Source organism: Bidens hawaiensis, unplaced genomic scaffold, assembly GCF_021521415.1.
Source record: "Bidens hawaiensis isolate Kalapana, Puna unplaced genomic scaffold, B.hawaiensis_p1.1 tig00034755_1, whole genome shotgun sequence".
Taxonomy (NCBI): domain Eukaryota; kingdom Viridiplantae; phylum Streptophyta; class Magnoliopsida; order Asterales; family Asteraceae; genus Bidens; species Bidens hawaiensis.
In genome coordinates, this window is record NW_027496043.1 from 44,961 (window position 1) to 189,139 (window position 144,179).

The 144,179-nt window shown below is 34.1% G+C and overlaps 8 protein-coding genes, 1 non-coding gene and 5 pseudogenes across 9 annotated transcripts in view; 4 read left to right on the plus strand and 10 right to left on the minus strand.

The window, feature by feature from the left end:
- Positions 1 to 551, plus strand: part of LOC143586655 (sorting nexin 1-like) — a 2,663-nt gene extending 2,112 nt beyond the window's left edge. Inside the window, exon 5 of the mRNA XM_077068147.1 lies at positions 429 to 551. Coding sequence (XP_076924262.1) covers positions 429 to 551 — 123 coding nt within the window. The remainder of the gene's footprint in view (positions 1 to 428) is intronic.
- LOC143586665 (vacuolar protein sorting-associated protein 55 homolog pseudogene) lies at positions 548 to 1,055 on the minus strand (annotated as a pseudogene).
- A 15,398-nt stretch (positions 1,056 to 16,453) lies between these two features.
- Positions 16,454 to 25,604, plus strand: LOC143586652 (kinesin-like protein KIN-5D; annotated as a pseudogene).
- A 955-nt stretch (positions 25,605 to 26,559) lies between these two features.
- Positions 26,560 to 30,369, minus strand: LOC143586657 (putative disease resistance RPP13-like protein 1). The gene has a single exon (XM_077068148.1). It carries the CDS (start codon positions 30,367 to 30,369, stop codon positions 26,563 to 26,565), a length of 3,807 nt encoding a protein of 1,268 aa, XP_076924263.1. The 3' UTR covers positions 26,560 to 26,562.
- Positions 30,370 to 36,362: 5,993 nt separating this feature from the next.
- On the plus strand, positions 36,363 to 43,124 carry LOC143586653 (carbon catabolite repressor protein 4 homolog 1-like). Its single transcript, XM_077068145.1, has 11 exons — positions 36,363 to 36,599; positions 38,614 to 39,322; positions 40,203 to 40,289; positions 41,035 to 41,118; positions 41,200 to 41,286; positions 41,372 to 41,458; positions 41,551 to 41,604; positions 42,307 to 42,398; positions 42,496 to 42,610; positions 42,685 to 42,823; positions 42,936 to 43,124. The coding sequence occupies exons 1-11, from the start codon at positions 36,442 to 36,444 to the stop codon at positions 43,079 to 43,081; spliced, it is 1,758 nt and encodes a 585-aa protein (XP_076924260.1). The 5' UTR covers positions 36,363 to 36,441; the 3' UTR covers positions 43,082 to 43,124.
- A 1,341-nt stretch (positions 43,125 to 44,465) lies between these two features.
- LOC143586659 (putative protein kinase At2g41970) lies at positions 44,466 to 48,136 on the minus strand. Its single transcript, XM_077068149.1, has 7 exons — positions 48,010 to 48,136; positions 47,667 to 47,923; positions 46,284 to 46,410; positions 45,936 to 46,209; positions 45,400 to 45,532; positions 45,209 to 45,295; positions 44,466 to 44,594 (listed from the first exon to the last, which is right to left on the minus strand). Exons 1-7 carry the CDS (start codon positions 48,101 to 48,103, stop codon positions 44,466 to 44,468), a joined length of 1,101 nt encoding a protein of 366 aa, XP_076924264.1. The 5' UTR covers positions 48,104 to 48,136.
- A 2,799-nt stretch (positions 48,137 to 50,935) lies between these two features.
- LOC143586660 (E3 ubiquitin-protein ligase SINAT2-like) lies at positions 50,936 to 55,286 on the minus strand. Its single transcript, XM_077068150.1, has 4 exons — positions 55,168 to 55,286; positions 52,923 to 53,210; positions 51,988 to 52,374; positions 50,936 to 51,305 (listed from the first exon to the last, which is right to left on the minus strand). Exons 2-4 carry the CDS (start codon positions 53,121 to 53,123, stop codon positions 50,985 to 50,987), a joined length of 909 nt encoding a protein of 302 aa, XP_076924265.1. The 5' UTR covers positions 53,124 to 53,210; positions 55,168 to 55,286; the 3' UTR covers positions 50,936 to 50,984.
- A 4,491-nt stretch (positions 55,287 to 59,777) lies between these two features.
- Positions 59,778 to 59,858, plus strand: TRNAL-AAG (transfer RNA leucine (anticodon AAG)). Its single transcript has one exon. It is a non-coding gene; the product is annotated as a tRNA-Leu (tRNA).
- A 13,219-nt stretch (positions 59,859 to 73,077) lies between these two features.
- LOC143586661 (putative disease resistance RPP13-like protein 1 pseudogene) lies at positions 73,078 to 75,700 on the minus strand (annotated as a pseudogene).
- Positions 75,701 to 83,029: 7,329 nt separating this feature from the next.
- Positions 83,030 to 84,351, minus strand: LOC143586662 (limonoid 21-O-acetyltransferse-like; annotated as a pseudogene).
- A 23,956-nt stretch (positions 84,352 to 108,307) lies between these two features.
- LOC143586666 (limonoid 21-O-acetyltransferse-like) lies at positions 108,308 to 111,116 on the minus strand (annotated as a pseudogene).
- A 10,989-nt stretch (positions 111,117 to 122,105) lies between these two features.
- LOC143586654 (uncharacterized) lies at positions 122,106 to 126,808 on the minus strand. The gene is made up of 4 exons (XM_077068146.1): positions 126,433 to 126,808; positions 124,780 to 125,420; positions 122,692 to 122,771; positions 122,106 to 122,430 (listed from the first exon to the last, which is right to left on the minus strand). The coding sequence occupies exons 1-4, from the start codon at positions 126,659 to 126,661 to the stop codon at positions 122,337 to 122,339; spliced, it is 1,044 nt and encodes a 347-aa protein (XP_076924261.1). The 5' UTR covers positions 126,662 to 126,808; the 3' UTR covers positions 122,106 to 122,336.
- Positions 126,809 to 129,407: 2,599 nt separating this feature from the next.
- Positions 129,408 to 130,847, minus strand: LOC143586663 (thioredoxin-like 3-1, chloroplastic). The gene is made up of 4 exons (XM_077068152.1): positions 130,410 to 130,847; positions 130,249 to 130,323; positions 129,954 to 130,020; positions 129,408 to 129,581 (listed from the first exon to the last, which is right to left on the minus strand). Exons 1-4 carry the CDS (start codon positions 130,715 to 130,717, stop codon positions 129,483 to 129,485), a joined length of 549 nt encoding a protein of 182 aa, XP_076924267.1. The 5' UTR covers positions 130,718 to 130,847; the 3' UTR covers positions 129,408 to 129,482.
- Positions 130,848 to 134,264: 3,417 nt separating this feature from the next.
- Positions 134,265 to 138,015, minus strand: LOC143586664 (homeobox-leucine zipper protein HAT1-like). The gene is made up of 4 exons (XM_077068153.1): positions 137,694 to 138,015; positions 136,435 to 136,823; positions 134,819 to 134,898; positions 134,265 to 134,726 (listed from the first exon to the last, which is right to left on the minus strand). The coding sequence occupies exons 1-4, from the start codon at positions 138,013 to 138,015 to the stop codon at positions 134,468 to 134,470; spliced, it is 1,050 nt and encodes a 349-aa protein (XP_076924268.1). The 3' UTR covers positions 134,265 to 134,467.
- Positions 138,016 to 144,179: the final 6,164 nt, after the last annotated feature.

Here is a 144,179-nt window from a genome sequence, read left to right on the forward strand (position 1 = left end):
ACTCACTTCTTTAAAAGAGCTCGGGCTCGAGCTTGTTTAAGCTCCACTCGATTCAAGCTTTCAGCTAGCTGATCCAAAGTATTTTAAATGCTAAAATATATTGATATGAACCCTTAAACTTTCAACATTTTTGTTTAAGGTGATTTGTACCGGTTAGCAGGTCAAAATGATGATGCGTGACTACCTTTGACATGTTAAGACTTTTATGATGCAAGTAAACTTGATTATTTTAAACAGAAATTGGACTAGATTCAGTTACCTTTTTATGCAATTTATATTAAAAGATTCACTCACTTTTCTTGTTCTGTTTTCTTTTTATGCACAATCTAGTCAGTAATTTACAGTTTTGTTGGATGCCAAACATGCCAATTGTTCGTTCCAGTAGTTTAAATAATTAATTTTATTCTACATTCTTTTGTATTTTGCAGACAATGGAAAGAGCTAGGTCACAAGATACTGGAATCTTCAAGAAGAAACCGTCTGATTTGATGCAGATTTTCAGGGTAAAATATACAAGTCTTGGAAAAATTGGTGTTTTTGAGCTAACTTAATATTTTAATATAATAATGTGAATTGCTATGCTGATTAAATGTGCATGCCTTAAGATTATGGGAATTGCTATGCTCCCTACCACTGAAGCACCCGTCAAGAATTTGACAGCATCTATCCATCTGTCGTACAAAACGGATCAAAATTAGGACGGCTAAACGGGTTGCGGGAGAGTAAATATTTACAAACACTTAAGGTAAAAACTAAAAAAACTACAAATACTTACCCGCCACCATCCCGAGAGAGTAAATATTCAGTGGATCCACCACCAAAGAACATGCAAGGCATTGGGACCAAAACATACATGAGTGCTGCAAAGGGATCATTTAGTAATTTATTATTTTATTTTCACATCAACTTAAATAAAATATGCAAAATTGCTGTGCTGCAAAGGGATCATTTAGTAATTAATTATTTTATTTTCACATCAACTTAAATAAAATATGCAAAATTGCTATATTGTAATAATACCTGATAACATTGGCCACCAGTTGCTGTAAATTGCACAAGCCTGTTTGTAACAGAAATAAGACACAAAAACTGTGGGTACATTCTTGTTTTTTAATGATATTTTTCTTTTTCATGCATTATTTATTTTTTTTATTGAGTTTATTCAGTATCATACATCATGATACTGAGCTGAAACTTAGCTTCGGATAGTCAACCGCATAGCTTCTCGATAACAGCATCATCAAATTCTAGGTCAAAATTAGCCTAACAAGTAAATTCCAACATCATGTTGAAAACTAGCCCTAGATCAGCTACAGCAGTTAACAGCAATAGCTTATTAATAACAGGCACCAATTTTAGGTCTAATTAACAGAATAATAATAATAATAATAATGATAATAATAATAATAATAATAATAATAATAATAATAATAATAATGAATTAAAAGTGGCTAACCTTCAACTGTCATCGCCATCTCCGTTAACGTTTTCAGATGAGCGATGAAGAGTTAACGAATCGACGGTGTTAGTTGACCGATGTTTATGACGCTTAACGACGGTGATGAGGTGGAAGATAACGGAATCCACGGTGCTAGTTGCGTGTTTCGTTGCTTTGCTTATTTGAGACTTTGTGACCATAAAGTGCTAATAATCAAAGTTTGGGGTGAGTTTTGTCATATACAAAGTACAAATTTTATCTGCGCGATACGGCGGGTATTTGAACACAGATACCAATTTTATATGTTCTGGTAATCACGTGACAATTATGCGGGTATTTGGTTTCACTTTTTGGTTTTCAATGTCAAAAAGATGTTGTACTAACAGCTAGGCCCACATGTTTAACATATGATATGACCGTTAAAACTGACCATGAGCATCCCTACGTAAAATATTAATTTTTTTCAGTTAAAACCAACCATGAGAATCCCTACCATCGATGGTTGTGGTGGCGGCGGCGGAAGAGATTTGGCGATGACAATCGATAGGTGGTGATGACAACCAATGGTCACGTGTGTTGCTCACTGTATGGACACGTTTTAAATTAACACTGGGATACAAATGACTCGTTATTTAACTTAATTGAGTTGATGTAAATGACTAATTGCGTAATTTAAGTAAATTAAAATAGCTCATATACATTTTTTTTTGACCAAATCAATTCATTTATGGACAACTGGATCATGATTATCAGGTATAGTTTCCAAGTTCATATATATTATGTATACTCTTAACTTTTAATTGGAATGTCAAATGAACCTAAACTTAGTGGGCGGACTCTCAAGTCGAAGCATTCGGGGCTAGTATTTGGGTACAAAATTTGGTTTTAAAATATTCCGTGATTATGTGATGGACGTGGTATTAGAAAGGATACATTATAGATGGACCATAATTTTCATCAAGTTAATCCGGATTACACATTCAACAAAATTTTTAAAGATTAAGGATTCTTTGAGAAAGACTAAAGATTATAGAGAGCTTCTTGGAATATATGAAAACCTTTTTGGAATACCTTAGAACTTTGTACAAACTAAAAAAAGAGGAGTGATCATAATGTTTGCTGTAAATAGATACTAATTGACCATTTTGATTAGGGACTACTGTATATAGAATTGTCTCCATTTTGCAAAGAGTAGCTAAAAAGAAAGTTGTAACTTGTAAATCTCCCACATTTATTCTAACTAGGAAAAGTGTCCGTGCGTTGCTGCGGGTACGCGCACGTTATCTCCTCGTATTAATTTGTAGCATTTGGTGTGATGTGTAATGGTTTATCAGTGTCAGCGCGCCGATTTATGTGGATATGGCTTGTTGGATGTTTTTTTGGGGGGCGAGGGGGTTTGGGCACAAAAATATTAACGTAGCATATATACTGTATACATCGTGTTTTGTGAAATATTTGTTAACAAAGTAGGTATATGGGTTACCTTCAAGTAAGCAAAATGACATACCTTCAATCCGGGAGCAGGGCTTAGATCTATAAATGTGGTTTTTAGTTTAGAGTCTTGATGGCAAACTTGCTGCGACCGATAAATAGTTACTATTATTCATAATTAGTACATGTATTCATAATTTCCTTGTGCATGTCAAATTCAATTCCAAAGAAATTTAACACTAAATAAACTTTTCTGATTATTTTATGATGCTGGTAACAAATTCCACATTTACCATTTGACCAAATATGTTACTTGTCTCATAAAGCCAGATCAATTATCCCTTGAATGCCTCCACTCTTTATATGCAATTTCGAAAAAAAAACAAAAAAAAAAAAAACAGGCACACGCCCAACGATCAAAACTTGTCGCCCTTAAAAAGGAAACACATTAGGCCCGCCCGGCCTAACCAGACGTACCCATAGGTCGATGTTACACAATTTATACCAAATCGTTTGAAATTGCTTCTTTACCAGATATCAATTGAATAAGATGATCCAAAACTCTAGATATCTTTTTTTTTGTTCAAATGATTGGATATATAATATTTGCAAAATTAGCTTCACATTAGTTGTTAATATGAGAAAAAAAGGTGTCAAACAATGACTTAGTCGTGATCAATCTAGTCGACAATGCCCTTAAACTATACATGGCATGTGCAAAACTCCATCAACCACGAGTATTGAGAGGCCAAAATATGAAACTCTGGCTTTCATGTTGTTGATAACAATGTTGTCTGTTTTGAAGTTTGCGAATAATAGAAGGGAGACAACAAGTTTTAGGTACTCGATTCCTAAAACAATCACAATCCCATTATAATTATAATATTTAATATTAGATATGAAGCATGATGGTGGAAATTTGTAAGAAAATGGTTGCACGTACCTATGGCAAACTCTTCAGCGATATCAAACCGTTTCGTTTAATCCAATTGAGTCTATGTTCAATTTTCTAAATGTACCACCCTTTTCTCATTAAAAGATATAAAACAATAATTCAACTTTATATAGATAATACTATCAAAAGGCTACCATAGTTCTTTGAGATTTTCGTTGTGAATGAACTCGTAAACAAGGATATCACTCCCTTGTTCTTGACAAAATCAATAAAATTTCACTATGTTTCAATGGTGTGTTCTTGATAGAAGACCTACCTTCATTAAATCATTTATATAAATTGATACAAAAGCATTACATTTAATTGGAATCTTTTATTTTAATAGTTTATATCTTTTATTATGTTATATATACGTTTATTTTCATTTGTCTAGTATCAATAGGGTTACATGGTTATTTAGCTCTTTAGTTTTTTGTATTAAGTATGAATTTATAAGAATTTTGTTCTAGGAACCTTTTGTTATCGTCTTTAGTTATCATAAAGTGCCTTGAGCCAATAATCGCATGCCCGCGCGTTGCTGCAGCTTCGTTCAAGTTAAGCTTTCACCTACGCATCCAAATCTTTATCCTTTAAAAATATTAATCGAAATCTCTATTAAAAAAACCCAATTACAATCCATCAAAAAGGCAAAAGTATTAAACTTAATATGCAATTGTCTATTATCTTGCACCAAATTTGCTTACATTATGGCTTACATTATGAGCTACCTTAAGATGCTGCATTGCTGAATCATGAACTGGTAAGTTACATTTATTTTAAAAGGCGGTAGTAAGGGTAAGACACTTAAAATGGTTCTTTTACGATGTTGGTTTAAGTCGGGTGAAGCAAGGGGAAAAAAAAGAAATAAATAGAGAGAGAAGAAAGTTAGTTTTTAATTTTGACCTATTAAAGGTAGTAAGATAGCAATAATCAACCATCAAAACAAATATACGAATCATCAAGTAATAAGTTTAATTTATTGTAGAAACAGGTAGTAAGTGTGAAATAGTAAAAATGGTTAGTTTAGGTAACTGCGTACATTATTCATAGAAAGCAATTGACATCATATAGCCAGTGCATTATGTACTCCTTATTAATAGACAAAATAGATACCGGACACTTGATACAAGATTATGGATAAATATAGTTCAATCCGTGATGTTACAATTATAATACATTTACAAGTAGAAAATGAATTGAAACTAAGTCACCAGTATTCAAATCATTCTATTTATTAAATTACGGAACATGTAGCAGTGACTTGAAGTTAACTAGCATATGTGTTATGGAATGCAAGATTTATCACTAATTTAGAGCTTTTTATTTCTACGATCTGGAGTAATTCATGAGCACCCCAATTCATTTGCACCCCTAGTGGTTTTTTTGCGTTTTGTTTATTTTTCGTTTATAGTCGTTTTAGAGTTTTGAATTTAGTATTTGTTTAAGCTTTTAGTATTAGGTGTTCTAATCATATTAATCAATTACATATTTTGGTGTGTAATTTGGCTCTATATTTGAATTTGTGGTGGAATTTGATTATATTTTGTTAGCAGCAGTTGTGATATGTTGACAAACAATTGGATTCAAGTCTTATAGTAAGCAAGTGAGGATAACATGTATGAAGTAGTAGAACTATACAGGTAACATAGTTAAAGGATAAAAAGAGTATGCGTAACAAAAAGCGGATGGAATGAAAACATACCTGCTTTTGTGGTGTTGGAACCTATGACTGGAAGCTTTGGTCATAGTTATTTCGGATTTAATACATGGTTTACAACACTTAACTAATTTGTTGTTTATTATACAAGAAGACACCTAAAGTCTATACGCAAACAAAAGCACCGACAAAAGCCAAACAAGCATAGATCTAAGCATCCATACAGAAATGAGAATTATTTAATACAAACTATAGAATCTATTAATTGTCATATTTTCAGATATGTCTTTTGCTGTCACTTTCATGCAAACTGAGAATTATTTAATGGTTCCTCTGAGTGATTTCTAACATGTATGCAAGAATTAGGGGTCGCATGAAACCGAAAAAAACAAGCTAAAACATAAACCGACAATTTAGGTTTTTGTAAAAACTGAACTTACGGTTTGGTATTAGTTTTAACCAAATGTATAGTAATTAATTAGTTATTAATAAACAAAATGATTTAGGCCTATACTCATTATTTTGAGCCAAGTTCTTTTTCGGCCCAAAAATTTCAAACTCAAGCACCAAAACCGAAAACGGAAAAACCTTCAAGAATTCAAAAATCAAAGCTTTGGTCTTTAGTTCGGTTTTATCCCAAAACCAGACCGAATTGCATTTACAATTCATCATATCCATTGGTTATTTCTAATCATCACCGCCCGCTATAATGTCACTTATCAGCAAAATATTACCAAGCATTCTTGGTTACCTTGACGACTGAAGAGGTAGGTCCCAGCAGAGCCCAGTTGGACCCGCAAGACTCACCTCGAAGAGGAACGTCTGCGCAGTTGTACGCGCAAGACTCCTTACAGGGACGTTTGCGCAAAGACCAACTGGATCCGCAGGACCCACCACGCTCAGAGAGATGACGTCCTTACGCGCAGTACGCAAGCTGTTCCCGCAGGAAAAGCCTCCCAATGGTCGAAGTACTCCGCCCGTTCCCGCAGCTGCGGATACTAGCCATCAGGGAAGGCTACCCGCACTAACAGCAAGGCTACACGCACAAGGCACTAACTCTTTAATAATTCAGTTGTCACCTGAAGAAGGAATGAGCAAGGCGGGAGGGGGAATACTCCCGCCCAAAATGAGTCAGTCTGTATGCTTCTGGAAGATCTTGTCTATTTTGTCTATACCTGCCAAGGTATGGACAAAATAGACAAGATCTGACCAAAGCAGCCCATGAACCAATCACAGGGTGACAGCTCACTGACAATAGTACGAGGAGGAGCACCCTCTAGTACGAAATGTCACTATCAGCCGCTGCCTACTCTCATCGTGGCACGTGCATAGCCTGCAGTTGGTGGAAAAGGAATAGTACATAGCCGGCCTTGTCACTATCAGCCGCTACCTACCCACCAACCAGCATGGCACGTAGCCCACGGTTGGTAGAAAAGGACAGCTGGCTGTACCTGCTTGGAAACCTACCTTCGGCTATAAATACCCCAAATGGTATTATCTTATCTTATCCTATCTTATCTTATATTACCTGATATCTGCTCTAGTCATTCTCTTAATATACACTTGTATTCAAGAGCAATCTAGTCTGATTCTCACGTCGGAGGGTGGTCACAAGGAGGAACCCCCCCTTCTCAGTGACGAGCTCACGGTGTCTGTTTTGCAGGTCATCAGAAGAACCATCTTTGCCGGACATAACCCTCGTGGGAAACAGCTAGTTAACCCCCAGATTATCCGTAATCGGCCGGGTTCACCTAGTGTTTCTACCAACTAGGAAATTTTGTTCCCATATAGTACTTAATCTTGAGGCTTCTCAACTTTTCGAAAGGCCTTAAGCCTTCAAGCACTTCATATTCATTTTTTCCACTCCGAGAATCATCAAAGACATCACTCCATTCCATCTTCAAATCACAAATTCCCTTCTTTAGTTGTAAGTTCGCCTCCTTTGCGTGGAATGCATCTTTCACATTGTGCAGCCCTTCAATGGAAAGCAGACCCCGAAGATGCACTAGGTCCTTCAGGTCGGATAATCTACACTCACCAGATCCTCCAATAATGACTTTGGATAGAGTTTGTAGACCCGTCAACCCACCAAGTCCTGATGGCAACCCAGACTCTTTATCCCATCCATGCTTTTAACAAATAACTTTTGAAGTGAAGGTAGATGTCCAAGTGTTGGTAAACATGTACATCTTCTACAACCACGTAATGCTAGCTGGGTTAACCAAACAAATGAAGAATCCCCTACCCAACTAGGAAATTTTGTTAATAGATTAAATGCCCTCTTTTTTAGGTGTTGAACATGAAGGTTCATCAACCTTTTATTAGCACAATAAAAATAATATTAAAAAATTAGAAAAAAGAAATGCTAGAGTACTTTTAAATATATTCATTTTATAATCATGCAGTGTCAACCGGGTTGAATTCTTCAACCCCAAAACATTCCACAGCTTAATTCGTATCAGAAACATCAACCTTATCCCACACACTCACGCTTTGAACATTTATCGTTTAACCAATATATCTAAATGTGTCAAACGGGTTGTATAAAATGGGTTAAACTGGCCATAAACAGCTTGGCGAGTTGACTTGTTTAATTGAACGCAGGTCAACCCGAACACAACCCGCTTATTAAACTAGTTAAATATGTCATCCCAAACCTAAATTGTGGTCGAAGTAATTTTTTAGTTCCTTTTTTGTGCTTTTGAATAATCGTTTGCCGGGAAATTTGTTCATCTATCAAATAAACAAACAAACACTATTTAAGTTCGTTTACTACTCATGTTTTCTTTATGCATGAAACAGTTTTAGTACTATTTATACTTAAACAAACAAACATGAAGCAACTCAATATTTTTTATAATAGGCTTTCTTAATAAGTATGTATAGTTTTTCAAATATGGTCACTTAATTTATTAGATGTTTTCATAGGAACGAACATGAACAAAAGAGTCGGTTAGTTTATTAAAGCGATAAGGTTAAATCTACTCAATTCGCATGCAAAGTTAAATAAGAAATACTTACGGTCGATTGATGAAAGTAAGTTTTTGCTTGCAACGCTTGTGTCGTCGAGTGCAGATGACACGGCAGCTGAATACCGTGCACCCAAGATTTGATTGGCTTCCAAACCTCCCCTGAAAAAAGGAACAAATGAAAACAGTTAATTTTATTGGTTAAATCCATAACTCGAAACCGTGTTAGTAGTTGAAAATGGTCAGGTTGAGTAATGGGTCAAATAAGTTTTTGGATTGAAACAGGTTATCTTGTGTGAGGATCAAGACGGGTTGGGTCAACCCATCAACACCGGTTGACAAAATTTTGAGTTGTATTATAGTCATCACCGGTTGACAAAAATGGTTATAAATATCATTGAAATTGATTTTGGATCATAACCCGAGGTTTACTTGCAAAACTAATGAACTTTGGTGAAAAATATTAATATTAGTTATGCATTTTTTGCTAAAGCCGTCTCTCAAAGTGGCATAAGTTGGCATTAAGTTTATATGAATCCAGCATAAAATCAAGTTGATCATAAAACAGTCCGACCAAACCCACATTAGACTCGAGACCAACCCCCAAAGGCGGACCTAGCTTATAAGGAGGGGTAGCACCCGCTACCCCTCAACTTTTCCGGCGAAGTGGAAATTTTTACGTTTTATGCATTCGTTACCCCTGAAAATTATATTACGCTACCCCTCAAAAATTTTGAAAAGCCCAAAACTTTACCTTTTAAAGTTTTAAAAGCGCAAGATGATTAAAAGCCTACCATTTAATTAAAACTTAAAAGCCTAACTTAAATAATCGGGTGAAGGTAGGCATGAAACGGGTGACCAGGCGTGGAGACGCGCGTACTGCTAAACTAGGCCCGGGATGTATGAAAAACACATAACAAGGTGGTTGTATGAGTGAAACACGTTACCGGGCGCCAGTACACTCGAAATGCATTACCAAACCCCCGAAACTGGTAGCTGGGCGCCAGTACACACGAAACAGATAATTTAACGCCGGTACATGCAGCGCGTAACCAGGCTGGGGAAGTGCGAAACGCATTACCGGGCCCTATACACGCAAAACGCGAAACCGGCTACCAATAAGCGCAAAAGAGTAAAAAGATTTCTGGTAATGTATGATCAAAAAAAATTTTGTGCTACCCCTAGAATTATGTTCTAGATCCGCCACTGCCAACCCCCCTCTCTCCCAGTCCAGTCCAGTCAAGTTAACGATCTTGGTCCCGGTCTGGCAAGATATTCAAATTGGGTGGGCAAATGTATGATGATGATGTGTAGGATCTTCGGCTGATTTTGATGAAGACGAGTCTTGTAAAAGATGGGAAAGATGAAGTTCTTGAGTAAATTGATTTTCGAGAATTCGTCTAGCAAAATGTCATTGATAGTTGTAAAGATAAGCTAAAGTTGTCTATTATAAGCAATGTGACATTCATAATATGCTTATTTAGGAGGTCGAATCGGATGGTGATAGTATCGGTGTTTCTATGGCACACGCTACCGAACTAGAAACGGCTTCTAATCGGGCGATTGAAGGTTCAATTCCATCTGCTACTATTTTAATTATGGATGTTGATCATAGCAATAGAAATAATATGGAGTTGTCAATTGGTGTGCTTCTTGTTTTGTGGGCTTACGGTTGAATCAGATCCATATTTGGGCCTTTTATATTTTGGGCTTATTGTGATTAGTGATTAGTGATGTAGAGGTTTTTGGGGCTTGGGCTGTTGGAATGTTTATTGGGCTTTATGGTTGGTTTATTATTATTATTATTATTATTATTATTATTATTATTTTTTGTTAATTTTGATGATAAGCCAACAATTGAAAGAGCATGATTTTGGGATTGTGCTCTTGGTAATTATTTAGTTGTGACTTGTGAGACCCATCTTTATGAGATTTTGTTTGGTTAGTTTTTGGCTATCTGGAGTCATATGTTGGGACTTAGGTTTTTTGGGTCCTTATAAACAGTTGCAAAGTACTAGTTTAAGCAATTTTATCATGAATATTCAGCAGTGTAAAAGCATAATTATATCCTTACTTTGAAAATGATATTTATATATTTATTTATTAGACAGTGATGTGACCCACCGAGTTCAGGTAGGATGGTGTAGATGGAAAGCAGCCACAGGTATATTGTGCGACAAGAGTTTCCCGACTAAACTAAAGGGAAAATTCTATAGGGTGGCAGTTAGACCTGCAATGCTATATGGAACAGATTGTTGGGCCATCAAAAAGGCACAATTGCGGAAGATGGAGGTAGCAGAAATGAGAATGCTACGTTGGATGTGTGGGCACACAAGGCTAGACCGAATAAGAAACGTTGTGTTTCGCGAGAGATTAGGGGTGGCGAACATAGCAGACAAGATAAGAGAGTGGAGATTGAGATGGTTTGGACATGTAAAGAGAAGACAGACGACGAATCCTGTTAGATCCGTAGAAAACATTACTATAGAGGGGAGGAGGGGTAGAGGACGACCGAAATTGACTTGGGATGAGAGGATTAGGCATGATTTGATAGACCTAAACCTCTCCGAGGACATGGTTGAGGATAGGAATTCGTGGAGAAGTAGAATTAAAGTTAAGGATTTTTAGAGAGAATTGAATACCTTAGGGCTTAGACTTAACTTATTTAGTCCACATACCATAATGGTATTTCCCTTGCATATATTATTATTATTATTATTATTATTATTATTATTATTATTATTAGCTTTTATATAGCTGTTAAACTGTGATCTTATTATTAATATTATATAATAATATTAATATTAATATTAATATTATTATAATTAGTAGTAGTTTTTAAATAACTGTTAAAATTTGATTTCCTTTATTTTGCTTTATTTTCCTTTATTTTGCTTCATACGCATGTTCTTAGAGCCGAGGGTTTCTCTGGAAGCCACCTCTTTATTCCTTTGGATAGAGGTACGGTGTGCCTACATCCCACCCTCCCCAGACCCTACTTATAGCTTTGCTGTCGGTGGGATTTTACTGGGCATGATTGATTGATTGATATTGAAACTTAATTTGCATGTTCCACTTTTTATTTTATATTACAAGAAGTAACAAAAAAATAAGCAATCTAAGGGGCTGTTTGGTTCATTCAAATCTGAATGAGCCAGATCTGCATTAGCCTCTGTCCCATTCAGCAACAACATAAGTCTGAATGATTCAGAGTTCAGACCCAATTTTAACTAGTCAGATGCTATTCCGTTTGGAACCAAACAGTTTAAAGTCTGAATGAATTAGATGTTTCCATCTGAATGGTTCCATTCAGATGTAAACAAATAGCCCTTAAGTAAATTAGTACATATCAAAATAAATAATCAAACACTAAGATGAGTACATTGATATATAATTTTAACATTGCTAAGCTAGTTTGGGTGATTGACTTGTTGCTCTCGCCGAAAAACGATAACCCGGTAACACATAACTCACACAAGAAGGGCCAGATATAGTTTATTACGACTAGTTGCACGTGTATATTTTGGAGGATAACAAGTTATATTTTTGAACAATTACACTGAGGTAAAACATTTTATTTGATATTATATGGAACAAAAATATACTAGATTTGGCACTCCTTTTATTATTCTTTACCTAAGATTTGGAAGAATAAAAGAGGGTGTTACGAATTTAACGTGTGGAGGAAGAAAGCTGAATTTGTTGATAGACCCAACTACTCTTACCATAAGGCCTGGCCTGGCCTGGCCTGATCATGCATGTGGCCATGTGAGGTGGGTGAGGCTTATGTTTTGGCAGTTGTAAATATATTTACTTTTAAGGTTAAATTAAATTTTAATATTATGTATGTGCATATTCTGGATTCCAAATGTAAATTTAACACTATCTTGGTACAAAAGTAATCTCTACGCACTATGTATAGTGTATTACCCAAGAATTACTTTCTAAAATCTTAAAACTTTTATCTAAGTATTATTATATTGTCATCAAACATATATTGGTTTTCTGTTAGTGAAGTTTTATGGAAATCGGGCGTAAAGTTTAGCTATGAAAAAAAAACTTTAAATTTGTCGGTGAAACTTTATTGGCATTTCTGTAAAATTTTAATTGCGGATTAACAACAAAAATGTAGTTTGTAAATAAATGTTATATGCGTATACATGGGGTAAAGTTAAAAATGCAAATAGAAATAAAAATGAGAAGTGTAAGAAGAATTTGTGGTCACACAAAAAACCCACAAAAAATGCAAAAAAAATTTAAAAAAAAAATCATAACTCAATATATAAAAAAATAAAAAAACCAAAATGGACACCCCCCCCCCCTCATCCACGTTCCCAAGAAAAACGATGAAAAGACACAAATGAACAAACAACACAATGATAAACCAAAAAAGACACAACAGATCGCAAAATATAACACATGTAATGACAAACATATGACACAATGTTGAGTTATATAACAGAATATCAAGAAAAAAAAGACACAATCAATGATAAAAATAAACACAAAACACAATGATAAACAAAAAGACACAATTATCTTTTTCACTCAATATTGTGTCTTTTTCGAGTGTTTTTTGAAAACGAGAAATATGGTGGAAACAATTTTGTGTTTTTACATTTTCCCTTTTTATATTAAAATTTGAGTTACGATTTTTTTTTATTAATTTTTTATTATTTTTTATGGTTATAAATCCTTTTCATTTTGACCCATTTGTAAAATAACTTTAACCCACATATACATGTTTATAAAATTGTTTGATAGTGTTTCACTGTTTCCAACTTTATGGCAAGAAAATATTCTCTCTTTTAAATATATTATTTATATATACACACGCTCTTTCCTACTTCCGATTGCTTCTATAGTCATACATATCATGCATGATACATGTGGGAGGACAACATGATACTTACGTGAATGTGTTATATAATAGTTTAGTTTAATTTTTTGTAAATTATAAAACTATATTTATAATATAAAAAAACTAATGATTTTTGCAATAATTAAGTCTACTAAAGAGGAATGCTAGATTAATTAATTAGAATAAATGTGGGAGATTTACAAATTACAACTTTTCTTTTAGTGCAAAATAGAGACAATTCTATATACAGTAGTACTAAATCAAAATGGTCGGTTAGTATCTATTTACAGAAAACATTGTATATGAGCTATTATAATTTACTTAAGTTACACAATTAGTCATTTACATCAACTCAAGTTAAATAACGAGTCAATCGTTACCAATGTTAACTTAAAATGTGCACATGACCATCGACTGTTGCCACCACCTATTGATTGTCACCACTAAACCTCTTCAGCCACCACCACCACAAACATCACCACCTTCATCGCTGCATAACCTCCATCGCCTCCTATGACACCACCATCACCATCGCGACAATCACCGACCGTCTCCTACTGGCAATAAAAAAATAGAAAAGAAAAAAGAAGGGCCCAACTTGAATAACTTATTTCTTTGGACTGACACATTTTTACCCAATTTTATTTTAGTCCAAACAAATTTTAATCCTAACTAAGATGATACTTTTTAAAATAACTCAAATTAACTCAACCCCACTTCAACCTAAAACCCAACCCGAACTAACCCACCCGCCATACAAACCTTACTAAAAACCCAAACTCATCCATCAAAAGTAATGATACTAAAGATTCCCGTGAAACAAAAGGTTTTATTCCAGAATTTGCTTGAACCCACTTTTTAAACCACCCCATAACCAAGAATCACTATTAATATTAATAAGTAATTATTTAAGTTAACGAGCTTGTGATTGAGTGGTGAGGAAGAGAGTTAGTGTTAATGTGACCCAGTTCGATTCCTACTTCCATCATTTAGTTTCGGCGGTCCCAGGTGATGATAGGAGACTAGATGAGTAGGTGACGTTCAATAGTTGGATCCTTGAACTAAACGACTTTTATCTCCCCACACTATCGTGCATTCGGCACGTGTTCACGGGCATTGGCCTTAGGTGAGGGTTTTCCCCGGATCAAAAGACGAGTGTATCTCAATGTGGTGAATTTAGCAGTAGCCCATTTGAAAGATTTGCCGTCCATTCAATAATTAACTAAATAAATATTAAAATGGGGATGTTCTTCATACACCACCCCCATGGTGACTGTCGTATAGACTACGCATGACTGACAAATGTACAGAGTGGACACAGAAAACAACTTTTTGCAGCGTACACGGCCTCCGAATAGCTCTATACGAGTCGTATAGGTCTTCAAAAGCTCGTATAGAGCCTGATACACCACCCATCGTCCACAACTTTCAGTTATTGAAAAAAAGTGTTTATACGCCTATACAAGGCACTAGAAACAAAAAACGACAAATTCTGAAACAAACTGACACGTCTTAAGGCCTGTATAATTCTTATAGGCGAAAAGTGGTACGTGAAGATGTATATGAATATCTCATGTCATAAAATATATTAAAATACAATAATTTTAAATTTTAAAATCCCGTTACACCATAAAATTTCAAATATTTGTTTGTTTCCCGACGTATATTATTTTGAACACATACTATTAAAAACTTATAAAATAATAGTAATAAAACAAATAAATATTATTATTATTATTATTATTATTATTATTATTATTATTATAAATATCCCCTTCTGTCAGCTTTAATAAAAATTCAAACACCCTTCTAACGGCCATATATTATTACTCACATCATCTTCACGGACTCTCACTTTCTCTCTCTACATTTTAACCTAATTATACTCAATCTCTATACACTCACTCAACATCATTTTGACGCCGATTTCAGGTATACTCATTGTGTTCTGTTAATCCATCACTCTCAGTTTGCTGCTTCATTCACTTATTCAGATCCAGCAGTAACTGATTGATGAGATTCGGTTATATTTTGCTAATTTGAAGCAGATTTTAGGTTCTGTTAATAGTTTTTGTTGAATTTATCAGTTCTTGCTGTCGTAATCGCTTATTTAAATCGAGTGGTTATTAATTGAAGAGATTCGGTTATATATTGCTAGTATAAGTTCAATTTGTTTTTACGTTCACTAATCAGAACGTGAAGTCATTGATTTATGAGATTCGGTTGTATATTATTGCTAGTTTAAGCTGATTGATGCGATTCGGATCCAGCAGTAGCTGATTGATGCGATTCGGTTATATGTTGCTAATTTGAAGCAGATTTAGGTTTTGTTTATAGTTTTTGTTGAATTTATCGGTTCAATTTGCTGTCGTAATCGCTTATTTAGATCGAGCGGTTATTAATTGATGAGATTCGGTTGTATATTATTTTGCTAATTTGAAGCAGATTTTTGGTTTTTTTTTTTTTTTTTAATTTACCGTTTCAATTTGTTGTTATGTTCACTAATCAGATTGTGAAGTCATTGATTTATGAGATTCGGTTATATATATTGCTTATTTAAGCTGATTTTAGGTTTTGTTTTAGAGTTTTCTATCAATTAAGTTCAATTTGTTGTTTCGATAGCTGTTCAGATCGAGCAGTTGCTGATTGATGAGATTCGGTTATATGTTGCTATTTGAAGCTGATTTTAGGTTTTGTTTGAATTTGTCAGTTTAATTTGTTTTTATAGTCACTGTTCAAATCGAGCAGTTGTTGATTGATGAGATTTGGTATTGTATTGCTGATTTGAAGCAGATTTTAGGTTTTGTTTGAATTTATCAGTTGAAGCTGTTGTTATAATCGCTTATTCAGATCGAGCAGTCGTTGAATGATGAGATTCGATTATATATTGGTGAATTGTTGATGTTATTGTTTAGGGTTTTTTTTAATCTGCATTTTGTGGGATTGTGATAGCTAATGCTTACCTTGCAAAGATAGTTCTAGTTGTGAACGAGTTGACTCATTGACTCCACCGGTGAAACTAGCACTGTATACTCAATTGTTTGTGATCTGATCTGGAAGTGAATAATTTGTGTTATTTGGATACTGTGATTGTTATTATTATTCAAATTTCTTCTTAAATATTTGTGTGTTAGATTTAAGTTTTTACTTAACTCCAGGTTTACTGACTGCTTCATATTTTTCAGTGAATTTTCAAAAAATAATTTCTTGATTTGAAGACTTAATTGTAAAGTTATGGAGAAGAAGGGAGGAAACACGATTCCAAGTTCACCATCTCAGACTCCAAGGTCTATTGACAAGTCAGCACGAGAACTCAGACATGTAGAAGGAAATATGAGTGGGAAACATGATAAAGAAAAGGGGGTAAATGTTCAGGTTGTTGTGAGATGCAGGTGTGTACTTTTTTCGTCTTCAAGCATAAATTATAAATATAATTCTAAATTTTGAATGTTAGTCTATGAAAAGTTGTATTATTGTGGTGTTTTTGAATGTGTAGACCATTGAATCCTGATGAAGAAAGACTACACACACCAGTGGTGATTACATGTGCAGAAAACAAGAGGGAAGTATGTGCAGTTCAAACCATAGCTAACAAGCAGATTGATAGATCATTTGTGTTTGATAAGGTATGTGTATTTGCCAAATGTCTCTTCAAGCAGTCACCTTTACAGCGACAAAACATGTGTACTGTTTTATCTCTAAAAGGGGAAAGTAGTTAAATCTGTATATGTGTATAGTTTCATGTGCTAATGTGGTACAATATTCATAGGTATTTGGTCCAAAATCTGAACAAAGGGACTTGTATCATTCAGCAGTATCTCCCATAGTTTTTGAAGTTCTTGAGGGCTACAACTGCACTATATTTGCATACGGGCAAACAGGAACTGGAAAAACATACACTATGGAAGGAGGAGGGCGAAAAAAGGTACACTTTTACCCAAAATTGAATGAAACCATGAACCCCTTGTGTTTTTTGTGATTTTTTTCTCCAGAAATTAACCGTCTTTTTTATTCAGAACGGGGAATTCCCAAGTTGTTAGGAACAAAGCGGCGCGCGGAAGCGAAACAGCACACACATGCACAACGATAAACACGCATAAACGAAAATATAAACGACACAAGAATTTAACGTGGTTCGGTCCCCGCGAGGGGACCTACGTCCACGGGCTGCAACTAGGTTTTCTTATTAGCTCAGAACAAAGATTACAATTACATGATGGGATATATATAATAAACAATATTAGGGTTAAACATAATTAGGAACCAAAACTGGGCCTCCTAATAAAACCGGCCCAAAGGCCTTCATAACCCAACAATCTCCCACTTGAAGGCCTTGCGATAAATTCCAGCCTGCCATCCAAGTAAATATAACAATCTCATTCATCCAGTAACTCTAGTAATCTTCAGTAATAGAAATCTACCAAGCCTCCAGTTCCAAGAACAAGCTAAAACTTCAACAAAAGAAGTTCTCCAAGCCTCCAGTTCTCTAGGAACAAACTAAGATTTCTACCAATCCACACCCTGGTTGCATCCGCCCTTCTCATCAGTTACCTAAAAGGCCTATTGAAGCTCCCGAGAACTCCAATCCGGTCATCCCAGACCCAGCCATGACAAAACTCGCCAATGACTCATCCTCAATCTTAACCGACCCTCACTTACTCACACAACCGGCTTCAAAGACTTCCAGAGGATAAACACTCTCCAAATCAGCAGACTATACCAGGAGAGATTTTCACATTCGGATTCCTGGTCCTCCGAACCCAACGTCCCTTTGGAAACGAACCTAGAACACACCGCGTGCTCCCACTGTTGCCAAAACCCCGAACATGTTCAGACCTCCGAATACGCTCAAGCTAACATCACTGTGGCTCTAGGCTTCATGTCTGCAAACTGAAACCCCTTAGCTCTACCCGATTTAGCGAGCCAAGACTTTATAACTCGAAAGTTGGTTCTCTTCTTCCGACGATACAGAGACCGTATCTTCCAAAGTCTTTAACTAAAAGATTCAACAAATGCTTCATTGAAGTGAGTAACAAGAAATAAAGCAAACTAGAATCTTGAACCCAAGAGTCTTCACCGCCTTCACTGAGTCCCAATGCATCAACCCCGTATACATTCTCAAAAGCAGAATTCCAAACCATTCGACATCGACTCTTAAAATGTCTCACCTTTACGCAACCTACCAAGTCGACTATGCCCAGCTCCCACTGTCTCTGTTATCCCAACCCATGCCACACCAACACTCCATGAGATGAACCCCACTCGTACTATCCCGGCAAATAACTTTACCCAACACGAGATCCTGAACCTCTCAAATGGTGTACCACTGATCACCACCAAACAAGATATAACTTTACAATTCCAAACGAACAAGAAGTAATAATCACAGTTTCGAACCAGCTAACAGGCAAACAGCTATAACAACAGTAGAACTTTCATGAAATCAAGCGGTACCAAGGGTTCTATGACCGTACACACGATCAGTTAACTCAAACCCTAACCGAAAGATCATCCAAACGAGCAATAGTTTACATGACTTGCCACTAACCTCATTTTTTTTTTCATTTATGCCGTCACCAGCACACCCGCTGGTTCCATTTTCTCCAAGTTTATCCATCACCAGTACTATATCCAAGTTCACATGACAAACCAATCAACCAAAATCCATAACCGTCAACATTCCGATCATAACCACCTCGTCTTCAGTTATAACAATAACAAACGAGAACAAATCGAAAACAGTGAACAGACACAACAAGGGCACGGGCCATAACTTGACGGTTGTTCAACAGAAAACTGCCAAATAAACCGATTTGCTCTTGCAATAACCGATAAATCAACTAACTGTAAATAAACTATATAAAGTTACCTCAGACTAATCTCTTGCAAACAAATCTGAACCCGAACCTAAATGGTCTTCACAAAACCCGGTTCCCTAATTTACGGTTGATAATAAATAGTCAAACCCTAACTCAGCCTGACAGCCACCAATCTTGACTGTCGATCACTGATGAACACGAACCAGAAATTAACCCTGCGATCTCCAAGAGTTATTCACGGTGACGGACCTACCCAACCCTAATCACCAAAAAACAGATTCGAACCAAAACCTTCTGCGAAATCGTTACCAGTGCAACGAACCGTGTGTCCAACAAGCCAAAGCTCTGATGCCACTTGTTAGGAACAAAGCGGCGCGCGGAAGCGAAACAGCACACACATGCACAACGATAAACACGCATAAACGAAAATATAAACGACACAAGAATTTAACGTGGTTCGGTCCCCGCGAGGGGACCTACGTCCACGGGCTGCAACTAGGTTTTCTTATTAGCTCAGAACAAAGATTACAATTACATGATGGGATATATATAATAAACAATATTAGGGTTAAAAATAATTAGGAACCAAAACTGGGCCTCCTAATAAAACCGGCCCAAAGGCCTTCATAACCCAACAAGTGATGCAGGTGTGATTCCCAGGGCTGTTAGGCAAATATTTGACATATTAGAAGCTCAAAATGCAGAATATAGTATGAAAGTTACATTTCTAGAGCTGTACAATGAGGAAATAACTGATCTTTTAGCTCCTGAAGAGGCTTCAAAGTTTCCCGAAGATAAGTCCAAGAAACCCATAGCATTAATGGAAGATGGAAAGGGTGGTGTGCTTGTTAGAGGCTTAGAAGAGGAGATAGTTTCTACTGCTGATGAAATATACAGAATATTGGAAAAAGGTTCTGCTAAAAGACGTACAGCAGAAACGCTTATGAATAAACAAAGTAGTCGTTCGCATTCTATATTTTCTATCACAATTCATATCAAGGAACGTACCCCAGAGGGTGAAGAGGTTATTAGATGTGGAAAGCTTAACCTTGTTGATCTTGCTGGTTCAGAAAATATTTCAAGGTCTGGTGCAAAAGAGGTATGAAAGTAGGCTGTAATTGTTTTGACCATGTTAAATCTCTTTGTTATTTCCACATTTCATATAAATATATTTAGCGGTGTGTTCAAAGGAGAACCACCAAATACTTGGGTGACCAATATATACACTATCCCTATTATAAATGGATAAAAAAACTTTATTAGAAATTTTCATGAAATCAATTGTTACAGGGTAGAGCTAGGGAAGCTGGTGAGATAAACAAAAGCTTGCTTACACTTGGCAGAGTCATAAACACGCTTGTTGAGCGTTCAGGACACATACCTTACAGGTATTATTAGTTATTTTTCTAATTGATTTATTATTAACACAAATCTGGATGAACCATCTAAATGCTTTATATTTTATTCTTAACAACAGGGATAGTAAATTAACAAGATTGCTGAGAGACGCATTGGGAGGGAAAACAAAGACATGCATAATTGCTACAATCTCCCCTTCAATCCATTCACTGGAAGAAACATTAAGTACTTTAGATTATGCTCATCGCGCAAAAAATATCAAGAACAAACCCGAGGTTAGTGCTGACTACATCAGTTTGTTTGTTAGTTGACAAGCTTCTGCCTATTCAGCATGTGATGACTGGACCTTTTGTTTTTGATGTTTTAGATCAATCAGAAGATGATGAAATCAGCAATGATGAAGGACTTGTATTCTGAAATTGAACGGCTTAAGCAAGGTTGTGAAATTACCTCATCACCAGTTGTTTCTTAAACTCTCACAGTAAGGTAGCCCATACTTAACAATCTGTATACTGTTACTGTTGGTTGACCAGAGGTATATGCTGCTAGAGAGAAAAATGGGATTTACATACCAAAAGACAGATATCTTCAGGAAGAAGAGGAGAAAAAAGTAATTTTCCATCAATTTGCATTTCGCCTGATTGAAATTATTATCTTTCTCTTTGTATTGAAAGTTTAGTGATTTTTTATAATGAAATTATTCAGGCAATGACTGAGAAGATAGAGCGCATGGAACTTGATAATGAATCTAGGGGAAAGGTATATATAAAAGATGTTAAATTTGCCACCTTTTCTATTTTATTTTTAGATTTTTTGTTAATATGGTTTTCTGTCTGTAAAAAAGCAAATGATGGAGCTACAGGAACTTTATAACTCTCAGCAGTTAATAACTGCAAATTTAACTGAGAAGCTTGAGAAGACAGAGGTGTGATATGCTTTTTCCTTTTAGAAAAGAAACTTGGTATGATGTTTTCATTTTTCTGACATTAAAGAATCATACTTTTATTTGCCTTCAGATAAAGCTCTAAGACACTGAACATTCATTATTTGATCTTGAAGAAAAGCATAGACAAGCAAATGTAATAATCAAAGAGAAAGAATTTCTTATCTCCAACCTTTTAAAATCTGGTAAGTCAAACTTTATTCAATCCTTTTAACAATTGATAGCAATGTTTTGTCGTAAGTTAATTATTCAGGATAACAGGAGAGTAACAATATGACAATTTCGTCCCATATAAACTGGTCAACTAGGAATTTGTTATAACGGTCAAATGGATCACAAAAATCAAACTGGTCCAAAGTTAATCATTTGACCCTATTTCTAAAAAGGTGGAAAGAAAGTATTTCGGGTCAACCTGACTCGTACTAAAAGATTACCATTTGACCCTGTATCCAAACTGGTCCAAAGTTAATCATTTGACCCTATTTCTAAAAAGGTGGAAAGAAAGTATTTCGGGTCAACCTGACCCATACTAAAAGATTGCCATTTGACCCTGTATCCAAATTGCATTACCCACCCATATTGCCACCTCTGCTGAGAATACGGATTGTGATAAAAGTCAAAGTTGTCTGATAACAATGGTATTTTTAATATTAACAGAAAAAGCACTTCTTGATCGGGCATTTGACCTTCGTGGGGAGCTTGAGAATGCTGCATCAGACGTGTCTCGTCTGTTCACCAAAATTGGTACGAACCTTAAATTACAAAATTTATAATTTATAAATGTTCTTTCATGAATGGAGCAAAAATTGGCATTTATTTCTTTATCATGTTGACTTTAACAGAACGCAAAGACCAAATTGAAGATGAGAACAGAATTCTTGTCCAACAGTTTCAATCTCGGTTAACCAAACAACTTGACACTTTGCATAAAACTATCGTGGCTTCTGTAACACAACAAGAGCAACAGTTGAAAGGCATTTGTATCCACCAAGACCGAGGTATATATTATTATTTTAGCCAGATAACAAAGTGAGTCAGGTTAACCCAAAACACCTTTTGCCTAAAACTTTCAGGTTTTTATTTAGGGTGTCAAATAGGATTACACATATTTTATTGAATTTCAGTAATAGTTAAATGCTTTGAATAAAGGAATTAGGGTGTTTCTTACGTTTAAAAATTTAATAAATATTTATGGTCTCAGATACAGTTACAAAAATTACATTATTTCAGTAATAATCTAAGTATTCAATTGCAATGTTTTAGAATATTTCAATCAATAATGATACACTTTGGGCAACTTCCGTTCCACTTGACTAATTTAACCTCTCCTTTTAAACTCTTGTGTTTATTTTGCCTTTTTGACCCATTAATATGAATACATTGTGAATTTCTGGGGAGTGTAGGCAACCGAAGAACTTCGAGCTGCCCTAGAGAAACTAAAAACAATGTATGGTTCTGGAATTAAAGCTTTAGACGATATAGCTGATGAGCTTAACGGGAATTCATAGTCAACATTTGAACTTTTGAATTCTCAAGTCTCAAAAAACTCTTCTGCTCTTGGGGAGGTATGCATAACATATTAACTTTTATTCTCAAGTCTCAAAAGTTACAATGTTTACATTAATATGTCATAACTTAGCTTCTGTTTCATTTCCAGCTTTTCAAGGGTATTGCATCAGAAGCTGAAAAACTGCTTGGTGATCTTGAGAGCATTCTCTACAGTCAGGAAAATAAACTAACCGCATTTGCACAAAAACAACGAGCGGTTAGATATATGACAAGTTAAACATAATACTTTTTGGTACTTTTAGTAATGTCACCTTTTACATGTGATATGCAGGCACATTCTAGAGCTGTGGAAACTTCCAGAACAATATCTAAGACTACTATGAACTTTTTTGATACTTTAGATGTGCATGCAACAAAATTGTTGAAGAGGGTCAAACGGTCAATGACCAAAAACTGTTTGAACTTGAAAGAAAGTTTGAGGTAATAAAATCGTGTTTAACTTGTGGTTGTTCTAACATGATTTGGTCTTCTCATTCTATTTATTGTGTCAGGAATGTGCTGCAATTGAAGAAAAACAACTTCTGGAGAAAGTTGCAGAATTGTTTGCAGTTTCAAATGCTAGAAAGAAAGAACTGGTATGGCCAAAACCTACTTTCTCAAAGTGGCAGAATTGTTTGCGTTTTTTTTTTTTTTTTTTTTGGCTGTTTAAAAGACTTTTACTTGTAAGTTATGCTAATCATATTAAACAGGTTAGAACGGCGGTTGATGGTCTACGAGAGAGTGCAGCTAGTAAAGCTAAAAGATTTGACCAAGAAATGGCTACAATGAAAGATTCAAGCTCCTGCATAAGGAATGACTGGATCAATTACACCAAAAAGGCTGAAAGCCACTATCTTGAAGACACTGCAGCTGTTGAAAGTGGAAAAATAGACCTCGATGAGGTTCTTCAAAATTGGTATGCATACTTTTTACTGTTTAGTTTTCTTTCAAAACATATGGAAATAATCACAGAATGGTTTTCTTTATTGATCAATATTGTTGACTTCTTATCAAATGTTACAGTTTGCAAAAGACGAAAATGGGGTCGCAGCAATGGAACAGTGCTCAGGAATCGTTGATCAGTTTAGAGAAGAGCAATGTTGCATCTGTGGATGAAATAGTCAGGTAAAAGATATTTTACAGGTCAAGTTGGAAAATCTTTAACAAGGTACCTAAAAAGGAAATGGAATGGGTCAAACGAGTTAAACTAATCAACTTTTGCTGATGTGTATTCAAATGTGTTCAACGTTCTGTTGACGGGTTGACCCAACCCGTCTTGACCCTCACACAAGTTTCACTCCAAACTTATTTGACCCAATACTCAATCCGACCAATTTCCACTACTTGCGTGCACGTTTCGAGTTATGGATTTCACCAATAAAATTAGCTGTTTTTATACCTTTTTTTAGGGGAGGTTTGGAAGCCAATCAAATCTTGCGTGCACGGTATTCAGCTGCCATGTCATCTGCACTTGACGACACGAGCGTTGCAAGCAAAAACTTACTTTCATCAATCGACCGTAAGCATTTCTTATATAACTTTGCATGTGAATTGAGTAGATTTCAATGTGTTTTTATAATTATGCTTTTACTAATTTATTGACAAAAAAACCATTGCAGATTCGTTACAACTGGACCATGATGCACGTGAAAATCTTGATTCTATCATTGTTCCATGTTGTGGAGAATTAAGGGAATTAAAGGGCGGACACTATCATAAGATCATAGAGATTTCAGAAAATGCTGGAAAAACGTTGTTAAATGACTACGTGGTTAGTTTTCTCATTTTACCTCAAAATCATATAGTAAAATTACTTTTTTGCGCATTCTACCTCCTATTCCAATCCCCTTAAACGACCTGACTCTTTTGTTCATGTTTATTAAGAAAGCCTATTGTAAATATTGGTTAGTTCATGTCTATTTGTTTAAGTATAAATATTACTAAAAGTCTAAAACTATTTAATGTAGAAAAAAACATGAATAGTAAACGAACTTAAAATAATGTTTGTTTGTTTGATAAATGAACAAACTTCCCGCCAAATAATTATTCAAAAACTAAAAATTACTTCGAGCACAATTTCCGACACGACCGAAAACATGACACAGATAATTAGGTTTTGGGTTGACATGTAACCAGTTTAATAAGCGGGTCGTGTTCGGGTTGACCTGCGTTCAATTAAACAAGTCAACCCGCTAACCTGCTTATGGCCCGTTTAACCCATTTTATACAACTTGTTTGACACATGCATTTAGATAAGTTGGTTAAACTATAGATGTTCATAACATGAGTGTGTGGGATAAGGTTGATGTTTTTAATACGAATTAAACTATGAACTGTTTTTGGGTTGAAGAATTCAACCCGATTGACAACTGCACGTATAAAACGAATATATTTAAAAGTACTCTAGCAATTTTTTTCTAATTTTGGGATGATATTATGTTGTGCTATAAAAGGTTGATGAACCTTCATGTTCAACACCGAAAAAGAGGGCATTCAATCTACCAAGCATGAGATCCATTGAAGAACTACAAACGCCATCGTTTGAAGAATTACTGAAACAATACTGGGATTCAAAAACTTCATTGAAGCCAAATGGAGATGTGAAGCATGTGGAGTCTAGACTGCCACTTGCAGCTATTAATTAAGAAACATAAAGATATGTACAAATCATCATTTTACTTCTAGATTCAAAGTTAGGATTTTGAATCTGGACTGTTTTTGTTTCATCGGTTTATTGTAAGAGTTTGTACTATGTAATGGTGTTGCTATCTATGAGTATAACTAATTCAGTGCATCATAATTGGTTTGTTTTTACATTTACTGATTGGTGTTGATTATAAGAATTTGTACTGTGCAATATATAATATCGTTTAGAGTAATTAATATACTAATGCATCGTCTAAATGACTATCATGTAGCAAATTGAAGTTCATGAGGTTTGTTTTTAGTAATAATACTGAACTTAATTCTTAAGTTATTAACGATAAAAAAATTGTGTTGAACTTCGTGTAACTTGTATGCATCCATAATTTGCTTTTGTTGAGACAGTCGCCAAACGTTTACAATTGATTGCGAAACCAACAATCACGAGATAAAGTATAGTCGCAAGTCGCGATGGGTGTGATATAAATGACTTGGTGATTGTCTCGCAAAAGATATCGACTCATGTATTTTTTACAAAGAGAATAATACAATGTTCACAAATACTACAATACGTGTTGATGATATCGCTGTCCCCTCGAGAGACCGAAAAGCATTCAAAATTACTAAAAAAAGAAAAATGAAATTAGAGATGGTTCAACAAATATATGATTCAATAAGCATATCCAAGATTTGTTTTTTTTATCCATCAATCAATATATATCAATTTCATATATATTCTTACAGAAGCATTTGATCGAACATCTTGTAGGCACAAGCTAAATACAGTGTACAAAACAAACAGGATGCATTAATTCATTCCATAATGACAACTTTATGAAACAAATACAATGATAGTCATGAATTATAGAAATATATATATGATGGAGTAATGGTAATTAGTAGTTTACATACCTGGCTTTATTATGAATCCCAAATAGAAGCTTTTGTAAAGCTGATCGATCATTCCCAAGGCAAATCCAGGTGTGGGATTTGGGAGAGGGTGGGCCAGTACTTTCCTTTTCTACTTCTTCTACACTTTTTTCTTAATTCTCGGGAAGAACAATTCCACAACCACAAACTCGAAAGTGAAGGCAGCAGTGTCTCTGGCAGATCTCTTAGCTTTGGGCAGCTCCTAATATGAAGATGTTGAAGGGAGGTGAGGTGTTGCAGGCCACCTGAGAGTGATTCCAACTCCTTAAACTCAGTGATATTTAGACGAGTGAGAGATGAAGGAAGAAGGAAAGTGAAGTTGGCAAATGAAACCACTCCTGACTCATAAAAACCATGTAAATCTAATACAACAAGTGAGGTTGGGAAGTTTTGTAGCCCCCACTCTGAAATTGGCTTCTTTAACCCTCCTATTTTTAGGTAACTTAAATTAGGAGGCCACACACCACATGGGAAGGACTCATCCAGACTTGGACAATTAGTTATCCTCATACTTTTCAAAGATGTGAGACTTTGCAATTGCTCATGAGGAAATGACTTCAGATTCTTGCAGTTGAAAATCGTCAGTTGTCTCAAGCAAAGGCATGGAAGAAAACCATAACCATTATTTGGAATGGATTCTATCTTATCACAACCCACAATTAGCAAGCTGGTGAGATGAGCTAAGCATCCTTCGGGAAACAACCTCAGATTATCACAAAAATAAATGGTCAACGATGTAAGTGAAGCACAACCCTCTATTATCAACTTCTCAATGCTATTGGGACATTTGTAACTCTCCAACCTCGGGCAATACTCGATTATCACTTCTATAAAAGATTCTATGTTAATCACCAGGTCCGCCTCTTTCTCTCCCAATGATACCAAGTTTTTACACCCGGTTAACTTCAACCTCTTTAAATTCACAAGAATTGCATATGCCGCTGCCTCTGATTCCCACAAATTAACGAGTTCATCACACTTGGAAATTCTTAAATCTTCAACTGCCTTAAGATGCTCTAAAACTTTTCCATGGAGCTGAGTAAGTCCTTTAATATTATTCATTGTCAATCTAACAATTGAAGAAGATACACCGACCATACTTCTTAACACCGCTAAAGAACATCCTTCTACATGTAAAACTTGAAGTGATGGTATTAACTCCATTGCCGTTACATCTAGCTTTGGGCAATTAATTATAGACATCTCACGAAGACAAGGAAACAATCCATCTTTGTCACCACCACCAGTTGACCATTCCTCCCAGCTCTCCATATCTATAAATTCCAAAACTTCAAGTGATGGAAATGCAACACCATGCCAAGAATTAGAAGGTCCAAGTAACTCAGAACCCAGACTCTTTATCCCATCCATGCTTTTAACAACCAACTTTTGAAGTGAAGGTAGATGTCCAAGTGTTGGTAAACATGTACATCTTCTACAACCACGTAATGCTAGCCGGGTTAAACAATCAAATGAAGAATCCCCTACCCAACTAGGAAATTTTGTTCCCATATAGTACGCAATCTCGAGGCTTGTCAGCTTCTCGAAAGGTCTTAACCCTTCAAGCACTTCATATTCAGTCTTTTCATTCCGAGAATCATCAAAGACATCACTCCATTCCATTTGCAAATCACAAATTCCCTTCTTTAGTTGTAAGTTTGCCTCCTTTGCGTGTAACACATCTTTCACGTTGTGCAGCCCTTCAATGGAAAGCAGGCCCCGAAGATGCACTAGGTCCTTCAGGTCGGATAATCTGAACTCACCAGATCCTCCAATAATGACTCTGGATAGAGTTTGTAGACCCGTCAACCTACCAAGTCCCGATGGCATCGTTTCTAATGATGAAGTATTAGCAATGTCGAGATGCCGTAGGTTAATTAACTTCAAAGTACTATTTGGCAAGGTAGATAAACTATCACAACCTGACAATAACAAGCTTTGTAGATTAACAAGGTCACCGACTTGTTCGGGTAAACATTTGATCGGAGTGTTTGAAAGATTGAGGTACCGCATATGCTTAAGATTACCAATGGAATGTGGTACCTCTGTAATATTATAATAAGCTAAGCTCAACACTCTTAGGAATTTCATTTGAGGAAGTAGTTCTATAAGAACCTTGTTTGATACATAAAATCTATCCAAGTAATTTAACTGATTAACCGACGTGGTTAAAAATGTTCTCAAGCGTCTAGCTCTCTGTAGTGCCTTGAACTTTTTGTGTGCTCCATAGTACTCACGAATAATTGAAAGGTGGTGGAATTTCTGACCAATAGCTCCATCCTGATCATTAGCATCCAACATAAAAAAAAATTCACCAGCAACAGATCTAGCCAAGTCATTTATTAGGTCATGCATTGAATATCGTGATTTATTGTTGGTTGCATACTGAAAAAATGACCTCGACACTAGCTCTTCAAAACACTCCCCTCCAAAACTCTCCATTAATCTGTCTGGCTGATGCAAAAATCCTTCTGCCATCCATAACAGGATGAGTTCATTTTTGTCGAACATATAATCCTTCGGGAATAAGCAACAATACACAAACATTTGTTTCAAATGTTGGGGGAGATCATAGTAACTAAGCATAAGAGCCGGAAGAATCTCACGTTTACTATCTAAATTCCATATCTCATTATTCAGGAGGTCCTCCCATTCCTCATAACTTGATCTTGTTCTAAAGACCCTCCCAAGTGCTTTCAAAGCCAAAGGCAACTTACCACATTTCTTGACGATATCTTTCCCATACAGTTTAAGTGCTTGATTCAGATCGAGGTTTTGCTGATCAGCTGAGGCGTTCTGAGCAAATAAAGATAGAGCTTCTTCATCAGACAAAAGCTCGAGAGGGTATGTTTGAATAGAGTCCATAACGGATGCAACCCTGGTATTCCGTGTTGTCACAAGAACTTTACTTCCAGGAGCCCCATCATTAAAAGGGCGTTGGAGGACTTCCCACTCTTTACGGTTTTCGTTCCAGACGTCATCTAGAACAAATAGGAACCTTCTCTTCGAAAGTTTTTTTGTAAGAGCCACTTGAAGCTGATTTAGAGTTTCAAATTTTCGGTCATCCCCACCAACATCTTTAAAAATGGCCTTGCTAATATTAAATACATGAAACTCATCAGAAACACAAATCCATGCCTTGAGTTCAAAATGATCCTTTATTCTCTCATCTTTATACAAAAGTTGGGCAAGAGTGGTTTTTCCAATCCCACCCAGACCAACTATGGACACGACACTGGCATTTTTACTACTTGAAGCTTCACTGGCCAACAACATCCCCACCACTGCCTCTTTATCGCCTCTCCGCCCTATAATTTCAGAGTCATCAACCAGTGAAGTTTCTTCCAACCCTCTTCTGGCTTTGTTTGGCCTTAATCCAATCTTATCATTCAAACCCAAAAGATTTTTATCGTCAACTAGAGCACGCAATTTGGTCGTAATCTCATCTAGCTTAGAACTCATCTTATGACCATACTTAAGAGCCTGAAATTTTGTTGGAATGAACTTTAATACCTTACTCGTCTTGTTGCTAGTGCCGGCATCAGATTCTTGATTCAACTTCTGACGCATAGCTTCGGTGGCCAGATCATCGAGTACATCATCTATTTCATAAGCCAAGTGTTGGAGTCTGTCTAGCCACAACTGAATAGGTTTTTGTTGTATGTGCTTCTGACCTGCATCGACCAGCACAGCTTGGATCTGGGTCAATTTGCTACTCCATTTGTCGAGCTCGGAATAGATTCCTACGGACCGAGCCAGCTTGATCAAGTCACCAGAGGCCAGCTTCTCGAACAACACGGTGATGAATGCTCCAATAAAGAGTTCAGCAATAGCCATTGGAAAGATAGTTTGGTGTGAAAAATGAATATGGTTTGGTATGAAAAATGAAGATGAAGTCAAGGGATAAAGAGATTGAATTTGTGTGGATGATTATGAGAGTGGACTTCAGGTCTACGTTTAAAGTCTCCCCTCCATGTGCACTTGTCTTTTACAATAATATTTATCACAATAACAAAAAATAATTAAAAGTTGTAGGTCCCGAAACCGGATCCGACAACGAACGGCTTTGTTCTTGATAAACGCTCAAGACGGGTGCGGTAAATCAAACGATCGAACAAATATATAAAGATAATATAAATGAACGATCTCGTTATCGGTTGGAAGATTTAATATATTAAACACGAACCGACCCACCCAAGGTGAGCTCCCCTTGGGTGGATGATTTACACCATACAAAACACACACTAAAACTAGCAACATAAGGCTCTATTTATAGCCAAACAACTAACATTCTAGAAGCTTTTCAGTTAAATATATAACGGGTTTCATACTTTGATATCGCAAGTCACATCTTTGGCCTTACAAAAGTGTCATATAAAATTGCATAGTATAAATTATTTCCATGTTTAGAAAGAGAATTGATCCGAGATATATATGTTGGCCATTCTGTCTTCTAAATGGTCAGAGTTTTGATGTTCGGGTCCAACTTTAATCGGTTGTGGTTAGTTTGGATTAGTGCAATCGGGTATTCATTAGCTTCAGGACGGATTGGCAATCAGTTGCGATTCAAAACAACATACCTAGTCACTTTTAATAATAATTTTTTCAATCTTGGTATAATTTTTACACGGTATCAAGAAACCGCATCTGAATCAAACAAATTATAGTAAAGATATATCCTTTTTTATAACTATTTTGGCATCTAGGTATCTAGCCGCAACCATAAAATTCCTTAATCAATGAGAGAATTATACTAAAGAACCAGCGTTTTTAATAATTAACAATGTCACTATACTTTTCGTGTTTTCATTGATAGTAGCAGGATTATATTAGCTATATGGGTTTTAAACAGGTCGTGTTTGCGGGTAACTGGTTTAACCCAGCACGTGAACCTGAAAATCGTGTTAGACACGTGAACCGAATACGAAACACATTCGCGGGTTAACCCGAACACAATCCGTTTGACCCAAAAGTTTATTTTATGTTATTTTAGTATAGCCTGCGATAAAAAAACAGAAGGGGGGGGGGGGGGTAATAGAAGTGTAAATAAATATAAATATATCTTGCTGACAAAATACACACATGAACATCGAGAGAAATGCCAACCATTCGTTTTTCCATCGACATTGTCAATCCTCTGTGTCAAATGTTTCTAGGCGGCCTGATTAAAAGAAAAAAAATTTTAGAAAACATAAGTTTAAAAGCAACACTACATTACTATCAAAATTTCTTTTCAAATGATGCCTGTCAAAGAAAAAGGAATAAGATGAGCATGCATATAGAATCATGTTCTTATTCAATGATAATACTAAAATTCCTCTTTAACTATAGACATGTATATGTATCTCTTGTACATAGACATAATCTCAAACTCAAGCTCACAACTGACTTTGAGACATTGTAGCTAGTAACAAGTTGCTGCATGTAGTTATAAATGGCTCCAGTAACACACCTGCTATTTGTTACTCTAGATGAGTCATAACAGTACTACTAAAAAATTGGCCTAAGGCAACTTTTATTTTATAAAAAAAGCTGCGTCAGATGAAGTTGCATTATTGTTAGATAATACAACTGTTTCTTTCAAATGCAATGTTTTAAAAATGTTGCATTTTAAAGAAACAGTCGCGCTATCTGACAAAAAGGTTGTATTAGGTCTAATGCGACTACATCTAATGCAACTTTTTTGTAAATTAATGAAACGTTATTATTATTACTATTAAATTGCTTTTATTAAGGGATTTAAGGCTTCCAATTTGAAATTGCAAGAACTTGTTGTCATAACAGCTTTAACAGGAGATAATCTGTATCAGATGCAGCCTTATTTTTAGGATCCCATAGCTGCAAACACGAAACCAAAATAATAAAATTCGCAAAACGACAAATTAAACTACTTTTTTTTTCCTAAATAAGGTGTCAATATATAAACCTTATTCACAAGTGCATATATAATATAAGTAGATGTTTACCTATATATATAAAAAAAGCCTAACTATAGGCTGGAAGTTTATAAATATTCCGGCATATGCATAGTACAACTCAAGCAACAATTACTGCAGGTTCTAGGCGCGGTTAAACACGTTAATAAACACATGAAGTGCATGACCCAAGCTACCAAAAGTATATTGCTTATCATAAAATGTTAGCCTATAATGGATGTTTCATTTGAAATATTTCCAGAAAAGAAAATGAGCATACATGAGTACATGACGCCATTCACTACCCACAGAGCTACAACACCATAAACATGCCTGGTAATTGCTTTTAGTATAAACACTATGTGTGCAATAAGAGGATGTTAGTTTCATTAAAATTGAATACTAAGATCCAAAAAATAATCAGTCCATTAATTCCAACTAGGTAATAAAGATGAATTGACAAATTATTTTACAAATTCAAATAAAAATAATAGTAAGTCTAGTCCATTAAAATTAAATATAAGCCCAAATCCTAATTACATCAGTTACAACTTACATATAAAAAAATAGAGAATTAAATATATTTCCTCATATTTTAGCTAGGATTGGGAATCCTTGACCGAACCAAAAGTAACATCTTTCAAAGCAGCCGGTTGTGACCCAAACTCATACCGATCCATACAAACCAATCTGATCTGTCTGTTTTGCCAGCTATAAAAGATCATATGTAGCAATTTTGTCCCGTTCGCTTATAAATGGGTCAAACATTCAAATACATCTTTTTGCTAATGGGTCAAATGGGTTAAAATTGCTAAAGTCTGTTGTTTTATTTTTTTTGAAAGGCAGCTATAGTCTGATTTTTTTAATTCACTTGAAAGGCAGCTAAAGTCTATTAGTAATTAAAATAATAAACTTTTTATCTCAAATATTAAAGTAAGTATTATTATAATATTGTTTTATAAAAAACTAAGGCATCGTTAATAATTAAGAGATATATATACCTTTTTAGTAGAAACTACATAAAAGTGTGCCAGCATGTTACAAGTCATAGGCTAACTTGGTTAGACCTGTTACCTAAAACCGAATAGCACAACTGTTGCGAAGGTTTTAGCTTATAATCCCCTTCAAACATTTAGACGCTAACAAATTTTATGATTGTAAAATATAGCCTAGTACATTGCTCACGCAATGCAACGAGTTTGTGAGACATTCACTAATTTCATTTTATCACGATAAAACAGTACGTTACTGGCACTTAATACAACCAAAAGACAAAACATGAAAAAATAAAATAATAATGGATCCAAAAGGATATCAATTTATACAGAAACACTCAACTTGAGTGTGTGCACTTCATAGCATCTGTGTAGACTATAGCAAAAATATTAATTAACATTAGTTGACTTTAAAAGTCAACTGTATTATTTAAAGTAATTGTGTTTAGCTTTTGTAAAAAACTGTTTAAATAAAGACTACAAGAATCAATATAACTAAATGAGTTGATGTGAGAATGTAAAAAGCATGTAGGAATTCTAAACTTCAAAACTACAAGTCCTTTTTTAAGTTATATACATGTGATCCATCAAGTTTACCAAAATACCCTCCAAACAAAGAGATCGACGCAAAACATCACAGGCACAAAAAGGTAAAAACTTCAATTCGATCAAGTTTACAAAAATCCCTCTTCAGCGGGTCGTAAGTTTTTATGTATAATATATATAATAATATTATATAATATAATATAATAAACGTAAGTTTTTATGTATAACCTTAGTTGAGACGAGAAAATGAAGAAGTTTTTATGATCAGGTAGAAAGATGATGTCGGAATAACTATTTAAAGAACTGATTTATAGCTTAAGATGGATTTAGTACATGTCAACCCTTTAATAGGCATTTTCATTTACAAACTTGTTCAAAATGTTAAGTTCCATACAAATAGCTTATAAAAAGGGCCGGCTCTAAGGTTGGGCACTGTGGGCGCCAGGTTGGGGCACATTTTTTTCAAAGGCACAAAAATTTTTAAAAATTCCCGGAGTTATATATATAGAATATCTGAACACTTATAATCTCACTATTTTTATAATAGTCAAACACTTTTTAGACCCCATTTTTTTAAATTACCTAAAGATTTATAGGTCATTAAAAATTAAATATTGAAAGAGACCCGTTACTTTTTATTAATCAATAAAAGGTAAATGAATAGAAAAAATGAAATGAATAGGCGGGATAACAATAACGTTGACTTCGAACACCAATAGTCACAGTAGCAAATGCGAAAAGGAGTTTTTTGAAATTGTAGTTATTGAATTCTTGTTTACGATCCACAATGCATCGTAGAGATCGTTTTCTTGAACAATAGAGAAGGCATGCACCGTATTTTAATTGAACGCTAAACACATTTGTTTGACGGAGCAACCTTCATGCATTTCTTATATTTATTTTGTGAAAACCTAAACTGATATGTTATATTCAATGAAGTCATATCATGGATCCTTTGTGACATTGCTTTCTTATATTAAGTAATGCATATGTTTTTAAGTTTATCTTACAAATTTCAGATTAGTTTTCATATCATGACATGTTTTGTTATCTTTGCAGGTGCCGCAATTACAAGTCATTTGAACTTCATGTTGGGTAGAACTTTAATTGTTGATGCCCTAGGATTTTATGTTGGATTGTTAAGACGTCTTTTAGTGTAGGCGTTTTGATGATGTAGATAATGAATTTACAAACTCTCTGTGAAGCGCCGGCTTACACATAATGAATGTGAATTTGGGGATTATAATACTAACCCAGATTTGTAGACTTGTAGTCTAATATGTAACTTTATTCCCAGGCCACCAGGCCAAAGCAGCAGCGTGTGATTTGGGGGTTCATGCGATACGTATTTTCTGAACGCGTATTTATGCACAAGTAGCAAAAATACATTTAGATTTGATAAACCTTTACTGTCATTGTTTTAGTTTCATATTTGTGGTTTATTTAGTTTGTACCTTATATTTATGGATGACTAACTTTGAAATGCAAATGGATTTTATGTATGGACCTATAATATTCATATTCTGAGGCATCCTACGGTTAGTGACTATGAGATCATGTTTTTTAGTATACAAAAATTAATACCAACATTTGGGGTCTCAAAATATGAGTAAATGAAAGATATTTAATATGAGAAATTATTACAGTTTGCCGGGGCATTTCTGCCCTTTATTGTTTAAACTATTACACCGCACCCATTTGGCTCATGGTAGTTTAATATTGATATATAGGGATGAGATCGGTACAATACCGGTACCGACCGGTCCCGAAAATCGCAATTTTTTGGTACCGGTATCGGTATCGAAATCTTCGGTTTAGTACCGATACCAAAGGTAAAAAATTTAGGAAATACCGGTACCGGTCCCGATACCGAAACTCAAAACTTTGACACTGATTTGATACCAGTATCGATTTCGATACCAGTACCGAATTTGCTCATCCGTATGTCACAAACACTAAGCAGCAGATGTCATTTTCAACCTACCTAAAAGAAGAAAAATTTAACTTTTATCTCACCTAAATATGTTATTTTCATGAACTCATTAAAAACTAAATTAAAACAATACCAAACACAATAAAATCACAGTCACACAAAATCTTTAACACGTCAGACACTAAACACGTCATCGTCTTCATCTTTATTATTATTATTATTATTATTATTATTATTATTATTATTATTAAAACCCTAATTCCCAAATCAAACTACACAGATCTCTCAATCAAACCCTAATCCTCAAATCAACCACTCAATCACTCAATTCCACACTCCAATTTCAACCTCCACTCACCAATTCCTCACGATCTTCTCACCAGAAGCTCAATTGATGATATACAAACAGTAATGGCGGATCCGCCACGTGTCTGCCGAGTACTATCATTATCATCATTATTATCATTATTGTTGTTATTGATTGTTGGTGAATTAGGGTTATGTTATTGTGATTGAAAGCATGCTGAGTGTGCTGAGAGTGCATTTGCCGTCTGAGATTCCGATTGTCGGCTGCGAGCTTTCACCGTACGTGCTGCTTCGTGGCGCTGATCAGACTGTGTTTGCGGATGATGTGGCGGAATCTGCGCCGGTCGACGGGCAGTTCTTGAGATATAAGTGGTTAGTTGTTTGTTTGTTATGTGGTTTTAACTGAATTTGGAAGTTTTATACCAGTTAATGCTTGTTTAGAGTGTGAAAGATTGTTGCTTTATGGTGTGTTATGCATTAGTTTGCTATTTAAAGATATTAAAGTTTGTTACTTGATGTGATTAGTAGTGTTGTAGTAATCGCTAGTCGGGCGGTGGGGCCGGGACTAGCGATTAATTGAGATTTTTACAACCATGGTCATTAGTACGATTAGGGAAATTTACCTTTTTTGGGAGTGTATACTTTTGTTTGCCTTAGTATATTATCTTTGCTTTAGAGCATGTTTGGGATTGAGTTTGAAAAATGCTTATTGGCTTATTTGTGTTTTCAAAAAGCCAATAAGTTAAAATGTGTTTGGCAATCACAAAAATCTTTCTTATTTTAGCTTTTTGAAAGGGTTAAAAAGCAGTTTTCCGAAAGCCCCAAATCCTGGCTTTTCAAAATGGCTTTTTGAAAAGGCAAATAAGCCAATAAGCATTTTTTCAACTCAATCCCAAACATGCTCTTAGTGTTGTGTGGGCATATAGACCTTTTAGGGTAGTGTATAGGTACTTGCGTAGGGTTTAGTGCTTTTTTTCATCTATTTGTTGTTTTGTTTGTAGCTACTATTTGGTAGTTTACAACTTTCAGTATTAGTACTCATGCATGATTGTTTGTGTTGTCTTTCTTAGCTATGTTTTATGATATATGGATTACTAGACTATACACTACTAGTAGCTTAGCTATGTGTGAGATTATAGAACCAATAATACATTGAGAAATGCAAGAACCAAATACGCATAAAACACTTATAAATTGTGTATGGAAGATAATCGAAGTACTGGGAGAAAGAAATTGTGGTGGTTATGTAACTGTCAAGTGTATCACATTCAAAGCACCATATACAAATGCATTATTCGATTTATGCAGTTTTCAACATATTATTGGTTCTGAAATGAATGCCCCTCTACCAACACAGCACCAAGTTTTGTCCAAGAATATAAAACGTATTGCTGTTTGGTCTAGTACTTGCAGTAACTTAGGACACTACCGTAATTTGGTTTCTTTTATTGAATGCATCAGTGGTGGTAAAATGTTGAAGGATATAGATTTAGAGCATTGGCTAGTATCTAAACCATAATTTTAAGCTATATTAGTGTATCACCCTTTTACGGGCAATCGGATCATAGTATGGTAGTTTGTAAATTTTGGAGTAAAATTTCGATGATAGTCAGTAGTAACATGAAATATGAAGTTTTTGTGCTATAAAAACTTCATGTTTATAGTATAATTATACGTTTATACTGATAAAAAAGTTTAAATGACAAGTTCAGTTCTTATTGTAAGTTATAACAAAATTTCATATATATTTACTAGATTTCTTGCTTCATTTGTATTTTATTATTATTATTTTTTTTTGTATATTTTCTGTATAGGTATTTAACAATGTTTATTAGTAGCCACTTGCCACATGGAAAGAGTGGTTTCTTTGACATAGAGATTTATGTTTACTGTTTAATACAAGTATAGAAATAAAAATTTTAAAATGATCAATTCACCCTTTGCATAACCAAAATTTATAAATTTTTACTATTCTGTAAGTATTGCCATAGATTTCTTACTTCATTTGTGTCGTTTTTTTGTTTTGACATTTTTCAATTAATTATTAGTAGTCACAAGAAGGGAGATTTTTATATAAAAAAGTCCTCTTTAAATTCGCCCTAGATTTTCTACGTAATTTGAGTTTTGCTATTTAGAAATTTGAAGGTTTTTTACATTTATGAGTATCCTCATTAGAGGTTTATTTGCTATAAAAATATCATCTTTAGTACAAGTGTAGGCATAAAATGACTAATTTACCCCTTATTACCAAGTTTCAGGGATTCTTACCCACATTTCACAAAACACCTCTAGATTTTGTCATTCGTTCAAACAACTAATCATCTGATTGCTACAAATTTTCACAACAGAAAAACACATATTTTAGCAGTCTCATCTAATTTTGCAGGTATCGTATACATAGTGATAAAAAAGTCACAATCTGCAGCATACATCCATCAGAACAAGCTACTTTACAATGTGTAGGTTGCGTTAAGGCTAAAATACCCGTTGCTAAAAGTTACCATTGTTCTCCTAAATGTTTTTCCGATGCGTGGCAACACCATCGCGTTCTTCACGAACGCGCCACAAGTGCCGTTAACGAAAACGGAAACGAAGAAGAAGAAATATTTGGCCGATTTAATAACAACAATAATATTATTAGTCAAAGCTTATCAAACGGTGTTTCCACACCGTTATATCCTGCAGCTGTGACACATAGGAACGGTGGTGAAACATGGTTTGAAGTCGGGCGGTTAAAAACTTACACACCAACCGCCGATGATATTGGTCACGTTTTGAAGTTTGAATGTGTGGTGGTTGATGTTGAGTCAAAGTCAACTGTTGGATCAGCGAATACTTTACTGACGTCACGGGTGATTCCGGCTCCGTCACCGAGTCCACGGCGGTTGGTTTCGGTTAGTAACGCTGATGTGGCAGTGGGGAGTTTGGATTCGGGGACGTTTACTGTGTTGTCATATAATATTTTGTCGGATACATTTGCTACGGGTGATATGTTCAGTTATTGTCCTTCGTGGGCCCTTTCTTGGCCGTATCGTAGACAAAATTTGTTACGAGAGATTGTTGGATATCGAGCAGATATTGTTTGTCTTCAAGAGGTAGAATTTTGATTATTTGATGTTTTGATTATGGAGTTAAATTTTGATAATCGTTCTCAAAGGGTCAAATAAGACTACTAGTTGCGAATTTACTTCCTTTGAAACTATTTCAGTATTTTGAGAGACTTTTCTGTACAATCTCACAACTAGTAATTCTTTTGTTTACAATAATGTTGTTTTTTGCTCATTTAGGTATTATTTCTTAAATCAGAAATTTATAAATGCTCAAAACAATATTTTTCTTTCTGAATCTGTGTCAATTTTAAACAGGAACTTTTTTCTTGTTTTAGACTTAACATAACTGGTTGAAGGGTAAAATAAATATGTTTTCTTTTTAATCTGATTTTAGAGATTTTTTTTGTACCATCTCACAAGTAATAATTTGTTTTGTTTACAATAATGTCCCATTTAAGTATTATTTTCTTAAATAATCAGAAATACTCAGATATTCAAAACAGTTGATTTATTACTAACTTCCGAAGAGTAAAGTGGCCTTGTTTAGACTCAACAAAAATGGTTATTGAAGAGTAAACATGTAAAATAAGTATTTTTACCCCTTTTTGATTCTAATCTGAGATTTTTTCTCCCATCTCACAAGACACGTGCCCCTTTATTTTAACAATAATGCTGTTTTTTGCACATTTTTGGTAATATTTTTTCTAAATATTTAGAATTCGTCAAAATACTTACGGTTGATTATTTATTATTACAACTTTAAACAACAGAAGCACATCCAAACACAATCTTTTATGGCTCATTTCATTGCAGTTGAATATTTGATTCTGATATGTTACAATGACAATCATTTTAAATGTGCACATTTCTAAGTTGATTTTGATGGTTAAAAAGCTAAGCTAAAAATGCTTTAGCTTTTTTTCAGATTCAAAGTGATCATTTTGAAGAGTTTTTTGCACCTGAGCTCGACAAACATGGTTATCAGGCTCTATATAAGAAGAAAACAACCGAGGTATGTTTCATACTTATACTTTTATTATTGTTTTAAATACTTTTATGAAGTTCAGATTTATAGGTAGTAAATTTTTATTTTAACAAATGGATAAAACCATTTAAGAAATTAGGCCTGCAAATGAACCACACGAACACAAATAGGGCTTATTCATGTTCGTATATTTAACATTAACCTAACGAGAACGAATGTTCATTAAGAAAATAATGTGGTCGTGCTCGTTTATGTTTGTTCGTTAATATTCTAAATGAACAATTTACCAACATAAACCAACATCACCTAAAAGTAAACGTGAAATTATTATTAAAGTCTAAAATACCATTATCTCTACATCCTGTATTTCAATAGTAAACAAAGATATCAAAACAAAAGGTTTTAAAATATGAAATTTAAATTGATTTCTCAATTAACATAGTAATGAATGAACTTGAATGAATATTTAATAGAACGTAAATAAACAAGCATAAATGAATCTATATAAACTAAAGTAAATGAACGAATGTAAACGGACATTCACAAACGCAAATGAACGAACAAGACATGTGCTAATGTTTGTTTAATTAAATGAACAGAACTTTCCGCTGAATGGTCGGTTCATTTACAGGCCTTAGGCCTACATTAAATGGATTTTTCTTATAATAATGAATTTCTTTTTTCAATCATATTTAACTTATGTATTTTCAACAATTTGAAAATGGATAAAAAAAGTTCATTATTGATTCTTGTGATTGTTGTTTGGTTGCAGGTTTTCAATGGCAGTGTTATGACTATCGATGGATGTGCTACATTTTTCCGTCGAGATAGGTTTTCACACGTCAAAAAATACGAGGTATAAAATATATATTTGCATTATTTTAGTAACATTTTAGCACCATTGATATACTAATTAAATATAGGTCTGAATTTGCAGGTTGAGTTTAATAAAGCTGCACAATCTTTAACAGATGCTTTAGTTCCCAGTGCTCAGAAGAAAACCGCTCTAAATCGGCTTGTTAAGGTGTCTTTCTTATCATTCTTGTAATTCATTTTTTTTTTATTTTTGCTTCTATTTATTTTTATATAGTTTTTATGATGTGTAACAGGATAATGTTGCATTAATTGTTGTTCTAGAAGCAAAGTTCAGTAACTACGGTGTTGATAATCCTGGGAAACGACAACTTGTTTGTGTGGTATGACATGGCATTTTATGTATCTTTTTAATTATTTAAATTTTTCTTAAGCTTTAACATTTATTTATATATTTATTTTTTATGGTGTGTAGGCAAACACCCATGTGAATGTTCAACAAGATCTAAAGGATGTTAAATTATGGCAGGTTATTCTTTTAACCTCTAATTATAAAAAATAAACAGCTTTAGTTAATAGAGTTAATTACACGAATGGTCCCTGTAGTTTGCCCATATTGCAGACCAGTCCCCACTTTTTTAAAATTACGCGTATAGAAATTAGAAAATGAATGATTGAACGTGTTCGTGTTCGTTTTCTAATCTTCATTCATGTTTGTGTTTGTTCGTTAAGAAAATAAACATAAATGAGAGTTTTGAACGAACACCTATCAAAAGTAAATGTATTCTTAACTCTTAAGTCCAAAATACCATGATCATTACATCCAATAGTTTAAAAGTAAACAAAGATATCCAAAGGTTTTTCAAATACGAAATTCCAATTGATTATGAATTAATATTAGACATTAGTAATGAATATATTTGAACCAATATTTAAACAAACGAACATGATTGATATATAGCCAAACGTAAATGAGTGAACAAGACATGTATTCATGTTCGTTCGTTTAGTTAAATGAACAAAAAGCCATGTTCATGTTCATTTGTATAAAACGAACGAACATGAACAAGAAAATTCGTACGTCTGTTCGGTTTAATATAAATGAACAAAAACGTACGAACCCGTTTGTGTTCGTTCGGTTCGTTTACAAGCTAGCCTTCATCCACTACAGGGACCATCTTTGTTACGGTTGAGTGATGTAGTTAACTCTAGTTAATTATATTAATTTCAGGTTCATACTTTATTAAAAGGTTTAGAAAAGATAGCCGCGAGTGCAGATATACCAATGTTAGTTTGTGGAGATTTTAATTCGGTTCCTGGAAGGTTTGTTTTGTATTTACTTAATATAAATTTTAATTATAATCATTGTTTAATTTCATGTAATATAAATTGTTAAAAATGACCATTTTGAATTTTGCAGTGCTCCTCATGCACTTTTAGCAATGGGGAAAGTTAACCCGATGCATCCAGATTTAGCAGTTGACCCGCTCGGGATTCTTCGACCCACCACTAAATTGACTCATACTTTGCCTCTGGTAATATAAATATTCAATTATTTTTTTAATTTTGTTTCTTCAAAATACTTTACTTTCATAAAATTGTATTACAGGTTAGTGCGTATTCGTCTTTTGCAAGAATTGGGAGTTATGAGCAACAAAAGAAGAGAGTGGACCCCACTACAAACGAACCGTTGTTTACAAATTGCACACGGGATTTTATTGGTACCCTTGATTACATATTTTACTCAGGTACATATTTTATTGCCACTCTTTATTATTATTATTATTATTATTATTATTATTATTATTATCCACATTTTATTCTTTATTTTATGAGTTTTACATATGATGTGTTTTTCAGTCGACAGTTTGAGTGTGGAATCTTTGTTGGAGCTTTTGGATGAAGATAGTTTAAGGAAAGACACAGCACTACCTTCACCCGAATGGTCTTCTGATCATATTGCATTAATGGCTGAGTTCCGTTGCAAACCTCGTGCTAGACGTTAGTTTCATTTTTAGGCAAGCATTTATTACTTCAAATATATACCTTTTTGATTTCTTGATTCCGAAAGGGTTGGTTGATCATATTGCATAAATATTAAAATTTTCACTTTTAGTCCTCCGCCACAAGTCTAAGATCATGCATAAACGTAACGTATCAAGAGCATCTTAGTTATTTCACGCCACTTATCAGAAGAAATTAACTATCCATTCATGTCACGGACCAAATAAATTACGTTTATGCATAAGTTTGGACTTGCGTACTTTCTCGTACTTGAGGACCAAAAGTGAAATTTGGACATACCATAGGGACCATTCGTGTAATTCTTTCTATATTTTTATTACCAGTATTTGGTAAAAGAAAAAATACTAAAGGATTATTAACATTGGAACCCCTAAGTCGACTTGGTTGACTCATTAATCTTGTGTATCGGTCATTACAGGTTCGGTCAAAAAGCAAAATCTTGAAGATAGAAGTTAAGAAAAGAAAAAAAGAGAAAGCAATGAACAAAAGGTAAGAAAAGTAGATCTAAAGGTGTTAATTGATCTACTATTGTATCATGTTTATTTTACTACCCTTTTTTCATATACATGTCTTATTTGTTTTTGTTTCTTCTTTCTTTTTAATAGAAAGATAATTTATATGATATCCTTGGTTCAATATAATAGCTCACGGGTCGAGTTTGATTTTGAATGCATTATTGTTTATGCTCAATTTTTTTTTCTTCGGATTTTTTATTTTTGCCCATAATTTTATCTTTTATGTTTATACCAACTTGCATGTCCTGTCCTTAAACTAAGGAAATTACCGAAAGCTTCCTTTATTTCAAAAGTTGTAATACATTAAGTTCTTTAACTTTTTGTAAATGTGTTACAACATTTGAAATAAAGACAGCCTATGTAGTAGTATTCTTGGTTTTCGGATGAGACCTGCAATTTTTTATAAACATAAATGACTAAATCTGCACCTGTTAACTAATATGAAGTTTAGGGAGTTTGCAAAATAATGATGTAGACGATATTATACTTTATAGTTATAAGATAGGTGAAATGATTTTGTGTATCTACTTTATTTTCACGTATTGTTAAAAACGCTTTAAAATATACAAGTTTGTTGATAATCTAGTTTACCTATTGTACACGTGCGTATTTACTATTTAGTAGCTGTATAGGTAAAAACAATTGAATTAAATCGGCACAAATAAAACATGGTAATTACTAAAATCATACAAAACTTGAAAAATTAACAAATTACAAACACACTCTATATTACCAGTTCAATTTTTTTTTACCATGATATCGATGAAGCAATCTCATAATTGGTTCTAATATACGATTCAAGCTAATAACGTTTCCCGATAAAACTCGAATATGGATTCTAGGAATTTGTTTAAGGAAGTTGAGGTTCTGTGGCTGCTGGTTTTGAATTGTATAGTGGCTGCAAAGCTTTTACAACAATTGTCATAGTTGGCCTGAAATCTGCTTCATATTGAACGCATAATGCTGCGACTGCTGCCATCTGAGTATCCCAGACACAGGAAAGAAAACGTTAGCGAGTTAACCAGTTTTAATTAGTGTAAAAGTGAGTGGTTGGTAATCAGTAGATATGAAACAAGTTTGGTAACGAGTCAAAATGGGTCGGGTCAAATTGGGTTTTAGTCTACATGGGTTGGGTCAGATGGGTTTGAGTCAACACAGGTCATGTCAAGTTGGGTTTGAGTTAAAATGTTCGGGTCAAATCGGTCCTGAGCCAAAACAGGTCAAGTCAGGTCCCAGATTCGTATAAGCTAGCGGCTAATGAAATTTGGGTTGAGAAAAATTGGATCGGGTCAAATTGGGTTTGAGTAAAAACGAGTCGGGTCAAGGCTCTGTATGAGATTACTATTATTTTAGTTATAAATAAATAGTGTGTATTAAAAGACATTTTGATTAAACTTTTTTTTCCTTTTCTTTGTTTTGTGCCTTTAAAAATAATTATTATATTTTAATAAAACTACAGTTTTCGACATATTGATCCAATGCATTAGGAAGACATTTTAAGCGACTTTTGGCCCATTTCACATATTTCCTTTTAAAAGTAAAACATAGCCCGAATGAAAATAATAAAAATTAAACAAAAAAACAGAAATATACCTTAGCGGCCGCCTTTGGAGGGTAGTCGGTATTTAACTTCGGGTCAACACATTGCTTTACTTTATCCTCACTTAACCTTGGAGTTGCCTGTTACAAGCAAGATCTCATTCATAATTAGCATTGAAGCTAAAATGACCTATTTGTCCCTAAACAGTATTAAAGATTATCAATAGCAAGTAAAAAAGACACACCCAAGTTACAAGACTTTGTTGCCCTTTTGGCATTGTGTGGTCAACTGGTTTTCTTCCACACAAAAGTTCCAGAAGAACGACTCCAAAACTATAAACGTCACTTTTTTGAGTTATTTGCCCCGTCATTGCATACCTGAATCAAAATATTATATGTTATGTCCAAACACTAACGGGCCGTAAACGAACATTTTTAAGTGTATGCTTTACTGCAATAATTTTTTGCCAGAAATAAAAGTGTCGCGGGTCAATCCAACTTTAAGAAAAATAATGTTTTCAGTTGTTGACCGCAACTTGTTTTGGCCCGTTTGACCAAACACTAACGGGCTGAAAACAAATTTTTAACGCATATAACCTCTTAAATTGTTTTTTTAAGATGCATTCATATTTTACTCTAATAATTATTTTATACAAAAAAATAATAAAAAGTGACACAGGTCAACCCAACCTAAAAAGAAAATAGTCGTTTTGAGTGTTTGATCAAAACTGATTTTGACCCGTTACCCAACCCACGCATATCAACAGAAACAAATACTTACTCTGGAGCATGATATCCAAACGTTCCCAAAACTCGAGTCGAATGTAACCGAGCTGCAGCATCAGACGACTGATTGCTCAAATTAAAATCAGCAATCTTTGTATGGCAATCGTTAAATAATAAAATATTGCTGGACCGAACATCACGATGCACAATCGAAGGTTGAACCTTTTCGTGTAAATACTCGAGCCCTTTTGCTGCACCATACGCGATTTTAACTCTCTGAGTCCAGCTCAGCACTGGGCCCGGTTCCGCCCCTTTTACACCCTTTCTTCCTATATTTACAAAACTCCCAAAAGTTAAAACTAAAAAGTTAAAATAAAGATTAAGAGAAGTTACATTTATGTACCATGTAATACGTCGTGCAACGAACCCATCGATGCATACTGATATACCAAGATGCGGTTGTTTGCCTCCAAGCAATACCCGAGCAACTCAACAAAATGCTCGTTTTTAAGCCTTGAAACGACCGATAACTGCAAATAAACGAGTGAAACGTGCATGTTAACAGTTGGTTGTTACTAGTGGTGGACTTAGCATGTAACTAGGGGTAGCCACCGCTACCCCTCAACTTTTCGTAAGTAGCACAAGTTTTTCTTTTTTCGGTTAGTTTTCGTGTTTCGCTACCCCTGAAAAAATATATCGTTACCCCTATTTGTTTAAAGCCCAACCAAATTAAAAGGTAAAACCAATTAAAGCCCAACCAAATTTTAAAGATCAACCAAATTAAAGTCCAAACCAACTAAAACCATCATTCGTTGTTCCCCTTGGATTAGGGATGAGACCGGTACCAACCGGTCCCGAAGTCGCAAATATTTGGTACCGGTACCGAAATCTTCGGTTCGGTACTGTCAAAGGCAAAAAATTCGGAAATACCGGTGCCGGTACCAATACCGAAACTCAAAACTTTGGCACCGGTACCAAATCGGTAACGATTTCGGTATCGGTACCGGTCAGTACCAAATTTGCTCATCCCTACCTTGGGTATTTTGTTTAGGCTAGACATCAATATTTAACAAAACAAAGTTTCATTCAGCCATTGTTCACCCCACGCTGCTTGCACCCCACACTGTTCTGACTCCCTGCTACCCTCCTTCGATCACCGCACCTCCACGTCGCAGCCGAGTAAGTGACGGTCAGAGTTTTCTCAGTCCCTCTTCCATGGTTCGACTTCTATTGTTTAGTTTAAGCATTCTTCTACTTTTATCTAAATTTGTAATTGTTAATTTGTTTATATAAATTGTTAATTTGGATGTGTTTATGGGCAATTGAATCTTTGAATGATTGCTTATGGCATATTGAATATTTGGATTATGTAAATTGTAATTGGTTAGAGATTTAGGGTTTATATTTTGTTTCTTCTAAAATTCAGGAACTTGGAAGATGAACCGACAAAATCTTACTAGCAATATTTTTAAACGAAAATTCCAAGAAAATGATAATATTGGTCTAACACCAAGTTAAAAATATATATATTATATGAAATAAGGTAAAAAAATCGGTTATTGTATGAAATACGGTAAAAAATATTCCTTTACTGTATGAAATACGGTTAAAAATATTTTTTTAACGTTACCCCTGAGGTTTCCGTCTAGATCCGCCACTGGTTGTTACATATATGTATAGAGTTGGCAAAATGACAGGCTGAGTAACGGGTCAATTTTTCCGGTCAAAACGGGCCAAACTCATTTAATTTAACATTATGAATAATTAAAATTTTCAAAGCTCTAACCTGGTTTGCAAACTCATTATCAGACTCAGTTGAAGAACTGGTATCCAGTTTTTTAACTGCAACTTCTTCTCCTGTACTTAACTTTCCATAAAAAACTCGACCATACGAACCTTCGCCAACCAAAGATTTTGTACCAAAGCTACTTGTAATCTTGTTTAACTCGCTTAACGATAATGCTGGTGTTTCGATTGGCAACACCTTTTGCTGGGCCCCACTTCTTGCAGGCACTGAACTCCTTGGTTCTCCTCTATTACTCCCTAAATCACAAAAACTTCAACTTTGTAAAAAGTTTATAAAATTAAAAAGCTATAAAAATTTATAAAAACTGTGTGTTGTTAGTTACCTCCGTAAGGCGGTCCTCGAGGCGGTGCTGTCGTGACATTGTTTGTGGGCCCACCAACATAATCATCTTCTACAGAACCTCCACAACAAGACATTCTTGAAAGGATACTAAACAATATATTTTTGTCTGTGATTTAATCTGAAATGATTTAACACATGGTAATCACTAATCAGTCTTGGAAAATCTTGATACATTACATGATAATCACTAATAGGTGTGCTACTCGAGATAGCTCCGAGCTCGATCCTTAAAATAAGCTTGTTTAATAAATGAACCCCCGAGCGTGAGTTTCACTTATTGAGCTCGCGAGCCTAAACGAGCCCATTATATATATAACTTTTTTGTTAAGTAATAAATATATGTTTATATAATAATTAATAAAATTCATTATAAATAAAATTATGATAACATACTATATTATATACATTATGTATAAAATATCAATTAAAAAATATATAAAAATAAATAAAATTGCGTATAAATTATTTAATAAATAAAACACTAGCCGAGCTAGCTTCAAAAAACGACTCACGAGCGGAGCTTGAGCTTCAGAAAAAGAGCTAGAAACAAGCCTGGCTCGAGCTCTCATAAGTCAAAACGACCCAAGATCGGGCTCGTTTCATTTGCACCCTTGAGAACGTTGAAAAGATACAGTCTTTCTGTATGCAATTGATCAAATCCAAATTTATTGTGAATAAACCCGTTAAGTAATTTCATCGAACAGATGCATAACAAAATTAGGGTTGTTCAAAAAGTTCGTGGCTCGCGGCTCCCTTGAAAATAGCTCGGCTCGATAAAAGCTCAATTCTAAACAAGTCGGCTCGGCTTGATTTCTAAACGAGACGAGCTCAAGCCAGGGTCACATTTAGATTAAACCCTAAATTTTAATATCTATATATAATAATAGCATATTTTCAAAAAAAAAATAATAGTAAAAATTATACATATATTATGCCACTCGATCCTTAAATTATAAAAAAAAATAAAATAAAATAAAACATATAACGTTATAAATTCTCTAGTTTATAAATTTTATATAATACGTATGTTAAAATTATATTTTTTTCTTTTATATATCAAAATTTGTAAAAAAATCTAAAGGAGCTCTGCTCGAGCTTTAAACGCAATTTTTCAGCTCGACCAAGAAAATGACCCGAGCTCGAGCCATCTAGTTTAAGTTCGAGCTCGGTCACACCCTGACTCGGCACGACTCGACTACATTACAACCCTTAACTTAAAAATTACACCAAAATAACCTGCAACTTGAACTAATCTTGATGAACAAAGTAACAATTGCATACCTCAAATCGCCGAAAGTCAAAAGCAAGATTGTGTTTTGGTGAATGTTTGATGTTAAATGTTGATGTAGTATGTATGTATGTATATATGTATATATGTGTAATATGGGTGGGTTGTTCATGCCTGCACGTTCGTGGAGTGGAATCTTGAATTCATAGTAGTAGTTGGTGATGAGCCAGTTGTCTAATACCATTATTATTATTGTCATTAGCATTTAACACCAACTCATATTATTATATCAAGATGAGTCTCCTTGAGTCCTTGTGCATGCAAAATGCATTGGATGAGTAATTTGTAATATTAAACCGAACATCTGTCCTGGTTTTATAAAAAAAGTAATAAAAAAAGGCCTGCATAGTAGGTGAAAAACATCCTACAAAGAAGATGTCAGCAACGAGGCTTGGATGAAAATGAAGGGTGTATAAAAATTTTCATAAAAATGAGGGGAGGTTGGGCTCAATATTCTTGACGAAAGTATAAAAATCTTCAAACGGGTAAATTTACATTAATGAGCAAAAACACCATGGGGGGTGAGGGTGAGGTGTAGACCCCGGACCACAATAATAAAGGTTTGCCCATGAAGATGCGTAAGGGTTTCGCTTCACCGCATTAAATAACATAATGCGTGAATCAACAAAAAATAAAAAATAAATGTGTGTATGCTGGTAATTGGTGGAAAATGGGATTCAAGAGTAGAGAGCGTTGTTCTTTGGATAACACTAGGAGAGACAATGTCCATGTTTATGGTTATGTGTAGTCATGTAGAGGCGTTAAGCGTTTATGGGGTGCCACGTAGGTGAGCAAACGCCCTGTTAAGATGAATGGGAGTGTTAAATGTTTAACCAATTTCAAGCATTAAACTACGAGAACTACATAATATAATTGTTAAATGGTGTTTGGTATAAATAGTGGGTCAGAAAGACCGGGATAAACAATTACATAACCATCTTATGTGTCACAATTAAAACAAAAGGTGCATGTGCTTGTACGCTTCTTTATTTAGAATTTTGATATTTATCGAGTCTCTCCATGATATTGCATGCTAGATTTAATCAAGAGAAGAGAAAGACGCAATCACATACCCGTTTTATCTATCGCAACTATCTTAATCTGCACAAGTTTATGCATTTTATACGGTTCTTTACTTAAAACGGTTCACTGCAAACCAACCCAAACCATTTTGACAAAAAACCAGTTTCAACCAAACCAGGCCCAAGACGGCAAGCCCAACCTAGCCCGCTGGTTCTATCACCGGTTCCCCTTCTGAACTACCAAACCGGTTTTAAAGCCAGTCTGGTTTGAGAAAAAACCAGTTCTAAACCGAACTGAATCGATTTGGACCAGTTTAACCTTTCATGCTCCTAAGCCGGTTTGTTGTACCCCATTACCAACCACAATATTCAACATCAAACTACATGAACAATGACAATTATCACACCACCATAATAACAAACTACTAGATCACAAATTTCATGTTTCCAAATAACCAAACATATCACAAAACATAAATTTCAAGACACCACATAAATCAACAATAACACCTTCCCCATCCTTCCAACATAAACATCTCGATTTGCGTATCCTCGTAACTCAACCCGTCAATCCTCGACCCACCCCACCCGACCCAACTATACAAACCCAAACCCGACCCGTCTCTCAGTTTGACTTTCATTGACTCACTGTTCTTTCCATATCCGTCCGCTAACCCTTAACTTAAGTTCTTGCCTATCTCCACCTGAGAAAAACAAAGCCAAGTTTCTTGGAATCACGAGCCCGTCTTGACTATCACGAACTTTTCTGTGACTGTCACGGATGCTTCGTGGGACTCCTTGCCATGTGAATTTACGTCCGTACCCTCCAACTTCTAATGAATAGCTAAACTTTTTGGCTTCGGTATCCTCGCCCATGAACCGTAAGAATGATATGTAAAACGGGGCCATTCCAAGCTGAAACGCCTCGAAGTGTAAACAGAATTGCCGTCCGTAGCAGTTAAATACCTGCAAAAAGAACAGGACTTTATCTTTCTTCCGAAAATACCATTTTGTGAACAAGAATTTGTGAGCACAGGGTTTAGTGTTTAGTCGAAACAGTTGTAATAATCAGATAATCAAATCTTTTGATTGTTTGGAAAATTTTGATAATTTACTAAGTTAATACATAAAGATGACTGATGTTGACATTTTTGCAAAAAATAAATAATTTTTTTAAGGTAATTACAGTTTTCGACGTTTTGCCCTTTATTATGTATGGGGAACTTGCAGATCATGTCCTCTAACTTCAATAATACAAGCGTCCTTGAAGTTCATATGTTGTCACATTTTTGTCGTTTCCATTAGTTGGCGTTAACTTTTTTTTTTCAAAATGACTATTTTTCCCTTAAAACTAAAAACAAAATGTGTAACTTTTGACAACTATTTTCTGTTTTTTTCTTTATAAAAATATAATTTTGTCCGTCAGTTGTAAGTGCACAATAGTCATTTCTAAAAAACTAATAGAAAAGGTTAGCACCAGTTGGCGTAAAAAACGGAGAGTTTGACCACATATGATGATATGAACTACTGGACGTTTTTTTTACTTATCGAAGTTGAAGGACACAGTCTTCAAGTTACCATATACATAAAAAAAACAAATTCAAAAATAAGAATGTTATGCATCACAATAATACTTATAACAGCTTACCGTTAGCATCCACGTGGCGTTTTCAACTTCATGCGGATTAGACTTAACATACCGATGATTAAACGTGCATCCATCATGCATATCAACATTATGATCATCCTTCAAATGCGTCATAAGAAACGGGATATCCCCAGTGATTGAACACTCAGACCCCGCATAGGGACAATTGTAGGGGCGAAAACGGCAATTTTGCTCGTGTTTGAGCTTGCTATAATAAGGAAAGATATCATGGCATCCGAGGTTTTGATGTCTACAAGGAAGTTCTAAAGATTCGGCTACTTTTTCCAACGCTAAACATCTTATGTTTCCCATTTCAAGATGACATGATGGACAACAATTGTGCACACGAAGCTTGCAATTTGAGCATAAAGTATGACCATTTGGGCACTACAAGAAAAAAAGATATAAAAGGCAAAATGGTGAATTAATTTGGTGCAAATCTTGAAGTTGTTAGCAAGAAAAAAGCTGACTTTGATGTTGAATAACGGTTTTCTTTGCTTAAAAATATGAACTTTTATTTAGTATGACTAAAAATTGTAAATGAAGAGCTAAAAGATGGATTCTTTATAACATAATAATATCATATTTAGATTTAAAACTTCCAGAAAATAGTAATTTTCTACAAAACTATGCAGAGTTAAAAGTAAACATCTGATAGTTTATGCCCATGAAATTATATACTCAAAAACCAAAATGAAAGCAAAAGGGGGTGTTATTTTTGCATAAGCAACAAATAGTTCGCGTGTGAAATTTTTTATAAAAAAAAAAGCATAATTTTCTCCAAAAAAACAAAGTTCTTTGTAACATAAAATCCTATTTGGCTATAAAACTTCAAAAAAATATATATATAGTGACTTCGCCTAAATCTGAGAGAAATTTTACAAGTGAATTCAATTATTTAGACTCATTAATTTATAAACAATGTATAAACAAACCTGATGAATTGGAGGATACATTAACATTGTGCAAACAGGACACTCTAGAAGCTCATGAACACCATTTGTTGATTGCATTCCATGTTTTCCTGTTGCAATTCTTGTAACACTTTTATCAGTTTTTGTTGTTGCCACATCATACTTCAAAGATTTAGGGTGAGATTCAATAACATCTTTACACACACCGCCACCTGGCGCCATTGAAACTACAATAATATTTTTCTTGATCCAAAATTCAAAACTAGCAATTTAGCTTGAGTTTTAATGTTCTTGAAAGACTTGCAGCATCTGTTAAAACATAAAGTGTGAAGAGATATATGAGAATATGCTATGATATATTAGCTTACAAAGATGTTATAGTATTGAATAATAAAATCTTTAAATTTTGGCCAAATGTGTATAATACTAATATAATGGTCAATGTGAAGCCGGCGAATCAAAGAACCATAGCTTATTAATTAAAGGTTTAATTATTTTAAAGATTTAAACATAATTACGATATAGTGTGCTGTATTATATTGTACAGTACAAGACTATAAGCATAAAGTGGAACGACTACCCGTCTCCATTAGGGGTGTAAACGAGCTCAAGAGCGGCTCGCTAGCTCAAATCGAGCCGAGCTTAAACAAGCTCGAGCCAAAAAATAAGCTTGTTTAATAAATGAGGCAAGCCCTCATCGAGCTCAAGTTAGCACACGAGCCTAAATGAGCCTAACTACTTAATAAATAATAACAAGCTGGCTCATGAGCCTAAACCAGCCTATTATTTATATAAAATTAAATAATACATTAAATACTATAACTATTATTATTCTAATATAAAATTACGATAAAAATAACTAAATAATATATATCATGCTATATATGAAAAAATACGTATAAAAATATATAAATGTATATAAATTAACTAATAAATAATAAACGAGCAGTTCTCAAGCTTAAAAAGTAAAAACTACTCACGAGCAGAGCTTGAGCTTTAGAAATAGAGCTCGAGACGAGCTGAGCTCGAGCTCTCATAAGTTAAACGCAAATCCGTACACCACAAATTAATGTCTAAAAATCCCACTGATAACAAGAAAACCAGCAAAAAAATCTAGTAAGACAGGTAGGTGAAACTCTGAACTACTACTATTTAGTAATATAAAGATTCTTACACCAACCCAACTCAAGTAAATGCAAGGAAATTAAGAGCAGATCTATACATATAATAATCAATCCAAACATACTTACAATCATTGAGAAGATATAATTATAGAGAAATAAATAGATATAGCCCCAACAACTAATTGATCATCTAATTCAGCTATCACTAAAATAAATATTACTTTCAGGACTAGTTAGCTACTTTTAGTACCAATAATTAACACTAAATAACTTGAAAACTAATATATAAACAGAAACAAACAAGCAGAAATTGTGATTGCCTAACAAGATTATAATTCATGTGGAATTCCTAACATCAATCAACCTAATATTCTGCATTTGGCAAGAAAGTAGGTAGAATTGAATTATTAAAAAAAAGTTGATCAAAAACCAATTCTTGGCATAAAGTGACTAAAACATTCAACATCTGACATCAAAGTAAGAATTTCACAAAAGCTTATAACTTTATGTAAATAATATCCAAGAAATCAAGAAAAAATTAGGGTTTCAGTTTAAATCAGATGAAAAATGGTCAAAATGTCAAAACCCTAAAATTATAATACTTACTCCAATTGGGTGTGTAATGGTGTAAAGTAAGCATTTTTCAAACCAAATAAACCCTAAATAGCAAAATGCAAGAAAATGACAACACAAGAACCCAAAATCAAAATGCAATCAAATTTCCAGAACATTTAAAAATTTAGTTTTTTTTTTACTAAAAACCTGTTTCATTTGATCAAAAGATTCAAAACCCATCTCAGAAATCAACCAAATAAGATAAAGATTCATGGGTTTCAAATAAAAAGTTGATTTAAACAAAACCCATTTCAAATTTCAAATAAATTAAGCAAAAAGCAACCATTTTTACAGTTAAAAACATAAAATGACTCAAAAAATTAGGGTTTTTTTTTACTAAAAACCTGTTTCATTTGATCAAAAGATTCAAAACCCATCTCAGAAATCAACCAAATACACAAAGAGATTCATGGGTTTCAAATAAAAAGTTAATTTAAACAAAATCCATTTCAAAATTCAGGTAAAATAATAAAAAAGCACCCATTTTTACGGTGAAAAACATAAAAAGATTGAAATTAGAGAGATACCCAGATGAGATTTTGGAGCTTATTGTTTGAATCTGCTGTTGAATTGAAGAAAAATGAAGTGAAGCTTCGGAAATTGATGAAGGAAACGTATAGAAAGGGTTTTTGAACTTTTGATATTTGATTTTTGAAAGTCGTCTGATGAGGTAAAAACATACAGAAGAAAACATATTGGTTATAGATTTAGTTTCTTTAAGTATATATAAAAGTGAAAATGAGTAATAAATAAATGTTTTAAATTGATTTGTATGAAAAAGAATACATATTTTAAGGAAGTATATAATTTATTTATTCGTAGTTTCGTGCTCTAGCGGTATCCAGATGACTTTTTGTAAGGTAGGTTGATGGTTCGAGTCTCGTTCGTGATAAAAAATTGTCATGCGTGATCCATGGTTTTACCATAGTAGGTTTTCGGGTTGGTGGGTTTTCTCTATAATTGGTGATGGGTCGGGTCACCAACATTGTTTATGATCGTTAGCGTTGATGGTCTTTTTCCAATGAGTGTACCTAGGTTGTTGGGCTTTGTTGATTGTTCAAAAAAAGATTCATGGCTAGGAATATCAATGTGTGTCCAGTGTAAAAAGATATATATTTGGTTTTTCTTAAGTGAAAATAGACTAATAAAAACAGATGACATATTTAAGTTGATTTATATGAAAAATAATACACATTTTAAGTAGCTATGTAATTTATTTAAATAAAGGTGTAGGATTATGAAGGTTGTGTTAGTCATTCAAAAGAAAAGTATAGTTTTACTCCCTATAAAAAGTTGTTTGTAGTAAAAGTGTTTAAAAGCATTCATAAATCATAATAGCGTTGTTTTTAGAAAATATGAGATAACATGGATAAGAGAGTACATAATGTGTTGTGATTGCATATTGTACATTTTCGATATAAAAAAAGAGTGATTGATGATGATATGCGAGTGAAAAGACGATACACGAAATTTGAGTTATATATCAAATTTATTTAAATTTTAAAGTGATATACATGATAGGAAGGTTTGATAGGCTAACAAAAAAATATATACATTGATGACTCTGTAAAGTCATGTATCACATTACTATTGCACTAATTTGTTTTCCTAACTTGACTATTAAGATATAAAAAAGCTGATGAATTAACTATTTGCTTGAAGTAACTATTTCTATAATTCTCTTTGTTAAAATACATGCTTTAACTAATATTAAACCTCATATAAAGTATTTAGAAATTTTAAACCTTAACCAACTGTTACAAAACTCGAACATTCATACATACAGGGCCGTCCCATGAGCTAGCGAAACCAGACTACGTCTTTAGGCTCACACTTTATTAAAGACACCAAATCCAAAATAAAAAACAAAAATTATATATATATATATATATATATATATATATATATATATATATATATATCACAACTCAAGTGAGTTTTCATTCTATACTTTGCCTACGCGCGCACACACACACTATAATGGGTAAAACAAACTCAAATTCATGTGTTGGTCTAGTGGTAAACTTATCCAAAATTTATAGGAAAAAGTAACAGATAAAATATTATTTTAATTAATTATTTTATTAAGTTTAAGTAACAGTTTTATATTATAGTTATATTTAAAAGTATTTTAAATTTTTTAGGCTTGGATTATATACACACCAGGTTAGTTATTTAGACACCAGTTAAACCTATATGACTCGTATAGAGCCTTTATACGAGCCGTATAGATCCAGAATTATGTCAGTTTGTGTCGCGCGAATGTTAGGTTCTGTTTCATTGTCTCGTATAGCCCCTATACGAGCCGTATAGGCTTTTAGGCTCGTATAGCCGCTATATGACTCGTATAGCCATATTTTTATTTATTTTTACTTAAAAAAAATAAAAGATATAGCCTATAGGAAATAATAGCCGACAAGGTATTAAGATAAAACACATGATGTAAAAGTACATATTTTGTTACATGCAAAGACAACGTATGAATAAAATGAGCATTTCGAGGTATCGATTTTATTTCGATACATGTCTCTCGAAATATCGGTACCCGAAACGCTCTTGTTGTTCGTAAGTTGTTTAATTAGCATGGAGCAAAATATGTACTTTTAAATTGCGTGTTCTATTTTATAATCATATCGATTGTTATTTCTGTATTTTGTATTTTTTTTAAAGTTAAAAAAAACTACCTATATAATTCATATAGGGGTTATACGATCCACGAAGCCTATACGACTCGTATAGAGGCTACACGATCCGTATAGACTGCAAAAGGCTGTCATCTTGCTTCCTCCGTATATTTGTTAGTCATGAAACGTCTGTACATGTTGTATAGCCCCATACAAGCCGTATAGGATTGTAAAAACACCATAAAGGTGGTGTTTGAATATACCATCTTTTTTTTTCTATTTGTAATCAAATATAAATACACATACTATACAGTATACAATATATATTTCAGCTTGTTAAAAAACAATATGTGCCGTTTAAAAAAATATATATATGTTGCTCGTGTGCCAAAAAACATATAATATAAAATATAATAAATTAAAGTAAGAAAACGTGGATTTATATCCGTTTTAAGCCTTTTCATTTAGGTCACATGGGAAAACATGTCATGGGATTTCCCGCATTTAAGGTTTGAATTATTTTTTTTAACGACCAGCTAAGTAACGCCGGATACTTTGTACGCGGCCCTCAGTGGTTAAAGGTAGCCCGAGCCGGCTACGAGTCCGAACGGACAGAGCCCCTAGCGGTACACCTATTGTGGGATTCCTCGGATAAAACCCGACCTCCACGCCCGCCAAACGGCACGATAGCGAGGAGCCGGTAAAACCGGGTGAGATAAGGACTAGGGTCATCCCTCATATCTCCCATATAAATTAATGATAGTGAGGTTTGAACCCCCTGTGTCTTTAATTGTGTTTTTTTAACTGTAAACTTTTATAAATAAAGTGACAATAGTCGCACCGCTCCCACCACAACCCGGAGGAAGCAACCCACTGAACAACAAGCTGTATAACCTTAAAATTACACCAATTCGTCTACTCTATACTTTTACAATTAGATCGGTTTTTAAACCAAAGAAAACCTAAAGAATTCAAAAGGTTAGGTTCTTGTTAATTCGCCCACTCTTTGCTTTTACAATTACTTATTAATTAATAAGCTATAAAATACTTAGGTTCTTGTTGGAAGGTTTTTATGGGCTTTGTTCTAGAATTCAAAAGGTTAACGAGTTTTTATACAACTTATAAAACCACTAAGGACGTCACGATGATAATGCGTCCTTCCTTTTAGAATATGCGTTGTGAAGTGACGTCCCATACTCAGAGATGGATATATGGCTTGAGAAGGGCGGGCAAAGGCTCACCGTACAGACCATTTTCATAGTGTAGATGTGTAGTATACAATCCAATATTCCTGTTTTAGTCCAAGTGCCCACCCTTCAAAACCCCAAACCTAGTTCTTAAATCTGTTAAACTTAAACTCTATGAGAATAAAGCGACAAAAAGAGAAAGAAACTAAGTAGAGATGAAAGCATGTTATGAACCATTTGACGGGAAGTTTGTTCATGTCCATTAGTTTAACTGGATCGTCAAATATACACAAACTAACAAACTATGGATGTTTATTAATTTGTCGTATTTATCAAATTTTAACCGGTTTGAACAGTAGCAAATTTAACTATAAATAAATAAAAATTTACAAATATACCTAATTTAAAAAAAGTAACTTGTCTGGTATGAAATAGTAAAATTCATCGGTTTTTAATGTTGTATTTAGAAACTTCTGGTTGCACAGTGGGTGGTCCTTCACACTGTAACGATTGGACCCAATATCATAGTGACCACTTTTTTTGTCTCACCAGTACAATCAATTTATTCATATTTAATATAGGTCAAGTCAAGTAAACTCAAGGTTATAATTGTCAAACTGAAGAAGAGTATCACTACTAAAGCATGCTGTGCAACTTGTTATTGCAATATTGTTATCAATATGACCACCTCACCCTAGTAAAGAAATTTTACTTTTATTTTTCAAGATTTGGGCTTCTTGTTATTTAAATACTATATTTATGAAATTATTGTACGTAAATTCTATATTTATATTCATCAAACTTATAGTATTTGTATACTAAAATTATTTAGAATGCTAATAATGAGTAACACAAACGTAAGTCTCGGTTTTGTGTTTTAAAAAATTGTTGAGTTTCAATTTTCTAACTTTCGTGTGATTTTGGTTTGATATGGGACAATTTACGGTTTTGTTAGTTTCGGTTCATTTACTCGGCTTTTTACCCATCCCTAGTCCCTACTAATAACGAATCTCCTCATTCTACAAAAGTTTTTAAAAAAAATAACTTGAAGCTATAAAACTTGCCAATACTTTGAATGTTACATTTTTTTCAAAGATGTTTTCTTTCGAACCTCAATGCGGTTTTTTTTTCTCATTAATACATGTATTTATTAGTGATTCAAACGACTTAATCACAAGGTTAAGTAATTAAATAACCTTTTAAGCTTATAAATAACAATGATTTAGTATAATAATTTAACAAAATCGAACTAAATACCCGTTAAATAATTTATAGTTTCTTAATAAATATCTTCAGTTTTCTAAAGGTGTCGTCAAACTCTTTGATGTTGAGATGGCCGAGTTGGTCTAAGGCGCCAGATTAAGGTTCTGGTCCGAAAGGGCGTGGGTTCAAATCCCACTCTCAACATTTCATTTTTTAAATTACTATTTTCTGTTAAAAATAGGTTAACCATTAACCAATATTGGCTCAAATAACTTTTTCAAGCAGGCCCATCACATATCACTTAACAAGATACATTATTGATTATTATACATCATCAAAAGGCCCATATTACTAATATAATAATAAGTTATTAACACACATGTTTGCAGTGCACAATGAGAACTAAGCACATCTAACTGTTATTATTATTATTTTTTTACGGGATAGGATTATATAGGCGCATAGCTCCACTTAGATTTTTATTGACGTTACTTGCCTTCAAAAGCTGCACACTTTTTTTTCTCAATTCTCTGGATGGTTCATACAGTACGAAACTTGGAAGTGAAGGGAGTAGTGTTTTCGGCAGATCTCTAAGCTTCGGACATGACGATATAAGAAGAAATTGAAGTTCATGATGTTTCAAGATTCAATTAAACTAATTCGTGTTTGTAGTGTTTAAACCAGAATGAATGACATAAAAGAAAAGTTTAAAACAAATCCCACAATCATCAAACATTCAAACTTATTACACTTTCTGTAAATAGAATAAAATCAAACGGGTTCATTTAAAATTTTAAAGAAAGTAATTAAATAAAAGAATCGTAGGACCCACACACCACCAGCTTCATCTTCATCGTCATTTTCAACTTCTATCATCTATCCATCACCACTCCGCCAACTAGTTTCATGGCCACAAATAAGGAAAACATATAGAAAGGGAATAAAATATGGCTAAAAAAAAGGAAAGATACGCAATATCGTTTACTGCCTCTTAAGTTGGAGCATGGAGATCCGTAATGGCCAACTTGGAAGTGATGAGTACCCAAAGGTTTGGTGAGGAAATAAGCTATTTGCATCTTTATATCAATTTTCTATGGGTTTTATCTCCTTTGACTTAATGCATTCCGAAATGAAATAACAGTCCATTTCTATATGCTTGGTCCGTTCTTGGAATACCGGGTTGTTTGCTATATGATGAGCTGCTTGATTGTCACAAGTATAATCTTGGGGAACATTGAGTTCCTCTAAAAGCCACCTCATCCACAAGATTTCACTAACTACGCGCCATAGCGCGATATTCTGCTTCGGCCGATGATCGAGAAACGACCGATTGTTTCTTTGACTTCCATGTTATGGGACATGTAACCCATTCGTGATCTCCTAGTAAATGGGAAAGGAGCCAATCTGAGTCACAATAGGTGGTGAGATTTGTACCTCCATCATTGGGTAAGAGAATCCCTTACCCCAGTGTTGACTTGAGATAACTAAGGACACGATCAGCGGCTCCAAGTGACTCTGTCTTGGATCACCAACAAATTGGCTTAAAATGTTTACCGTGTAGGTGCCGTCAGGCCTTGTAGCTTGAAGATAAAGTCTTCCAACTAACCATCGATACTGATTTGCGTCTAGACGTGGTGCTTCTCACGCTTATCCAGCTTTAAGTTTTGTTCCGTTGGAAATGGACTTGGAAGCCAGCCCTTCAATCCCGTTTCCTGTAATATGTCAAGGATATATTTTCGTTGACTCAACTTCTCAGTCCGAGCCACTTCAATTCCAAGAAAATATTTTAAAGGCCCAAGGTCTTTTTGATACTAAATTTCTTGTCAAGAAATGTTTTGGTTTCTTGGATTTTGTTGGCATCATTACCGACTATGATGACATTGTCAACATAAATTAGTGCACCAACGAACGCGTTCTTTGCTTTGAACAGGAATAACGAATGATTAGCTCACGTATGCTTAAAACCGAATTCAACCAAGGAGTTGGTAAACTTATGGTACCAATTTCTCAACGTCTGTTTAAGGCCATATAGCGACTTCTTGTGCTTACAAACTCGGTTATCATTTTACTTTCTAAACCTTGAGGAATTTTCATGTAAACATCTTTGTGTAGGTCTCCATGTAAGAAGGTGTTCTCGACATCTAGTTGGTGAACATGCCACCCTTTCTTTACCGCCACGGCCAACAAATTTCATACAGTCACCAACTTTGCCACCGGTGTAAATGTCTAATGAAAATATGTTCCTTCCATTTGTGTAAACCCTTTGGCTACGAGACGAGCTTTGTACCTTTCAATATCTCCCTTCGGTTTATACTTTATCTTGTACACCCATTTTTGAGTCTATTGCATGTTTTCCTTCTTGTACTGTTTTGAGGGTCCAAGTACTGTTTTCTTCAAGAGCTTGAATTTCTTTTTTTCATAGCTTCTCTCCATTTTGAGTTTTGTACTACCTGGTTAAAGTGTTTCGGCTCAGTATTTGAAGTTATGGCCGTCAAAAAAACTTTATGATTATTAATAAAATTATCATAGGAAATAAAATGTATGTTTTAGAACCCTTGATTGGAAGTTGATTGCTCATGGGTGGGTGTAATATAAATATTGAAAAATTTGACATTATGACTGTTTATTATAAATTGACACATTTAACTCAACCAACCAACTATTGGCCGTGACTTGTTTCTTTTCTGTCTTGAGGACCAGCCCGTTTGGTTCTTCTCTTGGCACAACAAATTCTTGTTCAATCACATGACTATCTTGTAGCTCTTGATCAACTGAACTTAGGGCTGTTCACGAGTCGAGCCGAACCGAGCGAAGGCTTGCTTGTTGCTTGGCTCGTTTACAACCGAACCGAACCGAACGGCTGAAATTCGAACCGAGCGAAAAACAAAACAAGCCAAAATCGAACCGAGCATTTTTCGATCGAACATCGAGCGATTTCGAGCATTTTTTTTATTTCTTTTTCACTTTAAAATTTTCAATAAGAAACAAGTTTGAAGGCTGTAAATAATATATTTTGTAAAAAAATTAGTAGTTTTTAGACAGACGTATAATAGTTGTAAATTTTTTATAAGAAAGAAGTTTGAAGTGAGATATAATGAACATGTAAACAAACTTTTAGTATTCCGAAATCTTGAATCGAACTAATAAAACTATAAAGTTGACCGAATAAGAAAATGCTAAAATAGTTTAAAAAATTGTATACTTATATTTTATTTGTTTTATCTATATATTTATATATTTGTTCATATATAATTATATATAAAATAAATTAAAAATATTCGAGCCGAACCGAACCGAGCAGACCTTTGCTCGTTGCCTGGCTCGCTTAAAAACCGAACCGAGCGAAAAAATGAGCGACCATTTTCCGAGCAAATAGCAAGCGAGCAGCGAACAAGTTCGAACGTCGAGTGGTTTAGACGGCCCTAACTGAACTTGGCATGGAGTTTTATTTTTGACCCATTTGGCTTTCAATATGGGAGCCTAGAACATCCATGACACTTGTTTCACATATGGCACCCGTTTCCAAATCTATTAGTGGCTGGTTTGACTTTGAGGCTCATTTAGGGTAAAGTTAAAATGAAAACCTACTTGAGTTGTAAAAACCCGCGAAAACTCTATGTAACATCGTTTTTTTTAGTTACATGTAATATATGTTGTAACAGTTAATACAAAACATCAAAACATTAAAAAAAAATATTTTGCTATTTTTTAATATTTCTTTACTAATTTTTATATATGTTTTTAGGAGAGAGGAAAAATTATATTTATATTTACATTTTTTATTCACTTTAATTGTGGACCACAAGATTTAAACATTAATTAAAAACATGTGGTTGAGAATGAGTTTCTAGAGTTTTCACAACTCAAGTGAGTTTCATTTTATACTTAGCCTATATATATATATACATAGAAAAGGGTTCAAATAAGAATAAAGAGTTTTGTAGGAATGATAAGAACCAATATATTTTGACATTTGGCATTAAAACTTATGGTAAAAGAATAATTCTAGGAAACTATGTCGGTTATAATGGTGAAAGAATAATTTTAGAAAAATATGTCGGTTTTTGGTAATTTTAAATCTCAACCCTTGAATCCCCTAATCTAATGGCCCATAACTATTCTTACCATTCCTAGGAAACATTGTCTTTTTACAATAACCTATCCCTATTTTGAGAACCATGTTGAGTTTTAAGAAATTAAGAACTCAATTCTTGGCCACACATTTAAATAAATTGATTGGAATATGTGGTTGAGATTAAATCTAACCAAAAAGTCAAAGTATGAGAGAGAATAAAGATGTAAGTGATTACACTAACTTTTACGTCCGTTACACATATGTAAAAAGTCAACTCGGTGCGTAAAAAATTATGTAATTTTTTTACGTATATGTAATCTACATATATTACGCATGTGTAAAAGAAAATTCAAAAAAAAAAATTCGTTATGTTGAGTTCTTTCGAGTTCTTAAAACTTAAAAGGGTTCTCATTTGAAATCTCTCATATATAGGGAAGGGATATTTTGAGAACCATGATGAGTTTTAAGAACTTAAGAACTTCAATTCTAGGCCACACATTTAATTAAATGGATTGGAATATGTGGTTGAGATTAAATCTGGTAAAAAAGTCAAAGTAGGAGAGATAATAAATATGTAAGTGGTTACACTAACTTTTACGCCTGTTACACATGTGTAAAAAGTTGACTCGGTGCGTAAAAAATTGTGTAAATTTTTTACGTGTATGTAACTTACACATATATTACGCATGTGTAAAAAAAATCGAAAAAAATAATCGTTACACTGAGTTCTTTCGAGTTCTTAAAACTCAAAGGGGTTCTTAATTGAAATCTCCCATATATATAATATATACACTAGCTTTTAGCCGCCGTGTTACAGGGGTTTATTTATATTTTAGTTTTTAATCATTTTGTTATTTTATTTTTTGTAATGATTTGCTTATTTTTCAACGGTTGTGTTTTGTTTTAATACGTATATACCAGTTTGTTACGCTCATTATATTTCTTAACGTTTGAGCTCTTTCGAATGAGATTGGTAGGTTTATAGTCGAGTCGGAGTGAGTCCTAATTGAATAATGAACACCGCTAATGGTATATAGTCCCAATTTCCTCTAATTAACTTTTGATATCGTATAATTTCATTTTGTTTTAAGTAAAATTTGTTTAAACTACAAAATTTATTTGAGATGTTGACATAATTCTACAATAACATATGAACACATTTAACTTTGAATGATAAAAAGGTCAGAACTACAAACATTTAATCATCCACAATACAGTCATGCATTCATTTTCTCAGAAGAAAAAACATTATTCTGTACTTTTAAAGCTTATTGACCACACTACTATAAATATAAATATATATATATTTGTGTACGGCATCTTAAGTTTTGAAATACTTGTGCATCTATGGTATTGATTTAAATAAAATAAATGGAGTCCATTTACATCAAAACTTTTTTAATGTATTTTTAGACTTGGTGACTTCTTTGTGATCCTGTGTAGTTTGTAAGAAAAAAAATACAAACAAACGTATAAAGAAGGGCCCGACATAACCTGATGAAGCTAGTGTGTTGATGCTCATGAGCAAAATTTTGACCATAATTTCTAACATATATCAACTAAAATACTATGTTACATAAAACAAATTCTTGATCACTCATGTAAATGTGTCCCAATCAAAGAATTTTGAGCAGCTATCTCAATTCGTTTGGTTAATGAGACAATATAAATATCAGGTTAGAGAGATATTGACCCGGATTCGCCATGACACTGCGCTTGAGTTATCTAGCTTTTAGCTGAGTGCATAGTGATATAACAAAATTAAAACAACGGGCAAATAAGGAAAACGTCGAACCATAGTTATCAAATGCGCTAGGCGCACTCAAGGCGCATAGGCCTTGCCTGGGGCCTAGGCGCAAGGCGCAAAAAAAGCGAGGGCCCGAGAAAAAAAAAGCGCACAATGAAAAATAAATACAAAATATATTTATGTATTTCAAAACTTGAATCACATAGTTTCAATTCCAAAAAAGTAATCCAATATCAAAAGTTCAAAAACTTTAACATGATCCAATACCAAAAGCTAAACTTCAATAGCATCGACAGCCAACAAAAATTTGCAGTCACCAACTAATTGAAGTCAGCTCTACACATTTAAGATTAAATCAGACTACTAATTATGCTCTGCAATTTCTAAAACAAAAAATAATATTCTAGATTAAAAAGTCCACCTTTAAATTTTAGTTTCAAAGTTTAAATCATATAATGAGAATTTAGCAAAGCAAATTAAACTACAAGAAACATCATCCAGAATTGTCAATGATCATATAGGAAGATTGGATTAAATTAAGTAAATTTGACTTTATTTTAGGTATCTTTGTTGAAGAAAAAATCAAAAGAAATCAGCGCCTCGCCTAAAAATAGCGCCTAGGCGCATTAGGCGGTCGATTTTAATAACTATGCGTAGAACAATTATCAAATAACTTTTTAAACACTAAACTGTATGCTTTTTGAAGCAACCAAAAATATGTATTTATTTGTTTATTTATTTTAAAAAACTAAAACAAAGTGAAGGAAAAAGTGTGTGTATATAACTTTTAATTATTCCCATAATTGGTCATCAGCTAGCCACAGAATTATAACTATCACCGCTAATTAAGGCACTTGACCAATTGATAAACTGTTGGCTTGGTTGAGTATTTCAAACATTAACCCTCAATTGATAAAATTTATGTGCATGTAACTCTATATTTCTGAATGAATATGGATGAGTACATAATGACTATTTATAAGGAGTTACTCAACTAAGCCACTTCACAAAACTAACTGTACCATTATTGACTTAGTTGACCATCTCTAAAATGCCTAATGTAAATGAGGGGTTGGAAAGTGTACTCCTGACCCGGCTAAACCGCACCCAGGTAAATAAAATAGATGGTGGGACCATCTTTCAAACAACTTGTATGAAATGTGTCATACATATGAGTATATGACATTAAGATTAGTTAAAAGTATAACTCACCTTCCTATTTTCTTCCCGCATTCTTAAGCATGTTTCTTTTACTCTCCGGCTTTGATCTTACAAAAAAGTAGCATTTCACTGCTAGCTGTCAAGTACTTAACTAACTGCAGTAAATGGTTAATAGATTTGGGATCACCTATAGTAGTTAAATTTTTGGGTTGCTCCTCTTCTTACTCAAACTTGAGTGCACCCTTACCTTATTCTTTTACCCACATCATTCCTGAAAATTCATAATAAAAAAAAAAGAAACTTATTAACCAAACTAAACACATTTACCTTGTTTAGTCTTGAATCCAGCTAATACAGATTTAGAACTGAAAGCATGAAAACTGCATATTATTCTACAACATATCAGACTCATATCGCCAATTTGCCATTAGTGTTGTCGACCGATCACCACCAAACCCTTAGCTTAGTCTTGCATACCTGAATGACCACTTAACCATTAGTCATCCTCGCAAAACAAAAGTAAGGTATCAACATAGCTATGGGTTACAATTTGCATAAGTTGCCTGAACTTCAAATGAATATTGTCATCGGGTTTCTTATTGCAACGCATATAGTTAGATATATGATTTCGTATGTTGAAGACCCGTAAGAAATTTACAAAGACTGAAGTTTGAAACTTTGCAAATGCCAGATGAAATTGAATCAATTCTCACACCAATGTTTATTAATCTGCTACTATAAAAAAAGGTGAAAATAAATATAACATATGCAAAACAATAGTAGGCCAAAAGAATGAGATTTCACCATTTAGGCCAATTTTGTCCCAACATCACAAAACCATAGTAGGCCAATAACTTGCTATTTGAAAGTAAACATTTCAATTTTGATACATTTATGGGTAAAAAAAAATTAATGAACATAAAAAAGGATTAATGAGGTTAAAGTTTTAATAATTAATCAAGCCCATCTAAACTTCTGTATTTACAGATAGATTATTATAAATATATAGTTTTGTATTTGCAAATAATATGACTAAACAAAAGTTAACGCAAATTTGATATTTATTTAGAAATAATATGATTAAACAATATATACATATCTGTGGTGCATGTAATAATATAACTAAACGAAATATAGTTTTGTATATTACATACTGAAGTTTGAGTTTATAATTAGGTCTTTCAATTGTTTTCCCGTCATCTGATAGCTCAACATAAGATAATCCCGTATTAAACAAATCAAAACTAAAAGGTATGTAGTCATTAGGGCTTGTGGGCTGTGGCAACACAAAACAAATTGTTTACAATAAATCGAATACTAACCTTTTACAATTAGGGCTTGTGATAATTGAATACAAATCACAGCGGCTATGGTGGCTGATCAAATTCACCATCAAAATTAACAAAATAAAAACGTTAGAAATAAAGTTAATTAACAACTAATTAAACCTTCTGATTAAAGTGAGAATCGATTGATACGTTCACAAATCATAAATCAATATCATGAAAAAATCGATTAATACCTGGATAAGAGTTGTATGACGATGGAGTGATAGAATTAAAAAGTAAACACTACCGAGATCCAAATGCAGAATTTACCAAAGAATGTCAATACTCACATATATCTATCTTTTAAGCGATATTGTTGCTCAATGCTCAAGAGTATCATAATCGAATGGACTTCACATCAGAATCCAATTTAATTAAATTGATTATTTGAAAAGGTAAACAGAGACTTACCAAAATCACCAGAGACGGTTCAATCGAATTTAAAAATAAATATATATGGTGGCTTTTATAAAATTGGAACGACCATATCGCAACAAATAGGATTTTTCGGTTTTCATTTAGATATATACTAGATTTTATCCCCCGTATTACGGGGGTTTGTTTTACATTATTCGTTTTATATATATATATATACTTGGATTTTAATTTTATTTATTATAAGAAAGTTAATAATTAATATACTTGAGATTTAATGATAAATGGTTTCACAAATAAATGATATGTTATAATCCGGTTTAAAAGCTATCTGGGTTTGGTGATACCCATTAGCCGTTTATTTTCTTTATTATAAAATTGTTTCTTAATTATAAATAATATTTTTTTTAAAATAAAATAGGATATTAATTTTTAGTATATCACTATTTTATATGATTTTCATATCAAATATTTGATGAGATTAATTTTTAATATAATGAGATGTAATAACTCGTTTAAGAGCTATCTGGGTTTGGTGAGACATTTGCCAGTGAATTCGGGTCAAATGCATGAGAAGCCTTCATTTACAAATAAAGTAATCTGATGGCTTGAGAGAATGGTTGTTTTACATTTTTTGTTTTTTAATATTTACTTTTTGGATTTTAATTTTCTTTATTGTAAGAAAGTTAATAATATATTAATATACTTAGGGTTTCATGATGAAAGGGTTTCATAAATAAATAATATGTTATAACCCGTTTAAAAGGGTTTCTGGATTTGGTGACCCACGACCCGCTTATGTTTTTTACTATAAAATTGTTTATTAATTATAAATAATATTTTTTTCCTTTTAAATTGGATATTAAATTTTAGTATATCCCTATTTTATAGGATTTTCATATCAAATAATTGGTAAGATTAATTTTTAATTTAATGAGATATTATAACCCGTTTAAGAGCTATCTGGTTTTGGTAAGACCCATACCCATGAATTTGGGTTAAATCAATGAGAGACCTTCATTTAAAAATCAAGAAATCTGGTGGCTTTCATAAAAAGGGGGAGCGACCACATCGCGACACATAGGATTTTTGGGTTTTCGTTTATATATAGATTTTATATATATATATATATATATATATATATATATATATATATATATATATATCCTTTTATTTGTTTCTTCCTCGTCACACCACCATCTTGGAATGATAAAACCTCTTCCTCCTCCACTGTTGCATCGCAAATTTGTTCCCTTTGGTGCCAGGTGGGTAACCCGTAAAGACTCCCAGTTTCCCTTTTCCTTCAAATTTATCACCTTTTAATTACGTACTTTTGTAATTTGCTAAGCAACCAAAAACCCTCATATGCTCATATTCGGGTTTTTGGTTAATTAGGACTTCATAAGGGGTCTTGTTTTCAGTTACCTCCGATAGCAAATGATTTACGATGTATGTGGCGGTAAGGACACATTCGCTCGAAAATCTTGTAGGCAAATTAGCTTCAAATCTCAAGGCCTGAACAGTTTCTAAAAGATGTCGGTGTTTTCGTTCCACCATGCCATTTTGTTGTGGTGTGTGTGGACATGTTGTTTCCAAAATGATTCCTTATTTGGTAAAAAAAAATCAAGCATATAATTTGATGTGAACCCCCCCCCCCCCCCCCCCCGCCATAATCACATCATATCGGATTCTTTTTATTTTTTTCTCAAATTGAACTTGTATCATTTTATGAAAATTAACAAGACATGTACTAGCCTCGTGTTTGTGTTTCAGGAGGAAAACCCATAATACTCTACAAAAGTCGTCTACTATCGTTAGAAAGTAGCTAGCTCGTGTAGGTGAGGGTGTGCGATATTTCCCCCAAACATCACAATGTATTAAGTCGAACAAGCATTTTGTTTTGGTAGTGCTAATGGAAAACGGTAATCTAGCAAACTTGGCCTTTAGACAGGAGTCACACAAATCTTTCTGTTTCGAACAATTATTCTTAAGAAAATGAATATAAGCAAGTTTGGAATTTGATTATGACCTAATCTGTCGTGCCAAGTGTCAAGAGTTGTCATCATCACTTTTCTTTCGTCCGCCACCATCCCCATCTTATATAGACCCTTTTTGCATTTACCCATTCCAATCAGTGTCTTGTCCTTGAATGCAAGTCGCGCATGACATAAAACTCGGAAAAAATGTTACAACACATTTAAGGTCATGTGATAGTTTATTAACCAACAAGAGATTGCACTTGAATTCGGGGACAAAAAGAATGTTTTTAATCGTGGTTCCATTGGGTAAGGTGTACCCTCCGCTTCCTTCTACAGCTATAGAATCTCCATTCGGTATAACGACTGGTGGCTCATAACTTTTCTTAGTTTTATTTCGAGTAAGAAATCTTTGCAAGTTATGTGCTCAGTGGCGGCACCTGAGTTATGACCCACTTACCTTCTTGGCCAATATTATCCGTCGTATTAGCAAACGGTGTATCTTCTTCTCCCTCGTACGTGTTCATTCCCCCCCCCCCCCCACACACACACACACAAAAATTCACAAACTGTTGATATTACTCGCTGGTCAGATCGGTATCTTGCTTGTCTTCACACCAACACAAGCAACTATCGGTTTCGTATTTTCTTGTCTTTCATCCTTCGGGTGAACTCATTCTTTGATGAGCTACGTTTCTTTGGTATGAAGGCTTGAAATGCAGCGGCATTAGTAGGTGATATTTTGGCACCGGAGATGGTTCTTTCAACCTTGTCGCCGGCCATGACAACTATGGTGCTAGGTTTCTGGTTTTTAGGATTGTTTCAATATTGGCTCGGACACCACAACAATTTTGTTATGATATTTGAACTGTTTCCATCAATAATTACAAAGGAGACTATCTCTATAAATACAAAAGGACTCATCAGCTGACTCGTTTCATGGCCGCAAATAAGGAAAACATATAGAAAAGGAATAAAATATGGACTAAAAAAAGAAAGAGATGCAATATCGTTTAAGCGGGTCGTAGTCGAACCGGCCGGTCCGGCCCGGGTTTAAAAACACTGATACACTCATTGATTAATAAAATCTCTCTCTCGTTCTCATATTCATTAGCTATTAGGCTTGTTTCACAATAAGTTTACATATTTTGTAAAACAAATTGTCAAATTGTTACAACTGTATTCAAAATTCAAATAGTTTACTAAATATATTTAAATCAAGTTTATACTTGACTACACCAAATAACATATTACATTTCAGTTGAAAACATTAACTGATGTAAATTCACAAGCACTGAATTTATTTATATACATTTTATGAACATAACATTTATATACAAATATAATTAACAACAGCTATGCGCGGGCTTTAGAATTGGTAGGGGCAACTGAGTTGGGAAGTCAGGGGCTGTTTCACCATGGGATTCGGTGGCTGTTTTCGATAACCACTGCGCTTGCGGTGTTGTTAATTATAACAAACTAAAGTCTGGCATTTTGGAGATTAAGGGCCAGTACTTGCCCTTTCCTATTGCACACCTTTTTCTCAATTCTTTAGAAGCTTCAAATAGTACCAAACTTGGAAGTGAAGGGAGTAGTGTTTCTGGCAGATGTCTAAGCTTCGGACATGACCAAAGCATAAGAAGTTTAAGGCAGGTGAGGTGTTGCAGGCCCTCTGAAACTGATTCCAACTCCATAAATTCAAAGATACGTAGCGTAGTTAGAGATGATGGAAGAAGAAAAGAGGATGAACCACTCGTATCTTCTTCCGCCGTTGCAAATGAAACTACCCCTGAGTTTTCCCCACCATATAAATCTAGTGTAACAAGTGAGGTTGGGAGATTTTGCTGCCCCCACTCAGAAATGGGTTTCTTTAACTCTCCTATACTTTAACAACTTAAATTAGGAGGCCACAATCCACATGGAAATGAGTAATCCAAATTTGGACAGTTAGATAGCACCAATTCTTCCAGAGATGCCAGACTTTGCAAATGCTCATGTGGAAATGACTTCAGATTCTTGCAGTAAGTGATAGAAAGGCGTCGCAAGCAAAAAAATGGAAGAAAACCATAACCGTTGTCCGGAATGAATTCTATGTCATTACAATGCCCTATTTGTAAATTGGTGAGATGGACTAAACATCCTTTAGGAAACGACCTCAGATTCGGCACAGTCCAAATGCAAAGAAATTCAAGTGATGACAAGAAGTTGTTGAGAAGCCAACTTACCTCCACATTATAACAAACACTAATGTTAAGATACTTCAAAGTGGATGGGAGGTCGTCTACCATTGGGAACGCCAAGGATGTAACTGAATGGCAATCACGTATAGCCAATGTCTTAATGCTATTTGGACAATTGTAAATCTCTAGTCTCGGACAATCTTTGATTGTCACTTCTGTAATAGATTTCATGTTAATATTCGAATCCACCTCTTCCTCTCCCAGTGATACCAAATTTTTACACTTTCTTACTTCCAACTTCTGTAAACTCACAAGAATCTCACATGCTACTGCCTCTGATTCCCACAAGTATGCGAGTTCATAGCATCCTGAAATGTCTAACTGTTCAACTGTCCGAAGATGCTCTAATATTTCACCATCTAGCTGAGTAAGCCCTTTTATGTCACACATTGTTAAACTAGAAAGCGACGTAGACACGCCGACCATGCTTCTTAACCCTGCTAAAGAACATCCTTCTACATGTAAAACTCGAAGTGACGGTATTAACTCAATTTCCACTACATCTAGCTTCGGACAATTAACTATAGACATCTTATGAAGACAAGGAAACACTCCGCCTTTGACTCCACCACTAGTTGACCACTCCTTCCATCCATGCATATTTCTAAATTGCAAAACTTCAAGTGACGGAAATGCATTACCACTGCAAGAGTTGGTAGGTACAAGTAACTCAAAACCGACTCTCTTTAGCATGTGTATACCTTCAACAAACAACGTTTGAAGCGACGGTAGATATCCAAGTGTTGGTAAGCATGTACAACTTCTACATCCACTTAATTTAAGTTTAGTTAAGCAAGCAAATGAGGGATCCCCAATCCAACTAGGAAACTTTTTTCCATTGTAGTACAAAATCGTGAGGCTTCTTAACTTCTCATAAGGCCTCAATCCTTCGAGTACTTCATATTCGGTTAATTCATTCCGAGAACCATCAAAAACATCACCCCATTCCATTCGTATATCGCATATGCCCTTCTTTTGTTGTAAGTTCCCCTCCTTTGCATGTAGTGCGTTTTTCACTTCATGCAACCCCTCAATGGAAAGTTGGCCACGAAGATGCACAAAGCCCTTGAGAGAGGACACTCTAAACCCACCAGATCCTCCAATAATGACCCTGGATAAAGTTTGTAGACTTGTCAACCCACCAAATCCTAACGGAATTTTTTTGAGTTGTGGAGTATCGCTAATGTCTAGGTGTCGTAGGTTTATCAGCTTTACAATACTATTTGGCAAGGCAAATAACTCATGACAACCAGACAACAACAAGCTCTGTAGATTATGAAGGTTACCAACTTGCTCAGGTAAACACGTGATCCTAGTGTTGGAAGCATTGAGGTATCGCAAATGTTTGAGACCACAAATGGAATGTGGTACCTCAGGGATTGATAAACTAGCTAGGCTTAGCACCCTTAGGAACTGCAATTGCGGAAGCTGTTTAAACAATGAGAGCATGTTTCCTTGCACACCTTCTTTTGTAACTGGAATGGGTAAGAAAGTTCTCAGGCGTCTAGTGCTTTGTAGTGCGTTGAATTTTCCGTATTTTTCATATTCTTCACAAATAAATGATATGTGGCGGAATTTCTCCAAAGCTTCAAACCTGTTGGAAACTATCTTATCATCCACCCTAAGAAAGAACTCTCCTGCAACACTCAGCGCCAAGTCATTTATCAGGTCATGCATTGTATATCGGTGTTTAACATTGGCTGAATGCTGAAAGAAGGATCTCGACACTAGCTCGTCAAAACTCTCATGACCAAAACTCTCCATTGACTTATTTTCATGCGACTTGGACAAAAAACCTTCAGCCATCCACAGGAGGACTATTTGTTCCTTGTCAAACATATAATCCTTGGGGAATAAGCAACAATATGCAAACATGTGCTTCAAATGCGGCGAGAGATCATGGTAACTTAGCTTTAGAGCAGGAAGAATCTCACTTCCATTATCCAAATTCCATATCTCACTATTCAGGAGATTCTCCCATTCTTCCTCATTGGATTTTTCTCTGAATACCCTCCCAAGTGTTCTCAAAGCCAAAGGCAATTTACCACACTTCTTAATGATATCTTCTCCATGCAGCTTAAGTGTTAGGTTCGTATCAAAGTTTTGCTTACTGGACGCATGTTGAGTAAATAAAGATAGTGCTTCTTCATCTGACAAAAGCTCTAGAGGGTACATTTGAACGGAGTCCATCACTGATGCAACCATGGTCTTTCGTGTCGTGACAAGAACTTTACTTCCAGGAGCCCCCACAGTAAAAGGGCGTTGGAGGAGTTCCCACTGCACATAAGTTTCGTTCCAGACATCGTCTAGAACAAGCAGGGAACCTTTTCTTTAGAAGTTTTTCCGTAAGAGCCACTTGAAGCTGATTTAGAGTTTTAAATTTTTTGTCTTCTCCACCAACATCTTTAAAAATAGCTTTACTAATTGTAAATACATCAAACTCATCAGAAACACAAACCCATGCCATGAGTTCAAAATGATTCTGCACTTTATTATCATTGTACAAAAGTTGGGCAAGAGTGGTTTTGCCAATCCCACCTAGACCAACTATGGAGACGACTTCGACGTTTTGAGTCTGACTACTTGAAGTTTCACTGCCCAACAACTTCCCTAACAATGCCTCTTTATCACCTTCCCTACCTATAATTTTTGATTCATCAACCAATGAGGTTTCCTCCAACCGTTTACTTGGTCTATCTAACCTTACAACATTATCATTCAAACCCAAAAGATTTTTCTGCTCAACTAGATCGCGCAGTTTGGTTGTAATCCCATCTAGTTTAGAACTCATCTTTTGACCATACTTAAGAGCATGAAATTTGGTTGGAATGAACTTTAATACCTTACTGGTGGTGGCTTGATTCAAGTTTCTCCGAATATCTTCGGTGGCCAGATCATCGAGCACATCATCTATTTCGTAAGCCAAATGTTGAAGTTTGTTTAGCCACAACTGAACAGATGTGTCTCGTATGTGTTTATGACCTGCGTCGACCAGCACAGCTTGGATCTGGATCAAGGTGTCTTTCCATTTATTGAGCTCGGAATAGATTCCTACGGATCGGCCAACTTGATCAAGTCAGCAGAGGTCAGCTTCTCAAACAAAACAGTGATGAATGCTCCGATAAAGAGTTCAGCAATAGCCATTATTGGAAATGAATAGATTATTAATTTGTTTTTGAGAACTTTTGATTTCAAAGAATGATTGAGGTGAAAATATGTAGATGAGATTGAATGATTTTTTGTACATATGAGTAAACTTCCAGCCTCGTCATACTAAACAAGTCTTCGTTTGCAAATATAAAAAACTATGTACTAGTTGGAAATGGTGTGCTAACTTTTTCTTAAAATAATCCAACTTACAACTACATTCCAGCTTATCAATTTGTATCATTGCTCCACTTGAGAATATAATTATATAAAAGTCTCCATCTGCATAGCCGTGTTCCATTTGAAAACATTTGTAATAAGTTCAATTTTGGCTTGCCAAATAATTGATGTATCAGAGAAGACAATTGATATTATATAATCATGTAAGTATATTTATAAGTCAATATGATTATATATAATCAATCCATGACAAAGCGTGCTTAAATTCATGAAGCTAGTGCGTTCATATCATAAACAAACCCTTTAAATTGTAAGAATAAGGCATGCCCTTGAACACATTGCCTCGAAGAGTTATATGCCCTTGGTTACGACAACTTGAATCTTAGGTAGCGTTTGGTATACGGGAATGACAAAGGGAATGAAATCAGTCATTGTGAGGGAATGAGAAATTGGTGTTTGGTTGGTGAATGAAATGGAATCAATATCATTCCCTCAAAAACATTCCTTCCCACCCATCCTCCTTTCTTTTTTTTCATTCCATTCATCTCTCACCATACTCTCTCAATAACACCACTTGATAACCACCACCACCACTTGACCACCTCCACTACCTGACCACCACAATTGTCGCCACCACCACCTTATCGCCATCGCCACCACCACCACCTTACCTCCACCGCCACTTGACCGCCACCCCACTACCTAACCAGCATCGTCACCACCGCTGGCGCCACCACCTGATCGCCACCGTCATCGCCTCCGCCACTATCACCTGACCGCCAACGCCTTCGCCTCCGCCGCCACCGGCCACCAACACCGTCACCACCATCACTACCACCGCCGTCACTTGTGCCACCACCACCACCACTGCCACTACTACAATCGTCACAACCACCTGATCGCCACCACCTCCACCTCCATCACCACTGCTACTAGTGCCACCACCACCGTCATCGCCACTACTACAATCGTCACAACCACTGATCACCACCATCGCCACCGCTCTACCATTGTCGTCACCATTGCCACCACCATTATCACTGCCACTACTACAATCGTCACAACCACCTAATCGCAACCACCTCCACCTCCATCTCCACCGCTACTAGTGCCATCGCCACCGCTACTAGTGCCACCACCACCGTCACCGCCACTACTACAATCGTCACAACCAGTAATCACCACCGTCGCCACCGCTCTACCATTGTCGTCACCGTTGCCACCAACATCACCATTGTAAAGTTATTTTGGTAGTTTTTTTTATGTTGTGATAGAAATATTTTTATTATTTATATTTTATTCATGCGTTTTTTCCCTTCCTTTTTGCTATCAAACAATATAAAGTAATAATTTAGTCGATTTAGAAGATTAAACAAACAAGACAAATGAATGGTAATGATCAATTTCATTCCCTTATTCATTCCATTCATTCTTCAATTCCATTCTCCCTCCATTCCATTAACGACAACCAAACATACCCTTAGATTATTCAATCTATCGATTATTAAGTATTTTATTTTACAAAAGGAGGCATCAAACTTATTGTTATTATGTATACTAAAATTTTCTAAAATGCTAATAATTAGTAACACAAACCTAAGTCTCGGTTTTTTTGCGTTTTAAAAAGCCGTTGAGTTTCAATTTTCTATTTTTCGTGTGATTTTGGTTTGATTATGGGACAATTTACAGTTTTGTTAGTTTTGGTTCAGTTACTCGGCTTTTTACTCATCTCCAGTCCCTACTAATTATAACGAATCTCGTTTTACAAAAGTTTTTTTTACAAAAAATAACTTGAAGCTACAAAACTTGCCAATACTTTGAATGTTACATTTTTTTCAAAGATGTTTTCTTTCGAACCTTAATGCGGTTTTTTTCTCTCACTAATGCAGGAATTTAATTAGTAGCGATTCAAACGACTCAATCACAAGATTAAGTAATTAAATAACGTTTTTAAGCTTATAAATAACAATGATTTAATATAATAATTTAACAAAATCAAACTAAATGCCCGTTAGATAATCAACTAAATGTGAATAATATAGTTTCTGATTAAATATCTTCAGTTTTCTAAAGGTGTCATCTAACTGTTTGATGTTGAGATGGCCGAGTTGGTCTAAGGCGCTAGTTATGTAAATTTGATTCTTTTACAATAGAGTGTGATCACCTAACATCAAGCTACTACATATTTTATTATATTTGCAAACGAAGACCTTTTAAATTAGTATGATCAGGCTTCTGGTTTTTTTGATCTACAAAAGTTCTATCAGCCTCTTCACTTTAATTTTCATCCCACCATAGTTTTTTTGATCTACAAAAGTTCTATCAGCCTCTTCACTTTAATTTTCATCCCACCATAAACAACCAATCTTTTAATTTTCAATGGCCGTTGTTGAACTCTTTATTGGAGCATTCATTACTGATTTGTTTGAGAAGCTGCCATCTAGCTCAACAAGTGGAGAAAAACCTTAAACCAGATCCAAGTAGTGCTTCTCTGTTAGGAATAACCAGATTCATCACTGATTTGTTAGGAATAACACACACAAACCAAACACAAATAAAGAACACAAGGATTTAACATGGTTCGGTCCAAACTTACCTACGTTTATCCAGCGGTGACTAGGATTTTTATTGAGTGATACAAGACTACAAGTACATAATGAGATTAAATAGGTTAGGCCAAATTAGGGTTAACCCTTGGTAACTCAATCAACAAGACAAAGGCCAACTGGCCGCAAGGACTAGGGCCGTCCACCCTATCTTGCACCTCACCCTAAAGTGGCCCAATCTGGACCGGGTTTAAGCCTACATATACTAACAATCTCCTCCTTGGAGGCTTCAAACATGGTCAACACTGTGCTCCTCTTGTACTTTTGCAATCGTTAGCCTGAACTTTAACCATCTCCTCGTTGCCATCCGCCTTCTCATCAATCAATACCTATTGAAGCTCCCTAGAGCTTCAACCCAGTCTTCGTCTCTACCAGCTCCCACTTAAACAAACTGTCGGAAACTGAAAATTTATAAGAACAAACACTCTCTGAAAAAATCAGATAATCCCCTTGAGAGACTTTGATCACTAGAATACTATGTTTTCATATCGGATCGGACATGGAACCGGACGAGCAACTGGTTCATCTGTTCAACCTGTCTAACAAACTTGATAAAAAAACGACGTTTATGGTTGAAAAAAAGATTTAAAAAAAATTTATAGTAAACTGGTTCAACCGGTCCGGTTTTCCAGTCAGACCGGTTGAACCGGTTTGGACCGGCCGGTTCTCTGGTAGACAAGCGAGCTACATAGAATTGGACCGGCCAGTGGACCGAATCCTGGTCGGGTCTGGTCTCAACAACATTGCTAGAATACTAGTTCTTATAACCTACTGCGTGGTAACTTTGACTAAAGCTTTGACTGAATAGCTGTCAATGCTCCCACTGTCATAAAAACCCTGATTGTTTCTTTGAACTTTTCCAAGCACGTTTAACCTGAATCGGACCTGTGTCTCTAGATTTGTCATCTGCAAAACAAAGTTTCTTCTTCCCACGAGATTTTGTGAACCGGACTTTGGCTTTTTTCTAAACTGGGACGGTTACTCCCTTAGATGCTAAATCAACCATATACAATGAACTATTTTTACTTCCTCAAGCCATGACTAGATTACCTTTAACCACCTTCTACTGCTCACTCCTGAACTTAATGTCACGTCCCTGATCATCCAACTGTCTGACAAAATCAACGACATCTTAAGACCACCTGAAATAACCCTAACATCCTTAAAGTCCATGAATCATCTCAAGTCTTTAAATCTATATCACCCACGCCCATAACATCAATAACTTCATTGTTCACAAGTATTACTTTTCCAAAGTCTCGTAACTTCAAATTCCTCATCGTTTCAGTGAAGTGAGTGGCATAAAACAATGCACCAGAATCTATAGCCCAAGAATTAACGTTACTCTGAACACTACAATCCAAAGCATCACCCTCAATAGTTGCTTCTTTCACCTTGTTATTTTCTGTAACATTCATTTGTTTCTTATCACTCTCATTTGGACACCTACTCCTAAAATACCCCATCTCTTTAGAATTCCAGCATATAATATTTTTCCACGTCTTTGACTGGCTCCACTTCCTGTTCCTACAGGCTTGTTACTTTCCCCTACATGTCTAACTTTCATGATAGTGCTAAAACTAAGTAAACAGAGGCTATATACGACATTACTTCTAAGACCACCAATAGTGGTAATGTTGTGGGAGCATAATGAGATCCAAAACTAGACGAACACCGCTGTCACACCCCAACTTAGAACCTAGAAGTGTGACACTCGATGATACATGTTTTGTAAATATATAAGAGTTACGAGTTTATTTTAGCGGAATATCTGGCTTCATAATAATAAAATATTAATATACATTGAGAATTTCTTAGGAATTAACTACCAAAGTATTTGGTTTACAAATATTGTATCATTGTTACAAGAATTTTAATTTAACAAAATTAAGCTATCTTCAAGTTGCGAGCATCTATCTATGTTAATGAGTACTAATCCTTGTATATACTGCTACTTTTAGTTAACTTCAATGTGAAGGGGAAATATGTCAGCGATATGCTGGAAAAACGTTGGCATACTCTAATAGAGTTTTTAAGTCAACTTTTCGTTAAATACAAAGATAGTTTTCTGTACAACACAACATGAATATCTTTTTATCTCAGGTTTTGTACCATAGCAAACACATATAATTCAAGGGTTCTCCAGGAGTTGTACCCATTGGAGAACTGGTTATGACTGACAATAGCATGTCTCCTAGTAAGTTATGTTTGGATCTAGACACATGTGTAATCGGTCCGAGATGCTTTTATTTTCTGTTTTGTATTATAACGCCTTTCAAAGATTACGTAATCTCATGTAACATTTGACTGACTCTTTAAGATAAACAACCAGCTTATTTTATTTTTGACTGATTGTAAAAGGTTTAACGTATTTACTTTTGATTGTCTGTTCTGTATGATGGGGTGATTTTGTTTGAAAACTTTGCAATGATGTTTAACCTATAATAAATACGTTTACATAAATACCTGGATCGTATCTCTTGATCCAGCTACAGACCATACTATCCCGATTTTATCGTTTCAAACCTCATTTATTAAGACTGGTTGTGTTTATTGGTTCAAAACTTTACTTCCTTCATAATAATTAAAATTAGCTTGAGACGGGCCGTATCATAACGAGACAGTTCAAATATCAGTGACATGCAACCACAAGTTTGATCTCTTGACATCTATCAAAAGTTGGGATGAGACGGGCTGTCACATGATTAGACGATCCGCCTAATCCTCTGTTTTCTGGCTGTTAAGTATAAAAATGACCTTGACATCTTTTTGACTCATATTAAGTGTACTATGATCTTATGCATGTATAAAAAGTAACACTTATGTGATTCCTGTAAATCATTGTAACGGTGGTTGGATCTCGCTTAAACATGATAAACGAACTTAAATGATTGTTAGAACATGCCTTCCTTACTTCCGAACAATATTAAAAATCAGGGATGATTGGGAATGGCTGCTAATGATTCTGGAATTTGATCAACACCTTCCTATTGCCTTAGAAAACCTTGAACTAGATTGGACTTGATTAAGAACTCAAGAACACTTGCTTAAACTTGCTCATGATGCATGGGATGATTTCCAAAAGTTGTGTGATGGACATGGACGCCAAATGCTCTAATTTTATAGGCGAGGGGGTGTTGATGAGTCAACAATCGACACAAGACACGTTTTGATTGAATTTGAAACCTCTTGCTAAACTGGGCAGTGAGATGGACCAACACAAAAAGAGACGGCCCGTCTCATCTATTGTAGGCGGGTGAGACACCCCGTCTCAAAATGGTAGGTGCTTGTGACACCCAGTCTTAAATAAAAACTTAATACCCATGTTATGTTTGATACGGGCCGCCACAAAATGAGACCGTGAAAAATTACATATTAGACCTTGAACTTTAAGTTTGAAAGAATACCAAATGGTCCCTTAACTTTGAAAGTTGGCAAAAATGGCACGAAAGTTCTGGGAATGTTACAACCGCCCCCTAGTTTTGAGCCTCATTTTGGAGGCACTCGTTGTGTACACAAGGAGAGGCCGTGAGAGATTTGTGAGATAGAAGGAGAAAAAGGTAATCATTGCAAGGGGTTTTGAGGCTTTTTACCACTACACATTTTGAAAAACTAACTTGGAAGTCACGTGTCAAAAAACCCCCTATGTGCTTAGTTACCACTACGCATAGTCTAATAGGTGTAATATATCCTCGAGTAAGCTCGTAATACTTATAATACAGTTTTACACCAATCACAATCCGTATAAAAAACCTGAAAGACATGCTCAAAAAGATACAAGCTGGTAAGCTATAAAGATGCTGAGTTCGTGAGATGAAGTTAAAATAGCCAAGAAAATTTTATCCAAGTGTAAGTGTGCTTACTAAAACAAGTCCAAGCATCATGCTAGCTAGAATTTATCCCGATCCAACAACAACGTACACAATAAACATTTTGATGTTAGTGATGCCCGGAGATTTTTCGGTAGACGCAAAGATTAGAAACATACTTTTCTCTTCCTTCTATGATTAATTTTTGAAACAAAAAATCTGGAGTAGAAAAACAAGGAAAACTACTTTATTCTTTCATATCTTTTTATTGATACACGATGTTGGATCAGAAGTGATGAGCACACCAGAATAAAGGAAACAAAACAACCAAATTTTTATTTGACTAACCAATATGCTTTTTTATAAAGAACAGTAACAAGAAAAAGAGATCAACATCTATATTATAAAATAGGAATTTGGAAATCAAACTATGGCTATCCACACTTAGCCTTATAGAATATGAACCGGTAAAGCCCAACTTGATACTTCGGCCATCAAATCAGATTTACTTGGAGCATGTTTGGGATTTAGTTTGAAAAATATTTATTGACTTTTTCAAGAAGCCATTTTGAAAAGCCAGAATTTGGGCTTCTAGAAAACTGCTTTTTAACGCTTCAAAAAGCTAAACTAAAAAGGATTTTGGTGATTGCCAAACACATTTTAACTTATTGGCTTTTTGAAAACACCAATAAGCCAATAAACATTTTTCAAACTCAATCCCAAACATGCTCTTAATTTTGGCAAAATGAAAGGAGTTCCTTATCATTTTGAAATCTTTCCATGTCGTGTTTATCTAAAGTCACCCATGCGTCAATACCATCTCCATTGGGAGTATCCATTAGCACGGCACCACTTGGGTTTACAGATCTTAACGTCATACTTGCAACTGCGGGATTTCCCCATCCAAAATCGAATTTGTGATAAGGGGTCCCGCAAAAGCTCGGAACCAAAAAGGTTCTGTTGACAACATTTTCTACTTCTCCATTGAATAAACTTGACACAATCCAATCAGTCCTTTGATGAACTAGCTGCACGTTTTGGACTCGGTCAAGTTCGATCTTCTGATCTTTTATCTTGGAAACCAGAACACTTATTGAAGTTTCAGTTTCATGTTGGGTGCTGATCAAGATACTTGCTACGTAATTTCCGACGGTAGTTTGGGGAAGTTTTGGGACAAATTTGCTACGCATATTGGCGGGGAAAAATAAAAAATATGGCTTAAAAGAAGACGCCCTTGCCAATGTGGTTTTGTAAAGTAGACAAGTCAATACTTCGGCCCTTGTAGGATTTTTTATAGATAGTGTTGATCCACCTTCCGTGATGACCTTATTCTTGAGGTCAATTAATTTTGAGTTGGGGAACACGAACTTTCAGGTGACAGGTTCGCTACACTTAGAAGGAGATAAAGCCGAAGTATCAAGAAGGGGAAGAAGGTTGGCAGTAGCTGGGGATTGAATAAAATGAGGGGTAAGGGGCAGTACCTCTTTGTGATCGGTGGAACCATAACGTGCCACTGAAGCCCAATGACTAACGAATGACACAGCCGTGCAGGCATCACCAACTCTGTGTGACAGCGTCACTCCCACCGCGATTCCACCACACACAAAGTGATTGACTTGAACCCCAACAAGACTCGCTATATGGGGAGAGTTTGGCCAAAACATGCCATCAACATAAAGTTGGCCAACGGTGTCATTTTCTTCACTTATATGTTGGGACATGTTCATTTGACTATCGTTTTTGGCTTCAACAAATACAACCCCCTCATCGTCACAATCGATGTAAGGCATGGTCGGTGTGTGTAATCTGCCGGCAAACGGATAGTATTTTGTTAGGCTCTGTGACAATGATTTCTTTAACACCCGGACTTTGTCATCAGCGGATAAACTGCAAGGTTCATTGTTTGGGTAATAGAGAATTATTGGCATGTATGTGTGTGCGGTTCGTTGATCAGTCTCAGAAAGATTATAAGTCCGGAGATGAGATGGTGTTGGAGAGGAAGGCTTCACCATTTCTCGAGAAACAATGGTGTGCGTTGCGTTCATCATCATCAACTTTTAATGGAAAGATTTTATTGTTTTCAATCTTGTAGCTGCAAATTATATGTAGATAAATATGCTCTTACTATATATAGCTATGCCACCCTCTCACCCTCATGTGGTATATATTAACAAACAATATACTCTTTTGTCAATTATTGTGAAGACTTCAACTATCCAATTAAAATTGAAGCTTTAGGTAAACAAAAATAATATTTGTATAATAGAAACAGACATTCTTGAAGTTGACTGATGTTCTCAAAATGTCGTGTTAAAGAGCGAGGTGAGGTTAAACTCAGTAAAGATTGCTACATGCCTACAGATAAGACCCACTTTACAGTCAGCCATCCGTCGATTTGGGTCTACTTGAAAATAGTTAGAACATAGAATTTTCTTTTCAGCGCGAAAACCGCTTATACCACATCTATATTACATTATAAAACATATAGGCATCCTTTCAAGTTCCTTAACTCTCCTCCATCAGACGCCGTTGAATTAATTGCCCTTGCCTGAAAAATCCAGCTCCAGCTTCCAACCCTACTTGCCGGCGAGTTCAATCCAGAACCCTACTTGCCGGAGACTTTAATTCCTCTCCTTCTCTCTCTGTATACGTTACACCTCATACATCAATTCCTCAATCAATTTCTTCTTCAACAATCAATCAAATCCTCAATCAATTTATTTTAATTCATGTCAGTTTCTATGTAATATAGTCATCCTAATTGCTACTTTCTATGCTATAAAAACAGCCAAACAGCCACACGAAATTCTTCATCATCATCATCATCACCAGGGTTTAGTTATGGTTTATTGGTATTAGGTATGTTATACTCTTCCTTTGTATTATGTATTCTCAATTCCCATGATTCTTGATTATTCCTATTCATTACCCTTTTGATTTCATTATGCTTTGAAGATGCTAGCTAATTCACGTTTTCATTACTCTTTTGATTTCATTCTGTTTTGAACATGTTAACTGATTCACCTTTAAATTTGGTTTCATTGTGGTTTATTGGATGATAATTAGGTTTGACAATAGATTTGCAGGTTAAAATTACACCACATTACCTCGGGTACCATAACATTTATGCAGAGAACTCGACTTTAAAGACATATATTAGCTCAGCTTCACCATGAATCAACCAACCATACTGCAACTGGTTTGGGTTTTCTTTCTCAAAACTGTTATTCATGATCTGTAACATAAATTTATGTGATTTATATATATATTATTTTCAATACATGATACTATGCTGGTGATGCGTTTTGGTTATGCCATGTAGTTGTTATATTGACTTCTATTGTTGACTCTTAATCTTTTATATAAGAATAATTCATGGTCTTTTTATTACAGCATGTCACGTACGTCTATAATTGCAAACTGTTACAAAGTTTATAACTAAAGTCATAGAAAAGGCTGATATAATTTTCTGTAGAAACCAATAAATGACTTTTCTTGTTTTGTAGGTTAGCAGAAAAAATGATCTATGATGGTTCTTGCAAGAGATCCTTGAAACTGAGGTTAGTTAATGTGACACAAAATGTATATATGCGTGTGAAAATTCGTTTTTGATTTTGCCGGTATGCTTGAAATTGCCTAAATGCTTAGGCATGGACAAGATCTCCCATATTATTGATGTGCAGTGTATGCATTATAATAATTTACATTATTTTTAATTGTATTGCATACATATGATTTTAATAATCTTGCAAATACTTTTAGGGGAAAAGATGGCAGAAGAAGAACTCATCGTGGAGGTGCTCGAGGCATTTGGGCGTGCTTTAAAGGTTTGCTTTTATATAATTACATAACTTATTGTCTGCCACTCAGATATTCAGGTCGACTGAAATTTATTTGTTGTTGAGTGCAAGTTAACACTTACAATTGAGTTTGTGCTGTTGATTACTGATAAGCCAAGGTCCATGACTACACCTTCCATGTTAGTGTATAAAAATGCAGACTACAGATTGACCCAAAAAAAGCATATAATCTAAATGGCAACAAATTCAGTTCTTTTGCGTTTGAGAGAAGTTTAAAGCTGATGATGCTGCTGCACCAGCATTATTATAGGACCTACCAAAGTTGCTTCTCAATCGGCTGAAGCAATTAAAGCCCAAACTATAAACTATGAGTTTGGTGCTAACCTTCTAGAACCCAAAGGTTCATTATTTACTATTTTTACCACTTTTATAATAAGTTTAGTGTTTTTAAAACTCTTTATTTCATTATTTCTTAGTCAAAGATGTGGGCATGCGGCTTTTTGGAAGGGCCGACAAACAGAACCGTTCTGTAAGGCCCCGAACCCCGGGAGCCCCACAGTTGGTATTCATATAAAATATTATTTGAAGTAATTAAACTTGAAAACGGTTTCTTTCATTAAAAACAAACATCTCAGAGTGTAAATTCAGCGGAAAACATAAATAGTAAAGTAAGTTCTCTAAAGCTCGGGAATTTTGCCCAAAACCAATTTTAAATATAATTCATAAAACTATTTAAAATAAAATTGTTCAAAATACATTCTTCCATCCACGTATGCCCCTCACCGTCCAAGTAGCTTCATGCACGTCCAAGCGATAAGGCATCCTCTTCCTAACCTGAAACTCACACTAACATGCACACAAAGTCAGCTTGAGCTGAGTGAGTTCAAGATTTAAGTAAATAATATCAGTAATAACAATTATGATAGTCATACCAAAAGTTTAAAAACAAAAAGAGTGCATCCATTAAGTCATTACCGAAGACTAAACATTCTCATACATACATATACAAAATATATATATAAACATTCTTTCAAGTACATCCCTATATATTTAACAATATATATATATATATAACATCCACGTATAACATCAGGGTCGAGCAAACGTACAACCCAAACACGTAACATCAACGCATGCAAACACAAAGTAGGCATACGCAACATCAGTAGTCGAAACGACTACAACATCGCCAAATATAGGCCAAACAATATATATATATATATATATATATATATATATATATATTAACATCCCAAGGCCTACCATATACTAGCAAGCCTATATAAAATCGTTTAAAACATTTCATCAAGCAAGAAAAACACTTAGGTGTGCATGCTAGCCCAAAATTTAAAAGAGTAAAAAGGGCATCATGAACTCACCTGAAATCAATCAAACACCAGCAACGAGCTAGGAAATCTCTAAGTGCACACTCACAAGTAAGGGCCTGTAAATTGTACACAACGCGTTACTAAACTAGACCGTAAGAACACGCTTGCCTAACGGGCCATTCAAGCCCAACAATTTGGCCGAGGCCCAACCCATACTCTTTACTTTACCTCAGCCCCTAAAACCTTTCAATTAACCAAATCCACCCTACGATCATGGTCGGGGCTAACCATGATGCACAACTCACCCGTCGGTATGCAAATCGAGTCGAATACGCGCGTAATAACTCTTAAAACCAATTGCCAAACAAATCAGCCCCAAATGGACCAAATTCCCATCTTAACCTTTTCATACCTCATAATTATGTCACCCGAGTTGATAGGGTCGACGGTTCCTTTTTACAACACTCACTTTAATGTTTAGACGACAATTCGCGCATAACGGACTCGATTGACTAATCACCAACCTAATCAGCCCCGAGTACCAAAAAAATAATTTTCCCACAGCCCTTAAACCCCCCTAGGGCTATGCAAACTGATTCGGTTGGTCATTCAATCGATTAATGCATCAAACTCAACAATTGACGATTCTACACCCGATAATCTCTAGTTTTCGAACTAAAATCGATTGACTGACCTAAACACCTCCAATGGCCACGAAATTTTAATATGATGTAAATGCCATACCTGGGAATCTTTCTACACCAGAAACTCTAATTTTTATCCACGGGAAGCAGATCAATTGCACCTTGGCCGAAATCTGTCCATCGAAAAGAATCGGCAAAATTGAGCATCAAAACGATTAGGGGTGAACGAAAAAAATGTTGGGGATTATAGCACATACCTTGAACTACTTCTAAATGCATTGGAATCACTCAAAAAGTCGAAGCAAAGAAGGGGGGCTGTCTTCTTGCCGATCGGCTGCTAGAGGGTTAGGGTTAGGTTTAGTTTTGTTTTATAATTATAATAAAAGAAGTTACATCCAAGTCCCTCCAAATTGAAGTATAAGGCATTATGGAAGAAAAGTTAAATGGTTCAACGTACCGAGATGACGTAAAGGCTCCTGAAAAACGTCGGTTAAATCCCGAGAATAATACATACTTTACAAGCTTTAACTCTTGGAACCGAAATTAACGGGTGTTACACGTTCCCAACTCAATTGATCAAACAGAGCTATTCAAGAATTCTCAGCTCACAAAAATCTCAAATCAACCCAAGCTTAAACAAGCTCGAGCCTAAAAGTAAGCTTTTTTTTAATAAACAAGCTCGTGTCGAACTTAAACGCACCTGAGCCAAAAAATAAGCTTATTTAATCAGGGGTTTTCGGTTTTCGGGTGTTGCTTAATCAAGTTTTGAGCTGCATCGAGTCAGGTTTAATATTTTTTTGTTGTTTTATCGAGCTTCGGGCTGCTTTAGGTCGGCTTCTGGTATGCAAAGTGTTGTTTACTCAGGTTTTGGGTGGCTCCGGGTCGGGTTCAGTAAGCAAGTTCGTGTCGGTTTTAAATGGGCCATATTAAAAAAACAGCTAACAGGAAAATGGGTCGCATAATTTCAAGATATTCTAAAAAGGTCTATTTCACCTGTTTGGGTAAAAAGTTTTAGCCCGTCTGACTAAAAAGCTTTAATCAAGGCAGTTGGCTTAAACTTTTTTGGCTCCCTTTGACTATAACCGAGGAAAATTGGTAATTTAGGGTCAAGTTAATGGTATTTGAAAACTGAAATGAAACCAAAAACTAAAACTGAAACCAAAAAAACTGAAACCGAACCGATATGAAACCAAAAAAACTGAAACTGAACAGACTTAAAGTAACTAAAAACCTTTTGTCTTGTTTGAGGTTGGACCTATATTCCTTTTAGTAAATTTCACACACTGAACTAATTGTTAGAATTGATAAAATGTTGTGCATGTGGACTGCAACTGGTACTGTGTGTAATGCCCCAAATGTCCAAACTATTTCTTAATTACAACAGCACTTTTGGAATTGGTAGATGGTATGCTAGTAGAAACTACAACTGATAACTAAGCAGCATAAACAAGTAGGGTTGTGCTTCACGATCTGTTGTGGCATTACGTTTTCGGGTTATGATGCGTTGGAGGTTGCTAACAATATTGGAGCTATTTAACATAAAGCTTTATTGCTTCAGTCAAAAGTTGTATTTTGATTTTCGACATTATTGTTTTGTTGTCTCGAGTAGATTTAAAAGTTTCTTATACTTCGGGTCTGCACTATCAATTCGGGTCTGCATTATCAATTATCCAAAAGGCACCCTAAGTTTAATTGTTTAATAGGTATGATTTAATTTGTTTTGAATCAAATTCAAATTCAACTTGTTTGATATCGTCATCTTTATAAGATTTTTGTTGACGATTGCTCAATTTTGGAACTACAACTTTAATTTGTTTTGAAATACTAATCATGCTTCCATATGGTGTAACATATTTAGTTTGAATTTTATTTGTTTGCAGTGCTGGTTACAACATTACAACGGGCCCGGGTTGTTCTACAGAGCTGATGAAGTTTGACATGGGTGGCTCAGCAGCAGTGTTAGGCGGTGCAAAAGCCCTAGGTCAAATTAAACCCTCCGGATTAGAGGTGAGTCAAACGGGCTATAAGGGTTTTGTTCGTTTGCATTAAGAATAACTAGAAATGACCATAGATAACCACTTGCTTATAGCTAATGCATGAAACATCTAACAGGTATCACGCTTTTTAAAGTCATTTAATTTCCTAAATAGTTGTCACAATTGAGTTTTGACTTGCACATGATTGAGGGAAACTGTTCAAATGATTTATAAAATATTTAAGTTACTTTTCAGGACCGAGAAAAATTTAAGATCATGATATTCTAATATGTTGCTTATATGAACTTCAAGAGTTGTTGTTTACCTTTCGAGTTCAACTTCTACTTCCAAATTCTCTGTGTGTGCGGTTTAAACTTGAAATCATGATTTTTGATGGGCATTGTGTCTTGGAGAACCCGTAAACAAGAGATCCATCTTCAAATTGATTTGGGTCGGATATTTTAAGCCGGTGCCCAGTGGTGGTAGTGTTCAAGTTCAGCCACTAACTTTTTTTTTTTACTTCTTTTATCATCAATAAGTTAATGTATGAAACTGCTTCTAAAAATATGTTTTTATAATCACTTGTTTAATAAAACATTACAAGTGGCTGTAACACTAATTGACTAAACCTGTATTTTGACCACTTTGTCCAGGTTAAGAGTTTAGTGTTTTGGTTGGTTACTCTATTTTTTAAAGATTTTTATAATTGAAAGATATATCAACTGAAATGGGTCAAGTTACATATGAAGTCTCAACACCATCCTAGATCAAATTTATATAGTCATGATATTAAAATAATTGGTTTGTTTAGATTAAAAAGAAAAGACAAATGCATATGTGATTATAACATGATACACGGTAAACATATCTTAATAGGATTGATAAAATAAAACCAATGATGACCGCGCAGCGTATTGTCGGAACCGCAGCATCACGAATAGGTGACAATTTTAATTTTTAATTTTTAATTTTTTTGGTGGTGGTTAGATCCGGAGATGATTGGTGAGTTTTGTGTGAATTTGATTTGGTTACGGACATGTTAAAAAATTTAGAGAATTTTTTTATGTTGTGTTGAAGCTACAGAAGAAGTCTTGGTCAGCAATTTAGGATTTTTTATATCGTAAACAATACCGAATATAAATTTTGGTATAGCAAATGAGGTACGAACCAAACTGCTACTGACCGAATCTTGCCTCTCCCGCCGCAACGCGCGGGCACTTTCACTAGTATTGTTAAATGGATATTTGTTATGTAAACACTTTTACACACAAAAAACCTACAAAAAAATACCCATCCATTCTACTCATTCCTCTCATTCCTCTCCAATAAACCCAATTACAAACAAAAAAAATGCAATGTAATTCCTTTTCTTCGTTCGACTCTTCGGAGGAAGACGACCTCATTTTTTAAGTCAGGAGAATAACAGTTAACTTGTTGGCCGAACGGTTTCAAGGACGACAAAGACTAACAAGACAACCACCTCTTTGTTGTGATCGAGTGGGCGCTAATGAAACTTTGGTACGCCACTATTTTAGCCACGATCCCTTTATGACGAAGAACATTTTAGGCGTCGGTTTCGAATGAGTAGACAACTATTCATGTGTGTAACAAATGATTTGTTGGATCGGTATGTTTTTTTTTCAACAAAGAGAAGATGCAAGACGTAGACCGGGTTTCACAACCATCGAAAAATGTACAACTGCTTTCGTTTAGTTATATTTTATATATTGTTCGGGGGTTTACTTGGTACAATGTTTATACATAGGGATCATATCGATTTACTCACAAAGATATTTGCGCAAACCAACTTTGTATGATATCCAACACATATATGAGGTGCACGGTGAAAAACATGGTTTCCCCGGAATGCTCGATGGCATTGACTGTACGCATGTTGGATGGATATGTGTCCTATGGCCTGGCGAGGTCATTTCCACTGGGTGATCACCCCGGCCCAGTATTATACTTGAGGCGGCGGCCTCCCATGATCTTTGGTTCTGGCATGCATTTTTTGGTGTTTCCGGGTCAAATAATGACATAAATGTTATCGAATAGTCACTGATATTCGATGACATTATTGACGGGTTGAGCCAACTCAATCGTTTAATGCGAATGGGGTTAAATTCAAGCATGGATACTACATGGTTGATAGGACTTACAACGAATGGTCGACGCTTGTTCAAGCTTGTACATCACCAGTTGAAGACAAACGGAAGTACTTTAAGAAGAAGTAAGAATCGACACGTAAAGATATTGAAATGGCGTTTGGAGTTATAAATTAAAATTTTCATTTGATTTCGAGGCCACTACGGTTTTGGTCAAGGGAGTCGTCTACACCTGTATAATTCTACATAGCATAGTTCTTGAAGACCATGGTATGGCCATTTGTCAAAACTACTAAGGTGGCGTCTCACGACCCGAATCAACAATCATCGATGATGAAAAACTCCAAAACGTCTTATATCTCAAGAGCTGCGAGGTCCATAGAAACCTTCGTCATGACTTGATTGACCGTTCGTGGGCTAGACGTCCTGATGATCTGGTACTAGACTAGTATTATTTGTTAATATTTTTATTTTAATGCAATTTTAGTTATTAGTTTCCAAATTTAGAAGAAAAAATTAAATAAATAAAAAATCAGAAAATTCGCTGAAGCCATCGTTCGCCTGGACCACAACAGACGCAGGCAGCTTCAACAGTGGCTTCAGCGAGTGTCCAGTCAACAATGCATGACATAATATTATTGGATGAATTTAGAGTCCGGCTTCAACAACAACACACAGTCTTACAAGAACAAATAAGGAGGCATTTAATACTTAAAGGCCTAAGTGAGTTAGAGCTATAACAGATTTGTTACGGTTCAATGGCTGGTTACTATGCTCTTTGATTTTTTTTAAATGGTCATTTAAATCATTAACATGCCACTGACCTATCATGCCATCTCTATTTTATTCTTAGACGAAACCCATCATATATTGAGAAAACCATCATTGCCCAACCTGGACTAGAGGTGTACAAATCAGGTTTTTTTAATACCTGGTTTCGGATATGGAATCAGGTTTAGGTACGACTGGGTATTGGCCAATACCCGGGTTGGGTTCGGGCATTGTCTCTAAAACCGTACCCTATGCACCTGATTCGGGTCAGGTATAGAATCGGGTATTTTAAAACAATTTTTGGGGTATTTTTTATGATAATTTTGGGTATAGATCGAGTATTTGAAAAACCCGATTTCGGGAATTGCGAAAAGCCGATTATGGGTTGGGACCGGTTCCGATTTTTTGGGTATTACCGGCTACAAATCGGGTCCAATTTCGGATATGAGTTTTGGTACTGAAATGCGTACCCTATCCGTACCCTACGGGTAGGGTTAGACACGGGTTCGGGTAGTAAAAACCCAGATATAAGAAAACCCTGTTTCGGGTTCGGGTTTTTTGTGCGCCTCTAACATGGACCCCTATTTTTTTTCCACATATGAGACTTGAACCCAAGACCTTCTCTTTTTTACATAGTCTTTGGGTTTCTCACCTTAACCACTTGAGCTAGGATCATTACAATTTGAATTTTTAGGTGATTATTTATGTAAGAAGCTTTAAAATGCAAAATTTCTATTAAACTGCCTAAATAAGAACATTGAAGCATAGATCTTAAATTGAAACAAAAACTATGTGAAGAGGCTCCCCGATTTATCTTGAATTAATATCAATTCCATCTGCTTGGAAACCGCTCCTCGATATCTAAATTCAAGAGGTTGAAAACTGTTTTAATGAGGTAACTGTTAAGTTGCTTACGTGTATGAATTCTTTGAGCCCGTTTTCTAATTTTAGTGCCTTTAATAAACTATACTTGTTAAAGATGGTCAAAATATATATCCTTATGATTTTAATTTTGATGAAAAAACAAGCTTAATTGTATATAAACTCTACCATTACATTACTAATTTGAAAGAAGATAAGTGGTTTGCCAATTTGAATGGGGTAAGTGAGCTTGCAAAAATAATTGTGAAAACAAGAAAACACATTGATTATCCGCTGGTCTATCATTTAATAAAGTTATCATTAGTTTTGTTGGTTGCAACAAACATGTTGAAAGATGTTTTTCTTCAACGAAAAATGTGAAAACTAATTGGCGTTATAGAATGGGTGATGGATACACGAACGATTCTTGCATTTGTTACATAGAAAGGGTGTTCCTCCGACAAGTTTCACTCGAAGATGTAATGCAACGATTTCATTAGGTGAAAAACTAGTAGGGAACAATTATAGGTAGTTTTTTTTTAATTCGTAAAGACCATTGTATTTATATAACGTGTCTTTTAATTTCTAATGGCGATGCCTTTGTTATTATTGTGTCATGCTTTTATTATGTTATGAACCTTATCTAATTTGAACCAACGAACCGACCCAAACCGTCGAACTAACCCAAATTTTTTATACATCCGACACCATAAAATTGAAACATCTAAAAACAGTGAAACCTCTGGAAAAAAAATTCTTGGATCTGCCACTGATTGGTGGGTTGGTGTCAAAATTTCGTAATTTCATGAGGTTGGTGAAGATTTTATCATATATATATAGTGCTATTAAGAAAAATCATATGGTGCGAGCCAACCCTATACTCGAGCTCTACGTTCGTCCGACCGTCCCTGGTTATGTCGATGTAAGCTGTTGACAAAAAGATGGTATCGTTTTAGGGTCTATGACAATGTATTCTTATCGCCTAGACTTTGTCATGATCTAGGGTTCAACGGAAAATTTCATTCTTTGGGTATCAAAGAATCAGCGTCATATCCAAATAGGTATCTATTTTTTTAAGGTTTGTTGGATTTTAATAATCCCTATTCACTTGTATTAGCCGGTAATAATCCCTATTCATTTTATCACTACTGGCGGTCCCAAATTTAAAAAAGTTGGCCCCCTATGGTCCACCGTTAAAAATGACTTAACGGTGTTATACTTTTTTCCGAATTTCAAACTAATGTTTTAGGGCTTTTGATCGGAAGGAGGATACGAGTCGATTGATGTAAAACTTCGTTCGAAACCGTGCTCCAAAACGATGAAACAATGCTTAAATTCAGGTATTTGAACTTACAATTAACAAAAATTAAGTTATTTGGATCACCGTTTCGAGCTAAGTTTTACATCAATCGACTCGTATCCTCATTCCGATCAAAAGCCCTAAAAAATTAGTTTGAAATTCGGAAAAAAGTATAACGCCGTTAAGACCTTTTTAACGGTGGATCATTGGGGGGCAACTTTTTTAAATTTGGGACCGCCAATAGTGATAAAATGAATAGGGATTATTATCGGCCAATACCAGTTAGGGATTATTAAAATCCAATAAACCTTTTTTTTAAGTTTATTTTTCTTTTAAATAAAAACATCAGTGTTTTACTCTTCATTTAAGTACGGATCTAACTATGATAGTCAGGTAGCAGCAACAAGCTATTTAGTCGGCTTGACCATGTCTCAAGAGATAATTGTGTGAAATTGCCTTCTTCCGAATCATATATAGTTTTGAGGGAGATTTTATTGTTTTTTAATCTTGTAGCTGCTGATTATTCGCGGAGTGTGTGCCACCCTCGTACCATGTTACTAGTGAATTTTAAAAGGGACAAGAGATACGCAAGGCTAATGCCAAATTGGGTTTTATTGTAATGGGCTTTCGGGTGATGCTTTTTCCTGAAGATGGTAAACTTGGGCTACCTAGCGCAGTGTGCGATCGCGAACGTATAGGGACGTCTTTTGCCATGGGGTTATCCTAAATAGCTAGACTTCATTCGTTTATCATGAAAAAAAAAGCCTCAAGCAGAGCCGTCTCCAAGAATTTAAATGCCTCGACCGAGCTGAAATGAAAAGACCCTTAGGCCCTAATGAGTAATGAAATAAAAAGACCTGTAGGTCCAATATCTTAAATGAGTTATGGGTAAAAAAGATTGGGCCTAATATCTAATAAAAAGATTAAGATTTGTACCTATTTTATAAATAATATATATATATATACACACATGGTAAGGATCCTAAGAGAACCCTTGGCAAATTGAGAACTTTGAGAACCATTTTGAACCACTAAAAAAATATCTAAAAAATATTTAAAATATTATAAAACAAAAAAAAATGAAAATTTTAAAAAAGCAAAAAAAAACCAAAATTCTTATATTTCATTCCGGTTTCATTAAAAATAAACCGATTTATTTATTTGTATTATACCTATACACATATTGATACTTTCATTTAATCTCTAGTTACGTAATTACACATATGTACATTATGATTTACCTTAAATTATACATATGTGTATAAAAAAACATATGCGTACATATATGTACATATTATACATATATGCATAATTTAGCTAAACCGAGAAAATTCTTTTTTTCCCTTTTTTTTAATTCATACTATACCTATACACATATGTATACTTTCATTTAATCTCTAGTTTACGTAACGTATACATATGTACATTATCATTTACCTTAAATTATACATATGTGTATAAAAAAACACATGTGTACATATATGTACATATTATATATATATATATATATGTATGTATATATATGTATGTATGTATGTATAATTTAGCCAAACCAAGAATTTTTTTTTTCGTTTTTTAGAAACCGGGATGATAAATAAGAATTTTGGTTTTTTACTTTTTTTTATTTTTGTGTTTTTTTTGTTTTATGATTTTTTTTATTTTCGGGTTTTTTGTGGTCCAAAATGGTTCTCATAGTTCTCAATTTCCAAAAAATTCTCACATGATTCTGATCCTGTATGACTTTAGATCTCTTCTCTATGGCGGGAGGTCTCTTTCGTATCAAGAGTGTTTTGGGGAGGCCAGGGGAGACGGATTGGATCGAGAGGCGATGCTTATACCTCTTCTTTATCGATAGGATTCCTATCATTTGCAGTCTCCGGCGAAGGAGATAAGGGCGAGGGACCGAACATGTTTTATCCTTAACCTCCATCCGTCATTAGTAATCTCAATTCGCTTTTCCTATTCACTAGTAAAATGCGCGCTACAACTAGCAGCCCCTTACTAGTAAGGGAAAAGGCTAGTTGTAGCGCAAGGGCTGATGAAACAGCATCTTGTTAGAACTAGGTTTTGGCTTGCCCTTTTATTCTTATTAGGAAGATAGCTTTGGAACCCTATACAAGGGCTGCTTGCCGCTCACCCCTATCTCTAATGGGGCGCACACTCGTTACCACTAAACGACGAAGCCGAGAGCGGAAGGAGGGACTTGAACCCTCAACCTTAGCCTTGGCAAGGCTATGCTCTACCAATTAAGCTATTAGGATCAGGATCATGTGCGAGTTTTTTGGGAATTGAAAACTATGAGAACCACTTTGGACCACAAAAAACCCAAAAATAAAAAAAAATCATAAAACAAAAAAAACACAAAAATAAAAAAAGTAAAGAAACCAAAATTCAGGATTAGGATCATGTGAGAATTTTTTAAGAATTGAGAACTATGAGAACCATTTTGGATCATAAAAAACCCAAAAATAAAAAAAATCATAAAACAATAAAAAACACAAAAATAAAAAAAGTAAAAAAACCAATATTCTTATTTATCATCCCCGTTTCTAAAAAAAACAGAAAAAAAAATTTCTCGATTTAGCTAAATTATACATATATGTATAATATGTACATATATGTACACATGTATTTTTTTATACACATATGTTTTTAATTTAAGGTAAATGATAATGTACATATGTGTACATTACGTATACTAGATATTAAATGAAAGTATACATATGTGTATAGGTATAGTATGCATTAAAAAAACGAAAAAAAAGAATTTTCTCGGTTTAGCTAAATTATACATATATGTATTATTTGTACATATATGTACACATATGTTTTTTATACACATTTGTATAATTTAAGGTAAATGATAATGTACATATGTGTACATTACGTAAACTAGAGATTAAATGAAAGTATACATGTGTATAGGTATAATACGAATTAAAAAATCGGTTTTTTTTAATGAAACTGGAATGAGAAGAATTTTGGTTTTTTTACCTTTTTAAAATTTTCGTTTTTTTTTTGTTTTATAATTTTTTAAATATTTTTTTAGAGATTTTTTTAGTGGTCCAAAATGATTTTTAAAGTTCTCAATTTGCTAAGGGATTTCTTAGGATCCTTACTATATATATATAAAATTTTTGTACCCCTAAAAATTATATGCCCCAGCCGGTCGCCCTGGTTGCCCCACCCAAGAGCCAGCATTGGGCGCAAGTCTATTCAACATTCATTGATAGCTACCCAGGTGTAAGTTTGCATGCCTCATTAAAAAATAGGCAAGTATATTCAACGTACCCGTGTGTAAGTTTATATGCATCAGTATAAAAAGGGAAATTTAATGAGGTAACCATTTGGACGTACTACTAACTATGAACGTGCATATATGCTTAATTAAATTAATGGCTAATGGCCTCCGGTTGTTTCCAAGTCCTTGTCGGAAAGATTGAGTATGAGATTTTCGTGTCTTTTATCCCTCGAAGAATACTAAAGAAAGAACCATGAGATAGGCAAGGGTTGTAAATATTAAAAGGAGCATGGGACATGCAAGACTATCTAATAGAGTATTGGATCTCATTAGCATTTAGCACATGAATCACCTGTATCACTTGAACTATCCTACTATCCTACGTGTCTGTAAAACTCCACTAATTCTACACTTTTACCTCTTTATTAATTTTTTTTTTCTAAGTATCCGGAGAGCATTCATATCTTTTCATTTATCTTCAAAAATAAAATTACACCATTAAAAATCACTATATTTTACTGTAGTGGGCTAATGTCAAACTCGGTTTTACTGTAGTGGGCTTACATGTGACGGGTTTTCCCAAAACTGAAGATGGTGAGCTTGGGCTAGCCAACACAGTATGCGATCACAAACGTATAAGGACGTCTTTTGCCATTGGGTTATCACAGATAGCTAGACTTCATTCATTTATCATAAAAAAAGCAAGTATATTCAACGTTCACTATAGCTACCTAGGCGTAAGTTCTGACACGTGGCGCTATGTGTAGTAGGGGACTACAAAATGGGGGTGATTTTAGACACGTGAGCTCACGTTAGCAGAGGGGCGATTTACATTTTAGGGGTGTAATGGTATTGTAGCCCCATACATCATATATATATATATATATATATATATATATATCTTAAATATATATAAACGATTCAAAGCTAGGGTAGTACGGAGGCTAGTACTAATTGTTAGCCCAGACATTGTTATTGTTGAGTTTTGCGACAAAAGTGGTTGAAAAAATAGGAAAAGAAGTATACGGCGGCTAGGGTAGTACTTCGATTGAACACCAACTTCGAATGAGATCTCCCAATAGAAAACACTTAACGATTCAAAGCTCTAGTACTAATTGTTAGCCCAGACACATCGCAATTAAATCAAACAAACAAACATGAGATATTGGAGGGGATAACTAGCGACTCTTTTATTATAATCAAACAAACTTACAAGGAGGAAAGATGCAATAAAAACAATAATCTAAATTCCTATCTATAGATTTAATAAGCTTGTCCTCCAAGACAATTACTAAATTTTCTCTACAAGACAAAACGTTTTCTAAACCTATCAATTATCATAATTCATTTAACTAAAATAAAACATAACAAAATAAACCATTAACTTTATAGGCTATTCACTATGGAGGGGGGCATAATTTAAAGCCCTTCACGCCATCATCACGTAGGAAACATGGCTTCGAAACGCTTTTCTATAACGCCCCGCTGTGGTTTAAAACACCTTCATCGCCATATTTACACACACACACACACACACACATATATATATATACAGTATCATGTCAGAACTTTTTAAAAATTGAGAACTATGAGAACCATTTTGGACCACAAAAAAAAACCATAAATAAAAAAATCATAAAACAAAAAAAACACGAAAATAAAAAAAGTAAAAAAATCAAAGTTCTTATTTATCATCCCGGTTTCTATAAAAAATAAAATCTCGGTTTAGCTAAATTATACATATATGTACACATATGTTTTTTTTCTATACACATATGTATAATTTAAGGTAAATGATAATGTACATATGTATACATTACGTAACTAGAGATTAAATGAAAGTATACATATGTGTATAGGTATAATATGAATTAAAAAAAACGAAAAATAAAATTTTCGGTTTTGCTAATTTATACATATATGTATAATATGTACATATATGTACACATATGTTTTTTTTTTCTATAAACATATGTATAATTTAAGGTAAATGATAATGTACATATGTATACATTACGTAACTATAGATTAAATGAAAGTATATATATGTGTATAGCTATAATACGAATTAAAAAAATTCGGGTTTTTTTAATGAAACCGGAATGAAATATAAGAATTTTGGTTTCTTTACTTTTTTAAATTTTTTGTTTTTTTTTGTTTTATAATTTTTTTAAATATTTTTTAGAGGTTTTTTTAGGGGTCCAAAATGATTCTCAAAGTTCTCAATTTGCCAAGGGTTCTCTTAGGATTCTTATCCTATATATATATATATAGGGTAAGGTTAAAATGAAAACTCACTTGAGTTGTGAAAACCCGCGAAAACCTATGTAACATCGTTTTTTTTGTTACATGTAATATATATTGTAACATTTAATACAAAACATCGAAACATAAAAAAAAATGTTTTGCTATTTTTTAACATTTTTTTACTAATTTTTATATATGTTTTCAGGAGAGAGAAAAGTTATATTTATATTTACATTTTTTATTCACTTTAATTATATAAGAATTTTGGTTTCTTTACTTTTTTAAAATTTTTGTTTTTTTTGTTTTATAATTTTTTTAAATATTTTTTTAGAGGTTTTTTTAGTGGTCCAAAATGATTCTCAAAGTTCTTAATTTGCCAAGGGTTCTCTTAGGATCTTTATAATATATATATATATATATATATATATATATATATATATATATATATATATAGGGTATGGTTAAAATGAAAACCCACTTGAGTTGTGAAAACCCGCGAAAACCTATGTAACATCGTTTTTTTTGTTACATGTAATATATATTGTAACATTTAATATAAAACATCGAAACATAAAAAAAAAATGTTTTGCTATTTTTTAACATTTTTTACTAATTTTTATATATGTTTTCAGGAGAGAGAAAAGTTATATTTATATTTACATTTTTTATTCACTTTAATTATATAAGAATTTTGGTTTCTTTACTTTTTTAAAATTTTTGTTTTTTTTGTTTTATAATTTTTTTAAATATTTTTTTAGAGGTTTTTTTAGTGGTCCAAAATGATTCTCAAAGTTCTTAATTTGCCAAGGGTTCTCTTAGGATCTTTATAATATATATATATATATATATAGGGTAAGGTTAAAATGAAAACCCACTTGAGTTGTGAAAACCCGCGAAAACCTATGTAACATCGTTTTTTTTGTTACATGTAATATATATTGTAACATTTAATATAAAACATCGAAACATAAAAAAAAAATGTTTTGCTATTTTTAACATTTTTTTACTAATTTTTATATATGTTTTCAGGAGAGAGAAAAAGTTATATTTATATTTACATTTTTTATTCACTTTAATTGTTGACCACAAGATTTAAACATTAATTAAAAACATGTGGTTGAGAATGAGTTTCTAGAGTTTTCACAACTCAAGTGGGTTTTCATTTTATACTATATATAGGCTAAGTATAAAATGAAAACCCACTTGAGTTGTGAAAACTCTAGAAAATAGCAAAACAATTTTTTTTTGATGTTTTGTATTAAATGTTACAACATATATTACGTGTGTAAAAAAACAATGTTACATAGGGTTTTTACAACTCAAATGAGTTTTCATTCTATACTTTCCCATATATATATATATATATATATATATATATATATATATATATATATATGAGAGATTTCAAATGAGAACCCCTTTGAGTTTTAAGAACTCGAAAGAACTCAACGTAACGATTTTTTTTTGAATTTTTTTTACACATGTGTAATATGTGTAGGTTACATATACGTAAAAAAATTACAGAATTTTTTACGCATCGAGTCGACTTTTTACACATGTGTAACGGAAGTAAAAGTTAGTGTAATCACTTACATCTTTATTCTCTCTCCTATTTTGACTTTTTAGCCAGATTTAATCTCAACCACATATTCCAATCCATTTAATTAAATGTGTGACCAAGAATTGAGTTCTTAAGTTCTTAAAACTCAACATGTTTATTAAAATATCCATCCCCTCTATGTATGTATGTATGTATGTATGTAGGAGATAGATAAAATGAAAACCCATATCACTTGTGGAAACTTTGAAAAACCAATACTTGGCTCATGTACTTCCACATATACCATTTTGGCCTTTTGGAATTTATTGTGTTGAGGGTAGTTTGGTCTCTTAGATATTTCATTCACTCAATCCTTATCTTTATTCTGACACATTTCTTTCCCTGTGTACTTCTATCTCTTTACACTTTTATAAATTATAATTCGTCATAATTGTCCTCCCTCTAAATTATATAAGGCTGAGGGGTGTGGAGCGCTAGGAAGGGCGCAAGAGGCCGGACGCTCGCGGCCCGGGGCGCGAGCACCACACCACCGAGGCGCGATAGGGGCGCGAGAGGGGCGCGAGAGCGGAAAACGAGGCAGGCGCCAGGGTGCTAGCGGCTGAGAATGGCGCAAGAGTTTTCTTGGAAAGGGTGAATAGCCGTTGGGGGGTGTTTTATTTAAAAAAAAAAAACGTTTTTTTTTCCTATATATAATAACAAACCCATATCAAACCCATTTCAACACCCATATCAAACCTATTTCCAACTCGATTTTGTTTCTCTGTATTAAACATATATCAAACCCAAACCAATATCACATACCACACCCAAAACCCGAAATCACCCCATCTTCCAAACCTTTTTTTAAAAACATGGCTGGAAATTGGTACCCAAAACCTAGAATCAGATTACAGTTACGACGATTTATGGTCGGCACCGGACCAACCGATGTTTTATTCGGGGTCGCAACAACCATCCGGCTTTCAACCATCCAACCATCCAACATACAACCATCCGGCTTTCAACCATCCAACATACAACCGTATCCGGAAGAGGTTGATCGAAGAAGACGAAGCCGAATAATAAGAATAATGTTTTTTCTTTAGTACTTTAATTTTTTTTTATATATTAATGTGTTTTTTTAATTAATGTGTGTTTTTTTAAATAATTTCTTGTTTTTTTAATTAATGTGTGTTTTTTTAAATAATTTATATATTAAGGTTGATCCAACATACTACCACTGCCACACGTGTGGGGGGCGCGAGAGGGGGCGTGAGTGGGGGCGCCAGCCAATAATATTGTGACGTGTGGCAGAGAGAGAAACTTGATAAGATGGGTGTTGGTAGTGGTGATAGCGCCCCGGGCCATGGTGTGGAGGGGCGCGAGAGGGGGCGCGAGCGGTTTATTTTTTTATTTTTTTATAAATGTATTAAAAAAACGTATTATTAAAAAAACAAGAAATTATTTAAAAAAACACACATTAATTAAAAAAACACATTAATATATAAAAAAAAAATTAAAGTACTAAAGAAAAACATTATTCTTATTATTCGGCTTCGTCTTCTTCGATCAACCTCTTCCGGATACGTTCTTTTTGTTTTTCCATCAGCATTTGGTCGACCGGATTTAGGTGGCTGAAGTCACTTGCAAGGAAGTCCAAATCTCTCATTCTTTTTTTTTTCCTTTTTGTCAATAGAGACCACCTCCATGGTTTTGTTGAATTTATTGAGGGATTCAACAAGATCGTTGATGTTTACGGCTTCCCCCTCAGCCGGTTTTTTCCCCCTGGCGTCCCTTCCCAATGGCCGCCTCCTCGGCGGTGAAGACATTTCCTCCCCCGCAACGTTTAGGTCGAATCCAACCCGGCAATCCGACCCAGCGGAAGTGCTGTACGCTCCAGACGAACTAGTTTTAGTCCGTTTCGGCCCTACTTCCGCATCAAGGTCCGGTGCCACCAGCTCAACCCACTTGGAACACCTTCTCAACCTCTCCCACACCTTTACATCGTCCCACGTCTTCACCGTCCCATACCTCCGCAGGCACTCCTGCCTCCACTCTTCGACAGTGAAATTATAGACCTCCAAATCGTCACTGCCACTTGGTCTCATACGACCGGCGTTCCTGTTGAACAGATTAGTAAACAAGCCGACAAATTTTCTGATTTCGGTCCACCGACCCGAAATCATATCGGCGTTCCGCTCTGTACTCCCAACGAGCGAATAGAACGTCTCCCTAACCTTTGTCCAAAAGACCTTGCTCTTTTGGTAGTCCGCTGCAAAATGCATAATAAATTTGTATGTCATTTAACTTTTTTATTTAACCTTTTTATTAAAAATCATTTTTAAAAACGTTAAAACAATTACCGCAACGCCGATCCTCAGAAGTGGCTATCCAAGCCCGACACAGGGCTTCCTTCTCATCCGATGACCACGGAGTGATTTTCCGTTTCGCCCTTCCGGTCGAAGCCGAACCCGACCCGTCCGTTGCAACTTGTTTTTTCCGGTGGACGCGTCTTCTTTGTCCCGCAGCTTCACCTTCTGGTTCTGGTTCTTGTGTCTCCGGAACTACAAAGTTAGGAGACGGTTGTATGTTGGATGGTTGAAAGCCGGATGGTTGTTGCGACCCCGAATAAAACATCGGTTGGTCCGGTGCCGACCATAAATCGTCGTAACTGTAATCTGATTCTAGGTTTGGGTACCAATTTCCAGCCATGTTTTTAAAAAAAGGTTTGGAAGATGGGGTGATTTCGGGTTTTGGGTGTGGTATGTGATATTGGTTTTGGGTGTGGTATGTGAGAATGGTTTTGGGTGTGGATATATGTGATATATATTGTGATATATATAGAGGAAATTAAATTTTTTTTTTTTATTCACATTTAAGCCTCCAACGGCTCTTTCACCATTCCCCAAGCACCCTGACGCGCAACAGCTCCCGCGAGCCCCCTGGCGCCTGCATCGTTTTCCGCTCTCGCGCCCCTCTCGCGCCCCTATCGCGCCTCGGTGGTGTGGTGCTCGCGCCCCGGGGCGCGATCGTCTGGCCTCTTGCGCCCTTCCTAGCGCTCCACACCCCTCAGCCTAACATTTCAAAAACATCTTAAAGACTCTCTCTAAAAGACCAAACAGATTAAGGTTCCACGTGCTTACACTTTAGGCCATCACATTTTAATTCTATTGGTTGTCACATTTATTTTATAAACTCATCTTTTTTAGATGTTTTATATTAAGTAACATTCAGTATTTAATAAATATTCATAATTTGGTATTTAATAAAGGAAAATTATACGTGTTCGCTAATATTCGTTTTATGTACTTTTAAACAAATATTTTTAAAAATAACTATTTACATATTCTAACACATGTATTTGGTATCGGTATCGGTATCGGTTCGGTACCGGTATGGTACTAATATTTCATGCAAAATTCGAGAAATACTGTTACCGTGTCGGTATCTAAAACTCAAAACTTGGTACCAATTGTACTAAATCGTTATCGAATTCGGTACCGGAGGTCCGGTACCGAAAACACTCGTCCCTACTTATAATAATTATTTACTTACGGGCGCATCAAATATGTAAAACCTAAATATGTAGAAGTTTCAAACTTTTGTAGTTTTATTTTACTTATGTATGTTCTCATTTATATATTAACGTATATTATGCATAAATATATAACAATTATTATTTGTTTATTTTAAGTCAATATGCTATCCTTATATATTTGAATCCAGATGGTAATCAATTAACAAATTTTTTTAAACTTTAAAATATGTAAATTATATTTAAGATATGTAATTATGGCAAAGTATAAAATGAAAACCTACTTGAGTTGTGAAAACCCGCGAAAACCCTATGTAACATCGTTTTTTTTATTACATGTAATATATGTTGTTACATTTAATACAAAACATCGAAAACATAAAAAAAATGTTTTGTTATTTTTTTTTACATTTTTTTATTTATGTTTTCATGAGAGAGAAAGTGTAAATTAACTTTAACATTTTTTATTAACTTTAATTGTGGACCACAAGATTTAATTTTTAATTAAAAATATGTGATTGAGAATGAGTTTCTAAAGTTTTCACAACTCAAGTGAGTTTTTATTCTAACCTAACCCATGTAATTATATCAAATACATAAATTAAGATACTTTAAGGTATGTTAAATTATATTAAATATGTAAATTAACAAAATTCTTTATACTTTAAAATATATCAATTTAACACAATTATGTTAAATGTGTAAATTAACATAATATTTTAAACTTTACATTATGTAAATTATGTGAATTAACATAATTTTTTTAAACTTTAAAATATGTAAATTATATTAGGCTATGTAAATTATGTTAAATATATAAATTAACATCATTTTTTAAATTTAAAATATGTAAATTATGTTAAATAGTAAGTTAGCATAATTTTTTATGCTTTAAAATATGTAAATTATATTAAGATATGTGAAGTATGTCAAATACATAAATTAACATACTTTAAAATATGTAAATTATATTAAATATTTAAAATAGCATACTTTTTGATAGTTTAAGATATGTAAACATTTAATTTAATAAAGGTTGAATTGTTATACAAATTTTGATTTGGGTTAGGATAATAAAAAAAAAGTTAAAATAAAATAATAAGACTTTGGTTGAGAATACAAACGGAAATTTGGGCACCATTTGAGTCAACAATCTTGATTTTTTTTTTTTACCCAGAAAACAAGTTCGAAGTCAATAAAATAAAGGGTTAATAATGAGTACCAATTTGATAATATTATTATTAACTCGGAATAAATAATGAAACTTGATAGAGAGGAGAGAGAAATAATATTTATTAAAAGGTTTGACTTTAAAAAGAAAGTGAGAGAAATACCTGTGCAGTTTTGTGTAAGAAGAGAGAGAGAACTTATAACTCTTACCTCAATTACCCTTCTATGTACTATAACTTAATAAAATATTAACTTCTATTGATTTGGAGCTCATCTTGTAATCTCAACCGTTCAGTTATCAAATCAATGGTTCAAGGAGAGTTTCTAAGGTTTCTTGAAGTGAGGTGGGTTTTTAATATATCCTAACCCTATATATATATATATATATATATATATATAGGGGAAGTATAATTTGAGAACCTTGTTGAGTTTTAAATGCTTCATTCTTAACCACACATTTAATTAAATAGATTAAATTATGTGGTTGAGATTAAATTTGATTAAAAAGTTAAGTAGAAGAAAGAATAAAGATGCACAGTAATTACACTAATTTATATGTCCACAATACCTATGTAAAAAGTCATGTCGGTGCGTAAAAAATTCTGTAATTTTTCTGTGTACATGTAACCTACATATATTACGTATATGTAAAAAAAATTCAAAAAAAAATGTTACGTTGAGTTATTTCGAGTTCTTAAAACTCAAAGTGGCTTTCAAAAGAAATCAATCATATATATGTATGTACGTGCGTACGTGTGTTTGTATGTATGTATGTAAGAGAGAGAGAGAGAGAGAGAGAGAGAGAGAGAAGTATGATGGATCCACTAAAATCCCAATCCCAAGCCCTTTGCTGCCGGTCTTCACATTATCGTCCAACCCCTACCTCCAGGATGTCCCTCTTCAGTGTTTGAGGCTTTAAAGTCCCCTTTACCACCCACTTTACTAAAAGGCAGCCTTACTAATTTAAGATTAACCTTCAAATGTTTCACACGACACCTATATAAATAAAGATAGTTAGCACAATAGAACAAGGAAATAATGTCTAAATCCAAATTTATGTATACAAGACACAAGTATAGTAAGATGCAATAACTACAATGAGTAAGGACTAATACTGTTGATTCGAGGCAACCCTCAATATAAAAAAAAACACAAGTGAAAATAGACCCAAAATAATAAGTCTTTCTTATCCATTATGAAAATATCGAAACATTAAATAGTAACAAATTAGACTACATATCCAAATCAAACACAATTAAAAATAAACAGATAATGATATTTAAATATTAAACTTATCCCGCAAGATCTTAGATAACCATTGTTAATCCAAATAAGAGTTTGCATGATCGTAGCAACTCCGGCCCCTTGAAAACGTCTTTGTCCTCAAGGATGGAATGCCGTTGCCATGGCGGTCGCCACTCGAGTCATACAACGACAAGTGGGGCGGTCTCAACGTAGCACCATGGTAGCCACCATTCGAGTCCTGCTGTTCTATACCCGATCATCATATTTGCAGTAGGGTATGACTTCGCAGAAGCGTCATGTGTGGAGTTTTTTCACATCGGAAGTTTGTGGCTGATAGGACAAAAGTTGTACTTCGTGGTGTGCTTTTCCTTTTAATGATAAAAAAATTGACAACCTTTGATAGTTTTTTTACTGTCTTCAGTCCATCAATTGGGATGGGAACGAAGGTTTTTGGCACCAAGTTGAGTTGATGGAAGTGGTTGATGTGGAATCAGGGGGCGGTGGTAGCGGGGCAGGTGGCGGTTTGGTTGAAGACGTAGAAAAATTGCTAAGTTCAATCAAACCTGGGTTATTTAGGGCACCATTACGAAATTGATTAAGCATTGCATGAGTGAAAATATCCCATGTGATGAAGTATGAACTCTAATGCCAACCATTGAACCACCTGAATAGTTCATCAACGAAGGATTCAGCAACACAGGGAAACCGCCCGTCGCCATAGATCGCGTAAAAGAGAAAATACCATTCGGCTTGATAGATCCATATAGCGGGATTAGATCCAGTAAAAAGAGGTAATTGTGGATGCTCCCATAAGAGTTCTTCCAAATCCATCTAGGCTAACTCTCAATAAAAACACCAATTGTTACGGTTTATTCGAGACAACTGTCAATCTCCCAAGAACACAAGAGAAAATAGACCTAAAATAATAATTCTTTCTTAATCATTATGAAAACGTCGAAACATTAAATAGGAACAAAGTAAGACTTTAAATCTAAATCAAACACAATTAACAATAAACAGATAATGATCTTTAAATATTAGACTTATCGCGCATAATTTTAGATAACCACTATTAATTCAAATAGGAGTTTGCATGCTCGTATCATGAACACTATGCCTCATGTTGCCCTCAAACAATTAAGAAAACAAGAACAATGGAACCTTGTGCCAGTAGCTGAAGAACCAGCCCTCTCATAGCTCATACGTCTTTTAAAATAAGAAACAAACTGAACTTAGCTATTTCTTTTCGTCATCATGAAAATACTTCAATTATGATCGAAGAACCAGAATGCGTAGACTTCATTGCCGAAAGGAATCAAGCCAAATGCCCACAACTAATTAATAATGAAACATGTGATTCAAGTCATGAATATGTCAACACAAACAATGAACTCTAGAAGAAGATAAGGGAGCATTCAACGGATTAAAAATCATGCTAATATTTTTCTCTCTTATTTTATAATTAATAGTTAAAAAGAAAAAAACGACTTTAATTAATCTTCCACATGCTTTAATTGATACACGCATGATCATGTTGGAACAGATTTGATTTGATGAACACCAGAATAAATGAAATATATCAACCAAATTAATATTGATTAACAAATCTATATATACATAAATAGAACATCTAATATTAAAAATAGAAATATATTCACACCCATAATAGCCTTAAAACTTGAAATAAAATTTAATTTCATTAAACCAAAACAGATACACCCAACTTGACTTTGAATAAAACATACTTTGGAAATTTATTTAATTTTATCATTCTGAAACCTTTCCATGTCTTGTGTTTCTAAAGTCACCCATGCTTCAATACCATCTCCATTGGGAGTATCCGTCAACACGGAACCCGTGTGGGTTGAAGATCCATACGTTGTACTTACAAGTGCCGGATTTCCCCACCCGAAATCAACTTTGTTTAAACCAGACATGCATAAGCTCGAGCACCAGAAGGATCTCTTGGCCATATTTTTTAAATCTTCATTCCCTAATCTTGAAAGAATCAAATCAGTATTTTGTCGAGCCAGTTGTGGACTATGGAGTCGTTCAAGTTCCATCTTCTGCTTTTTAATCTCGGAAACCACGAAACACAATGATGCTTCACTTTCATGCCGCGTAGTGACCAGCATATCTGCGATGAGATTTCCCACGGTCGTTTGGGGCAGCTTTGGGACAACTTTGTTACGTATATTAACAGGAACAACTAAAATAGATGGCTTAAAATCAGAAGATGTTCTTGGGTTGGTTGCTGCCACTACTGTTTTATAAATTAGTGAAGTCAATCCTTCGACCCGTGTAGGTTTGTTTATAAATAATGTTGATCCACCTTCCGCCAATGCGATAGCCTTATTCTTTAGGTCTTGTAATTTTGAATTTTCGGGTGACAGGATTGACACACCTCCACGGCTGAAGTTTCATGGGCAAGAAAATTGGCGGTAGCTGGGGAACGAATAAAATGAGGGTTAAGAGGCAAAACCAGTTTGTGATCGGTGGAACCATAACGTGCCACCGAAGCCCAATCACTCGGGAATGAGCCAAGAGTACAGCCATCAGCAACTTTATGTGATAGAGACACTGCCACCGCCATTCCACCACACGCAAAGTGATTGACTTGTACCGCAACAAGATTCGCTCTCTCATGCGAGTTTTCCCATACCATGCCATCAGCAAATAGTTGTCCATCACTTATTTGTTGTAACATATTCAGTTGGCTGTCATGTTTGGCTTCAACAAACACGACTCCATCATCGTTACAATCGATGTAAGATGCCGTCGGTGTGTGTAATCTGCCGGCAAACGGATAGTATCGTGTTAGGCTTTGTGACAAGGATTTCTTTAACACCCGGACTTTGTCATCAGGGGTTAAAGTGCCATTTTCATTGTTTGGGTGGTAGAGAATTAGCGGCATATATACGTGTGCGGTTCGTTGATCAATGTCAGAAAGATTATAAGTCCGGAGATGAGATGGTGTTGGAGAGGAAGGCTTCACCATTTTTCGAGAAACAACGGTGTGCTTTGCGTTCATCATCATCAACTTTTAATGGAAAGATTTTATTGTTTATATCTTGTAGCTGCAAATTATATGTAGATAAATATGTACTATTGAAGAGGTAGGTCCCAGCAGAGCCCAGTTGGACCCACAGAACTCACATTGAAGAGAGACGTCTGCGCAGAAACCAACTGGATCCGCAGGACCCACCATGCTCAGAGACGTGACGTCCTTACGCGCAGTACGCAAGCTGTTCCCGCAGGAAATGCCTCCCAATGGTGAAGTACTCCGCCTGTTCCCGCAGCTGCGGATACAAGCCATCAGGGAAGGCCACCCGCGCAGCAAGGCTACACGCACAAGGCACTTAGCTCTCAATAATTCAGTAGTCACCTGAAGGAATGAGCAAAGCCGGGAACAATCCCGCACAAAGGCGGGAGGGGGAATGTTCTCTTTTCAAATCAAATGATTAATTTCTAGAATGTTCTCTTTTTAATTTCTAGAATGTTCTCTTTTTTAAATCAAATAAATTTGATAATGTAAAATTTGATAAACAGGTTTAAGATAGAAGTTTCTAGAATGTTCTCTTTTTAAATCAAATGATTAATTTAAATACTTAGGATAAAAATAATAATAACAAAATATTTTGTTACATGTTATAAAATATTAATCTAGGCATTCCGGTTCAACGTGTTATATTAATGATTAAGCACGGTTATGATGAAATGAACATAGGATCATATAATTACGCATATAAAGAAAACGTTATTCAATAAATGACACATAATTCAACACTAATAAATGTAGACGATGAAATTAATACGAGCATAAAAGACTAGCGTTTTTGCAAGAGAAATCCATAGATGTTACAATTATGTTCTATTTTCTATATGTATGTTACTATTTTCTATTTATCTAGTTGATTTGTAGGATGTATTAACTTATGTGTAGGTTATAATGTGTAGATTTGATGGGTAGTTGTAACAAATTTGTTATAATGGATATATTAATTCAAGTGCAGAATGTATCAATTCACGTGTAGGATAAATTAATTTATGCATAGAATGCAATATTAAAATTCTACATGTTTGGTACGTAGGAGGTAAAATTTTATGATATTAGTCTGTAAAAATTTAAAAGTTTATGTTGTATTGTTTAATGCCAAGTACGTCACATTTACTTAATGTGTAGGATGACGTTCTATGGTTCACAAGAGACAAGTGCTTAATGATATTTAATGACAATTCAATGACTAGATGAATAGAGGTAACTTATGACGACATTTACTTTGGTGTGACAACTCTTATCATTTTTTTTAATTAAAATAGTGTAATAATAAAGTCTTGGTGATTATCAAATTGTCACTTTTATTGAATACAATTGATTATACATAATTAATTGTTTAGATCAACTTCTCGTACTTCTCACTGTAACTTAACTTCTCGCATGAACTATTACAGGGGATGGATCCTACAAGAAGTGCGAGAAGTAAATCTCAACCATTAATTACACAAATCAATGGTTTATGTTACACCGTGGCAATTTAGTAAATATCAAGAACTTGTTACCATATACTAATTGTTTACAAGGCAAAGAAGTCATTAGTGTGTAGCTAACAAAAAGAAACAGCAATTAAACATTGAATGTGTTTTATTTTTTGCAGATACATAATATAAAATTTTTATTTTTGATACAACTTGTTTTTAATAAATTTTATACTAAAATGATGACAACATAATATTTAACAAAGTTGTTTATTTGGATCTTTACACCAGAATTTAATCTTTTTTCATTTCACACATTCGCTGTTTATTTGGAAGTTACACAAGAATTTAAAATGAAGACAATATAATAATTAAAGTTGTTTATTTGGATATTAAAAATATACATACACGCATACCTACGTTTGTATGTACATACCTACATACATCGATATATATCTACCGAATAACCCATGTACATACCGGGACACATATGTACTTACATATCCTCATACCTATATAAAACCCTGTACAAATGAAACTTTACAACTATGCGCATACATCCCTCCTAACTACAGACGTACATAGCTAAATACTTACATAGATACATACATACTATCACACCAGCGTACACCCAAATACGTACGTACGTACATACATACCCATGTACGAGCATACGTCGTCTAGATACAAACAGTCAAATGATACGTACCTACACTGCATTAGTTATGGGTACACGACATTTGAAAGTGTGTCGACACTTCACTACACTACATTAGTTATAACTACACAACATTTGAAAAGTGTGCCTACACGACATCACGTTAATTTTGCCTACAATATATTAGATATGTCTACACTATATTAATTATAACTACACAATGTTTTAAAGTGTGCTTGCATCTTATTACGTAGCTATATCTGCATTACATAGATAAGCTTACACTATATTAGCTGATTAAAATCAAAGGGGAAAAAATCACATTTGAGATCAAATGATGATGATGATGATATATAATTTGCCATGTTTTAGAATTAAATGATTTTAGATCAAACAGATTCTAATGGTTCAAATTTTATATGAAATAAATAAATACTAATAATAATAATAACAATTTGTAACTTATCATCTACTAGTAATTTATCATTAATTATTAAACCATTAATGAGCATGAGTTACAAAACAAAACACTTTATATTTCACTAATATACTATGTATATAAATAATCAAAAAATAAAAAATAAATCAAATGATTGGTTAGAATCTCTTCTCGCACTTCTCGCAATAAATGATTTTAACCAATCACATTATTTCTTATTTATTTTTGGATTATTTAAGTACAAGAGTAAAGTAGTAAAATGATACACTTTTACATTTGGTAACCAAAACCAATCCAACTTTAAGTTACCATCCAATTCTTTATTTAATAGTTAACTTTTGTTATTTCTTTTTTTATTACATTAATATAGGGTATGTGTTTGGCAAAACTAGTTGCTAGCTGAAAGCTAGTGGCCGGAAGCTTGTAGCTATAGCTTTTAAATATATTTAAGTGTTTGACAGATTAATTGAAGCTTTTAATTGAATGCATAAAATAACCAACGTTGGCATAACTAAAAAAATATTATATTAAATGTTTATATGTTGAAGGTTATATGAGTAATTTTAAATATTAAAAACTTGTATCTTTTTCTAAATGCTAATAGTTGAAGCTTTAGGTTTCAAGTTTTTTCTTCTAATCAAAAGATTTAAGCTTGTTCAACCAATCAAGACTATAATCATCTACATTTTGGTTATAGTTTTTCCAACATTTTGTTTTAAGTTTTAAAACGAAAAAAGAATATAAATTACATATATGTTAGGCTGAGGGGTGTGGGGGGCTCTAACGGGGGCGCGAGTGGGGGCTCCAGCCAATAATATTGTGACGTGTGGCAGAGAGAGAAACTGGATAAGATGGGTGTTGGAGCCCCCGCTGGAGCCCCTGGCCCTGGTGTGGAGGGGCGCGAGCAGGGGCTCCAGCGGATTTTTTTTTTATTTTTTTATAAATATATTCAAAAAACGTATTATTAAAAAAACTCATAAATTATTAAAAAAAACACACATTAAAAGAAAAACATTAATATCTAAAAATAAAATAAAAATTAAAGTACTAAAAAAACATTATTCTTATTCTTCGGCTTGGTCTTCTTCGATCAACCTCTTTCGGATACGTTCCTTTTGCTTTTCCATCAGCATTTGATCGACCGGATTTAGGTTACTGAAGTCTCTTGTAAGGAAGTCCAAATCTCTCATTCGACTTTTTTCCTTTTTGTCATTAGAGACCACCTCCATGGTTTTGTTGAATTTATTGAGGGATTCAACAAGATCGACGATGTTTACGGCTCCCCCTCAGCCGGTTTTTTCCCCTTGGCGTCCCGTCCCAATGGCCGCCTCCTCGGCGGTGAAGACGTTTCCTCCCCCGCAATGTTTAGGTCGAATCCAACGCGGCAATCCGACGCGGCAGAAGTGCTATACGCTCCAGACGAACTAGTTTTAGTCCGTTTCGGCCCTACTTCCGCATCATGGTCGGGCGCCACCAGCTCAACCCACTTGGCACACCTTTTCAACCTCTCCCACAACTTTACATCGTCCCACGTCTTCACCGTCCCATACCTCCGCAGACACTCCTGCTTCCACTCTTCGACAGTGAAATTGTAAACCGCCAAATCATCACTGCCACTTGGTCTCATACGACCGGCGTTCCTGTTGAAAAGATTAGTAAACAAGCCGACAAATTTTCTGATTTCGGACCACCGACCCGAAATCATATCGGCGTTCCGCTCTGTACTCCCAACGAGCGAATAGAACGGCTCATTTCTCATCCCAACGGCTCTTTCACGCATTCCCACGTCCCTTTACGCCTCAGCCTTCCCGCGACCGGCCTTGCGCCCGCCTTGGTTCCCGTGCTCGCGCCCCTCTCGCGCCTCGGTGGTGTGGTGCTCGCGCCTGGGGGCGCGAGCGGAGGGGCTCTCGCGCCCCCGCTGAGCCCCACACCCCTCAGCCTTAAATGGCATATGACGATTGTCTCACTTTAACATGCTATTCATAAGAGAAACCACTTCCTTTTTGACACGTATCCAATGCCGTACAATTTCGGTTATCTCACACCCACTTTCAGTGCGCACATATACATACATATAGTACACTAACTAACCTCTGATATGTAATTGATGATGAAGCCACTAGATTTTTTTTATAACACATATAGTTTCATTTAATCGTTTTTTCCTATAACTCACGTTCCTTGATTTAAAAAGAAAACGAGCGAACACAAAGCTATTTTTTTCTCGTATAAATTTTATTGGAAACGAAATTGTATTTAAAGTATTCTATATTTTGTTTCGTAAGCCATGGTGTCAATATTTGTTGAGCATTTGTTGAGCATGCATATATATAACTTTTTGAGGCTTCTCTTTTCTTTGTCGATAGTGACTGACAGTGCCGTAACAAACAAAAACAGTATCAACTTAGTTTCCATCGCATCATCGTCACAACGAACGTCTTAGTCAACTTTTTTTTTTAGCGACAAATTTATTTTAATTTTTGTCGTATGTGGGACTTGAATCTATGAGATCTAAATCCTTCCAACCCAAGGGGTTTATAGATTTTGTCTTAGTCAATAGACCACCAACCCCGTTAATACGTGTTACGGTGTTAGTCAAGTAGTTGGTAATTTTATACTCTGCATCATCTTTTTTTTTTCAAACAACTACTCTACATCATATATGTATGTTTTTGATATAATTATCACTTTCTTAAAATATAAAAGTTATTTTCATTTATTAAAACATTTTCAGGTATTAAAACTCAATCATGAAACTATCTCCCGTTCACCAAACCATCTGCAATGGGACGTTCATGATGTGGAGACATGTACGTGCGAGAGGGGGTGGGGAGTGACGCCTTTAAAGAGAGAAATGATAGAGCGCCGACATGGAGACAGACAGACCGCAAGCGAAGGCTTTACCCCCACGAAGGCACGAATGGTCTTATAGATTGTATGCTTGTTGTACTACTAAAAACCAGAAACAGGATCAAATACATTTTATTCTTAGCATGAGAACAGTGAGAACCAATTTGTTGTTATCATTAGGTCTATTTTTATAGGTATTTGCTGTTATTTTTTGTTCGTATTTGCTAATTTTCGATCATGAGACGTTATAAGTATTTGCTGATTTATGTTTTGTTGTTATTATTAGATTTTTTCTTTTGTTGTTATAAGTATTTGCTAGTATAGCTGTTATTATTTTGTTCTTGATTTTGATTCTTTTGTTGTACTTTTTAGGTTTTTTTCTTTGTTATTATAAATCATTGTTTATATAGATTGGTATTGTTTCTTACTTTTTCGGTTTTTTTATAAATTGGTATTATTTTCTACGTTCTCATGTTAAAATTAAAATACACATGAACCTCCCCCTAAAAGCCAATGGATGCAAGTTACAATTCATTTTTTATATTATCTTTTATTATTTCTTCTTTAACATAATCACATGCATTGTTGTTTTATTTTTACTTCTCTTTGTTTTAGTTTTTACAATTTCGTTTTTACTTCTTTTTCTTTTTATTACTCTTCAGATTCATTTATCGTGCCCTGTTTACTTTACAACCCATAAAACAGTATTATGATGGTCATTTTGGTTATATAAACATAGACTACCACTTGATAACCGAATGGGTAACATATTTTAAACAATCCTTTGTATCAATAAAGTGAATAATCCATATTTTAAAAAAATTACAAGCACAATATAAACATATAGTTAAGAGGTCAAACTTTCTAAACTGGTTAAACCAATCAACAAACTAGTCCCCTAAACTAATTTGGCCACAATATTCTTTTCTTAACCATATCAATTATTGCTCCTACTTTAGTTAAGTCTTCGACGAGACCATGATCCCAATCCCTACACATAACATCTAACACAATTAACAGATCATCAGTGGTCACATACAAAATTGTAATATACTTATACATGTATATACACAACACCTACACATCAACGTATACACAAATTGTAATATACACAAACAGATCAAGATATAACATAATATACACCCTACACATAACAAAATATATGCTTTAATCTTTCAAGAAATACACAATCAACACATAACCTAATATATACTAGACACCTTACACATAACATAATATATGCTTTAACCTTTCAAGAAATAAACAACCTACACATAAGATTATATATACTACACACCCTACACATAAGATTATATAAACTAGCGATGAGCTTGGTACCGTACCGGTACCGACTGGTACCTGTACCGAAAATCCCAATCCCGAAAATCACAAATTTTTGGTACCGATACCGGTACCGAAATGTTCGGTTCGGTACCACTACCGGTACGGTATCGGTATATAAGGTAAAATTCGGGAAATACCGGTACCGTACTGTACCGGTCCCGAAAACTCGAAACCTTGGTACCAATTCGGTATCGACGGTACCAAATCGGTACCGATTTCGGCACCGGTACCAATCGGTACCATATCGATTTTTGCTCATCCTTAATATAAACTGCACACCCTACACATAAGATAATATATACTTAAACTTAAACCTACACATAACATAAAATACTACACACCATACACATAAGATAACATATACTACTCACCCCACAAATAACATAATATACACTCAACTTAAACCTACACATAACGTGAAATGTACTACACAATCTACACATAACATAATATATACTGAAATTAACATCTAAAAAAACATATATAGTAAATCTTAAACTATAACATCATCATTTCTACATTAATTAAATTTATGCCAAAAAAAACTCGATTTTTATTACCAAATACAAAGTGTATGATTTTAACCATACATTTTTTTATCTACGAGCTAATAAGTTATGCTAGATCTGTAAGAAAAAGCTTTTGTGAACCTATATTCTGTTCTTAACATAATATGCTTTAAACATAAAATTCCTAATTTTTAAAACTAACTCAATAAAATACCGAATTGAAATTTCTATGCACTTATGCAAGTATTCAGATTAGGAAGTCATTGACTATTACAAGCAAAACAGAAGAACTTAATCCAAAGACTAGTCTGATGAGTAAGAGAACTCATTTGGCTTATAAAACTCATATCATTTGATTATACAATCGATGTGGGACAAGTCTCATACCGGGCAATGGTGTCAGTTCATAACAATAGACCCTTCTTAAGGCCAACGTCCACATTGGTCACAGCCACGTTGGTCACGGCTAGCTCACTCTAGGACCACCACTTCGAGCCCTCGTTGGTCATGACTAGCTTCCTCCAGGCCACCACTCCGAGGTTGGCTCTGATACCAATGTTACAAGCCAAACAGAAGAACTCAACCCAAAAGACTAGTCTGATAAGTAAGGAAACTCATTTAGCTTATAAACCCCACATTAGTTGGTCATACAACCGATGTGGGAAAAGTCTCATATATATATATACACACACACATAAAGTCATGTGCCCGCACGATAACAAGACATATAACAGCCTGATCATACAAATAACAAGAATTTTATGGTTTATATATACTAGAGCTTGATGATCTACTGATTTATATCGATAGAAAAAAAAAGTTTAATTTTTGTTAACATGAATTACATCTGGGTGCAACGAGTTGAACTAGTGGTCATTTATGCAGAAAAATTAGTGATTTTTTGTAAATTTGGAAAAAAATTTGTTTGTCTCTGTTTAGTTATAATATTTGTTGAAATTGGTTGTCAGTAGAGGAGAAAGAAACTATAAGAATAAAAGTATAAGTAATATTATTTAATTCAAAATAAAAGAGAAATGTAGTGTGTTTTACTCTTTTTAATGTAATTATAGATATGTGAATGGAAGACGGGAAGAGAAGACAGACGAGGGCTCCTGTTAGATTCGTAGAAACTATTAATATAGAAGGGAGGAGGGATAAAGGACGCCCCAAATTGACTTGGGCCGAGAGGATTAAGTTAAGGATAGGAATTCTTGGAGACGTAGGATTAAAGTTAAGGGTTTTTACGAGAAATGTAGAGTTTTGATTAGAATTATATCATATTGGCTTTTCTTTACCTTATTTCGAGTGATAGATGATATATTACTATAACTGGCGTTTGAACTCGTGTATTACACGGGATTTATCAAATAATAAAATAAACAATGTTCGTTATTTAAAAAAAAATAGAAGAAGAAAAAGAAACAAAGTTAAAACTAAAAAAGAAATTAATGAAATATATAATACTAACAATAAGAGCATTATCATCCATTCATCTATCTTTAAATCTAAAATTACTCTAAAAAATCACTGTTTTTCCTATCTCATGTTTAATTAAATAATATTTTTCTTTACATTCATCGTTATCTTTTCTTCCTCCTCTACTCACAACCACTTTTAAAAAATATTAAAATCATTATAGGGTAATATAAGAAATTTTCAAATATACAGAAAAATCATAACATTTTCTATCTTTTTCACTCACAACACCCTAAACTAGTCTCAATATTATAAAAACTCACTCACATAATTTGATGGATGGATTGGGAATGCTCTAAGCAGTCTAGAATCTCAAATTTACAAATTTAAGAAAATTTCTTTATATACAATAATTTGTTGTTTTGTCACATGTATTCTCATTATCATCCAATATCACATGTTTAAGATCACGTCTGCTGATTACTATGGATATAAAACGCAACATATAGTTGTCCGTGAAAAAGAAAAGGATATTGGAGGAACAAACCAACCCTAGAAAGAGATTGTTTTTGGCACTTATTAATCGTGATAACAAATCATACATAAAGCGGAAACTGTTTTCTTTAAAATTTGAAAGCACACTTTTTATCAAACGGAGTCAAAGTAACTTTATATATAACATGAACATCAACATCTTCAACTATATGATTTCCATATCGAGCATCATCATCATCATAATTAAAATCATCATCTTCACATTCAATCAACTAATAATATAATACATTCAGAACTATACTTTCTGATAAATTCATGTGATGCATTTCAGGATCTAAACTTTTCACGTTCATCTTATTATCTAAAGTTTTACAAAATAAGTTACCCTTTAGAAATCTAATAATTTTATGTAAATTTAAATTAAATTTTGAAAAGCGGTTATATTAAATTTCGAATCCCGTAATTTAGGTACTTTGGTTAGTAATACTTTTTTTAAGATTCTATCATTTATTATATTTTGTTAATTGTTAATATCACAATTATATATAATAAAGTTTTTTTAGATTGATTATTATGTTTCTAAATTTAAATTAAACATTTGAAATTTAAAAATCGTATGTATTGGAAATCTCAATAAAATCTTATACGTAAATTTTTTTTAAAAAAATCTTGTAATTAAAATTTTGTTTTTCAATAATTATTTAAGTGATGGTTTGATTTAGAAATTTATTAGTTTGATCCATTTACCATTTTATTTGACCTATTAATATAATTAGAATGAATAAGAGAAAAGTCTAGATTTTAAGAAGGAAAAATAGGTTAAGAATTATATGGGCTTGACACGTCATCGTCATCCTTTTCTATTATTAGTAAAGTAGGATATCCTACATTTAAATTAGTATTTTATAACATATATTATTCATTACTAATATCACTATTTTTATTTATCTATATTTATTACAACTTTAATAATTTACTATTACCTATTTATTTATTTATCTTAACTTAACATATATTTATTTTTCATTACTAATATCACTTTATTTATCTATCTTTATTACGACTACTTTAATTATTTTACTATTACTTATTTTATCATATTTATTGGTATATGTGTTTCTTTTATGGTCTAAAGGTAGTGTCGTGCGTTGAACTTGGAGTTTTTTACTTGGTCCCATGTATATGGTTTTGAAGCCGGGAGTCTTTCTGGAAGCAACCTCTTTATTTTTTTGGGATTAAGGTATGATTTCCTACATCTCACCCTTTCCAGACCATGCTAACAGCTTTACTATTGATAAGATTTTTACTGGGTACGGTTGTTGAATGAAAAACGGACTGAAAATGCTCTTATAACTCATATTACGAAAGAAAAGACTTTCTTTAAACTAGCAATACGCTATGCCCATAAAAGAGTTTAAATACAACAAATGAAGTTAGGCGGTTCATGGTTGATTAACAAAAACAGGTGTGTATGTTTATATATATATATATATAAGGTTAGGTTAGAATAAAATTTCACTTGAGTCGTGAAAACTCTATAAACTCATTATCAAACACATGTTTTTAATTAAAGATTAAATCTTGTATTACATAATTAAAGTTAATAAAAAATATAAAAGTTTATTTATATTTTCTCTCTCCTGAAAACATATATAAAAATTACTAAAAAGATATAAAAAAAATAGCAAAACATTTGTTCTATGTTTTCGATGTTTTGTATTAAATGTAACAACATATATTATATATAACAAAAAAAGCACGATGTTACATAAGGTTTTCTCAACTCAAGAGGGTTTTCAAACTATATATATATATATATATATATATATATATAGCATTCACGACGACACAAGAATATGAAACAAAGACGAACCAGTTCATATATTTCAAGATTCAATTCAACAAAATGGAGCCTGTAATGTTCAAGCCAGAATGAATAACACAAACATCAGAGTTTAAACAGACTTGCGTAATTCGACACATGGACAACGAACCCAGCAATAAATTCAGGATCATTCAACCAATCGCATAATCATCAAACTTATTACTCGTAATTTTACACTTTCTCCAAATTGAATTCAAAGTTATTCAAACACCGAACCCAAAAACCGCTCTTATCTTCTGAAAAATCAGATCCCGCCATCCTCTCTCCGTGTTCTCCACCACAGTTGAATTCCCATACCTGCATAACAAAATAAAATTATTAAAAAAATCACCTATCATCCTAAAACTTTCACTAGTACTAAATGTATCTATATAACTTATGTCTTGTGTGATAGAAACACTATATTAACAAAATAATAATCCAATTGTTAACATAAAACCAATTAGCAATCTTGTCATTGTACATCTTTATTTTACTTTAAACCGGAAATCAATAAAATTTAACCCGAGTTGACCCTTACGAATATGAAAATTTCAGGAAAAAAGAAAACAAACCAACCTATCTTCCTCTGGAACATCAGTCTGTGTCAACTTCACAACTGTGACACCAGGTTCAGGCTCTTCCAAAACCAACCTCACCTGCACAATTAAGCATTTAAATTAATAATTGGTTAACTGCTAACATTAAAACGACGCATATGAAATACGAAATTCACAGGTTTATGTTTAGTCTACAGCAGGGGCGTGAACGAGCAAATCCGCTCATGAGCTACTTGAGATTGGCTCATTAAAAGCTCGAGTTGAGCCCAACCTCCTCAAGCCTAATATGAGTTTGTTTAAATACAAGCCCAGGCTACTCTAATCAAGCTCAAGCTGACTCACAAGCTTAAACAAGCCTATCAGTACTTATATACATGTTATGTTAAATTTGAAGACTATAAATATAATCTGTATAGAAACAATTATAAATGTATATAAATTAATTAATTGTTAAATAACCCAGCCCGAACTTGAGAAACAAAGCTCGAAATGAGCCTAAACGAGCCCAAGTCAGCTTGGCATCTTTACATCCCTAGCCTAAATGAGTTTGGGTCAACATTGGATCCAACCTGTGAACATGCTTAGCTAACAGGGTCGTGTTTAGATTTAGTCCAAGCGCTAGTTGACCCGTTTAAGCAGTCCAATTTATAAGATTTTTTAGCTGTAAAGTGTTATTTAAGAGTATAAATATGCAAAAATAAATATAAAAATTAATAAACAAATAATTAAAATTTCAGGTTAAACGGGTTGTTTTCGTGTCAACCTACAAAAAAAATGACACTGTTCTCAGACTTATGTGTCTCACATAATTTTCAGATTTGTGTCAAAATTTAGGTTTCATGCCAGATTGGACACATCCAACACTACCCATTTACCAGCCAAGCAACTTAAGGTGAATTTTCTTAATCTTGATTTCCATTTTTCAAGAAATTGCAGGGTTTAATGTCTAGACGCAATTGCCACTTAAGATTATGATTTCCTTTTGAAAAATTGGTTTTAAATAATCCCAACTATTGCCTATTGGCAAATAACAGTCCCAACTTAACACTTGGCTGGTGACGGTCCCAACTAAAGGTGTATTTGTTTTTAATGATCCGCGACTAACGAAGCCTTAACTCCATTAGTATAATGCTGAGGTGGCATGCCATGCTGTCAAAAAAACCTTATGTTGCATAGAAGTGGGCCCCAATCCACAACCTTCCTCTCCATCTTCCTTCTTCTTCCCTTTACCTCCACCGTCACTAACCTGCAACCACCACCACCTTCTTCCTCTTTTCTGCCGCCACGCACCACCACCAACCCATCACCGTACATCTCCTATCCCATTACAATCCCATCGGCACTACCAAAGCCGCCGCCAGCGCTGTCACCGGTGGAGGAGCAAACCCGTTACATTTGCGACGTGTTGATGGAAAATGAAAACCCTTGCTCCGACTGGGATATCGATTTCACCGAAGAACTCCAATCTATTGACGCTATATTCGAATCTCGCAAACCCAACTTCGCCAATCGACCTAAAAAACGCCGGAGATTGCCGGATTCGTTGTTCAAAGTTTCACGTGAATGTAATCTGATTGGTGACTCTTCATCCGCTTTATTGCCGTGCCACAGCCGCCGCCAGCGCCATAATGGGATAGAGGATGTACGGTGATGGGTTGGTGATGGTGTGTGGCGGCAGAAAAGAGGAAGAAGGTGGTGGTGGTTGCAGGTTAGTGACGATGAGGGTAAGGTGAAGAAGAAGGAAGATGGAGAGGAAGGTTGGGGATTGGGGCCCACTTCTATGCCACATAAGGTTTTTTTGACAACATGGCATGCCACCTCAGCATCATACTAACAGAGTTAAGGCTTCGTTAGTTGCGGATCATTAAAAAACAAATACACCTTTAGTTGGGACCGTCACCAGCCAAGTGTTTAGTTGGGACTGTTATTTGCCAATAGGCAATAGTTGGGATTATTTAAAACCAATTTTCCTTTCCTTTTTAAAAACATCTAAACTCCTTTGTCATATGAGCATGCATTACGTATACGGTTATATACACAATTACATCAGCATTACCAACAATATCTTTAAACAGCAAGAAAAACAGGAAGATAAACCGCAACATACCGTTGAATAGACGCCATCAGGCCAATTCCCAAATCTCCATTTTTGAACAATCAATTTACCCTCCTGCAACTCCACATTCGTCCCGGTAACCGACCCGTCAAAGATACTAATCTCACCCCCAACCTCTTTACTAATCTTAGCATTACTCTGTGTAAACCCCTTCCATCTGTTCTCATCCATCAATATCTCATACATATTCATCGCCCTGCAACTAAACTTCTCCGTCAATTTAATCGTCTTAAACCCTTCTTTCTTCTTCTCCTTCTTTGTCTCCACCTTCTTTACAGGCACAGCCGCCGGTGAAGCGGCTACTGGCGCCGCTGCCGCCTTTGGATTTACCTTCTTGACCTCTAATTCATCCTTAGCGGGCCCACCTTTGGCCATGGCATCGACATAAACCCTAACTTGCTTCAAAACAAAACCCTTACCCTTCGCCAAAAACGCATCCTTCAATCTCCGCCCAATCGGACCTTCATCCTTCACAATAACCCTGAGATCAGGATCCTCGTCGGCGTTCTCATCTGAAATATATGGGATCTCAACAACACCGTCGGTAATCAGCAACGATTTGCCGTCAGCGTCTTTCGCCTCACCTTGCCAATTGATCGAAACGTTTAACTCGTATCCAGGAATGATTTTACCTATTAGACGCAACGTAATTAGTAAACGTTAACAGATAATATTATGTACATATGGGTTAAGCTTGAAACAAGCCGAGCCAAGCCACAAATAATGCTCATCTAGTCATCAAGCCCAAGCTCCAGCCACTTATAGGAAGCTTGTTTAGGCTCGTTGAGACTGTCTCAACTGGCCTTGTGTATTTTGAAATTTGACCTCTTTTCGACTTCTATTTATTAATCTAACACTGCATAGCCTAGCACATGCCGAATTTTGGCTGTTTTAAAGTACTACAAGAGCTTAAGCGGAGCTTAGACTCATTTAAGGTATTTCTCAAAATTACACTCGTTAACAAACCAAATGTTCATGAACTGTTCAGAGAGAAATTTGTTTATGTTCGCTTATTTAATAAAAAAACAAACATGAACAAAAATTTGTGTTTGATTAATTAAACAAACAAACCAGAACACACGTTTTGTTTGCTCATTTAAGTCATGAACACCCGCTTATGTTCGTTCATTTGCACTCGTCTATTTACGTTCGTTTAAATTTTAATAAACATAAGTATAAACATAAAAAGGGCTCATTTAGATAATATATATTTTCACTTGGTCATTCGTGTTCCCTAATAAGCTCGTTTACGTTTGGTCAATTATGTTCATTTTTCTGTTCAATCATGCTCATTAAGATTGTTCGTTTACGTTCGTTTAAGTTTTAAACAAACAAATATGAACGAACGCGAGCATGCTCATTTAGAGCACTTTTTTTAATATTAATATAAACAACAAATTTGTTCATTACATGCCCCCATTCATGTTCATATAGATGCCTACTTAAATAATATAAAAATAATTAAAAACATATATATAAGTTAATGAGTATATAAATTAACAATCCCGAGCTTTAGAAACATATATCTGTTTTCACGTCCATTTAATTAAAAAACAATCACATTCGTGTTCGTTTGTTTAAAATCTATCTAATTACTAATAACACTGTAAAACCCTAATTAAAATGAACAGTTTCTAATTATACCTTTGCGGACATTAACATACGCTTCGCCTTCAACTTTCTCAAGGTTCTTCGTCTTAATAAACAAATTGCCTTCACCGGCGAGTACGGTCTGATCAGCCAAGAGCTTCGTGAGCAGGTTCTTGGACCACTCGAGGCAGTCAGTCTCGGCCCAGTGCCAGTTGTGGACGTTGGCTCCATCAGCTCTGTCTTCCACGATCCATCGCTTGTCGCCTTCGCCGTATTTCGCCATTACTATGACCTTAATAAATTAGGGTTTGTGATAACAATAATAATAATAATAATACGCGGCGGTGATTGGTGGTTGGTGGAGGAGATAAAGGAGGAAAAGGAGTGTGTAGAGGGTTCGATTGATGGAACGAAGAAGATTCTGGAGACTGTTGAAACCCTAGATCTAACGGGAATTTATTATTATTATGGAAAATTTGTTAACTAAACTCGTCGTCTCCCCGTTGTGTTAACTAAAAAAAATTTTACCTTATCTTTACTGAAAACATGGATCCAAAACTAAATTAAAAAATATTTGAATATTTTAAGTTTTATTGGTTTTTAAGTTATTGTATATTGGATTTTGGATAACAATATAATTTAGAAAACTCATACATACCATCAAAATCATTTTATGTGTATTTTGTTTAGATATAATTTTTTAAATAATAAGATTTATCAGATTTAATTTTTAAGTTAACACATTGGGGAGGTGACAAGTTTTGAGCTAACATGACGGGAGGCGACGAGTTAAGAAACATGTCCTCTCAAACTTCTAACGTAAAGGCGATGACGAGTTAATAAATGGATAAATAGAGAATTTGATTTTTGGAGGGACATATTTTGAATCTTTCTCAAAACATAAGACATTTTGAGATTTTTTTTTTATTATTATTGTTATTATTATTATTATTAATTTATTATTGTAGTGACAAGAAGAGTCTAGAAGCTTGGTGGTAGGTGTTGAACGATCTGTGAGTTGACTCGGTGGAATTTGACTTGAGTGAATTGGGCTGAGTATACGGAAGCTATAAACATATATTTGGGCCTAACAAACGGAATGAAATCAACTAGAGGCGCATAAACTGAGTAGTTTTAGAAACTTGTTTCGTGTATGGTTAACAAAGTTAAAACCGGGTTGGGTAGGAACCGGTTCTGAATATAGTCGGGTTTTTTACTGGGTTTTCCGGGTTTCGGGTCGGGTTTTGACCGGATAAAGGTGGAAACGGTTACGGCGGGTCCGGTCCGATTCGAGTACAGGTTTGGGGAGAAACTCAATACTAGGCCGTACCAGCGGGTCAGGTACGGGTAGGAACCGGTTCCAAATCGGTCCGAAACCGGGTATTTCTACACCTCTAAAATCAAGGCTAAAGCCCATAGGAACCCAATTGGGAATACATTGATCCAATAAAATTCCATGTATACATGACTTGATACCGAATTTATTGGTATGGTAACGGTACGATATGAGTATCGATACTAGGTACTAAATGTTCATCTATGTATAGTATTAAGGAGCACTATTTATTGGGAGGTCTCGGATTTGTTCTGGACAAGTGTAGTATATTTGAGGTGTGGTTTATGAGTAGGAGTATAATAAAAAAAATTAATATGTTTGTGTTCGTTCATTAAAAATCTAAAAAACCTACAAATCTCGATTAAAAGAGCTCAAACGTTAAAAAACATAATGAACGTTACAAACTAATACATATGTATTAAATCAAAACAAAACATTACTATCCTCATTCATCAATTTACACTTCGTCCCATCTCCTGATGTTTATTTGGAACATCAAAACTGTTTGTAATCTCGATCTTGATTGAATCTAGAGCCCAAATATGAATTAATACCGCAAATATGTTTTGATCTCGTTTTTGTATTCAAGCATAAATTTTATAAAATCCGAATCTTCTTTACTCAAACGTAAATCTCTCGATAAAAGCTTGATGTAAAAAATTATCGACTCTTAAAAATTAAAACTAGATTCCAAGATATGCTTCTAGTCACTTTGTCATCAAACATGAATTCAGGAAAATATGACCTTTGTATTCAAAAGCTACACCAAATATAAACAACAGAAAAAAAATACTTCGTCGCCTGAGAGATTCGAACTCTCGCGGGGAAACCACATGCCTTAACGACTCGGCCAAAGCGACAACTTTCTTTTTTCTGTTTACTATATCTCTAACATATTGTAACACGCTGTGATAAATTGAACCTTTTAAAGTTCTATAAAATGTTAACTGATGTACCTTTTCTTTATCAGGTTAATCTTCAAAGAAATTCAAGGAATTAATTATTAATCTAGTTAACTAAATGCTTTAGTAAAATAGTTATAATCAACTTGACATGCCACTTGTCTTAAAAAAATGTATCTTTCAAAGCAAGTAAGCAACTCTCATTTTTTCTTCACATATATAATATTGTAATGATATGACTAAAACCAATCGCATTATGTCATGATAGGATGAACTGTGAAGGCTTGCAACTTAACACCAAAGTACCACAACGTATCACTTATCAACACTTTCGTTAAAACTGAAAAGTCAAAATGATAATTTATAATAAAAAGTCACTGTCTATTTTGCTTTAAATAGTGCTAGAGTTGGCTATTTTCATGATTTTCATACCAACATTACATTTTTGTTTTTTATTTGAAACTACACTCATACAAATAATTAACGATACAGTATTTGAAACCACTCTTAGTTTGTTTTGATTTCAACATGGGCTTAAGTTATAGTATCATTGTAGACATCATGCTTCATATTATTATTTTGTAAATTACAGAATGTTTAAAAAAGATAGATACTATCACAACTTAATACAACCTTGTCCAACCATACATTTTATCCTATTTTTACACTAATCATTTGTGCAATACAACATCGACAAAGAACTATGAACTACACACACGGTCTCTTACTTTAAAGAGAAAAAATAAATATATGCACTTGAATAAAAGAAACGTAAAAAATGGAATAAATGATTAGAAACTGTACATATATTGGCATAAAGTGTAATTTGGGGAATATATTTAAATGTATGAGCAAGATCACGAAAATCATACAAAATTTTGAATCATTTCTCTAACTTCTTCAATCACGAGCGATGCTTTACCCCCACCTATCACTTCTGATTTCATCTCTCCGTCCTTCCATAACTACAAGAATGCAAATTTAAATAACGGGCATAAAATGCATGTTCTAAATAGCGAGTTCATAACCTAAAACTCACCTGAATTGTTGGCATTTTCTGCATCAACAAACGAGTAGAGATCTGTTATCTCACTTTCTATGTTTCATATTTGCATTATCTGCACTATAGGTTATTACTATAGAACATAATATTACACTATGCTCTATAGCACAAACGTACAATAGATGTGGAACAAATATGATACACAGAAAGTAAGATGGCAGATCCGAGCTCATCAACAAACAAAAGCATTGTTAATAACAAAACAAATAAATGAACCATTAGCAACATCATATCAACAAGATTCATCGAATTAAATTTGAAATACTTTACATACGGAGATATTTCCACGCTTCGCGAGTGCTTGTGGTACATTATTCACATCCACGCAATAAAATTTGAGCCTATTTAAGAATTTGAGTCAAAAAATACATTGTCAAATATATAGCTATACCCATCTCTATGAGATTAGATATTTTGTCTCATTTTTGTCACATGTGTATAGTTTTGTATTATATTATTGCACTATATAAGTCTATGATACATGATATATAGAAGATATAGAAAAGTGAGTTAATAAACTTGAACTCAAATTAAACTATTTATGTAGACAATAGTTTTAAAGAAAGTACTTGATGTCATATTCTGCTGCCAATTTCTCCAATTTAGGCTTCAAGTATATGCATTTTCTACACCATGCAGCCATCCTGCACATGCATTCTTACATAGTCTTTAAAACCCGAAAAAATATCAAATAATCAGATAATCAAATTATAATCGAAAGAATATATACCAATCAATGATGATGGGTTGAGAAGCTTGTTTTGCTTGTTCTAAAATAATATTCAAATGATCAATATCATTGATAAGTTCCATTTGTATAAATGAAGGTCTTGATAAGTCCCCAAAGGCTTCAACTTTACAATCTTTTTTCACAATTTTATTCCATCCATCCGATTTTGTTCGAACAAAACCAAACCCGTGTGTTTTTGTCGGGTTAGATCTATACCCATTACTCCAATTTGGCTGTTGTGGCTGCTGTAGATCTCTATGATGGAGTTCTATGTGAAGAAGGTGAGAACTTGGTGATAAAATTGACATTTATGAACAGGAGATTTTTTTAAAAATAATTATTTTCTTTTAGGAGTTTTGGGCTTTTGAGATTGAAATTGGATATTTTGGTTGATGGGAAAAAATGTGGAAATTAATAAAAGAAAAGGCTTATCTAAAAGGAGAGATGGAGATTCAAATCATAATAAATGATGGGTTCATCAAATATGTTAAAAAGTAGTTCTTTCTTTTATTTGTGTTGATCATACATGTGTAGTTATGGAGATTCAAGTATAAGATTTTAAACAGGTTATTTATTTAGGTTATTTATTTTATTTGTTTTGATCATACTTGTGTAACTAATTTACTAATTAAAACAAAGATAAAATGACTTAGGTAAAACCGGCAAGGAAGATAAAAAATCGAAACTCGTTTGAAAAGAAAATTGGTTCAAAGTCGAAAGTATAGTCAAGGACCAAGGTTGATCGGTTTGTAAAGGATCTACCAAGGTTAAAAAAAAACGGGTTGTATTCAAGTTAACATGTTTAATTAAACAACTCAAGCCCGGGTTAACATATTTAACTTGTTTAGTTAAATAGGTTGACCGAAACTACACATGGTTTATTTATTATTCTTTCAATATTACGTTGGAGATTTAAGATGAAAGGTACTAAACATAAACATTGATACAACTTAGAATATGTGGAGCGCATGCTCGTTCAAGTATATTCTTATCTATGGGCTCAAGTGGCAAAGCTACCTAGAATTGGATGTTCCAAGAGAACATCGCTCTTAGAGATGCCACAGAAATAGCCCTGGACGAGGTGCCTAGCGAGTGACACCCACGACGAGTGAAAATTTGATCATATGATGAAAGGCCTTTAGATACTTTTTTCTACGAACATCAGATGTGTGAACTTGAACATTAGCATATTTATTACTAGCCATGTATCCTACTAAGTTATAAATTGTATTAAATGCGATTAAGATCTACTTGTAATCAATGGGCTTGTATGATCCAATTTTGTGCACAGCCTCAATGCTTAAAATATAGAAAGCCCATTTGTTTAGGTTTCTAAATTTCATTTTGTGGGAAATAATAAAACATAACACAGCAATAAATTAAGGCTAGGAATTACCTTCTGTTTTGATTTTTATTTTTCAAATTTACAAGCTTATTTAATATGTAGTTAGCACTTAACAGTTTAGACTAAAACGAAGTACAGTTAACTATTAAGTTATACTAATGAAACACGTAACTATCAAGTTATAATAGCTATAAAATAATACACAAATAGTCAGATAATTAAAAGATAATGGTTATAAATACACATAAGAACATGTGTTAGGGTCCACGGCTCCACGCCCACGCCAAAAAGTACGCCACCTTAGCACTGTTGGAGGCATTGCCTTCTTCTTCGTGGCTCAAGCCACAGGCGTTGGGTCTCTTATTGTTTTCGGTAAAGCACTTAAGCCTACTATGTCTTCTTGGGGCTAGATAATATAAAGAAAAACAGAATGTACAATCTTTTTTAACATTTCGATATAATTTTTAACAGAAATAAGTCTTTTAAAAAAAAGTATAATTAAAGAGTTAAACATTCAAAAATAAGTTCAATAAAATTAGAACCGAAAGCCCAAAAAATTCAAAAGTTAACGGTCTTTTACTAACAATATTAAAGTTTTAGATAAAGTTTTGTCTTTTCTAAATAGTGAAAGCTAAAGTCTTATAATAATGAAAAAAATTGGGGAATTTATAAAAGGGTGTTTGGGTGAACTTTTCAAACTTGCTTGTTTGAATTTTGAAAAAGAAAAGCACTTTTGAAAACCTCAATTTTAAAACTTTTGAAGGAGTTTTGTCGGATACTTTTTACTTTTCAAAAATCAAATAAGAAGCATTTAAAAGCTCACCCAAACATCCCTTAAGTAGAGTTTAAGTGTTCAAGTTTTCGTTCTAAAAGTAAAAGAATCTAGTATTTGAAAAACCAAAATGTTTGGAAAATTCCAAAAATAGCCCATTTTAGAGAGAGAAAGATCAAAATAGCCCTTTTTTTCTTAAAATTTTTTTAGAATTTGGACTTTCCAGACGCATTGGGAAAAGATAATAATATAGAAGGAGCAGACCGAATAACTAAGGAAAGTTAGGAAGGAAACCAGATTTGGGAAAATAATGAAGGGAAAATCCAAATAATTTTGAAATCTTGGACTAAAAGTTCAATTTTCTACTAAACTTTTTTTCTTAAAAAAACCTGTCTTGAGAGACTGTTTTTTTATGTTTCCTACATTTTCCGTCCATATTTTCAAATTCTATGAAAAAGAGATTTTCAAATCTCGTCTTGAGAGAGGAGATTCTACCACCACCACCAACCACCGTTCGCCTTCTACCACCACCACCCACCGTTCGCCACCACCACCATCCACCCCCACCTCCCACCCACCGTCCGCCACTACAATCGATCACCACCCACCACTATCGTCTGCCACCACCATCCATCACCACCACCCACCGTCCTCCACCACCACCACCGTCTTCTCCATCATCATCATCATCATCATCATCATCTTCTTCATCTTTTTCATCTTCATCTTCATCTTCACCTTCTTCATTTTCATTTTCATCTTTATCTTCATATTTACCGTCGGGTGGTAGACGGTGGTGGTGATGGATGGTGGTGGCGAACGACGGTGGTGGGTGGTGATCGATGATAGTGGCGGACGGTGGGTGGGTGGTGGGGCCGTGGATGGTGGTGGTGGCGAACGGTGGGTGGTGGTGGTGGTGATAGAATCTCGTCTCTCAAGACGAGATTTGAAAATCTCTTTTTCCTAAAATTTGAAAATATGGACGGAAAAGGTATGAAACATAAAAAACAGTCTCTCAAGACGTTTTTTGAGAAAAAGAGTTTAGCAAAAATTTGAACTTTTAGTCCAAGATTTCAAAACTATTTGAAATTTCCCTTCATTATTTTTCCAAATCTGGTCTTCTCTCTAACTTTCTTTAGTTATTTGGCCTGCTCCCTTTATATTATTATCTTTTCCCAATACATCAGGAAAGTCCAAATTCTAAAAAATTTTGAAAAAAAAATGGCTATTTAAGGCTTTCTCTCTAAAATAACTATTTTGGAAATTTTCCCAAAATGTTTTCATAAAGAGGAAATTTGGAGCATGAGACAAGTTTTTTTACCAGAGCATGAGACAATTTAGCTACTCACCAAACAGTAGTTTGAACAATAATTGTTAATAATTTCTAGAAAAAAAGTTAATAATTCGTAACCATACTTCTAGAAAAAAAGTTAATAATTTCTTTTTAAAGGGTTTAATATTCGTAACACTTTAAGTTATGGTCAATAAGATAATCACCATCCATTTTTATTGAGTTCTTAACTATCAAACGTTTATCTAAAGCGTAATGATGCATGTCCCGTAATAACAACTTCAATAATGACTAGTTTGTTAATACTTTATATGACTAGATCAATATTTACCTTTATTAATTCAATTACAAAATGAAATTTAAAATTAAAGTAAACAAAAAATAATAATAAATTAATTAAAAAGTAAAAAAAAATCAACTTTTTCATAGTTAAAAACCATTTCATATGATTATCATCTAACAAAAGAGCTCCCAAAACAATAAAGAAGCAAATAAAAACAAATAAATATGAAGTCAAAAGAAAGCAAAATGTTATTTACATATGCAAGAAAGCTACTTGCATTCATGTTTCTTTTTTCCTTCTAAATTCTTAAATTAGTCAAAATCCATTAGCCAAATTAAGCAACCTATATGACATTTTTGTGCTTATGCTAGTGTCCATGACTGCCGGTAGGCGGTGATTGTTTGCAGGGAGAGGTGGTAGCGGTAGTGGTTGTGGTGGCAGCGACACGTTCACAAGACGGGCACATGGTGAGAGTGGTGGCCGGCATTTGCATGTAGAATGGTTGAGAAGTCTTTAAAGCTCGAAGTTCTTGAAGTTCTTTTTGCAATCGTCGGTTTTCTTCGGTAAGGGTTTCGCAACATCGTTTTAAATATTCACAATCGACCTCGGTTTGCTTCAGTTTTGTCCTGTGATTATTCATCAAGTTAGGTTTAATTACTTCTTATAGGGATATCATTTATCAAAACATTTTAACAATAAAAATGACAATAATTAATACCTTGCCCTTCTATTTTGAAACCAAACTTCAACTTGTCGTGGACGTAGATTCAACTGTTTAGCTAAAGCTTGCTTTTGTTTCTAAAAAAGATAACCAACAAACAAAAATATTAGTTTCATTGTCAATTATATATAAAATAATTAAAATCATAATCAATTACAAATAAAATTAAAATCAAAATTTTAAAAAATTGCGTCTTTATATATTTTAAAGATTTTGAATAACTTATTGAATTATAGCTCAAAGACCTCAAATGTTTAAAGTAAATGTAGCTAGACTAAAAGGTGGGAGATAAGAAAAGACATGATTGACATGCAACATTAATCATGTCTAGAATTACTTTGATAAAATATATAGGGTTTAATAATGGAAGTTTGTCACTTTGTCGGACTCCTATATCATACATCCCATGACATATAATCAATGAAAAGTACAATGTAAACATATGAAGCTTGGCAAAGTGGCACCGCACATTTACTCCTTTCAGTTCTACCCCAAAATCATTTATGTCTAGTACTTGTATATGTGAAATATACTATTTATATTTTTTAATTGTGGCAGGACACGTTTGATAAGTTGAAAATAATGTCATAAAAAGGGGGCCGTGTATTATTTTTGAAGGCCATCTAGGATCTCTAGTCTAGTCAACTTGATATAGTTGTTGTAAATGAAAGAGAGTGACCATTAGGTTGTCATTAATTTTATGAAATGATACATCAATCTATTAACGTTAATATAAATGCATACATCAGCCTAGTAATAATAGATTTTATGAAATGATACATCAATCTATTAACATTAATATAAATACATACATCAGCCTAATAATAATAGAAAAGAAAATGATACATCAACCATGCTACTATGCTAGGTGGTTGTGTTGTATCATTAGTTTTATGAAAGCCAGTGAGTTTAGTGATAATTTGTATTATTATAATCCCAAGTTCCCAATATACAATGTTAATTTATTAATTAACGGTGGGATATTAGATGTTCCACTAAGGTACTTATGTTTGAGATTGAGTTTGAAAAATACTTATCGACTTTTTTAAAAAGTCAAGATTTTAGGCTTTTGAAAACTGATTTTTAATTTTTTCAAAAAGCTAAAATAAAAAATATTTTTGTGATTGTCAAAAACATTTTAACTTATAGACTTTTTAAAAACATAAATAAGTTAATAAGCATTTTTCAAACTCAATTCCAAACATGATTAACCATAAAATTTGACCCCTTCAAACTTACCACCCATCAACTACCACCCAATTACCAATTTTTCCAGCACTACCCTAGCTAAGTAGTGGGGGTGGTGTACCCGTTTAGTGAACTACTATCCTAAAGGCGTACCCGAACGATTCCCCTTCCCCCTTAACACATAGATTTGCTACCGTATAAGCAAATAAGTTCGCTTGGATGTCAAGCAAACTTCATAGAGTTTTGTGTGAACTCCACCTGGTTTTCTCTAAACAGAAAACAAACAGGCACCAAGTTACACTACTTGCTCTTTTTTTATCGTAAAACTAGGTCTTATAAAAATTAAAATTCATCATCTTAGGGTTATAATATTACTATTTATGGCATGTTAAACCGACTATGCAAATAAAAAACGAGGGACTTACAGGGTTAAGCGAGTTATGTTCTTTAAAACTATCTTCCAGAAAAGCTGACTGTTCTTTCGTGAGCCGTAGCTTTTTCCTGGTCAACCCGTTTTCATCTTCATCACTCATACCACCACCGCCTCTCGAACAAGCCCTACGATCTCTTTCTATAGCATCAACTAATTCAAGATTTACATAATCTCTTTTCCTCGAGTTAAAGGACCTTCCACCATTGAAAATGGAAGTAAAATCCATCTGAAATGATGAGGTTCCACTGTTACTGTTGTTCGGTGATGAATCTCCAGCCGCCTGTTGTTCTTCTCCGGTTTCATGATCCGATGCGATTGTCAATGGTTTTGCATCGGTAACTTTTGTTGGTTTAGTGATTTGTGATCCTGATTCAACTATCACTGTATCATAAGAAACATAAAAGATTACAACTAGTGGTTAGTTGGTTTAAAATTTAAATACTAAAAGAAATATATATTAGAATAGCAATATTTATTTATTTATAAATCATAGCATCTAATTTATAAACTACGGTAAAATTACTTGCAATAAATAATACTAACACTAGATAATAATAATAATAATAATAATAATAATAATAATAATTATTATTATTATTATTATTATTATTATTATTATTATTATTATTATTATTATTATTATTATTATTATTATTATTATTATAATTACAACAACAACCTTTTTTCATGGCATCACTAAACTGCATTGAAATTATTAACAAAAATATGTATTAGAAATGACAATAATTTATAGTCTATCATATATAGTAACCGAAATTAAATTGAAATTACTTATAATAATAATAATAACAATAATAATAATAAATGTTGCTATATTTAAAAATGACTAGGTTGTTTTTTTTATAAACCCTATACAAACCTAAACTGAATTGAAATTTCTTGTCATAAGTAAAATATTAATACGAATAATAATAACAACATTAACCAAACAGTAATAATAATAATAATAATAATAATAATAATAAGTTGTTGCTGTATTTAGAAATGACAATTTTCTTTTATAAATCACACCAACCAAAATTGCATTAAACTAGCTGTAGTAATAATAATAATAATAATAATAATAATAATAATAATAATAATAATAATAATAAAACGTTGCTGTGTTTACTGTTTAGTAAAATATAAAACATGATAATTTGTTACTAGCTGTATTTTGTGTATTATTTCACTACAACCTGTATAAGTATTTAAAAAAAATAATCTAAGAATTGAAAGAAGGGATTTTACAATTTTTTGAGAGCCATGGGAAGGTCCGGTGAGTCGAAGCCGGTGGTGGCGGCGGCGGTGATTTAAGCACCGGTGAGAACGGTAGCAGATCAAGTTGCAACGGCGGTGGTGGTGGTGATGATGATGATGGATCAGATGAAGAAGAAGAACTTATTATAACTTTCTCATCATGAGCATCTTGAAGATTCATTTTGTTGTTGCTTTTTAACCCCATGCAAAACCCTAAATCTTTCATATTCTGTTGTTGTTGTTGTTGTTGTTGTTGTTGATCCAACAACATAAAGGGTTTTGGAGTATCTCCTAAACTCAAAGCAAGCTCCATGTTTTGATTGCTCTCTCTCTCTCTCTCTCTCTCTCTCTCTCTCTCTCTCTCTAGAAAACTATATTTTCTCTCTCTAGAAAATCCGTAGATATGTAAACAAGGACAAAAGGAAAGTTATATAAATAGGCTATTAGGGTACAGTATGTGTGTACGTATTGAATTGAATTAAAAGGGTAATTTTATATTTATTATTATTATTATATAGATAGATAGAGATGAGAGAGAGTATAAACACAAGACCCAACAAAAGTAAAACAATTTTTTTTATAACCTTCAATAAACATAGAATGCCAGAATGCCTAAGTATTTTATACGGGGTGGTCTAATGGTAACAGGCAACTGCTAGCTGGCCCAACCCAGCCGTACGGAGCCCTTAAGCACCTCCAAGTTATCTCCAGTTCCGAGGAAAACCCACACGCCCGAAGGCCGCTGGTGGTAAAACCCGAATGCCCTCATAATCGAACTGGAGATCACAAAGATCTCAGTCTTCCTTCATTGAGCCACTCATATCCACACAAAGTGTTGTAAGTAAAAATTAAACTTGGGTCTCAGTTGAAAAACCCAAGCTCCCTACCACTACATTTCATTGAAAAGGATTTTTTTTTTTTAATTGTTAGTTTGATTAAGGAGTATAAAATTATCTTGTTTCTCTTTGAGGGTCCTACTATGGATACCCAAACACCCCCTGTACGCCCCGTATAAAATTATACGGAGCCCTATACGAAACGTGTTGATTGGTTTTTTAATTAAAAATAATGGATATCCCTAGAATTCCCCTTTTAACTAACAAGGGTTTTGTTTTTTTGTTTTTTTTTTAATTCTCGGTAGGATTAAGGAGCATAAAGTTATCTTGTTTTTGTTTTGATTTTTCTTAATGAATCTTGTTTAGGTTTGATTTGTGGTAGGAAAGATCTATACAAAAACAAATCTTTGCTGACCACATGTGAATTTATTTATTTATTTGTCATGCCTACTTCTTGTGACTACGAACTAAGAAAGAGAAAAATATTTGGTAACTATTTGTACATATTAGATTTGGTGCATGCGCATAAAATAATTTTTTCTTGAAGAATTGGCGACAGTACTGTTACAGCTAACTTTTTTAGCAGCTAATTTCTTTCTATCTTATTTTATCCACATGCTCTAAATAGAAATAAAAAGCATAACCATTTGACCGAATATCATAAGTCTTTGTTACTATACCAAACTAATGATTATACCAGCAACTGTCAAAATTGAGGTTCTTGAAACCCAAGATTAATGAAAGGTTTAAAACGTCTAGAGGAGAAAATGATTAAAAAAAAGTATATTATTTTGCTTCAATCCTTCAATATATCTTAGTTTCATCAATTTCCAAAACTCATGTAATTTTAAAATAAAAAATAAAGTTTAGAATCTATACTTTTATCTTTGATTTAAATATACTGTAGTATATATTTTCCAAAGGAAAAAGTAATTGTTGATTGTAATGTCACATATAACATTATTATAACGATTCGTCTAAATTGTTCAATTATAACAATGATTCTATATTAGTTATCCAAGGATTATAACAATGTGTGTACTTTAGTTATAAAAATGCATTTTATATATGAGTTACTTAAATTATATAAAAAAAATGAGTGTTGCTAAACGTACACTCCTACATATGCCTTTTACTAAATGTACACCATATTGATCTATTAAATCAATTATCATTTTTCTTTAACTTGATTTACATACATATTAAAAATAAAACTTTATAGAATAAAATAAAACCCTTAAAAAGATGCCATAAAATTTTAAAAAATTTTAGAGGACATAAAATACATTTTAAGGGAGGGATACACTTAGCCTAACCAATTGGGAAAATAGGATGCATGTCATAAAGGAACTGTTTGGTAGCCTTTTAACCATTATTAAGTGACTACATCTTAATGACTGCTAAAAAACTACCCAACAACCCAGCCCCTAAGTTATTTTAGGAAATATATATGATTTCCTAAAGTTCAAATATGGTTTGGCAAATTTTGTTAATTTTCTTCAAAAGTGTGGATATGCATAAGTGTTGAAATTTGAAAATAGTGGTGCTAAATTGCGGAAAGCAATTAGTCAATAATAGCAACATCGAATTTGGTACAATACCCGTGTTCACGTTCAAACAGCGACTTCACTAGTCCACGTTATTTAAAAATGAACACACTAGAGGAAGAAAACAAAAGGATAACAAATGTTTTTTTGTGGTTTCTATGTGTTAGTGTGTAGATAGACAAACACATCGGTTGTATTGTGAGTTTCTTAAGGATATTCATACTATTTCTCATACAGAATTGTTGGGATGGTATAGATACGGGTATTTTTTTCAGGTACCACATTGTATTTTTTTTTTCAAATCTTTAATAATCATCGATACAGTACCAACATTCAATAAACCATAGTACCAAAGCTGTAATACCACAATAAAAACATAAAACCAAACAAAAAATAAAACCAATTTTTACATGAGATCTCCTTGCTTTATGATTTGAAAAGTCATTTGGACCTATTATATATAGATACTTGCCGATAAAACCTATGCGTATTCTAAATGGGTACAAAATACCCAAATTCCAGTACCTGTTATTACCGAATACTGAAAACCTGAAATCTTGGTACCGATACGCAAACTGAACATGTTATATCAATAGGGGTACAAGCACGGATACAATATTCGGGAAAAGAAAATCTCATCCTACTTTTATCAACTCTTTACCTTCAACAATTTTATCTTATTGGTCCTAACTCCTAACTTCCTATTTTTCAATATTGTTCACTCGCTTGTTCTAGTCTCGGTTAAAAAAGTAAATTTAAGTTTGTAATTGCGAAAAAAAATAAAGAAACAAAAACCATTAAAATGATATTCAATACAAAAAGTCAATACTTATTATTTATTCACAAATGAAAATAAAATAAATTTACCCGAATCACAACCTAAGCATGACACTATTTTAAATGATTCCGACATGACAAAACACGAATAAATTTACCAGTTAGATTAAGGCGGAATAATTCAATATATTAATCTGTCGAAACCTAACACGATTGACACTAATAGTGATGGTCTTCTCAGCTGTAAAAATGTAGTATTAGAACATCAATGATTGCCAAAAATCCTTGTAAAATTGTAAAATATTTAGGAAATAGTTTAGTTTTAAGAGTAAAGGCAACATGAAAAAGAGTGAACCAGGAAAAGCGACCCGACCAAAAAGGAGGGGTTTGGTCGGGATTAACACATGAAATTAGGGTTTGACCATCTCCTCTGACCCAGACAAACACACCCATTTTACTGTTTTAATAGAACTGTGCCTTCCATTAATTAATTGCAATTGTTTTTATGTTTTACGCTTTATAATAATAATAATAATAATAATAGTAATAATAATAGTAATAATAATAATAAAAGTTCAACAAGAATACTTACACCCTCATAGGTAAATTATAACTTCTAAAGTTTTAAACGCTCAAAAGTTGATAAGATTTGAAACAACAATAATAATGCAAATTGGAAATAAATAGTCTCATGGTTTTGTGTATTGGCCGATAATAATCATACCTTTAAAAATCGTTACCAACGGTCCAACCTTTCAACTATTTTTGTCTCAATGGATCTACGTTAAAAAGCACTTAACGTCACTAAGTTTTTTTTCGAGTTTCAAATCAATGTTTTAGGGCTTTTGATACGAAGAAGGATACAAGTCGACTGATATAAAGTTATCTTGAAATGATAATTCAGACGACTTGATTTTTGTTAATTGAAAATTCAAACATTCGAATTGAAACACTGTTTCGTTGTTTGGATCACCGTTTTGAGAGAAGTTTTACATCAGTTGACTCGTATTATTCTTCTGATCAAAAGCCCTAAGACATCGGTTTGAAATTCGAAAAAAAAGTTAGCAGCATTAAGTGATTTTTAACGGATGTCCATTGAGAGAAAAATAGTTAAAAAGTTGGATCATTGGTAGTGATTTTTAAAGGTAAAATTATTATCGGCCAATATACAAAATGCGAGATTATTTATTTCCAATTTGCCTAATAATAATAGTTGAGGTAGCAACTTATCTTGTATCCAACTCAATTCTCTCCTCACATGATGAGTTTATTTGTTTTTTAGTTTTATTAATTTAAAGTGTTCAATTATGTATATTTAAGTTTTAAATAACAAATTAATAATAATATAACTAAATTATTTAGCTTAATTTATTAATAAATACAATATCAAACTACTAACACATAAAAGAAGAAATAAGAAACCAAGGAGGTGCTTGAAAATTTACTTATGTTTAGGTTTATTATGATTTTTTGAATTACCAATGAATAAAAGTCCGGCTATCTAAAGTAACCAAATAATAAAAGACGATTCCATATGTCCACGATCACATATAATGTTGGGTAGCAAAAGTTTATCATTTCCTGTTCCAAGGAAATTTAGTTGTCCGAAGGCTTAGAAGAGAAAGCCCGCACCATATAGTCTTAGAAGTGAATTCCTCATTGAAAAGAGTTTTAGTAGCAAGTCCTTATTTGATATTTTAACTCGTCATATTAATATGTTATTGAAAAAAAAAAGTCGTTAGTCAAATGGAGGCATTTCAGTTAGCCGAAAGTTGAAAAACACAGCTATCAAAATGATTGGAGGATGGATGGTGAGAATAAAGGAAATAAAAGGTTTTTACTTTATCAAGATCATCAAGACATAACATTTGTGAAATTCGTATCTTATGTTTCTTGATAAATATTTTAAATTTAATAATAGATACATTAATTTTGAAGGGGAAAAAATAAAGAAAGTACGAATATGAGTTTCGAAGACCATGGAACACTGCATCATGTGTCCAAAAGGTGATTCGCGATGAAACACATATCAACCTTCACTCGGAGTTGGTATTGCATATATGGAATATTTATAATAGCTAGTTTTCATTGATGTATTTTCATTCTGAAGTTATCATGTCTTTTTAAATTATAGAAGCCTAGTATTTTAATATTATTTAAATTAATTGTTTAAAAATAATTATTGACATAGATTGATCACTAAGCATGACACATGGTTTTTGATACTAATAGTGAAAGCTTTCTTGTCTAGGTAGCGCTTACGTTACACAACTTTTACTATCACTAACCATAGTAATGGTAATAGTAATAGCTGTAAACATTTAATCACTTACATGTTATAAAAGACAGGCATCATAGCACTAAATCACTAGATTATAGTCATATATCTTACATCTAAACGCTCGTTTTCGAAAGCTTCTTATTTCTTATTAGAAAAGACAGTGAGTGAAAAAGGGGGACCATGGATATGGAATGACATTTATTAAGGGGGTCTTTTGAAATTTTTAAAGGGAAAGTATGGCCAGATATGTCACGCTTTTAGGATCATTGCAATAATTGAAGTCATGCTTGTTTTAATGATGAGGGAAGTGTGTAAATACAAAGGCAAAGCCACATTTACACTACCACCAACCACCGCTTTCCTTATTATAAATAGAGTAATAAATCAACTACACTTGGTTTTCAATTTGTCACATTTTATTTTTTATATTCAATTTAAAAGACAATTTCTTACTTTAATTTACAAGTAACAGTTATATCTTACATCATGACAAAGACCAACAAACTATCAACTCCAAATAGGGTGCAAATGAGCCGAGTTTAATCGAGCCCGAGCTCGAGCTTAAAAAAAAGTTGTTTAATAAACGTGCCCGAGCTTCATTAAACGAGCCTGCCATTTATATAATTTTTCAATATATATATATATATATAATTAGTAATTAATATATACAATGTTATGAATAAATAAATAAAAATAACTCAATAATATATATTATTTTATACATAAAATTATAATAGAAAAAAATATATAAAAATAATTATAACTATATAAAAAAAATAATTGATATATAGTAAACGAGTCGAGCCGAGCTCAAGCTTGAAAATCTACTCACGAGCCGAGCTCGAGCTTTGAAAATAGAGCTCGAAACGAGCCGAGTTCGAGCTCTTTATAAGTTAAACGAGCCGATCAACTAGCTTGGCTCGTTTGCACCCCTAACTTCAAGTTACAACTTACTTTGTCACTCCGATAGGCTCACAGATCTCAACGTTAATTGGTACAGAAAAGGACGTCTCTCGGGGGAGCGTTCATTTCAAAA

Coding starts and splice junctions, on each gene's coding strand:
- LOC143586660 (XM_077068150.1), bottom strand. CDS start 53,123: ATGGCGCCAGGTGGCGGTGTGTGTAAAGATGTTATTGAATCTCACCCT. Junction 52,375..52,922: donor TGTATCCTCCAATTCATCAG/GTTTGTTTATAC, acceptor TTTTTCTTGTAG/TGCCCAAATGGTCATACTTT. Junction 51,306..51,987: donor ACGCCACGTGGATGCTAACG/GTAAGCTGTTAT, acceptor TTCTTTTTGCAG/GTATTTAACTGCTACGGACG.
- LOC143586663 (XM_077068152.1), bottom strand. CDS start 130,717: ATGTCAATTTTATCACCAAGTTCTCACCTTCTTCACATAGAACTCCAT. Junction 130,324..130,409: donor CAACCCATCATCATTGATTG/GTATATATTCTT, acceptor ATGCATGTGCAG/GATGGCTGCATGGTGTAGAA. Junction 130,021..130,248: donor GCAGCAGAATATGACATCAA/GTACTTTCTTTA, acceptor ATTCTTAAATAG/GCTCAAATTTTATTGCGTGG.
- LOC143586657 (XM_077068148.1), bottom strand. CDS start 30,369: ATGGCTATTGCTGAACTCTTTATTGGAGCATTCATCACCGTGTTGTTC.
- LOC143586659 (XM_077068149.1), bottom strand. CDS start 48,103: ATGTCTTGTTGTGGAGGTTCTGTAGAAGATGATTATGTTGGTGGGCCC. Junction 46,411..47,666: donor ATAATGAGTTTGCAAACCAG/GTTAGAGCTTTG, acceptor GTTTATTTGCAG/TTATCGGTCGTTTCAAGGCT. Junction 46,210..46,283: donor GTTGCACGACGTATTACATG/GTACATAAATGT, acceptor TTGTAAATATAG/GAAGAAAGGGTGTAAAAGGG.
- LOC143586653 (XM_077068145.1), top strand. CDS start 36,442: ATGCTGAGTGTGCTGAGAGTGCATTTGCCGTCTGAGATTCCGATTGTC. Junction 41,459..41,550: donor AACGACAACTTGTTTGTGTG/GTATGACATGGC, acceptor TATGGTGTGTAG/GCAAACACCCATGTGAATGT. Junction 41,605..42,306: donor AGGATGTTAAATTATGGCAG/GTTATTCTTTTA, acceptor TATTAATTTCAG/GTTCATACTTTATTAAAAGG.
- LOC143586664 (XM_077068153.1), bottom strand. CDS start 138,015: ATGGAGCTTGCTTTGAGTTTAGGAGATACTCCAAAACCCTTTATGTTG. Junction 136,824..137,693: donor CCCATGGCTCTCAAAAAATT/GTAAAATCCCTT, acceptor CTTATGATACAG/TGATAGTTGAATCAGGATCA. Junction 134,727..134,818: donor TTTCAAAATAGAAGGGCAAG/GTATTAATTATT, acceptor GAATAATCACAG/GACAAAACTGAAGCAAACCG.
- LOC143586654 (XM_077068146.1), bottom strand. CDS start 126,661: ATGGCGAAATACGGCGAAGGCGACAAGCGATGGATCGTGGAAGACAGA. Junction 125,421..126,432: donor GTATGTTAATGTCCGCAAAG/GTATAATTAGAA, acceptor TGCGTCTAATAG/GTAAAATCATTCCTGGATAC. Junction 122,772..124,779: donor CTGATGGCGTCTATTCAACG/GTATGTTGCGGT, acceptor TTAATTGTGCAG/GTGAGGTTGGTTTTGGAAGA.